The sequence below is a fragment of the Carassius auratus genome, chromosome 23 (assembly GCF_003368295.1).
Source record: "Carassius auratus strain Wakin chromosome 23, ASM336829v1, whole genome shotgun sequence".
Classification (NCBI taxonomy): domain Eukaryota; kingdom Metazoa; phylum Chordata; class Actinopteri; order Cypriniformes; family Cyprinidae; genus Carassius; species Carassius auratus.
Genome location: NC_039265.1, coordinates 1,596,785 through 1,723,756, shown reverse-complemented (window position 1 = coordinate 1,723,756; position 126,972 = coordinate 1,596,785). Strand labels below are relative to the sequence as shown.

Below are 126,972 nucleotides of genomic sequence, written 5' to 3'. Positions count from 1 at the left end.
ATGTAGATGGAGAAGAGAAGTGGTCCAAGTACTGAGCCTTGATGAACCCCAGTAGCAAGTTATTGTGACTTAAATTCATCCCCCCTCCAAGACACGCTGAAGGATCTATCAGAGAGGTAGGACTTAAACCACAGGAGTGTGGTTCCAGAGATGTCCATCTTTCTGAGGGTGGACAGGATAATCTTGTGAATTAACAGTGTCAAAAGCAGCAGACAGGTCCATTAAGATGAGTACTGAGGATTTTGAAGCTGCTCTTGCCATGTGCAGGGCATCAGTAACTGAGAGCAGGGTAGTCTCAGTTGAGTGGCCACTTTTGAAGCCAGATTGGTTGCTGTCCAGGAAGTTGCTCTGTACAAGGAACATAGAGAGCTGGTTGAACACAGTTCGCTCAAGTGTCTTTGCAATGAATCGAAGAAGGGATACCGGTCTGTAGCTTTCAAGAAGCGCTGGATTTAGAGATAGTTTCTTAAGCAGTGGGCTTACCCGAGCCTGCTTAAATGCTGAGGGAAATGTTCCAGAGTGAAGAGAGGAGTTGATAATGTGAGTGAGTGAAGATATGCCTAAAGAAGAGATTGCTTGAAGAAGGTGATCTGACCAAGTGGACAAGTACTAGGATGTTTGGACAAGATAAGTTAGGAAACATCCATCGTTGAGAGTGGAGAGAAGGAGGAGAGAGAGTGTGCATTGGTCATTGTGAAATTAATCTCAGCCTGCGGTGTGGAGAATTGAAGAAAACTGCTAAGTCATCAGCTGTAAGAGTCGATGGAGAAGGAGGTGGAGGTGGATTAAGAAGAGAAGAGAAAGTTTTGAAGAGTGTCCGAGCATCACAACAGTTGTTAATTTTGTTGTGGTAGTAGGATGTTCTAGCAGTGAAGACATTTGCAGAGAAGGAAGAGAGGAGAGACTGATACACACTGAGGTTGGTAAAGTTCCTTGATTTATGCCATTTCCTCTCTGCAGCCCTGAGTTTAGAGTGATGTTCACGGAGAACCTCGGACAGTCAGGGGGCAGATGGGGTGGTGCGTGGTGGTCTACTCTAGACGATAGTGGGAAAAGTTGTTCAAGCAAGAGGTTAGAGTGGAGCAAAGAGTGTCCGTAGCACTGTTCATGTCCAGAGCTGAAAACTGAGAGAGTGAAGGAAGTGAGGATTAAGCCACAGAGGATAGGCGAGAAAGAGAGAGTGTGTAGTTTCTGTAGAAAGGTCACCTGCGTTGGAGTGTCTGCAGCTTCAGGAGTAAGTGCTAGGTTAGCAGTAATGAGGAAGTGGTCGGAGGTGTGCAGTGGAGCTACTGAAGAATTGTCCACAGAGCAAAAGCACATGCCTGAGTCGCTGTAGTAGACACTCTCTTAATACTTTTGTCCTAATTTATTCACTTGCAAACACGACCTAAATCTAAACTTTTGCCACACTTGCCACTCACCGTTGACTGGAGAAAAATTACCAGTCGTACATATATATATATATATATATATATATATATATATATATATATATATATATATATATATATATATATATATATATATATCTTATGGTGGTGAGTTTGGACCCAAATGCGGTTCCCCAAAATGGTCCTGAAAATTCTTAGTTTGAAGGGCTATATATACCTTCCATTTACCCCATGACTCCAACCAAAAGAGATTTGAGATACCCCTACCCCTTCACTGTCAGAGATACATCACTGTGACAGCCACCAAATCAAATCAAATAAAAATTGCAGCATATCAGATAACAATAAATAAGAAGAGAATGTCTAACACTAACCTAATCTAGTTTTTAAAACTTTACATGCACAATTCTCATGCTGAAAAACCAAGAAAAGAGGGTTTATTTTTAACCTTTCATTTTGAGTCAATATACTCAGAACTAGATGAGGAGATTACTGGGACACAGCTAAAAAAAATGGAACTTAATGGGAACAGGAGCAGGAAAACCAAATATGAGCAGGAAACAAAGTAAAAATTAGATCATGGAAGGCACATAGGCAGAAAAACACAAGACACACGAACACTGGACTGACATTACTCCCCCCTCTCCGAAGGCTTGTCCAACGTGGAGGAAAGGCTTACACAGGACAGCAGGCCTCCAGAGCGATACCCGTTCCAAGACCCATGGCAGATCAAGCAGTTCAGGGCACCATGGTGGATGGCAGCTCAGGGGGCATGGTGGAGCAGACTCCATGGCCTTGACCTCGGCACTCGGTCCGGCCATCATGGCCAGAGCCCTTTAACCAGGAGCCCTTTAGCCCTCCCAGAAAAATTCCTTTGGGGAAAAATCCAGGTTCTTAGACCCTCCGTGGGCCTGACGTAGGAGCAGCGGCCCTCCCTGGGCTTGACTCAGGAACTGTGGCCTTCTCTGGGCTGGACTTTGGAACGGGAGCACTCTTTGAGCTGGAAGTCGGGACGGAAGCCATCCCTGGGCTTAACTTAGGAACTAAAGCCCTCCTTGGGCTGGACCTGGGAATTGAAGCCCTTTTCAAAACCGCGAACAAAAATGAGGAAAAGGGGCGCCGCTTATTGTTCGTTCCTGTCTTCTGTCACAGTTGCATACTGTGCTGGAGCGAGGAGACACGGTGACGTAGGAGATTCAATTAAGAACAGTCTTTAATGAAAGCAAACAACAAGGAATACACATGTAGCACCAGGGATAGACATTTAGACAGGACCAGGACTCATAAATTACAGGGCTAATACACTCAGAACAGAACATGAAAGCCGAATATAGACAGGAAGCATAGGAGAAACTAGGTCAGGGAAGGCAGATGAGGAGTAAAACACAAGACACAGGAGTGACAGTCATGTTATCCTCTCAGAGGGCTTGGTCCTCATTCACCTGAGCTGGAACTTCTGAAACATCACATGTAACATCTTTATGACCCATTTGAATGACTTTTACATTACCTTTTAGAGTATATTATTGTTATTTTTACTCTTTTTTTTTTTAAGTGCGCATTAGTGCATTTACCTCGAGTCTGTGCATCATCGCAGTTTCCGTTTCAGTTCTCCTTCTGAGTTTACTTCGGCGGGGCCAGGTACACTGACAGGCGGCTCAGTTCATTCAGATTAAGATTACAGGTAAGTAACAGTAATAAGTATGTATGCATCTATGTATGTGCAAACTTGCAGGTAATTGCTGCTTATTTGTTCTCTCATATCAGGCAATGGCTTAATTGATAATACACTTTGTACTGGTTTGCAATAGTTTTAGAGCTTTTGAATACATTGCAAAGATCTATTGTCATGTTCTTTTTAGAAAATCGAAAACAGAAGCTTTAAAAACATCGTATTTACTACTGGATTTAATTCATAAATAAATAAAATAAAATAAAATAAACATAACAACAACAAAGTGCTTCTTCCACCAGGGGGCGCCTGGAGGCTCATGGATTTGAATTCACTACTGGGCAGTAAATGAAAATCTTTATAAAAAATTTTCTCCCTTTCAATTACTACAAACAATTTCTCACTACATGTAAAAAAACGACCAGGAATACAAATAATAATAATAATGATAATAATAATAATAATAATAAAGAATAAAAAACAAAAACAAAAGCTTACTACAGATATTTCATTCGAAACAATACGGCCAAGACGTGGCTTGTGTCTGAACAGAATGGGTCTTTATTCAGGAAATGAAAAAAAAAAGATTGTAATCAACACCCCATTTAAATACAAAACAAATCAAAATAATGAACAACATGATATTCAATTTGCATATCAAAGAGCCATTCAGTAATAATTACAGTCTGAACACTTCATAAACCACTTGTGTGAATCTATACACAATCTTGATTTAGAAACTAGAACATTAACAATATTACAAAGATTTTAGCTTTAAAAATAATTCAAATTGAAATAATATTTTAGCAGTTAGCATCATAAAATTATATATTCATATCTTTCCACATAAAAATACAAAATAATGATGACATATAATATGAAAAATTATTCCAAATATTTTGCTACTATTAGAGTAAAAAAAAAAAAAAAAAAACAAGAAACAAAAAACAAACCAACAAACAAAAAAGAAATAGAAAATATGCATGAAAAAGTTTATCCGTTTGTTAGCAAAACACTATCCAAAATAACTACAATCATTTACATCAGTACAAAGATATCTGGATTTAAAAATAGTTGCAATGAAAAAAAGGGGTTTCATCTTTTCTGACAGTAAAAAATGACACTGTGAATCAGAAATTTGCAAAATATGCAATGAAAAAAATAAATCTGCATTAAAAAGGTATACACTGCAATTCTCACTTTTTATACAAACATTAGAAACAGTATTGCACGTCACAACACAGATTCGAGGTTAGTAAGCCTTTCAAAATGTGTTATATTCAAGTTTCTGAGTATCAGTGAGGGGAGGGCTGATACCCCTCCATCTAACCAGGGAGAGTCTCAAGTGTTTTCCATGAACATAGTAAAACCCTCAATGCTTCCTTACTTCAAATTAAATACACGACCAACTTAAATTGTAATCAAATCGATGTGTGCTAAGCAATAATACATAAATAGATTCATATACACACACATTAACACACATAACTGCACGGATGATTCAAGAAACTGCCTTTTGCGTCTTCCAGCGTGACGCGGCATGTGAACGTAACCATAAATACGTGGGCTAATCAAGTGAGAGAGGAAATAGAAAAATACAATTTAAATCAAATAGTTATCTGTCTACAAAAATAGTCAAATAAATATGATTTTTCAAAACGACGATGACGACAACGAAAACCCACACATACGTGACAGTGTGGAACACGGAAAATGGAGCGTGCTACTTGTCACCGACAGAGCGAAAGACACCGATGACGATGAAGCGGCCATCTTGTTTAGCTCCCAGAAACACCTTGACTACTAAATCCGAGTACACGGCACATCGCCATCATCGCTTAAATAGAATCTGGGTCCAGCATCTTACACAATCAAATAAGTTATTATGCAAAAAATAAAGATATTTAAATTATCCAATAGACTTAAAATAGGTCGCAATTCTTCCAAATAGTATAAAATAAAAGGTGATGTGATACAAAATTAAAGAGACCGTTTTGCGTTCGACTCCAAAGGTCAGGGAAAGAGGGATTGGTTCTCTAAAAGGAGAAAAGAGAGGAGAGAAGTCGAAAAGGTAGTGCATCACGTGTCCTCAAGAGTCTAAAACAAGGTGACACGTCGACAAATAAATACAAACTGTAAATACGCAATAAATAAACACACAATCTCAGCTCACTGTTGACACTTGAAAGATTAAATCACATGCACAATCTGGACAGTACGACAAGGGCACCAAAGCCAAGAACTCAAGAATATATAGAGTGCAAAAAGAATGACATACAGACAGAAAGAGCGGTACAGTACCGAACTACGGGTCACGGCACCAGCGGCCATTGCTTCTGTTGAGATTGTCCATAAGACTGATCCGAGTGAAAATGCAAACTCTACAAAACTATTCGCGAAAGAGTTCCTTTTTTGTGACATCTCTCTCCTCTCTTTTCTCTAGGTCTGTTTTTACCAATAGATTTCGTCTGGAGATTAAACTACGAACCACACGTACCCACCACGCACAGACAAAACGACCACGGGTACGATTCCTTCTGCGAATTCCTACGAACTACACATATTAAAGTCCTGCGCTCTATCGCAATATGAGGGGTGGCATTCAGGGGTGTTCAGGGAGGGCAAAGGTTAATTGTCGAGAGACGATTCTCTAGAACTGAAACCTCAATTCATAACTAGATTCACACGGCACGAAGACAAGACACGAAAACCACAGGACACCACATCGTCTCTTGACTTATTATCAAGTTACAAAATGGCAGAACTCACTACTCTAAACTAACATCACTTCTCTCGTAATAAGTTCGTAAAGGAATTATCACAACAACGCATGCAAAGGTTTTACGAAGAATTTTACACTGTTTTTTTCCTTTCGTTATTAGTATTGATTATCTTATATATCTAAGTGTCTGACCTTTTTTACACCTCATGCTACATAAATTCCTCTGTTTATTGTTAATATGCATCATGTGTTGTTTGTATATTTTTTTTTGTTTTTGTTTATCTTATATGTGCTGTTAACCTTTACACTGCATGCAAATGATGTACAGCCACAAACATGCATGTAAGTTTTCACATTCTGTGTTTTCATGGCGACGATCAGCCATGCCGTGCGAGAGGGAACGGACTGCATTTCTGTGTATGACATTGCCAGTGATGTCACAATGGCATTACATAGAACACCGACACTATCTATTCATTATATCCTATTTAGCAGCAAAGCTTCTTCTATAGCTTGTGATTAAATTGCAAGAGTAGAGCAATAACAAGCCAGAATAATTTTCTGAGGTATTGTCTTTTTTTCTTTCTTTTTTTTTTGCCAGTGGAAAATGGAAAGTCTCAGTAATTCGTTATTGAATCATTCCTATTCCTGCTAAGAGCACATTGGAGCAAAACATCAAAGTTGGTGGGGGGGGGGTGAATATTACTCTTTCAATTTTTTTTGTATATTCCACGGCAAACATCTCGTTTTCAGGCCGTGCATTTTGCTACCTTTGGTTAGAGATCCAGGGCAGGCATCAGACATTACGTCATCAAGGGTTTTCCAGAGACAATTGCGCACTTTGCCCACTAGGGGGGGATTTAGCAGCAGACGGACACACGACGGACAGAACGAATGAACAGTACAGACAGGCTGCCCCCCCAAGCGAAAACATTCTCGTTTCTACTTTTTAAATCTCACATATAAAAATAATTTGAAAAAACTACAAAAAAATCAATCTCTTTTTTTTTTCTTAATCTCCTTTTTAAAAAACACGAACGCACCACAAAAACTCTGTTCCGAGCCTGAGATGTGCAGGGAGGGAGGAGAAAGAAGTGGTATGGTGAAATAAACTTGTAGTGAGTTTAAACTGAGGCGTGTAGTGTTTCTGGCTGCTACAAAAGATAAAGATATATTTATATATTTAGAGTCATATATATTCTCTCTATAATGTATATGGTTATGTACTCTATACTGACAGCTTGGGTTCAGGGGCCAAACTAAGCTTCTTTTTCTTCCCGCAGCAGATGTGTTGTTTCTGCATCGCCTTGCATGCTGCTGCTCCCGGCGTTCCCGGGATCCCTGTCTTCAGTTCCAGCGAAAGTGGATCTGGCGGGGACGGTCGGCTCCCTCTTTGACCAGAGGCTTGTGGAACTCGCGTCCGGCGCGGGAGTGGATATTTGCCCAGCAGAACTCACAGTAATACTGCAGGCAGGTGACGTTGGCGCAAAAGAACGGGGCGAACTTTCCGCCACAACGTGCCCCCTGGCATTCATCGCAGAGCTGGTCATCTAACACGTACGGCTTCACCTCCACCTGTGTGACATGAAAAGCAGAACACGGTAGTTTAAATTCAACTTCTGCTAAAGTGTAGAGTAGTTTTCCCAAATGCATCATTAGCTAACTATTGTCATTAATTCCACTGAACTTGAACTTGCAACCATTGTTGCTTTTGGGAAATGCACCCCTGGATGTTAATAGTCTCTAACAAACAAGTGCAGGGTTCTAGACAGCAACCTAAATGATTGCATTTGCAAAACATTTTTGAAAATGTGCAAGTTATAATTTGATGTGGTCGCGAGTCCGAGTGGAAGTGCATGGTCTGTGCTAAAGTGCTGTGTATTTACTCGTTTGTCGATGTCGCCATGCTGCAGCTGGACGAATCGGGCGCTGATGGCAGCAATGTAGCTCTGCTGATTGGAGAAGGCCACACGCCCCGCCCCCTTTGGGTACTTGAGCTCTGGATCAGTGTCAATACCTGCATAACACACCCCACCATACAAGCGGTCCATGATCATCGCCAGCTCCACTGCAGAGAAACAGAAAATTTGTCTTTTTAATAATAAAAAATAAAACATGGAGGACTTAATTTGAAATGGTCACATCGGTTAAAATGAAATTAATAGATAAAAAATTTTACAAAAGACTATTGAATAGGAGAATATATTACTACACACTTTAACTAAACTAACTTTTAAATACTTTTTGTAGTAGTTATGGAACCAGCCACATTTATTCATTAAAAAAAAAAATCATTTTAGGATCTTTGTAGTGATAATTGGCATCTCATTGTGTATGTCACGAATCTGGTCTATGAACCTCCTGAAAACTATTACACACAATGTAACACCCATTCATTCAGAGTATTGTAAGCGCATATCACGCTCAAAGCGAAAGCTAGTCTATGGAGCCTGTTCTAGTTTTACAATTTAGTCATAGTCTCGCCTTGCCTGTTTTCCTGTGTTCAGATTCTTGCCTGTGTTTTCGGATTACCCTTTTGTCTTGCTGTTTCTGACTTTGTTTGCCTCTGCCTGGACTATTTCTGTTAACTTGGATTATCTCTTGCCTTGCCCTGTTGGATTATGTTTGCCGTTGATTAAACCCTTGCCTGTTTCTTGGACTATCTTGTGTCTTGCCCGTACCATACCCATTTGCTGGTGTTCAACCCTGCCTGTGATTTGACCATGTTTATTAATAAAAGCTTCCAGTTGGATCTGCACATCTCTTAACCCTGTCACCCCATTACAGTGTACATCATATGCAGCAATTTATAACAAATATAACAACTAGTGGTGTGTTTAGTGTACCAGCTCTGAGTGGACGTGGCACTCCTCCTACAAAGATGGTTTTGCGGGGGTCCAGTGGCTGAGATCCGTCCATTACAAAATCACTGTCACTCAGATTCCAGGGACGAATCTGGACCTGAAAAAGCACATACAGATCCCACATATAAAACACAGTGTACATAACAACATAAAAAATAATTGGACATATTTTCATTAAATGTGCACTTGTAGTGTACTTCAACTCTAAAATATAATATTAAAGAAAACATTTTCATGATTTTTTTATAATATTTTATCTTGCTTTAAAGGCTACCTATCATGCCCCTTTTTACAATATGTAATATAAGTCTCAGGTGTCCCCAGAATGGGTCTGTGAACATTTACTGTATCATTTTGAAAATGTCTGTTTTGAGTGAAACACACCGTTTTCTTGCATTTCTCTTTAAATGCAAATGAGCAGCTGCTCCCAGCCCCATTTTCCAGAGGAGGGCTGTGCCTTTATAGCTTGTACTTCAAATCTCTGCTAAAATGGGGATTTTAATGGGGACCTATTACACAAAAATCACTTTTATAAGGTTTTTGAACACAGTTATATAGCTGCAGTTTGTGAAAGGGATAAAATCCAGCCCATTTTTGATGCTCTCTTCCCTATTAGCATAAACATAGCCCTGAGAGAGAAGTAGCAGTCTTCCATTATTGGAGATATACAATATCAGTGCAAAGGAGGCATTACAAGTGTTGTGTTTTGGTATGCACCAATGAACATAGGAGCTCCACAGTCTACCTCCATCTAAGCCGCTAAGGACACAGTGGTTAAGTTGCATTTTGGAAATAAATGTACCAAAAAAAAATCAATAAAGTCATGCCAATCATTTTATACCGCCTCACAAACTTGTGAGATTGTTGTGTGTTGCTGGTGGAAGCAAAAGCTCTTGAAGCGTTGCTTTCTTCTGAAAGGGGGCCAGAGACCAGCTCATTTGCAATTAAAGGGACAAAGACAAAAACAGCACGTTTTGGCTCCTACCCTAAAAGTGGCAACTTAAGCTATACAAATCTGTGGGCTATTTTGAGCTAAGACTTCATTTACACACTCTGGGGACATCAGAGACTTATTTTACATCTTGTAAAAAGGGGCACAATAGGTCCCCTCTATACCATATCAGTTTAAACTTCTGATATATGGTTTCCTGGGCACACACATCCAAAGCAAACACACAGAAAGCAGCTGTCACATGGCATGCAAGTACTAAACTGAGTCCTCTTTCATGTCTTACTTTGATCATTGACTTAAACTGTCAAATACATGCAAGTTTATGTTAAAAACACGTCTGTGAAGGCAAACAGCTGTTAAAGAACAACAGTCGAGGGCTGGGCTCGTAAAATGTGATGTCACATTTGACAGATGCTAATATTTTATGGGTATTAAATCATTGTAGGGTGGTTGTGTACATACACTACCAACACACATTTATGTTCAAACACATGTAAAAGTTAATTTTGCATAATAGGAAGCCCTTTAAAGGAGTACACTTGTTTTGATGTGTTAACTAACATCCACTTAAGCATGTATGTGTGTGTGTGTGTGTGTGTGTGTGGACTCACGGGCTTGTCTTTGATGGTGGGGCTGGACACACACAGGTAGAGTTTCCCGTCCTCCTCCAGACAGGCTTCAATCAGTGCCTGAACTGAGCTCTCCTCTTGGAACAGGAGGAAGGCATATCCTAGACAAAAACCCACAACAGTTGTCACTGTAACTCACTGTAACCATGACAGCTCGGTGTAACATGATTTCTGACTGAATGAATAAAAACTAATCACAAGAACCAGAGGCACTGGGAGATTCTCGCTAGTTCTAGAGAACATTCATTAGTACATATTTGATCATTCAATTTCAAATGTACTTAATGATAAAAACAGAAAGAGAATTCTAATAGTTCTACTATGTGAAAAACAGTAATAATGTCTAGTACAAAGTATGTACATGCAGGTTTCTGTTGCTGTGTTTGCTATGAATGTGGTGATTTAACTAGAAGTACCTTTAGGGGGGAAGTAAGACTTGCTCTCTGCTTTGTGCGGCCAGTCAACAACCAGATGACCAAAGCGCCGAAAACTGCTTGTGATTTCATCTGTGGAAAAGATGAGATCGTGACAACCAGACAGAGACGAGAGAGAGCAACAGGAACTGCTGCAGATCCTTTTTCATTAATATACATTATGATTTTTATGATGTAAAGAACTCTAGAGCTGGAAAACTCAATATTAAATGTCTAATTCATTTTAAATATCACATAGGTATGTCATATGCCATAATAAAAAAGCATCCTTAAATACACTTTAAAGCTCTGTTAAAACGAACCTTCATCGATGTCAGGGGGCAGACCGCCCACAAACACTTTGCGGGAGAACCTCTCGATGCGCTCCCCGTTCTGATGGGGGTAACAGTGAGGAGACCCCAGGACCCCCTGGTTTCCATGGCCGTCATCTAGAAGGCCGTCATCAATGGGGAAGAGGGAGGAACGTCCTGTTAAAAAGTACATGACAGGTGAGGACTCTTGTTTTTGCCTGGTATTAACATCCACCTTTGGTGATCTGATCAGCATTACACATCTCAAATACAATTCTGGTGACCACTATAGAGGAAAATCTCATAATAACCCTTATTTTAGTGCAATGAATGTATACAGTATTACATTAACACGTAGTCATTCATTTATTTCTAGGGAAAGCTGGACATTTGACATAGCACATTTGTTTCTAACTACCACCTGAATGTGTTTTGAGTGACTGGATCAATCTGATCCCTGTTTACTCTTGAATTTAACGCTGTTCGATTGTGATCAGACCACCTGAGATAGATACCAATGTAATTTATGTATGCATCAATGCATGTATAAATCATGGCTTGTGTCAGTGAACTGGGGCTCACAGTCAGAATAAGCCTCAAAAACACAAGTAAGCCTCCATTATATTGAAAAACTCATCAAGTTTTTGCTAGCGGTCAATGAAAAGTTCACAAAGAGCATCGTACACACATATACACCATACACAGACACAGAATACTGCCATGCTAACACAGATAGCATAACAAACAGTGGATTTTACCTCGTCGTCTCCCATAGCTCCTGGCTGCATGTGAACAAAAACAATACAGGAGACTATGAAACAACTGACTGAAAGCTTAACTTTATGTTTAGCTTTAGCAACAGATATACTTGACAGTAGCATGCAGATGGTGTTATGACCAATATATATATAATACATTTATTTCTTGCTGAAAATAAGGTTGTTACAATGCCCAAATTTTAGATACCAGTAAAACGGATACCAATTTTGAATGGATTTGGCTAATTTAATTTGACTAACAATAAGGACACAAACAGCAGCAGGTTTTTTTAGGTTGCTGTCACTTTAAGACCTAATGGACGGATCCAATGTACAAACACAGATCCAGTTTTCTCCCAACTGTTTGCAATCAAGACACCAACTGTGTTTGCATGAAAACTTGCCAAAACAAACGTTCAATTTATTTATTTTATTTAATAAATAAATAAATATACAGTATATATATATATATATATATATATATATATATATATATATATATATATATATATATATATATATATATACTGTATATTTATTTATTTATTAAATAAAATAAATAAATTGAACGTTTGTTTTGGCAAGTGTATGTTTTGTGTGTTGTTTTGGTGTAGCCTATTTCACCATTTAGGTGAAACCCAATTTTAACCGATTTTACTAGAAATAATGTGATTTACTACATATAATGTGATTTGTTGGAAAACGTACAAGATCATTTTTGATTAAAAAAAAAAGCATGAACCTGGAGCCTAACCCTCAGTGTAGTGTGGGCAGGTTGTATGAAATGTATAAATAAATAAACCTAATATAATTTACCAATTTACCAAAAAGGTTATGAACTGTTATGAGACTGTGCTGGAAAGCTGCAGGACATTAACTGTGTTCAAACTGGCTTGAAAAGGTTGAAGATTTTGCACCTTTTTATCTAAGCAATTGAAATACTACCCACCCCTAAACAGACTAGCATCAAAACCAGCATAAAACTTCAGTCTTTTCATCAAAATCAGTCTTTTCAGAAGAATTTAAAAAAAGCACATTTCAAAAAAAACCTTCACACGTCACTTCAAATAATCACATGAGGCACAGCACACGTTCCACTGGATCAATTGACTAATATTAGTGAAAGCTCTTAAAGATCATGTGATCTATACTTACACATGTGCTTCTCGCTCATGTGATCCAGATCCACACAAGCTCCACAACCAGTTCAAAATCACATACGACAGAGATGTCAGAGAGGTGTATGAACATGATCGGGACTGCATTTCTCATAATCATTGTAAGCCTAAGTAGACTGCAGAACCATTATAACCAACGAACTCTAAGATCAACATAGCTCACAATAATCACAAGGACTGATTGCCCCTCTTTTGTCCCTATACTTTTTTGTCTACATTTAATTTTCCTTTACTATAAAGGCGAAATCATAAAAAAAGATGATATTATATGCAAGTGGTGTCTTCCTGCTACAATGCTCAGGTGTTCAGGGTGCTTGAAGACCCAGGTATACTCTGTGTTGGGTTCAGGAAACTGAGGATTCTCTATTTTAAGATTAAATCAGAGGTCTTCAACATTATATTTCCAACCTGCTTCAACACAACTGCCTGTGATGTTTCAAGTGGTCCTCAAGACATTAATCAGCTGGTTTGGGTGTTTGATAAGGGTTGGAGCAAAACTCTGTGGGACTCAGGTGCTGCTTCCAAATATGCCAACTTCTGGTAAGTTTCACCCCGAACATACTAGACAGTATGCGGTTTCAGATGCAGTATGGGCCTCCAGAAGTAGGGTTGAAGACCTCTGAATTAAATGGTGTAATCGCATATAGTTTATTTGAATTTTGCGCTCCCTCCTGTGGGCTCGTGACGTGCTCTGACGCACCTGTCAGCTGATGGAGGTGGAACTTACAGCGATCGCCTTTTCCTTTTTTTCTTTTATTTTTAAACAGTTTTTATATATGTGAGAGTGCGTTTTATGTTGAATGTGAATGTATCTGCATGATTACCATCTGTTTGAGTGCAAATCAGCCCAAATCAGCTCGTTATTACTGTATGATCACGGCTATCAAAGTGAACACGTCTATATGAATAGAGAGAGTGGATTATTTACTTTGGCACATTCGTGTTATTACCATCTGTATAAGTGGCCATCAGCACATCAGCACTTATTTGCATCGTAATTCATTGTAAATGCTGCAATTCTAGCAATCTCAGGATGTTCTGTAATTGGCAAACAAAGTTAAATCTTTTTTATTTTTTATTTTATTATTCTTATTTTTCTTACTCCAATTATTCTTATTGTATTTTTCTAGTGCTCAAATAAATCAGTTTCTGTCTAGTGTTTTATAATTGAAAAAAACAACAACTATGCAGTGGTATGTTTACTGACTAAATAGTTTGTAGAAGCCTTCAATACTATTGGGAAATATATTTTCTTATATTGGGGGGGTGGGGGGTGGGGGATGTAGACATAGTGTCATAAAAATATTAGCAGTCTCATTTTTCATGATATCTTTTTCAGATTTGAAATAGAAACTAGAGACGTGTGGCTTTCAACCCATTACTTTTCTAGATTGCTCCAGGACTAATTTCATGTATTTTTATATATATATTTAAGTGTGTTAAAAAGAATTCAAGGCACTTCAGTGTCTATAACTTTTAATATTTTTGAGCATTATCAAATCTGGTTGATAAAAAGTAAAGCCCAAAGGGTCTTCTTTCTAAAGACACCAAAATTATCTTTGTAACACACTGAAGTAAGAAACTGTTACAATTATAAGTTAGGTACAGCACTTTCAGCTGTGAGTCCCATAATGGGGGATGCTGGCTAACAGGTTAATGGATGCCCACTGCTCCAGGTGTGTGTGTGTGTGTGTGTGTGTGTGTGTGTGTGTTCACTGTGTGTGTGCGCACTTTGGATGGGTTAAATGCAGAGCACAAATTCGGAGTATGGGTCACCATACTTGGCTGTATGTCACGTCACTTTTTTTCACTTTTTACTTTCAGTTATTTTGGAAACTGCAGTGATATGTACTTATTGGTACGTATTTCGTATCTTGCTAAAAAGTGCACACCGGTACATTTATGCCATGAGCCCAGGTAGAATAGATCTGTTTAGGGGTTTGTTCAGATCACTAACCCTAAATATGAGCAACAGCAATCATGATGCTTTACTTAGTAAACACCACTGATTGAAGCAAACAAAACAAAGCCTTTTGGCTACAACAACAGTTATTTTTAGAGTATAATCTATGATGATCTGACTATCCAAAAAAGACAGCAACAGCTGTTACTGAAATAAGTCATCACAAAAGAGCAGAGCACAATCCTGCCCAGCATCAGAGACTGTGATCCAAACTGAGCGTTGCGAATTTCAGCCCATCCGAACACGACGAGTCACGCTGGCTAAAAACGGACAGAGCCCTACTGGCAGATGCTCTGTCTGAATGCAGCAAGCTGATTGGTCAGACAGGATTACCTCACCATGCATTAAATCAAAATGTCAAATTGTTGAAATCCCATTGCGGAACTCTTCGCGGAACTCGGATGCAAAAATAACAAGAAAATATGTGTAAAATAAAATTAAGACAACAAGCATTACATAATCAAGGTAAATTAATGAAGTCATACTAAGAGTGCGTAACATCGATGTGATTAGCAACTTGTTTAAGGCAGCCCGTCTACATCACAAATATATAGATCTCCAGTCCTACATCGGACTGTATTGTAATGTATTACAGACAGAAGAAAAATAAATTGCAGCTCACTGTCATAATTACCATTGAGCATGAGTAGGCCATCAGCGGCTGGGTGGGGGCATCCCACACGGCCTGAACATGTGAGAAGGAGACAGAGAAGAGAGAGCAGTGTGAAACATATAGCCCCATGCCAGCATTATAAAACCTACAGAGCTGCATATGTATGACATTTTAAGCATCTAGATCCCAGATTGCACTGGAACAGACAGGCTAACAACCTCTGCAATTCTGCTTGTGTTTTTATGTGTTGAACATTGTATCTTTAGATAAGCAACATGCTAACAACACAGAATCAGTGGGTTGGTTCTCTCATGCATTTCTTATGAAGAGTAGTATTTTTTCTTATATTTTAATGCTAGAATCCAAACTGGCCACGTTCACACCATTTACAAAACTACAATTTTAATTCACAACTACAATGATAACAACACAGAGGGATAATTTATCACAGGAATCACTTTCGCAATGACTTCTCCAACTAATGAATGATACAAACCCTGACAGCTAATCAGAATCCCTCGGATTTAAAGCATTTAAAAAGCAGACGATATAACTGCAGTGATACACAGACTGATATCGTGCATTGGTGTCAATGCTAATATAGTTATTATCACAGGCCTTATAAGAGATTGTGATTCTATTAGGATTGTGAAACAAAGGCTTTGTCTCTCACGAGGAATTTTTCTAGAAATGATGAACTAGCTTTGTTGTGTTCCTAGGTCACGCTTAAGTTTGACCCTAGTCACGTGACATCTGCAAACAAAGAGCATCAAATCTGAAGCTCTGTCACATGACACATACCAGTTGACACATGACTACTTAAAGGCAACGATATACTTCAAACAAAGTTAGTTTTCGTTTTGGGGCAAAAAGAAGTTTGTAAAGGCTAAGCAACAATGGTATACTATTAACAAACGCCAAGTCAACTATCAGGTCTGCAATACAAAAGAACCAGTCCATAATCAGTCCTTTATGAGATGTGTGACTGGCTCGTAGTCTGAGAACTTTAGAATGATTTTATTTTATTAGTGCTCATTTATTTTATATTTTATGTGGTGTCGTGATTTACTTTTGATAAAAACAAAGGTTTATTATTGTATATTCGTTTGGCATTTCATTTACTGTATACCCTTTAAATTTGCTTATTGAAAGAACAACAGCAGCAGTTTGGTGTAACATTTCTTTGAAACATGTATTTGGTACTTGCTACCTTATATCTTTACTCTTTCCTTTCATTCTTTTGAAAATGGATGACGTTTTCTGTTTATTCTTTGATTTTGTTTGAAGTATAACTGGCCTTAATAATATGCTGAAAACCAAAGCAGTCTGTATTTATTTATTTATTTTGCATTGTGTTCCATTGTTTTCAAGCAAAAGCATTTTCATATATTTATGGAATTACATAATTTATGCTAATTTGTATACTGTCTAGTTGAAAATTGTATTTGTAAAATGTAAAAACGTATTTTTGTAAATTGAAAAAAAAACCTAATGTTAAATATATAAACATCTAAAATTAAAACATATAATTATTTAGTAGTGAGGCCAGTGAAAATGTCGAGAAGTTAGTATTTTTATTTATTTATTTATTTTTTATTATTATTTTTTTTATTTTGGGGTCAAATGTGGAAACCTGGACATGCTGTCCTGAGATTTATCCATAATCTAGTTTGACAGATTTTTTAGAAAACATCCAGGTACACAGAGAATCAGATGTGTAAGTCCTCTTAACACACACACACACACACACACACCATCTGTTGTCCAGTTATTGAACACAGATGCTCCTAGAGACATTACAATGTTTCGCAGAACTCTCATCATCTATCCACAGTGAATCAAACTATTGTTTCTTTTCACTGTTTTGTGATTACAAGACAAACCGATACTGAGTAGCGGTCTGATATCTCTGCCAAGTCTTGAATATTTCAACAGCACTGTGTTGTGTTGAACGCTTTAGCGAGAATCAGCACATTCCCTGATGCATTCGACCCATTAACTGAATCAACGTTCATTAAACAGGTTTCTTAGAACTGTGGTTCGCTCGGCACATCTCCCATGATCTGTTCAATTAAGCGCATGATGCCATGTTTGAAAAGCTAAAGCACAGGTAGCTTACCTAATAAAACGTGTAGATCACAATCTGGTGGTTTTGTTCAATTAACGCCCAATTTACAGATTACGGTCAACATGAAATGCTATTTGAAAGTTATATGACTTGATTTGTGACAGAAACAGCATATTCCATAGCATCTGGAATCATTTCTATTATATATTGTTATGTGCACAATGACAGCAACCAGCTTTTACAATAACGCTAGCAATATTTTAGAACGGCTGCATTATTTGTCATGCACGAAATCAGATGATCATGTTGACTTTAAACGAGGGCCTGTGTAAACCGTAGAGACCCACATTTACTCTCGTCTTTTATCTGTCACACACAGGGTGGCAGAGTGTGTCCTGTGCTAAATATAGCCATCCCCATGCCCTTCCCTCTCCCCGTGTGTCTGGTCCATCTGCTCCAGCAGGCTGAGCGAGAGCAGTACCACACCCTGATCACAGCACCACACGCACATCCACCCTCATGTGACACTCGCCACGCAACACAAAATAAAGCCAAAGGACACGAGAGAGAGTGCTTTACAGTGCTTCTACCATGTTTAGATACGAAGCATGGAGTGCCTGAAACCTCCAACATAAAACGCTGATGGCAACCTATTTTACAGTATGATATTCAGTGTGTAAAATGTTTAGAGAGGACTCGATTATATCCATCGAGACTTCACTTGATTATGAAAAGTGAGCGTATGATACCAAAACATATGGAGGTGGATGAAGGAACGGGGTGAAAACTGAGAGGCGTTTCAGAGGCCTAGCATCCCTTGTGAAGAAGAAGTGCACTCAATTGTATTGAATGTGCACTTGTAGTACATTTTATGAAAAGTACTTATATTGTAATTATGAAATGACATATAAAGATGTGCTTACGTCATACTTCAGGGAGTCAAAACATTCAGCGTATTGCATTTAATATACATTTAGTACATTACGATTAAAATGCAATTGTGTGTTTGAAAACATTACATAAAATGTATGCTGCTTTTTCACAAGAGCTCAATCCTGATTATTTAAAGATAATTGTAGCAATAATGTGTGGAATATGTTGTCATCATAATCTGTTAATAAGTAGGGGACGAAATAGACTAACTTATGAATAAAAACTGTTACAAGACAAGAATATGAAAGCCTCAACATGTTTGTTGTGTTTTATGTATAAGTGTGTGTATACTGGCTGTTTTACAACCTCTCTGAATGTCATCCGATCAGATTTTAGGGCACAAATGATCCGTTTCATAACCAGATTTTTTATATTAAGAAACCATTATCTCTGAAACCAACACAACAACATATTCTTCTACAGCATATTCTCCTTTTATTTCAACTAATCCATTAATGAAAATAAGCTAAATCAGTAGAAATGCCAGATCTTCTTTGACAGTGATGAAGACAGACCTCATACGAGCCATAAATAGTGAAAACTGTCTTGAAAAGCCTTATAAGACACTCAGAGTGAGCAGGGAATGGATCTTACCCTTCAGGGGGTCTTGTTCCGCCCTCATGATGTCAATCAGGGAGCTCTCCAGCGAGTGCATGTTCAAGCTGTCGTACATCCTGGACCGATCCTGAGGAAAAGAGAGTTGAGGAATGTGTCAATACAGTATGTGCAATACAGATGTAGTGTGTTTGGGAACTATGGGATTGCATGCAGCACGCTAATGCAGTCAGGAGCAAACGGGCACAGTTGAACGCATGGAATGGCATTTTTTTCTGCGTACTTGTCACCGCTGGATCCCTGAATACTGAATGCCACTGGAATGTTGTTTGTGGAGCTGTAACGAATGGAATTAACCATGCTGCTTTGTTAGGTTTAGTGTAATTTGGACTCAGTCAAACTAGTCTCACCGCATGGCTGTTTTTAGGCAGAACGAAACCAACGCTTGTGTGGGAGATTTGTGAGTGTCGCTTGTTTTTGTTATTCAGTTGCAATACCGGAATATCCCTCTTCCCTTCTGTAGACGTTTAAAACAGCGTCCCATCTCCCAGTCACAACACCTGCCTAACAACATGCCACAGATATCTGTGTCATTACCGCAGTGAGACCAAGCAGGAATGTGAACACAGACAGAGTTCTCCGCCACCCGCCGGCCCTGACAGACCTGTGTGTGTGTGTGTGTGTGCACAGCACCGGAAACACACACTCACACAAACACACCACTGACACAAGACCATGACCTTGAGCATGAGCTTCAGGATAAACACAGGAGACCCTCATTATGAAAACACGTCTGGAAAAGAAATGGACTTTGTATTAAATGTTCACTTGTAGTGCAATTACAAAGAGAGCACTCTTGCATGAAAAAATGTCTTAGGTACACTTTTTAAAAAGTGGACTTGTAATATGATATCAAATTAAACATTTTATGCATATGTTTATATACATTTTAAATATTTTATAATCTAAAACTTAACAATTGCTATAAACTTATTTTGATGTGTCAACTAACATACTAACGCACATGTAAAGTCATTTTAACAAAAGTTTGTTGTTCAGTATAACATTGAAAGATAATAAAATTAAATGCACTAAATACCAAATACAAATAATACAATCCATTCCATAAAAACTACCTTTAAAAAGTATGTTAAATGGTACTTCTTGTGTTTTTAAAATTTGGCATTTTTAGTAACCAATATAACTATCTGACAATTACCTAAACAAATGCAAATGTTAGATCTTGCAGTGTACATTAGTCTTAATGTTTTAATTCTCCTTAAAAAACATGTAGCAACCTATGTTTCCTCACAATGTAATGTAACCAAGACCAAGAATGTAACCAACTAGTAATAAATTATTAAAAGCCCCACAAATTGTCATCCAATCAAATCTTCAGCGATGAAATCAAGTCCTGTACCTCATTAGTTGACTGTTCTAGTTGACTGTTGACTATTTTTACTCTAAAATATCCTACAATATGAAGTTAACTGAGTAAATAAATAGTTAAATTAATTAGCACAATAATATCGTATATAGCGATCTCAGAGGCTGACGATAGGACTACGTGACAATTGAGAATCAGCCAACACTAGTGCACTTCAGCTGGGAAAAAGACATAACTTTGGGCATGGACATCATATAAGAGTGCCTCCTAAGCAAACTAAAATATTTTCTGTCATACTACACCAACAATGTGTAGTATGAACATCAAAATTATAAAAAATTTGATAAAAAAAATGCAACAAAAACCTTTTATACACACTTAAAATGAAAAGTTCTTTATTGCCATCAGTGGTTCCATTAAGAACATTCACGGAATATTTCCATCGCACAAAAGGATCTAGTGTTCTTTCACATATGACGCTTTTCCACTACGTGGTACGACTTGGCTCGGCTCAGTTTGCATTTCCACTGCAGTTTAGTACTGCGTTGGAGTGGGCGGGATTATTCACGTCATTATTGTTGCGTCGCCTCTACTGCCACGACTCGTGAAAAAGTTTTAATTCCGCGTCACCCAATCAAGCCGATCTTGCTGGATCGGCTATCAACGAGAGGAACGTCTGTACTTCCTCAACTGATAACGAAACAACCATTTTCAGGTTGTTAAAAAAGTTGCACTCATTCTAAAGTTGCGTTCGATCCTTCGCTGGCTGTGCTGATTTCAATCTAGCGGTTCTTTTGTGTTTGTGTCGCCAGTTCAGTAATGCAGGTAGTGAAGATGCTCTCCGTCCAATCAGTGATCAGCAAAGTCTACACGTCATGTTTTGATGATGGTATGGTTCACTTGGAACCTCAGCTGAAGTGGTACAAAAAAAAGTACCAGGTTCTGTACCCAGTGGAAACCCAACAAAAGTGAACCATACTGAACCGTACCATGCGTACCATGCAGTGGAAAAGCGCCATATGAAAAAAAAAAAAAACATTCTCTTAAGAACTGTTGACTGATTGGTTCTTTGAGGAACCAAACAATTGTTAATCTATTTGTAAGACAAAATGCTAACGTGCAATGGTCCATTTAACAGCACCACAACCTAAATAAAACTAATGAATATGTGGCCACGATTTTATTAAAACAAGAGAACAAGTTATTATAATATGATTATGAAATAATCAAGTCATGGGAGCAAATTCTTACTTCTATATAATGCGCAGGGCTACATTTAAAGGCTTTATAATTTCTGCTGCAGATACACTGACTGACACATTAGTGTATATTTATGATGGATGCGGTTTGGAAAGCACACAGTGTTGACTGCGTCACATGCAGCTGTTTTCAATTGGCACTTACACGGCCATCTGTCTCCCACAGGTAGAAAAGCTTTTAAAAAGCAAGAGCTTATTTCATTGCTGTGCCGCTTTCAACATCCATTCCTATTCACAGGCCCTCACAGTGGAGCTTGCAGACAGCGCAGGGCTGAAGAAGCTAAATATAGCTTTAGCAACATTGCCAGAAATAGTGTCTAGAAAAGTGCTTCAGTTCTCCAGCGGAGAACACAAGGCCTGAAGACTCATGATCTGAGAGTTTGGGTTTCAAGCTACCATTCAAAATCAAACTCGAAATGTTTATGAAAAACGTTTAGAATCACCTTTTTATAACCTGTTTTTCCTATTCTCCTGTCTCCATTTAAAATAATTTGTCATGTCTTGAAAGTTGAAAGCAGCTTATTTGAATCTGGTCTAACCACATGTTCCTAAATTATATACGGAAAAATGGTTTTGGACTCAGTCCCCATATTTCCATGGACTAGGGAGCATGTTCAACCCTGGTCTCAGTATTGATTCAAACTCATCTCGATTACAACTCTGTCACCCACATTAAAATTTCAACCTACGAAACATTTCTTGTGAAATCGAATGAATGAACTCTAACAACACTGTATCTCTATCCTTTCCTCCTTCCTCCAATTTCTATCTGTCTTTTCAGAACATGACACATTTGATCTCAGGAACGAAGAGCAATCACGGAGAAGGAAGGAGAGGACAGGAGGAAAGAGGAGAGGCCGTGGAATGTGAGGAATTCCAAACAGCACCCTGTTTATGGAAATGAACAATACCGTAGATACTAGTAGAGTCAGACCTGTTTCCTTAAGAGAGGGGGAAAAAAGAAAGTGATAAAGGCCAGAGAGCATGCATAGCAGGTTCCTAATTTCAGTTCTGTTAGGCTTGGCATTAAAGGAATTAGCTGTGACGTGCCAAACACTCATCTGGTCCGAAATGAAGTACAAATGAACAATGAATCCTGAGTCATTAGACCATACCAATATTACCAACCACAGCTCTTGACGACAGAGAGGCACTTTAAATATGTTCATACAACAGCACATATGAGGATCTACAGCTATTAGCACAAGGACCTGAATAAGATTAGCCGACAGTTGAGTGTAAGGATGGCTAAAATACCAGCATATGGTATCGTGTTGATACTAAAGTGCATTTGGGACACAGTAGCCGCGTTTCCACTGTCGAGCTTAAACCGGGCGTGCTAGTGCGTGCCAGGGCCAGTCGCGTTTCCACTGTCACTTCCGGGGCTTGATCGTACCTCGCCGGGGCTTCCTCGGGGCCAACGGCCAGGGTTTTTTGGCCTGACAAAAACCTTGCGCCAAAGTGGGCCAGCTGGGGCTGGAGGAGGAGTTACGAACAAATGCGGAGTTTCTCCGCGTCTAGAGAGCTCAGCGCTGCAGATCATTACAGAGAGATAATAATAAGTTGAGCTCAAAACTCACTCTTAGTTAGCAGCAAGTGTTTGAAATAACTTGATCCGATGTGGATTATAATCACTAATCAAGGCAGAAATATTTAAAAGCGATGCAAAAGACTATGCACGCTAAACATTAACGTTACCATAGTAAACATGGTAAATATGACCGCTTGGATAAATCGGACATCAGCTTCTTTTTCTCTATCACAATCGTGTAATTAAGTAACCTATATTATCTGTCATAAGTCTCGTCTCGAGAGTTTAGCTCCGCGTAGCCTTTCATAAAAATATAATAATGCTTTTGTTCGGGAGCTTTTATAAAAATAGTGATATTATCATTCATTCTAAATGTGACGTATAGGCTACGGTGGCTACAAATAAACAGAAACAGACTGGACTGAATAAGCAGGCTATTTTCAAAAACGTTAATAATAACTAAATAGAAATACATTTATTTCTGTGACTAATTTTGAGTCCTGATAAATTAATGAATTATGATCAATGTATCACTTATTCTATAGTAAAACATTGATGCTTTTGAATTTGAATATTTACCAAAGCATGATAACAATCTGCCGCTTTTATCATGTGTGATCGCACGTTCCAGTGACTTATTTCTTAGTTTTCTGATAACTTCTCTTTGTTGGTGAAATGATGGGGTTTCATGACGTTGTTCTGAGAGGTGTGTAAAGGGCGTGTTTTAGTGAGGCGCAGCGGAGCTTCAGTGCCCTGACTGTGGAAACCCTGCACTATTCTGAACTAAGGCTATTAGCCCCAGCCGGCCTGTTTTAAGCCCTGGCTCGCACTGACCCGACCGTGGAAATGCGGCTATTGACTGTTCAAACAGGTCTAACTGTTGTGTTAAATAATCAATTCAGAAGAATTTGCCACCATCACTCAAATCTGTTCACAGAAATCTGATTTTTCAGCATCATTCCTCCAGTCTTCAGAGTCACATGATCTTCAGAAATCATTCTGAAAATATGATTTGCTGCTCAAGAAACATTTCTGATTCTAATTCTATCAACTTGCATCAAATATTGCTAATATATCAATTGAAGTTGATCGAATGAAAGTTCAAAAGAACAGCATTTATCTGAGATATAAATATGTTGCACCATAAATGTCTTGTCACTTTTGATCAATTTAATGCACCCTGTAGTATTCTTTTATTTAAAAGTACTATATACTTTAGTACTATATACTAAAATACTTTAAAAGAAGTATTCTTTTATTTAAAAAATTAAATTAAATAAAACTGCACCTAACCCTAAACTTTTGAACAGTACTGTATATTTACATTTTTATATCTTTGTAAACCCATTTCAGAGAAAATATTTACTTCCCAGTCCCAGTGCCAGGAGAAAATCAATAAACTGAGGTTGATGGTCATACGAGTATGAGATTCTGTGAGATTAATGTGCATTTCATGGTCCCAGGTGGCACATCTAACAGCTAACAGGAAATGAAACAGATTGAATTGATTTTGCCAAAAAGCACACTGACACTAGACAGGCTAATTTCTCCAAGCCCAGACTAAACAAACAGCAATGATAGCAGTGCTCTGGATGGGCTTATTTTTGTCCAGAACTGAGTTCAGTCTGTGAGAATCCGCCCGAGACAAACGATAATGAAGGGAGAGGACAGGTTCCTTCAGGATGAAACCACCAAAACCCTTGATGACCTCACTGTGAGTCATCACTGTCTTCAGATCCTGTAAAAGGTCCTGAATGTACTATTGATCAACAGAGAGCTGAACCACCACACACAAGGCGTACCGGGCGTACAAACACAAGACATCTGATGCAGATGCATTCTGCCCAGCAATTAAATTCAATCATGGGCCGCCCATCCCTGCTCGAGTTGCTCAATGCTCATCCCAGCACACATACATACCTGCAGCGGCAGCAGAGTGTTGCTGTTGTTGTCGGTACGGAACATGTTTTCTTCAATCCAGGATTTAGGTCCCAGAGAGCCGGCGGAACGGGGAAACTTGGGCGGGGCGATGACGTTACTGGAGAAGGGTTTCTTCATGGGAGAGATCTGGTTGAGCGAGCCGGGCACACCCATGCCGCCCCCGCGCCGGTGGTCTCTGCCCCAGGACACCCCTCCAGAGGTCCAGCCGCTGCCCTGATGGCTGCCCCACGGCGACTGCTTCATCATGGGCTACAGACAGACAGAAAGTACAGTTAGATACAAAACACAAGCACTTGAATGCAAACACTATACTCAACGGTTCAATAAAATCTGACATGAATGAATAAACTAGATGTTCCCGGCTGATAAGCCTGTACACATGTGGTATTAGTAGTATTGGAGAAAGAGCATTTTATTGGACATTATGCATACCTTGTTTTTGTTGTAATGAATGCACAATTGTAGTGTATTTCAAATCTTACAAGTATAAAAACTGTATATGCAGATAATATAATATTAATGGATACTTAAAAAGGGTTAGTTCACCCAAAAAGGAAAATTATGTCATTAATGATTCACCCTCATGTCGTTCTAATCCAGTAAAACCTCCGTTATCTTCAGAACACAGTTTAATATATTTTAGATTTAGTCCGAGAGCTCTCAGCGGTGTCCGGTTCGCGAACAAATCATTCGATTTAATCATTCGATTGAAAAAAACGGTTCACGGTTCTTTTGCGCTCGACGTAATGGCGTCATTTGCGATGATTGCCCTTGATTCAAGCCTTCGGTTTACCCGCGCTCATAACATTAACACAGAATCAGTTCAGAATCAATCACCAAAAGAATCAGTTCAGTTCAGACGCTCTGTGTGACGGTCTGCTTCACGCTGAATCACACATGCGTAGTATCATCAGCTCCTCGGTCCACGAATCGGACGCGTCTGACAGAAACGGTTCTTGACTCGTGAACGAACGAGTGAATGTTTTGTTCGTTATCTGGCTCGGCTCGGTGTTCACCTTCAGTTCTCTCTTCACAGCAGTTCAGTCAGTGTACTGTTTGAGTGCATGCATTACTCCGGGATATTGGTTTGTTTGAACTCAGATGGAGTGTCAGCCCACATTAAAAAGTTAACATCTTAAGTCATTTGTGGATTAATGCGTATTGGAGACGTGAACCATTTCAAACGATTCAGTTCGATTTGGTGAACTGGTTAAAAAAGATCCGGTTACATCGAATGATTCATTTGCAAACCGGATATCACAAACTGCTTTGTTTTGAACTCTCTCACAACAGACACGGAAGAGACAATGCTGAATAAAGTCGTAGTTTTTGCTATTTTTTATATTTAGCTGATCCTCTGATGTCACATGGACTACTTTGATGATGTTTTTCTTACCTTTCTGGACATGGACAGTATACCGTACACACAGCTTCAATGGAGGGACTGAGAGCTCTCGGACTAAATCTAAAATATCTTAAACTGTGTTCTGAAGATGAACGGAGGTTTTACTGGTTTAAAAACTACATGAGGGTGAGTTATTAATCACATAATTTTCATTATTGGGTGAACTAACCCTTTAAGTGTGCTCAAAGAGTTCAATTTCTAAAGAGTTTGCTTTCTTATGTGTGCTCTCCAACTATGACGACTGCCGCTGCTGAGGTCAATTGTAAATAACATGCATTTATGTGCTTGAAATCATTCCATTCACTTTGCACTTCTGTATAAAGCAGTGAACCTGCGGGTATAAGATAATGTCATCAGTACTTTTGTTCTGTTCTCCAGAATGACAGACTGCATAATTTTAGTGCATATATCTATTTAACGTTAATTTCATAAACTATTAGGAGTTCACCAGAATACAGATGACCTCAATGCTAACAGAAACTAAAAGCTACAAATATAACCTGTGTGTGGGAATCTGAATGAGAGTAACTGGTGTAATCGTCCATATGCAAGTGTGTGTGTGTGTGTGTGTGTGTGTGTTTCTTACATGACCAGGCTTTGCCTTGCTGTGCAAGTAAGAAGATTTAAAGCTTTGCATCTAACACTGCACATCTCGTGCACACAGTGGCATCAACACACGCTCTCTTTATTCCAGAACATAGGCCAAAAACACTCACAAATGCACACCAGACAGTGACAAACAGACAAACACATTTTCATTATCAACGTGTGTCGTCACCGCATTGTGTGCACAACTCTCCCCAAATAAGTGTCCCACCCATCTCCGTAATGTCTTTGTGTGTAATTGGGTAATGGCCAGTGTGTGTGTGTGTATGTAAGGGATAGTGAGAGATAATTGCCATTGATGGCGTCTAGACACTGGAAAGACTGTGTACTAAGCAGCAAGAAGTAAATCACACAGTAAACCTGCTGGTGGTCTGATGTAAAGTCTATATGGTGTAATGGCAGACATGCATCAACCAGTAGACTCATTGCTAAACTGCTTATGCTGTTTTAGGTTAGTTAAACATAAGAAAGACAGAAGAAACAAAGCGCAGAAGGTGGTTTGGTGATAATCAACCGTAAATTTAACTACTACAGTTACCACCAACTACAACTTTCTGGCTCTATTTTATTATTGAACTCAATGGCATTGAAGGATATATCAACTCTGCCTTAAAAAGTCATTGCGGTAGATAGGATGTAGTACAGGTATTGGTTTCAGATGTATCTTGTTGCCTTCCTACATTTGAATCCAGCCAGCATTTCTCAGCTTTCAGATGCAACTGTAGATGTGTGTTCACTGCTTGTTTTTACAGCGACTTCAGATCACGTCATAAGAATCAGATCTATTCATTTATGATATTAGGTTTTACTGATTTGTGTGTTGGATTTTTAACTCAGTATTACATAGTTTGAAGGTGTTTCTGCACTGATTCCAAACGTATCATTTACTTGATATGAATAATCTTATCTTTTGGTTCGTTTCATCAAGCTCCAGTGAAAAAGTGCAAATAATTAAATGAAATTATGTATAATTAATTATTTTTAAGTATTTACATAAATAGTACCACAGTGGCATTTAATACAAACATAAGTAATTGTCTTGTGATGCACTGTTGAAACTTTAGTGGAATTTGTATGTTTCTCTTCTGCTCACCAAGGCTGAATTTACTTGATCAAATGTTGAGCAAAAACAGTAATAATGTCAAATATTATTACAATTTATTTTTTAAAAATGAAAATGTTAAAATAACAAGAAACATTTCTGATTATTATCAATGTTAAAAAAAGATGTGCTGCTTAATTTTTTTTTTTTTTTGTGGATGCTTTTCCAGTATGTTTTTGCTGCATCCTTTAATGCATCCTTGATTAAATTATTTTATTAAAAAAAAAAATTATATATATATATATATATATATATATATATATATATATATATATATAATCAGTATATATATATATATATATATATATATATATATATATATATATATATATATATATATATATATATATATATATATATATAATCTTGCCACAATGATAACATAGGCTTCATTTTCGGGTGACATTAAAAGGACTCATTGTGTGATATAAGATCTTGGTCACGCCTCTCACACCTACATGCACATGATTCTGGACTCCTGAATAAAGGGCGTCTCTAGCTTAGCCCTAATATCATGCTAACAGACATTCACTCTTAACAGCTGTTACACCAGCATGACTTCACATGTGCGAATATCACTCTGACATATAGGGCCACTCCTAAAATCATGTGACCGCCCCCCGTCCGCCTCTACCCCACCCCCACAAGACCAGACACACACAGACACTGAAGCCTACCATACTTTACTGGCAGCAGAAACCAAGATACCACATCTACGGCGATGGAATATCATTCACAATGCGTCAATAACATATCACTGTATGAGAGTTTTCTGTGGGAAACAGATGCTAGACTGATTCCCATCTGTACTTTATATTATTAAAATAATGCTGAAATGCAAAGGAATACTAACATTCACCAAAATGGCCACCATGTAAGTGGAATGATTGCGTAAACTGCAGATTACAGTAATAACAGCTTTTTCTATAACTGCTGCAATTTAGCCAGGTGTTGACATCTCTGGCCTCTAAGCTCTCAATAGGAAATTTCACTAAATGCCCTAGAGGTCAAGACATCCCTGGAATGTCACGTGAATCCCTTGAAAGATATCACCACAGCTCGTGCTTGATGTGCCCCTGTCCGCTTTCAGAAAGAAATGGAAAAACATACTACTATTTTCTGCATTATACAATGTGCAAACCAGCTACATTTGCACAAAACTGTACAAAACCAGAGCAAGCTGTTCAGAATACTGTATCCCACAATGCACTGAACTTGATCTGACCTTGCATTTCCACTGTGACGTCTCTTTCTTGACTCACTATTTGATTGTACTACCACAAGTTATGACACAACATCAAATTGCATTAAAAAGCACAGAAATTATGTGATTATAACTGCCAATCACATTACATCATGTAAAGCTACTGTTGTCACAATAAATGTTTTTTTTTTTTTTTTTGAAGAACGGCTCTTATGCTCACCAAAGCTGCATTTAATAAAAAATACAGTAAAGTAAGATATCATTAGAACTGTTTATTTTAATGTCACACTGGAGCACAAAACCCTTAAAAGAAGAAATTTTGTAAATTTCCTACTGTAAATATATAAAAACTTTATTTTTGATTAGGAATATGCATTGCTAAGGACTTCATTTGGACAACTTTAAAGGCGATTTTCTCAATATTTAGATTTTCTTTTTGCACACTCAGATTCCAGATTTTCTAATAGTTTTATCTCTGTCAAATATTGTACCATCAAACCATGCATCAATGGAAAGCTAATTTATTCAGCTTTCAGATGTTGTATAAATCTCATTCATACATTTATAAATCTTTTGTTAAAAAAAAGATCCTTATGACTGCTTTTTGTGGTCCGTGGTCACTTATTTGAAACATACTAATACTAATTTTTTTAATTATGTTAAGCAGTGCATCCTGCGTAGTACGCAGTAATGCTGGTTTGTGGTGACGCACTGACAGGCCACATTTGTATGCAACTCACAGACGTCACAATGGCTTCATTGAGCGCTGCATTATGACGCAACAGAAGCCGTTTCAAGGCCGCGATTGCGTCACAATGACAGCCGCCTTCATCTTTAGTATTCTACAAAGGCCTTAATAAGCATGTAGTTAATTTCTCAATGTTTTGTTTGTTTGATTAAATGGGTGCTCTCACCTGGTGGTGGTTGTAGTTGTTCCTCTGGTGCAGAAAGGCGCCCTGCTGCGGGGGCATCTGCGGGCTGAGCGGGGACCGGCGGCTCTGCGGCGGCGCGTTGATCTGCGGGGAGAATGGGTTGCTGAAGCCCTGCACCGGGCACGGGTTCGCCGAAAAGCTCTGGAAGAAGCCCGGGTTGATAGAGGAGGGGATGCCGGGGTAGAAGTTGTCAGGCTCGGTGGTGGGGATCTGGTTTATTGCGTTAGCGGCATTGGAGACGGGTGGAGGCGGGGAGCTCGTCTGCACAGACCACGGCGTCCCGAAAGCGGGCAGGGAGGGGGAAACCGAGCCGCCACCGCCGCCGGGGCTCTGCATCTCCGGGAACGCGGCCGCCGCGAGCATGTTATTGCCGCCAGTGCCGTTGTTGATGTGGTGCGCGCTGGGGGACTCCATCTGGGGCTTCACCTTGGACGATGGCGCATTAGTGTCCAGGCCCGTGGAGGAGGAGGAAGAGGAGGAGGAGGAGGAGTACGGCTGCTGCGGCGGCGGATCAGTCTGCTGATGTGTGTTCCGGTCGCGCTGAAGGTCACCGGCTGTCTGTGCGTGACCTACAGCGGAGAAGCGGCTCGGGTCGCTGTCGGCGGCGCTGGTCTGCTCGCTGTCGGACTGAGAAGCTGTCAGACCCGCAGGCTCATCCTGCATGTTGCGCTGATGTGACGGGAAGAGAGGGGACACCAGGGGCGAGCTGCTGGGGCGCACCGGGGACGCGCTGGGATAGGGTGTGAATGCGCCTCCGCCGAACCGTGTGGAGCCGCTGCTGATGTTCGCTGTCTGCAACAAACCGAACCCGTAATCACCCATTTAACTGCGTCAAAACAGCGCAGCTCTCCTATTCCCAGGCCAGCTCAAGAACAATAAGAGAGGCACTGTGTCCTGTAGCTTCCTACAGCCTGTTTGGAGCGAGAGAGGAGGAGTTTCGGTCGCCTTTTTACGCACTGTAAATATTGTTCGCCGATTTAATTGTCTGCGGCTTATTTTAGCCGTTCTAGCCGTCCGACCGACCGCGCATCCCCCTCCTCGCGTTACCGGCGGATCTGATGTGCTGCTGCGGCACAGGATTAAAACTCCTGCATGCGCGTCACCGCCGCGTCATAACGCCCGCCTCCCTCACAGCCGCAGAGAGAGCCGCAATGTGCGCGTCGCTCATTCATTATTCAGGAGGTGCAGCAGAGCAGAGCTTGTCGGACTCGGAAATATGGCAGCTGCTCGCTCAAATGCTTGTTCGGGTGTCTTCCAGCCTTTTCACCTTTAGCCTCTTTAATCTCTCCGAGGTTCTGCTCATGCATCATGCGTGCCTGTAATAAACCAGTAGTAAACGGCGTACTGTGCTTGGGAACCAGACGGAATTATGAGCATTCACATATCATATTACACGACAGACCGATGCCTGATCAGACATTTGAACTATGTTAGCACATGGCAGTGTAGCATATAAGTCTATAGTCCCATAGTATGCAGCGTGTTCCGCAGTACACAATTATACTGTTTATAAGTATTTAGTAGTCTTTATTTTATAATACGTATAGTAAATAGTGTTTTCTATTAATGTACTATGTAGTATACGGTATAGATTGTACTGTAGCATAGTACATAGTAAGGTAGTATATTCTATGTAGTATATTATATAGTCTGCAGTCGTTTATTATTGTGAAGTGTATATTTAATTGTGTTGTAAACAATATATAGTGCAGTAATTTATATTTAATGTAATATACGGTCTAGATTATACCATAGTATTCAGTAAACAGTAAGTAGTGTAGTGTATTCTATGTAGTGCACTATATAGTATATACTATTTAATGTTTTTGTAGTATATACTTAGTGCAGTATATTATATATAATGTACTATACGGTTTAATTTATACAATAGTGTCAGTACACAGTATGTGGTATACATACATTAAGTATACATACTATATACTTAACAGTGTAGTATATGTATATAATTTACTAAACAATTTAGACTGTACTGTAGTAGTCAGTACATAAAGTAGTAAATAGTATAGTGAAGTGATGTGACCCATACTCCGAATATGTGCTCTGCATTTAACCCATCCAAAGTGCACACACACAGCACTGAACACACACACACACACACACACACCGTGAACACACACCCGGAGCAGTGAATGTAGTACTGTATAATCAGTGTAGTGCACTATTTAGTATGCAATTGTATATTATTATTGTGTAGTAGTGTATACTGTATTGTGTAGTATAGGACACAGTGTTACACGGCAGACCTTTGGTGCCTGATAAAACATTTGGATAATGTTAGCGGATGACAATGGAGCATATAAGTGTAGTACAGTATATACCTGTAGTATGTGTAACAGAGGGTAAAATATGCAATGTTCTAGTAGCCTATATGTTATAATACGTATAACATAGATTGTGGTACATTTCTTATAATGTGCTATATAGTACACAGTCCAGATTATATTCAGATTATATGTAAGCATTCAGTACATAGTATGTACTGTAGCATATCCAATGTAGTGTATTATATAGTGTGTGCAGTTGTTTATTATACAATATATTATGTAGTGTATACTTAATTGTGTTGTGAAAACTATATAGTGCAGTAAATCCCATATAATGCACTATACAGTCTAGATTATTCCATATGTTTAAGTACACAGTAAGGAGTGTAGTATATTATATGAAGTGCACTTTATATCCACTTTATTTAATATATTGTGTAGTATATACTTTGTGTAGCATTGTCTAAATATTGCACTATAGTTTCATTTTTACTGTAGTGCGCAGTACACATTATTGTGTAGTAGTGCATACTATGTTGTCTAGTATAGGACACTGTGTCACATGACAGACCTTCAGTGCCTGATAAAACATTTGGATAATGTTACCGCATGACAATGGAGCATATAAGTGTAGTACAGTACATAGTATGCAGGATATTCTGTACAATGTACTATATTATAATGTTTAAAAGTATTAAGTAGTCTTTATTGTATAGTATGTTTAGTATAGTGTAGCATATTCTACAGTATATAATGTACTATGTAGTATACAGTCTAGATTACACTGTAGCATTCAGTACATAGTAATTACTGTAGTACTGTATATTATGGGTAGTGTATTATATAGTCAGCAGTCATTTATTATTGTGTATTGTATACTTAACTGTGTTGTGAACAATATATAGTTCAGAAAATCCTATTTAATGTACTATACAGTATAGAATATTACTTAATTTTCAGGATGTAGTAAGAAGTATAGTATATTCTGAGTAGTGCACTATATAGTATACAATTTATTATTTAATTATTGTGTTGTGTATACTTAACTGTGTTGCATACATAGAAAATGATATATATATTGTAATATACCGCTGCACTTTATTTAACAGTATGTGTCCTTACAGTGTACCTACCTAAGAAAGTTATTTTGATATAAAGTAACTACATAAGGTAGGTTTAGGTTTAGGAGTAGGTTCAGGGTTAGTACCTAGTTATTGCTATAATAAGTTCATGGAATGTATGAGTAAAAGGACACAGGGTCCACAAAGATGTTGATCCAGGAACATATCACACTTGGTAAAATCAGGTTCTTCTGCTCCGTATACAGTCTAGATTATACCGTAGTATTCAGTACACAGCAAGAAGTGAAGTATATTCTATCTAGTGCACTATAAAGTAATGTATTTTGCAGTATATACTATATAATGTACAGTACAGTCAAATTTATACCGAAGGGTCCAGTACTAGTGATGCACGGGTCCCGCTTTTATGAAATTATTTGGCCCGTCCCAACCCGCCCCCCAAATAAAGTCAAATTTCTTTACCTGCCCCGCCCCGACACTATGAGACGACCTGCGCATCGAAGACATCACGCAAGTTACGTTGCTACATAGACCTTCGTATTGTCACCTTATTAAAGAACCTAATAAAGTATGAAAATATATATTCAAAATATTTAATATAGGCTATAGGGAATTCCGCGCAACATGCATGGGTTTTTTAAATTTCATTTTTAATGACCCGCCCCAACCTGTCCTGCAAATAAAGTGCCAATTTCTTTACCCGCCCCAACCCAAATAGTAAAGTGACCCCATAAGCCCCCGGGTTATGAGATGACCCGCGCATCACTATTCAGTAACATTCTACTGTAGTAGTCAGTAAATACAGTATTAAATAGTATAGTATATTCAATTAAGTACACTATATCATATGCAATTGCTTATTATAGCGTAGTAGTGTATACTATATACTATAGTGTATTTAGAGTATCTTTAAGTAGCGTAATAGTCTGTGTCGTTGATACTGTGGTATTTAGTATATTAGTAAGGTAATATACAAAATCTAGTACTTAGGTTGTAGTTGTAGTGTAGTGTTTTCATTATTAGGTGCTGCCTGCTTTATAAAGAAGGATTTAGTGTTTGATTTATTTTGTAATATATAAAACAAAGGGTAGTTTATTCTATATCGTGGACTATATGGTATACAGTCTAGAATATTCAGGATACTGCGATACATAGTGTGCGCTATATAGTGTTCTAGTTTATACTGAAGTATTTAGGCTATTTTGTAGTGTAATATATCAAGTAGTGTATACTACCATATATATTGTTCTGAAATGATCCTGTCTAGTGCACACTGAAGAATTGTGTATTTTGGTCTATTGCATAAAGTTTAGTACATGGGGTACATAGTGAAGTTTTTATTATATTCTTTAGTGCAATACATAGTATGAGTAGAATATTATATACAGAGTACTTCACAGAAACAAAAACTTACCAAAAATCGGTTGCACTTTATTTTACAGTACGTGTACTAACATGTACTTATAGTGTACTTATAGTGTATCTATCTAAGAAAGTTCTGGTAATACAAGGTAACTACATGGGGTAGGGTTAGGTTTAGGGGTAGGTTTAGGGTTAGTACCTAGGTTTTTTGGAAATATACCATGGTAATACCATGTTATATTTAGGAACATGTAAACCTCACGATCACCTGTTTTGTGTTATCATTCAGGACTCCTTCTAATATAATCATGGAACTATGGCATCACCATCGGTATATTGTTTGCGCTACATCATTTAGTATATTATAGTGTGTAGTTATAGAATATAGTTTAGTGCATAAGTACTGTGGTGCATACTTGCTGTGTGTATAATACGAGTGAACTGAGATAATGACCCTTCGATGTGCATCCTCAGGGCGCAGTGACGCTGGATTCTAAAAATAACTCATTAAAATGCACCCGGGTGTCAAGAAGATTAACCCCCTATGCATGCTTAAACAGCATCCTCATGCTTCTAACGAGGGGACATTATTCTGTCCCTCCCGTCTTTGTCCACCTTTTAAAGCATGTGATCCCATTTGACAGCTGGTCTTGTTTGTACCTCCCACCTCAAATGTGGCATTTGTTTTAACCACTTACTCTTCATCCCCCCCCCCCTCTCATGCTCGGCTCTGATCAATAATGAAAGCTTTTACAGGATGTGTATGAAGGGGGTGTCTACTACTAAGCACAATTAATTAAGGCTTTATTTGCATCAATATAAGCACAATGGTCCCTGTCATAATTCCCATAAATGTCTCATTCCTCCATTGATTCAATCACAGCGCAGCAACACTGAGGAGAGATTAATCATCCAATCATTGATCTAAACCCATCAGAGTTTCACCTCCATGCACCGGCTATTGTGACAGTTACAAATTAATCCACATATCACAATTGATCAAAGTCTACTCACTTTCCCATTTGCATCTCTGCTGCACATTACTCCTCAAGTTTTAAAAGACACATCCTGTAATCTGCTAAGAGTCTTGACGGGCTTCAATCACTGTGTGCAACATGATAAATGCATCGAATGAGAAGAAGATGAAGATAAGGTTTGTCCAGCAGGAGCATCAAACCCTGCATGTTGCCTTTATTATGGGTCATTACCAACTGGTGAATGGAGGTTGGAGATAAACTGGAAAAAGCAGGACCTGCAGCAGACAACCTGTAATTGTCCTTTGTGAAATGCAATTTCATCACACGTGCACAACAACACGGAGATGGATGGTTGTGTTTGAATGGGGACACTGATAGATGAGATATGGGAAACAGAGCTAGCCAGAAATGGGATTGTGGGATACGGCTGTAGAGAGAGAGAGAGAGAGTCAGAGATACGGTGAACAGACATTTACAATCTAATTTACTGATTACCACCGTATAGATTTCAACCTACAACTAAATACCAGCTGGCCTTCCAAGTGTGTTTGTGTGTGTGTGTGTGTGTGTGTTTGTGTGTGAGAGAGAGAGCGAGAACTGACTGAATAAACATCCACTAGCAGACTCTTATCTGGCTCAAAAAAATCATCTTTTTAACCCTATTTTAAAAAAGCAGTTTTACTTGCATTCTAAATCACAAATATCTTAAAGACAAGCCCATTGTACGTAAGACTGCAAATGTTTTAAAGATGTATTGAGGCAAAAAAACATCTTCCAGAGATCCATGCAATGCACTCATGTTATCAGGGCGCTCACCCTTTGGACAAAAAGATGCAAAACTAAACTAGATTTTGTGGTGTTTTGCTAGAATTTGCAGCAACAATACTGGTGTGTGGTTTTCCAGGATATTGATAAGCTAGCTGTTCAGAGTGTTTTTAGCATGTAGCATGTAGTCATTGCTAGCGTTGGTTTGTGTGTCTAGTTTTACCATTTATTGCACTTAGTTAATCTTTAGAGTCATTAACCTATAGAAGAATAGCTTATTTTGGAATTACAAAATAAGATCATATGATTTGAGGCGCCTTTCATGTCTATGCACAGGATGAGTTTTATACCAAGGTTTAATTCGCTGGTTAAATCTGATGCTGCCTTCAAGTGCTACTGGACATTTTCACGTTCAAATGTTTTGTTGTCAAAAAGAACAGTAATCATGGATGATTCAGGAGTCAATTCTGTTTCTCGAGGAAATCTTATTAAAGCCAGAAGTTATAGATGATCTTTAGACTTGTATATTCACTGGTAATCATACAAACATTCACTGTACTTTCAACATATTCAGCTGGCTGACGTTTCCAAATTTCAGTCAAAGAAGTGCTATTTTCACTGTGTTCAGTACATACAATATTCGTCAAATTGTTTTTTATATACTTACAGTAAATATACATGACTAACTAGGAAGGCTGTGCATGTTTAATTTTCGATTAGGAAACTCAGATTTACGATACTTACAAGATGTAAGTGCAGCATTAATCCCAAGTATGAGAACCAATAACACCAAAGGCCTGTTCTCACCAGCAACGGTAACTATCGGATAGATCTTAGTCAGATTGGACGCCATTATTGTATTTAACACAGATGAAATCAAGGCTGTGAGGGACAGACGGCATCACAGTGGCACACACTGTATAATGTTACTAGCTCATGTCATTTTAACTTTATCTTTCAAAACGTTTTTTGTCTTCTTAAAGTTCTTCAGAAAGACATGCTAAACAATTGATAAGTTGTTAAACAACAGCACAACAGCACAACACATTGAAAACACGTTACATCTATCCTTCACATCCTTAGTTGCATTCCTGTCAAAAAAGACACATGGCGCTACACTGAATAAGGTTTTCATTAGCGTCCACACAAATGGACGATAGCACTCTGCTTAACCAAGCTTGCACTGCAGTTTTGACGTCTTTGCAGTCATGGTGTGGATGTCTATTTCCATCGATAAATACACTTTCATGGTTATCATTATAGCTATTGTCCTTGGTTTTGTTTAACATTGAGAAAAAGGAATGGGAGGTTTAGACTGAATGCTAAAAGTTATAGATTAAAAGAGGAAATTTCACCATCTGATAACTGGAGAGATGACACAGCATATTCCCTTGAGGCCTAACACACACACCATTTCATCATCACTCGTATCCTCTTGAGATCTTGCCTTTACATCCCCCTTCCTCCATGTTCCTCTTCAGCTGTTGGGTCCATAAACAGGGACCCCTCCTCCTGCTCTTGTTGCCCAGATGGGGCAGTTCTCCCAGTTTAAGGGCAGGTGTAGCAGTCCTGGCCGTTGCTGAGCAATCATTGGCTGTGATTATTGTGTGTGATTTCTGGGTGGGGTTGAGTGCGTGTCTGTGGTGTGCGTGTCTGTGTGTGTGTGTGTGTGTGTGTGTGGGGGGGGGGGGGTTGTTTATAATAGGGCAAGCTGCCAGCTGCTGCTCCCCTCTCAATGTATAGCCTTCTTAAAAAGAATGGGGGTTGTATATGTGTGTCTTAGTGTGTCAGCTGCCACAGAACTGAATGTGACACCTCAATCTGATGATGAGCACATAATATGGCAGCGTTCCAAAACCTAGCGAGCCGCCTCACTGTCTACTCTCTACACAGGCACCTGCCTGCTAACCGAATTGGAACCTTGCAGATGACTAATTTGGAGCTGTGCTACACAATACAGCAAGTTTTACATAAGACACTTGAGTTTGATGTTAGCATGCTGCTAAGCTAACAACATGACTTTCTAAAGCTTGTGTCATGTTTGCTGTTCTGTGTGTTTTTGTTGTCGAAATCTAGTCAAATCAATTCAGGAATTTGACACTGATTTCGCAACAGGTTCAATTCATTTCAATTGAATTAATTCAAATAAATGTTTTACTATTTTTGACCACAGAATTTCACAGATATGTTGCTACGGTAAACAAGGTCACATTTACTCTGCAGGTCTTGATGCCCAGTTTTGATTTGTTGACTATATCCCTTTTTATGGCTAGCTTGCATCTTTTAGTTAAGTTTATTTGTTTACAGGGGCAATGTGCATTAATAAACATGTGTAAACATAAATGTGCCAGAACTCATACGACTCATCTACACATTGACAGAGGGATATCCGATCTGTCTGCTTATGAGGGAGATACAAATGCATGATTTTGATTCATTTCCACACATGAATGAGGCCTGAAACCAGTCTGAGAATGTCAGAATATGTTTGATTTTTCCTGTTTACATGTTCATGGGTCATATCCAATCTGTGCTACATTGGGAAAAAAAAATCAGAAATGGGTCACTCGGACCAGTTAATGTAAATGTGAATTTGGAAGACAAAAACTATGCTTACCCTTTAGAACAGTGTTGGGGACACACTTGTGCTGCGTAAGTAGGCAGCTCACTCAGTTTTGGGCAGCACTTCTCATTAAGGGGGGGCACTTGGTGTCAGTTGGCATAATTGTTGTGCAGTGCAAAGCTATATTTAGATCGATGGTGGACTTGCCTACCAGATGGTCTATTTTCAGATTTCTGAGAAGATCTCTGTCTCACAGTGTCTGAACATGCAGTGAAGACTGAACCAAATGCGAATGTTTGTATTGACACTGTTGATGGTATTAAGATTGGAAAAGATATAAGATTAAGATATGCATCAGGGCTTAAAGGCACAAGTTGATGATAATTAACTGAATGCACGCAGGCAGAGTAGATGGCATGTTTAATTCATGCAAATGAAAACATGGCTGTGAGGGATGAAAGTACAGCCTGTTGCGTAGTTTTACAGTCATAGGTCACGTCTAGTTTGTTTTCCTAAGCCTTGAGAAGAGTTTTTTTTTAGAAAGTCATTCGGTTTTTTTTCAGTCAAATGATGGACACAGCAGTACAAACCACTGAACAGTCTGTACTTTTATTTCTCACAGTTTTCATTTGCATCAATAAGGTGTCTAAGATTCAGAAAGATTAAGACCTCCAAGAGCCTTGAAATGTCTCGAAAGGATCGCTCTCTCTCTCTCAGACACACACTTACACCTACAAACATGTCAATTAATGTCGTTATACATGAGGCTCAAAGAGACGGCAGTACAAAACATGAGACCCACTCACTTCAAAAATATATAAAGCAGACTTTGCAATTTTACAATAAAACATTGAAACAACAAAAATATTCTCAATTATAGAATGAGCCAAATTTTCCCAGAATACCAGTCAATATCCATCATCCATGATATGCATTGGCATGTTGTGATATGTTCAAGTCAATTTTGACATGTCCCTTCCTGACTTCCCTTCTGAAGCAATGTTCCCTTTCAGGCCAACATCACAAACTCATCTTTTACAACCACTTTTTATGATCCAGTCAATTCCCAATAGATAAAACTATCCAATGTGACGTAAATTCCCTGGGAATCAAACCCATAACCTTGGCATTTATTTACATGTATGCATTTGGAAGAAGCTTTTATCTAAACTGACTTAAATTGCTTTTAAGGTATACATTTATATCGGTCTGTTACATTCTTGTGGAATTTAACACATAACCTTGGACTTTATTTGCAATTATGCACTTAGTGAATGCTTTAATCCAAAGTGACAAATTGTTTTCACTGTCTAAAGGTTTCTATCAGCCTTTTACATTTCCTGGGAATCAAACCTATAACCTAAATATTTATTTGCATTTAACAGATGCTTTTATACAAAGTAATTTAATTAGCTTTTAAGGTATATACACATCTCTAGCAGTCTTTAACATTCATAGGACAACGGCCTGGCCGGCACACTTCACAGTGAGCAGTCCCCATACTGTGGAGACACACGGGGGTAAAAGGAAAATAAAAGACTGTTTAAAAATAAAAACACGGGAGAAGGGGTGCTTTGGTCCGCCGTTCTGTCACATTGCACACGTGAGAACGAAGGTGCAAGGAGACAAAAAATAAAGTACAGAGTTTTACACAGGGGACACATCAAGGAAACACAGGGTTTAAATACAAGAGCAAACAGGATAATTAATTAGATACAGCTGAAACCAAATAAACATAATGAGGACAGGAACAGGAACACCAAATAAGGGCATGGAAACATATGATGAACAAAACACACACAAAACCTGACCCAGAGTCTGTCAGCAATGCCCTGTTGTTTGAGCTACATTTTATCATGACACAGACAAACCTAGACATTTACAGACAGAATCTAGTAAAATAACCGGTTTTATTCAGAAATACATATTAAATGGACTGAGAATGGTGTGTGACATAAAGTATGCTGATAACAGAAGTTGTTTTTAGGGTGTGCCTGTGAGGTGTGTCTGTATGAGTAAGGGTGTGTTTGTGTGGGGTGTGTGTCGAGGTGGTTAGGGGTTAGGGTTTGGTCTCATTATCATCTTGACATGTTTTTAAACTTGTCAATGAAGCAATCTGTTTTGAGGATTAAGACTTAGTCACACGCTTCTGTTTTGTTGCGTGAGGTGAGCTGCTCTATTTGCGTGTGTGTGTGTGTGTGTGTGCTATTAATGGTGCTTTCCTGACTTATAGTTTTGCACATACTTGAGATTAGTCACTTAAATAAACACATAACCCATAAATTATAACTTAATTTACAGTGTTATGGGTTAGTTTGTGGTACAGACATGAACGATCCCTCAAGTATTGCAGCTTGTTGAAGTATTTATCTATATTTACAAATGTGTTTTATTATAAGTGTTCATACATATCATACTTGTGAAAAAGAAGTGCGCTTCATTGTCCTGAATGTGCACTGGTAGTGTATGTCAAATTCGAACAGTTTTGTTTCTTCATACTGTCTGAGAGAAATGTAAACCTCTTTTTCAGATTGCACCATCCATCCGTTTTCCAAACCGCTTGTCCTCTGTAGGTTCAGAGGGAGATCACAGCATGATCTGCGATATTTGCGGAGGGTGAGGGGAGGCCTGACCCGTGAGAGACGGTGTGATGGTAATGAAAGGAAGACATTACCCTATCATACAGCCGAAAGGGAAATTCAAACTTTCCCTCTGATCCACTGAGTGGAAAAGAGCAGCGTGAACATTCTTCAAAGCATCTCCTTTTGTGTTTTTTGAAAGAAAGATGGGTTTTGAAGCAGGTTTGGATGAAACTAAATATATTTTTTTTAAGTGTTCTTCTAAATCCTTGTTCTAAATACATTTTATGGCTACCAAAATATTTAAGGTATATTCATACTCGAAGCAATTTGCAAAAAGAATGCATTCCCTAAAACACCTCCCGCAAATATAATCACACCCTAAAGCTGTCAGTATAGGTTTCTCAACTACATTATACACTAAACAATTTGATTATGAATAAAAACCAGCCTTAAGTTCATTTTATCGTTTGCCAAATATTAACTTGACGATGCATCCAAAGCAATTTGAAAGCCTACTGACAGGTCTGTCTTTGTGTTGAGTGTGTTAATTACACCTTTGTGCGTGTGTCTGTTTGCGACCTCCGAGCTCCAGCTGGAGGTCAGAGGTCAATAATGACAGGTGTCTAGAGCTCCAGATGCATTCTGGGAGCTAGGCAGGTGCAGTGAGAGGGGTATTGTGGCTTTATTAAATTATATATATATAAAAAGATAATGCAGAAGAAACAAAAACATCTCTTTGTGTCTGAGATGCTCGACAGAAGCTCGGGGGAGAAGACAGATCTCACTGAGGCTACAGCATTAGGTTTATTTACGATCTGTTTGTCTCATAAACAATGGATGTCATTAGATGAGATGGTCCTGATTTGGTTTGGTTTTGAAGCTCAGATGATTTTAACTAACCACACAAATCACAAACCTGTGACTATGTTATACTATTGTAGTACATGGTATATACTATACTATATTACACATAAATATACACACACATTAGACATGTCCCAAATTTTGCAAACAGGGTTAAAGGAATTACAAAACCTCATTAAATGAAATATAACAATTTAGCCACTAAATATTATTTTGGTCTGCTACCGAAACTCAATTTTTTAAGTTTCAAGACATAACACTACAGTGTAAACTAAAATGAGTTTTGTTTCTGTGGAGTGATCAATGTTCTTTAAATGTCTGCTCTCGTGAGGTTTTACATGTTTCTCTGAGTAAACATGAGCAGGCTGCAGGTGGGGGGAATTTATTTATTCAGTCATTCATTCATTTATTTATTAAGAAATGAATCTGTTTTCTTTTGGTCACTGTATAACTACAGGCAAAGGAAACTGTCACCTGCCTCTCAATAATGCATAGAGTAACTCAAGCTTCAAACAGTTAATTATGCATCAACACAGACAGACATGGACACACACTGAGACACATTAGCATTATATAGACAATGGGAAAGTGTGTGTGTCAGTCTCTCTCTCTCTCTCTCTCTCTCTCTCTCTCTCTGTGTGTGTGTGTGTGCGTGCATGAACTTCCCATGTGCAATGACATTTTAAAACCACATTTAAAACACATGTAAATCTGTAGTGTAAAATATGAGTTTCATGTTTGAAATGTGTGAAACTCATGTGAACACGTGATCACATATCAAAGTGAAAAAAGTATGGTCACATTTGTTCACATGATAATCACATCATACATTTAGACCATGAAAATGTTCCAAAACCATGTTACACATGTGATTTATCTACTGTGCAAACTGTATTTGCTATCTATCCCCTAATTCAACCCCTAACCCTATCATCACAAAACCTTTTTTTTTAAAACAAGATTTTTAAAACACTTAATTCCATGTGATTTGTTTCCTCTTGTTTATTTTTTATTTATTTTTAAACTAATTTGTCTGTATATAAAATATTATTATCATTCATTTAAAAGCTAATTAGCTGTACACTCAGCTTATCAGTTTCCACTAAACATAATAATAAACATTTTTGTTCTATTTCACAGAATCCGTTCAATGATGTTTTAGTCAGGTGCTGCTTTCCAACAGATCACTAGAGCTAAAAAAAATAAAAAAAAAATAAAAAAATAAATAAATAGTGTTTTGTCTCCCTCTATATGTGAAAACAGATCACTACAATAGCATATTCCAGTTCCATTATAGTCTATATATTGAAAGGAATCCAATAAGCAATAAATGTTTGTTATATTTTAATTTGTTTGGTGAGACAATTTAACTGTTTTTGTAAATGTAGGTCTCCAGTTAGTGTTGTAAGTATTATATACAGTAAAGACCAAAAGTTTGGACACATCTTCTCATTTAAAGAGTTTTCTTTATTTTCATGACTATGAAAATTGTAGATTCACACTGAAGGCATCAAAACTATGAATTAACACATGTGGAATTATATACATAACAAAAAAGTGTGAAACAACCAAAAATATGTAATATTCTTGGTTCTTCAAAGTAGCCACCTTTTGCTTTGATTACTGCTTTGCACACTCTTGGCATTCTCTTGATGAGCTTCAAGAGGTAGTCACCTGAAATGCTCTTCCAACAGTCTTGAAGGAGTTCCCCGAGAGATGCTTAGCACTTGTTGGTCCTTTTGCCTTCTGTGTGCGGGCCAGCTCACCCCTAAACCATCTGGATTGGGTTCAGGTCCGGTGACTGTGGAGGACAGGTCATCTGGCGCAGCACCCCATCACTCTCCTTCTTGGGCAAATAGCACTTGATGCCTTCAGTGGGACTCTACAAATTTCATAGTCATGAAAATAAAGACAACTCTTTGAATGAGAAGCTGTGTCCAAACTTTTGGATAATTGCTTGCACAAACTAAGGTTATTTTTTCTTTGTACTTTATACACAAAACATGCATACAACATGCAAATCATTATATATCTTGCAAAAGCAAACACTTATTTCAGAACTTTTTTTTTTATCTCTTATAAAATGTATTTGCATAATAATTCTTGAAATGATTAGCCATATAAACTCCAAATGTAAAAACCCTACTAGCTTGTGATTTTTACTTGTCAAAGCACTCATGCATGTGCAAAACTACACTCCATACTGTACAGTGGGTATGCACACGTGATAAACCATACAGTTATTGGACTGGACTGAATCAACACTCGACTGACTTGAACTGTATAATGACACCACTGACTTGCTAGAATGTAAAGTTGGTTTTACAATTAGTGTAAAGCAGATAATATGCTTGCAATTTTGAAGAATTGGTCTTCAGATTCAGTATATGAGTGAATGGTATGCAGAATGTGGTTTCTAGTTTCACTGAATGTGCTTTTAGAGTGTAAGCAATTTAAAAAAAAAAGTAATAGAATGGAACATAATATAAAATAATAATATTAAACTTCTCCTGATTCCTGGGTTCCTTTGATGAATAGAAAGCTCATAAGAACAGCACAAATGTTCAGAAGACTAAAAACAACTTGCCAGCATAAGACTGAGTAATGAGGACATAATAACAAGTGACTGAAGATCAACTGGCAGTAGAGGGCGACACAGTCCTGTCAAACTTCACACATGGACTGCATTTGCAAAAACGGGTTTATGTTCATGTTTCTGAGGTCCATCTTGATCTAATCAGCAGGTAAAAGTAAAAGTGGCCCATGTGTATGTGTCCTTCCTCCTGTTGTAAACATCACAAATCAACAGCAGAAAAGTCTTTGTCGAAAAGATGTTTTGTCAACATTTTAGGTGCACACTTACATTAAAAACATGCACAGATGTTTTTTTCTGCTTTCTTTCTACAGTATGTGGCATATACAGTGTAAATAAAATGTATATGGCAAATGTTTAAATGTGTAATGCCCTTGTCCTTCTCAGTCTTTTCCCATGGGCGCTGTTTCCAAATGTTTACAATCTGTAAACTGTGTCATTGGCTGCATGGAAAAGATGTTTACTCTCTTCTACAGATGAGCAGATGTGTGTATTTAGCCGACGTTCAGTTGATTGTAGTGTGCTAGGTCTTTTCACACACATCTGTTTTGGGGAAAACAGGCAGAGAGGCTACGCTCTGCTCCAAACACTAGTGAACCTCGTCAACCTGACTCAGCATTTTAAAGTGCAAGCTCTCCATAATTCACTTAGTACTGAGAATGTTTCATGTCCAAATCCAAGTGAAAAATAACTAACTATTTTGTAGGATTCACTCAGAATTGGATAAAATGTTTTAGTCAAAGTGAAAGTTGGCTTTATTGAAAGTTTTCTCCCTTGGTGCATACAGATAACACTTTAAACTACATTTTTTTTTTTTTTTTTAAAGCAAATTGTAGATATAATAGGGCCCGTTTTTCTGTCTTTTATCAATATCTGTCTTAGCACCTTTACGGTTCCTGACTGTCTAAAACATGCTTCCATCGCTCCTTTTCTGAAGAAACCCAATCTTGATGTTTCCATGCTAAGTCATTTCAGACCAATTTCCTATCTCCCGTTTATTTAAAACCTTTTAGAAAAGGTGGTACTCACTCAACTACAGTCTTTTCTGAGTTCAAATTGCTTATACAAATCTTTTCAGTCAGGTTATAGAAAGTTAACACTGTACTGAATCTGCTTTATTGAAAGTTACACGATATTATGCTGTCTACTGATAAAGGGGAATGCTTTTGTGAAACAGTTATCCACTCATGCATTACCACATGTCTTAAATATTATTATTCACTTTATCATTGAGCTAAAAGATTATCTATTGAGCATTCATAATTTGTCCAGACCACTGCTGCTGTTTTTTTTTAATATCACTGAGGAAATATTGGAAAATAATTGGAGAGGAGTGGGTTGAAGAAAGAAAGCCAAGCCAAAACTTAGTGCTAATTATTTCTATCGTGACAACTCTCTGAAGATTTTAGCATTGTGATGGATGTGACAATGTTAATATATGTGATATCTTAATCTGCTGCTGTTGGTTATTGCTGCTACAAGCAAGTAGAGGAACCTGTTACTGCCAATGCATATGGGGTTATGGATTAGCATATAAAATAACCTTTGGCAAATCTATGCAGGTGGAGCTGGGGAAGGTGGAGGCTTTCAGAGGAACTCTGAAAATAAAATTTTAATCCAATATAGTTTGCTTTTCTTCTTAAACATTTCATTCCCATCCAGTCTTGTTCATCTCCGTTCTCATCTTCTTCTCCTTTATTTTCTCTGCCCAAAAAAGAGACTTGAACAAATTTGAGACAGTTCATATCTAGAACTGTTTTCAAATGAGTTTAGATGCTTTTATAAGCATTGTGTAGTTATAAGACAGTGAACATGGGTTGTTTTAGCTATAATAGACTTAGATCTGCTGAATTTTGACTTTGCAGTAAGAACACATATTGGAAAAGATCCATGACAAATGTGTCACCTAGAGATTCATTTGAGCCATTAATGCTTGATTGTATTTGCAGTTATATTTATGTAGTCGGTAGACAGGAAGGCAACTCACAGAGTCATAGATCCATCTCTGCATTACCACACACATTTTATCAATAACTGTGTGTGTGTGTGTGTGTGTGTGTGTTTTCAGTTAATGAGTCACAGTGAGAGCTTCATTCATGTTTAAATCGGCACTCCCTGCAGAGATCAGACATCACAGACACACAACTGTCTGATTGGATAATGAGATTAAACTCTGCTCTGATTGGATAATGACACAGAGTAAGCCATCACTGTGGCATCTGGATCCAATCGAGGCTCCTTCTTCTTCTTCCTCTTCTTCCACATCAAATCCCATTCTGCCTCTTTTCCTTCTCTTCCTCTTATTTTGGGAGAGAGAAGCTAATTTTAGAAACAGTCCATTTATATCAACAGAAACAAATGCGTTTATGTTCATGTCAGAGCTGGGTAGATTACTTACAAATAGTAATACATTACTGAAACCAAATTACACGACAGATATTTTAGTAAGTAACGTGATCCGTTACATTACACATTTTGGGTATCAGATTACTTTTAGATTACTTTTGACCTATCTCATTTTTCACATTGATTTCAAAAAAGGATAATCTTGTACCAGATTGATATAAAATACAAATGGTAATTAACTAAATTAAGTGCATTAAATGTTATATTACGTCAAGGTTTCCCAAACTGGGTTTGTAGTTTGTCAGTAGTTTAAATATAAGTATTAAAATATAATTTGATCTAATTACCCAGATTAGATGTAATCAGTAACTACCCCGCTCTGTTTTTAGCACATTATAAAGCAGTTTCTACAGGCTGTTGTGCGAGGTCACTAGTTTCTTACTCAACCAAATCTCTATAATTATGTTTCCATACAAGCTGTGAATTACATTTCAAATAAATGCTTCCAGTGTAGTGTATGCATCACACTCTCCTCAACAAGACACACACTGTCATTTCAGCTCACGTTCGTGTGAGTTTAGGTTGGTAATAACCTCAATGCGGGTGGTAAGGAAAGCCAGTGAGGGTGAGGTCAAAGGTCATGCATTGTGTCAGTCAGAACAGGAAAAGGAAACAGTAAACATCCTGAACTGTTTACCGAAGGGCTTGTTGTCATGGTGAAAGTGTCTATGAGGTTAATGACCAGAATGTGTGTGTGTGTGTGTGTGACATCTCATTCAAGACCAGCATTCCAGAGCTAGAGCAGTGCTTCACGATTAGACTGTGTGTGTGTGTGTGTGTGTGTGTTATAACACTCTCTTCAACATGTCTCTGTCTTCTGTCTCCAGCATGTCTGCTATCGATTTATTCCACTTACTGTTGAGATCCACTGTGTCTTCCTGCAGCATCCTCGTATCTACAGCTGATACCTGCTGCACGGACTGATCTGGTTTAATGGTTGTCAGTAGATCTGTGCAGTACATGCCTTTACATGGAGATTCATGGGATAAAGCGTCATCTTCATGTTCTGTTCATAAATCAGAAAGACCAGATGCTTTGAATAACGCAAAAACATATCTATAGCTGAGCTATCATGTCAGTGCTACTGCTTCATAACTTCATGTCTTATAAAGTCTGTATAGATTTTTTTTATATATACATTTTTCTGTGTTTTATTTTGCTTGTATTTTTAATTATGCCTTGCATTGTGTTGTGTTAATAATGTATTTTTTTTCTACTTACAGGGTTTGATATGATTGTTAATTGTTAAATTAATTTAAATTCTCTAAACCTAAATAATAAATTTGGGCATGCAACATTTTTTTGCTTTCACTTAATTACATGCTATTTGCAGAAAAAATGAAAATGTATTTTCAAATTTAGATTAAATGCAATTAGTTGAATTTAAGAGTGTTATTTTAAACGACTTAAGTGGGACTTATACATATGCATATTTATATGTAATTTCATTCCTCTATTGTCCTTAAAATATGTTTAAAGTGCAATAGTGAAGGTATAAGTGTAGCCATATGTAGCATATGTATAGTAAACTAATATACACTTTAATTTCATTTCTATTAAAATGTGTATGTCCCGAGTACTTAAAAGCACAAAGGAATATTATTAAAAAGGATTTAAGATGTGCTTGTAAAATACATGTAAATGTGTATTTAAGTGCTCTTAGGTGTGTTAAAACAGTCAGGAAAGCAAACTCTTTTCAGGTACAAGTGTCCTTATAATATCTGCAAGTTTAACAATATATTTTTAGATCTGAAGTTCACTGCAACTTTTTCATGTTGGCATGTTTTTGCCAGGTCAGATTGACACCATATGTAAATGATTTTACTGTTATTGACCTTTCTGAAAATGTTGACTTCACATATGAAGTCAATCTGAACAGAATCACACGGCTCTTACTGGAAAAGCTACAAAACCACTAGATGGTGATCTTGCACTTACACTCATAACACCAGTCTGCTGTCTGAAACACAGCTCTCACTCACAGTCGAATATTATCTTCTGAAAACAATCTGAACAGTTCATTTCATCACACACACTCTATGAAATCAAAACAAGATTTACAAAAATTCAAAGTTACTCCCAGAACGATTGCCTCTGATCAAATCAGGGAGCATTAAGAGACGAGATTTAACGCTCTCATTCAGACACTCATTCGGTCATAAATGAGCATTCATCACTGAGAGCATTTGTTCAAGCTGCTGTTATCTTTCATAAATATTTACCTCCCCTTCACACCTCCAATAGATGCGGGTCATAGAGATGGCAATGGAGAGAACGGCCTGCTGTAAACAGCCCAGCAAAAGAAACAAACCATGCCTGCGCTCTTCAAACAAACCCCACAATTGCGTGTGTGTTGGTAATCACAAGCTATTCAAGTTTGCAAATACTGCAAGTACAAAAAGAAGGATGGGAAGCATTGTACGAGTTTTTCTTCAGCGTGATACAGCTCTTCTGATGAAGTCTTCAGGAGTTGCGTGACTACCTGCAGGATGAGAGACAGATGCCCTTCTGTAAACTATCCTGTGTGTGAAGAAACAAAAACTCAACTTCAGCAGGCCTCCGGAGGCTTGACTGTGAAGTTTAGTGAGCTTCCTAGTGCAGAGCACTTTTGAGATGCATAAGTGCATTTAAATGTATGGACACAATCTTAAAGGGCTAACATGAGAGTTATTACACAACCTGAATTTCAGAGAAAATGTTCAGTTTATTCAGTAGGCTACTCTTATTTGATGTTTTTTTTCATGAGGATTGATTAACATTTCGATCATAATTGCATTCACACTCCTTTTTGACCAGTGAAATGATGCCCAGAATGCAGATCGCTTGGTTTTGAGACATAATGCCTATTATCAGGTCATTTTTACCACACATTTTTGCTGCTTTTTCTGCACATTCTGGAATATATAGATTCAGTTATTATCAGTAATCTAATTTTATAACGTTTATATATGGGTGTGTGTATTTTTTTTTTCAAAGTTTAAAACAGCTTTTGTTATTCAGATATGCAGACATGTCAGTGAACACACACACACACACACACACACACACACACATATAGTACATATGCATTATATAGTATGAAATAGTAAATGAAATGTATACTTAATTATACTATACATAATATAAAATACATAAACTGTAAATGATTTATACTCAATTTCTAACTGTTTTTAACTGTAACTACTTTTGTGGAAAAAAAATATATCCAAAGTACCACTATATATTATATTATATTATATTATATTATATTATATTATATTATATTATATTATATTATATTATATTATATTGCCAGATTTGTGTAGCCTGTTGTATATTTATTACTTTATATTCAAAATTCTGTATATATATATATATATATATATATATATATATATATATATATATATATAATTATTATTATATTTTATTATTTTTGTGATGTGCCCCTGGAGCTTGTTGACTGCAGACTCGTGTAGGAGCGTGTGCTCGTGCGCTGTGGCAGAAGAGTGGGCTGGTCTTCAGAGAAAGACACTTCACAGCAGTCTGACTCTCACTTCACTCAGTCTCTATAGAGCAGAGCAACTCAGGATACTCACTAAGACTAGATACCAACTTTGGGACGGGAGAAACTCCGTGAGCACAGAGCCGACAGAAGGAATCTAGCAGGAGCAACTTCAGCGCACTTTCTCCAACTAACTCCCTGCACTTCCAGCTTGTGTTCTTAGACAAGTTTGCGCTGCTGGAAGACAACAAACACAGCCAAATAACATTTCTATCAAGACACGTTCGCACTGGAGTGATTTAAACCTAAAGAAGAAGGTAAGAAACTTCACATAAAATTTAGATGTTTTAGGTAGGCTATTTCTCGACTAGGTTTTAGTTGCCCGTTCATAGCAAATGCGCGCAGGATGCGATGCGTTTACAACCTCATATGCACTATTTTGAGACAATTTTCAAAGGTACCTGCCTTTGCATTTCCGAAATGCTTTCAAGCCTCATGAAAGAGTTGAAACACTTCTGCAGTCGCGGGGAAACGGAGCGGGACTCCCCGCGCTCTTTGAACCCTCTGCCAGAACAAGAGCGAGGGCTTCTGCGGTCTGCAAACTCCGGGAAGTGAAAGATTTCAAACACCTTTCCGTCAAGCCCGAGCTCGCAGGCTCCTTTAATGTTCGTCGGGATCTCAGAGGAGGTGCGATGGGAGTTTTTGGACATTGTGTTGGAGACGCGGTTCCCATGCGCTCCCATCCGCCAGACGCAATTCATCACAGCTCGTCCTCGCCCTCTCAATTGTGCGTCTGTTATTCAGTCTTTCAGTGTTAGATGTCTCTGTCTCCGCTGAAGGCAAATGCACATAGGGAGTTTTTCTTTAAATATCTGTTTGTTAGAAACTTCTCCAAACAGTAACGCATTAAAGCACCTGCAAGATGCGTTTTTTTTTTTTTGGTCCATGTCTGCACGACTGCTTTACGAACTTAACTGTTCTTTGATGTTTAGAGAAATTAATGGTTTGACAGGAACAACTTTTTGCACAAGTCTGCGTTTTTCGTTGGTTTAAGAAGTTAGTTTGGTTTAAGCTCGGTTTTATTTCTCAACATCAAGGTTTTAGGTTCATTTTACAGTTTTTGAATGAATAAGAGAAAGTGTTTCATTTAGCCTGGACTGCTCAGTTTAAGTTTCAAGTGGACTAGTTTTAAAATTGTATTCCCAAAAAAACAAACAACCATAATCTACATTGTTTCATGAATGTGCAGTGAAATAAGAAATGTAAAAATTTAGTTGAAAAGCATAACAAACAAATCTCACAAAATCCATTTTAATGTTTACTTAAATGGTCCTGCAGTGTGTCAATTTTTTTTAAGTACAGCTATTCTGTGTGTATTAATGTAAGCCCATAAAAAAAAACTGCATGATGAACAATCATTGTATAATAGTAAAAGTAGATCTTTAAAGATTAAAAAGTATTGCATGTGACTTGCTTGAAATTTCAGATTGGCTGTCCATCTGTAGCATGCCGTGAGATCTCGGTCCCATTTGCATCTTTTCCTTTTTTTAATTTGAATAGTAAATTGTGTGGATTTTTTTTAATCTCTCCGATGGGATTGCAAGGATTAGTCTCCTATCAGACACAAACAACTACGAAGTGGATTGCTGGCTACCTGATGTGGTTCCTGGTGAGAGTGATACTTTTCTCTGGGCTGGGAGACGTAATGAAAGGCAGACTCAGAATGAGGGAATTTGAATAACTGTATTTAGCGGCGAGGCCAAGCTGCACTGCCTCCCGTCCTCTCTCGGAAAGAATGAAACAGGAACAAAAGTCTAAGAACGGGAAGGTCTGTGTTGCATAGCGTATCTAAACCCTTATTTGCATATGAAAACTCAGGCAGCGAAAGAATTCCGCCACTGTTGCAATAGCTATTTGTGTGTCCGACGGAGTGACAGTCCGATGCGGAGATACAGTCGTCCTCACGCTGGTCTTTGTGGGGTCTGACGTGACTGTGTGTCATGTCCTGTTGAGGAGAACCAGAGATTTAATCGCAGCTTTTCGAACTTTTTGTGACCCCCTGTGATTTCATTTCCATAACTGTTTGTTCGCAAAGCTTCGGAGCTCGAATTCAGTTTGAGACGGTTCTTTCAGTGCGTCCTGTCAGCGAAACATGCAAACGACGCCGTTCACACAAGATCATTTTCATTCTCGGTAGGTAGATGATAAATAAACGGCAGTGGCTGCTTTATTTACCAGCATGCCCGTTTGTGCGCTTCCTTAGATATGCTCATATGGGTGGGGTGAGGAGGACAAATTGTCCCTCGAGTCTGTGAATATCTGGGAGATCTCAAATTCTTCTCACAAAGACAGCAATGAAGTGAACATCAATCAGGGGCCGTCACATTCAATGGTCTGTTTGTGTGGCACTTGGAGAGAGTGGCCCCTACACCCTCAGCACAGCTGCTGAAGAACATTCCCAAACATTGTACTAATTGGGAGACCTGAGATAAAGACTTGTGTGAGGATACTTCGAGTGGGACATCTGGACACTCTCAAGTAGGTCTGACTTTATTAATAATCCTGAAATCGCCTGGAGACGTTATACTTCACAGCTACTCGGTGTCTGTCTCAAATGTGCCTCAAAAACACAAATATCTTCAAAGATTTTAGTCAACAAATGCCATTCTGGGTCCTTGCCAAAGTAAACAAGCAGCAGACAGCCAAGTGTCCACGGTGGAGTGATGGACTTCAGCTCTCAAAACCGGCTTCTAACAATTAGTCATTGTGCCATTTGGCTGTCCAAGAGCACCAGTGCAGCTCAGGATTGGCATAAAGACAGCCAAAGGACATGTCAAGCACCTCAACTCTAAAGTGCTTGGTCTCATTTATAAGAAAGGATAGCTTTTGAGGTGAGAGGGACACATAGTGGCTGTTTACTTGCACACTCATTCATTTTTCCATACAAACCAAATACCATATAATGAGGTAACTGAGACACAGCTGTACGTCCAATGCTGTTCCTGGAGGGACAGTGTCCTGCAGGGTTTAATTCTAAAGTGCCCCAACACACATGCCTGTGGCTGCCTCTGAAATCACCCCCTTTAACTCCAGTCCTGGAGGGACAGTGTCCTGCAGACTTGATTTCTAACCCTAATTAAACTTATCGGTGTAGCAGGACGGGGAATGTCAGAATAGATGGACTAACCACTGACTCTTGTCAGAATTGCACTGAATAAAACTGCTCTTTAAAATCCAACATTGCCTCCATTGTGTTCCACTGTTGAGGTTGGTTTCTTTTCCCCTGTCATTAGCTTTCCAGCTCTGGCTCCGTATGTATGCAAGACAGGGCCGTAAGGAGCCCAGGGGACGAAGCTCACAGTAAATGTCTGTTCAGAGGTTTCGGGAAGCGCTGACAGAAGCTGAGGGAAACTCACCCATTCTCCAGTTTCAGGGCGTCGTGCCTCTGTTGAAACAGAATCTGAAATGTTTCCCTTATCTCGGTGCAAATGAAGGCTTTTGCACCTCTGGTGTGATATAGGAGAGTTCACATATGTGACACTGAGCTCCGTAGAGAGGAGGGTCAGTATGGAGGCAGTATGTGTGTGTGTGTGTTAACGTGCAGTCATATATGTTTAAAACACAAGTGAGACAGAAGTGACACCCACACACAGGTTAGTGCGGTAATGATGGCTCTCTGCTGTTTGTGGCCCGGCCAGCTGCAGTTTGATTGACAGGTGGTAGCTGCTGTGATGTGATGTGTGTTTTCACCCTGTCAGTAGCACAGCTTTCCCTGCACCATTCATGTGCTACTCATCTGTGTGTGTTTCCCTGGCTGAGCCTGTTAGTGCCTGTCTCACCTTGCTGAATTGCAAGTTAACACTTCTTGTGGCAATTAATCAGTCTATCATTTGACTGATTGGATCATTTAACGACAGGCTGATAGAATTATCTGTTTCTAATTGCTGATCAATCAGTCAGACTTTGCTGTTGCCCGAAGCCTCTAGACTCCCAGTGGAGACGAATGGCTATGTTATCTGATTTGGATAAACATATTTTGAAGAGAACGACATTTCTGTCTCTAGAGAGATAATTAGAAGAATTGTAACCAGAGGAAATTGTGTTATCCAGAGTGGAATGCAGCCAGATGTTTCTGAAACACCTGACACATGATTCTTGTAATGCATCTGGGTTGCAGAATTATCTCGAATGGCTCTTTAGATCGTAGAATGATAATCAAGAAAGTTAAAACGAGGTAATTTACTTAAAGTTACAGAGTAAGCTGTTTAAATAGCAGCATTGCCTTGTCGTTTTACTCGCACGTGATTAGGAGAACTTTGAGGACAAATTTTAATTCATACAGCTTGTTGCATTCAAAGGGTTTAAGCTGTTTAACATTATGAACTTGACTCTAAGACCTTCCCGCAGCACACTTTCTCCCGAAACCACTTCAAGGTCCAATTCATCACACATCTCAGATTTGTACATGGGGCATAAGTGATCCAGGACCCAAATTAACCCATTTCCGTCACAGGAAAAAAGTTTGGTTGAAACTAATGAATGCAAAAAAATAAAAAAATAAAAAATAAATAAAAAGGAGCAAAACAAAGTTGACACAATTGCGGCTGACTCTGCCTTCAAATTATCCTTCCCCAAATTACGATCAGACATTCTCCCCAGCTCTAATTAAACATTAGCTTTTATTTGTTCCAGATGGGGCTTTTGTTTTGAAGTTTTATTTCAGAAAGAAAGAAAGAGTTTCTGCTCTGGGAAACACAACTCCATCCAAACCTGACAAAGTTGCAGAGGAAATCCATGTTCCTGTGTTTCTTTGCTTTCTCCTCTTGGTTGTAAATTGGAATTTGTGGCAAATGTTCTGCAACCACATCCAAAGAGATAGAGTATTATAATTATTACCCAAGGATCATACATACAAGTTACAGTCTACACTTTTGTTTTCCCAATTCAACAGTTCATAGCTCTCCAGTGAGCACCGACTTAATTTCTGCAAGCCTTGGCTAAATTTCTACAAGTAAATATTATGTTAAATTACTAATCTGGACCAGAAGAGATCCTTGTTTGTTACATGGCTGTGAATTAAGATTGTTCTCATACCAGTTGCGAACCATACCAAATTTCACATACTCCTAAATTATCACAGAATACTTGTTCAAGCAAGCTCAATGCCTAGTTTGGTAAATCAGATTCACCACAATCAAACAGACTTGGGTGGGCACCAAAAGTGTTCGAAACTTGTCCTCAAAGTATGTCTACATCCCCATATACCTATTTAACAATACAAGATAAGTCTTTAAGAGAGAGCATCACTTTTCTGTGTGAGAATACCCTATTAGACCATCAGAGCACAAGAGAAATAAGTGCTCTATTGTTGTGGGAGACAGAGGAGAGGAAATGTAATGCATGATAAAAGCAGTGCTTTGTGTGCAAATGCAGTTAAGTACATTTTGTGATTGGCTGAAGTGAAAAGCCCAAGTGTAAAGGAGGGGGGAAGTGATAATGTGCAACTTTTAAAAGAAAGGCAAGAGGAAGGCACGTAAAAGAAAGAGAAACAATGGATGAAAGCGGAAGAGGAGAAAGAGACAGCACTATCTGAGCTTGGCAAATAAAGAGTGAGTGAAAGAGGTCAAGAAAAGTGGGAATAAAGGCAGCAGGAGGGAAGGGATTCCTGGATAGGTCAATAAGAGGACAAGCACTCACTCGCTGTTAATGACAGTGGAGTATCGCTCTAATCTGCCATCATTAGCCTGATTATATCAGGGGCTTTGGGCTTTGGCTTCAGCTCCAATCAATGGCACCAAATCAATAGAAAGAGGTTAGCACGTGCTCCCTGCAAAGCCAAATCCAGCCTAGAGGTTAGCCCAACACAGCCAGACTCAGACCAGCGCAGATGAACCAAGTTCAGCTTTTTCTAACTGGTCTCATCACAGTCTATTTCAGAACAGCATACATAAACTTAGTCCAGCTCAATCTAACACGTTTTTGCGGTCTTACCCACTCCAGAACAATGAAAGCTAGTTAAGCACAGCCTAACATAGTTACATGTGACCAGACTGAGTTTGAGATTTTAGTTGTTTTAAATTACATTAAAGATATGTATGTTACAATATATATATATTGCAGGATATTTTTGTACTGTGAGCTCGCACACTCTACACGGGCATATTCAAATGGTGATTAGTGAGGGAGGGAGTGTGTGTGTGTGTGTCTTCAGTGAGCAGATGTGTGCATCTGTGAGTGCCTGGATGTTCTCATGAGTTGCTGAATGTTGTTTGCATGCAGTATCAACCGCCGCATACTCGTCTTTTACCCCAGTTGTGCCGCCCCTTGAGTTAAAAAAGCAGCAGAACTTCAAAGGTGGTCAATGAGGACATTCATTCGATTTCCTAATCCCACATCTCCTGTAGTTTGGTTTGTTTGTTGTAGCGTGATGATGGTGCAATCCAGTCATTTAGCTAAATGTGAATTTGCTGTTCTTTTAGATTAGAATAAGGACATCATGGAATGATTTAACTGTTCTCCTTTAGAGCTTTTAAACAGTCATTAACTTCTACTGATGGTTTAACTGTCCTTAACTTGATGTATTTATTCTCCAGCTTTAAAGGCTGCATGAAATCAAAATTTGAGTTTAATTACTTCAACATGATTAGTGCACACCAAAATTCACTTTCAGCAGATAAGCACATTTTGTTTTCTCCGTTGGCACAAATATTGATTACTCATCTTGCACTAAACAGATCTTTGTCCAATCAAAAGCTTTCTTCTATGCCCCTCCCCCAACAACTCTAGAGACTATAACGAGAACTATAACTACTACAGTTTTAATAATCATTCCGATTCTACATGAAAAGTCAAGTCCATACCAGAACTATAACAGTGGAACAAGATCATTGGAAATTGATAGCATTTCATCAGGTTTTTAAGAATGCAATTCCCTTCTCCTGTTCAGTCACGGTCAATGTCTCTCTCTCTCTCTCTCTCTCTCTCTCTAGGATGAGGTGGATATGTGGATGTTATGGCTTGGTGTTGCTGGTCTTGGGGGTGATGGGACAGAAACTGCCCACGCGTGATGAAGGCCTCTTTCAGATGCAGATCAGGGATAAAGCTCTGTTTCATGACTCTTCTGTCTTGCCAGATGGAGCCGAGATCAGCGGATACCTGTTCAGAGATTCACCAAAAAGGTGGGATCGTACTTCACACAAACATACACTTTTCTTTACATATTTGTGTTTATATAAAGCTAATTAAAACTAGTATATATTAACACAAATTTGAATTAATGAATAAACAAATAAATAAAAAGTTTATATTCAGAAAGTTATTATTATAATTATTTTTTTTCCTTCATGTAAAATGTAAAATGTGAAATATGTAAAATACAGGAGGGTTATAATCATGTGCCTTTGTGGAAGTGTCTTTGCTTGAGGGAAGAAGAACTATGGGATCTATTATAGCTATAATGCATCAGATGAGTGCAAGACATGCATTATGAATGAGATGCTGGAAACGACGTGTGTGTGTGTGTGTGTGTGTGTGTTTGATGAAGCATTGTTTTGAGTAACAGGTGCACCCAAATGGCAAAAGGCTACAGGGTTATTTTAGCTGAGGAGCATGAATTAATCACATACAGTGCATACCACAGATGGTCGCAGGCTGAGCTATTTGCAATTTAAAACGCTTTAACAACGAATCTCCCCATTTTCCGTTTGATGTGCACGCCAGTGATCCTGTAAATGTCGTGTCCCGCTGATGAACTGCAGTGTTCTCAAGTATAGCTGATTACACTGAAGTCTAGCATACATCTGTCATAGTTATTTTACAGAATGTGGACTTGAAAGGTGTTTCTGCTCACAGAAGGGCTGATTAAAAGCGCAGCCTATTTGGAATAACAGTGTCCGGCTACTTTTACTGATTTAGAATTATATATACAGTAAATATTTCATGCAATATCTAAACACATTTGTGTTGATCTGCACTATATCCCACAAAACAATATGCTGAATTTGACCTTCATTTTCCAGTGTGATGAATGATCTGGAACTAAATGTTTTATATATGTTTTATAGATTACTTTAAAACAGTCCGAACCTATCTAATAAGAAAACATTACTATTTTACAGGATGATTTTGTATAAATTTGTGATTTGTATTGTTGTTGTTTTTTTAGAAAAAGTGTGACGATTCACCACTAAACCTAATCTTTAGCACTTAAGATCTCATGAAAATAAATAAATAAATTTATAAATAAATTTATAAAGTGGTATATAAAGTAGTAAAAGTAAAAAACTAATTCAAATTAGCCACCAGTTATTCCGAGTGTAAAATAGTTACAACCTGCCATAAAATGAGTTGAAATGCAAATTTTCAAAAAAAAAAAAAAATTCAAAGTTGTAAAAAAACAATTTATTTGAGTACATTTAAAAAATAATACTATTTCAGTCTTTCTAAATAAAAATTCACAATAAATTCCTCTGTATAGATATAATGCATCTGTAACGTGGTGATGTATCTAATTTAAATTAATTGTATGTAAACACATGATGCTTTCTGTTTCACACACTATTTTTTCAATAAATAGTAGGCAGTATTCAGTCTATACTGGCACTAAGTAGTAAGCTAATATTTCAATATAGTATTAGAAAGAGGTTACAGCTAAAATACACCAGCTGTGTTTGGTTTGCCTTTTATAAGACATGTCCCATGTGCAACGCATTGTCAAAGTATGCTAATTCAGAGGCAAACATATTGCTAAAAACGCTAACGAAGCTAGCGGAAATGAGTTGAGACAGCAAGGCTAACGTAGCAGCGCTGTGTTTGGGGAATATGTTCCTATTTCGGTAGCATTCTCCGAAAGGCCAGCTAGTTCTAATTTCACTATATTGTGTCTTGGGATGTGCTTTAATATATCTCAAGTACTTTTAAAGGCGAAACATGACTGCAATCAGGCGGGCTAAATTAGCAACACCATTATGCAGTATGCAGCCTTATACTTAGGGACCTGACCTTTTTTTTTCAGGCCCACATGTGAAAAGTATTGTTATACGTACACCTTGTCATTTAACATTCTATATATTTGTATGCTAACAAAGTGCACATGTTTATCTAAAACACCTAAAATATAATTGCCTGCAGATGGCTAGTTTTCACACGGTCATCAAAAGCGATTCAGTCCAAGCAAAGAGCACATCTGCTATACAGTATACAAAGAGTCAGGTTTAATTTCCTGTGTAATTTCTATGTTGTTGTCATTTTTTTGCAGTGCATGCTAACTTTCCTGGCTCTTGCAGGTACTATTTTGTGGTGGAGGAAGACAACACTCCTCTGTTGGTGACGGTGACACCTTGTGATGCTCCTCTCGAGTGGAGATTGATGTTGCAGGAGCTCCCAGAGGACCGCAGCGGGGAAGGATCAGGTATCCGAATTAAATCTTCCGATCAATGTTGCAACTCTGCAGTAATTTAAGACTTGTTTTCCATGTAAACGTTCAAAATCATTATTAGAAAACCGGATCTTAGAGCTGTGGAACAAGAGAACATCTCCCATAGCCATTCAGTACAGCTTAATGATTAAAGTAGACAGTGGTATCTCTTTCCCTTTATCTCCAAAGGATTAAACTTGATTAGGAAGGAAGTCATTCCTAAATTAAGAATCATTTTGATCTTAGGGGATTAAGAATTCCTTTCTACGTTTTGACTAAAATGTAAAATGACTTGAAAGAAATGATAGCATTAAAATTATTGGGAATTTTTGGGTTCTGTCCTACAGATGCCCCTCTTAGAAAGTTTCATGCAAAAATAACTTTAGTTTTATGAAAAAGGTAAATGTGTGTTTTCTGTGAAGTACTGTGGAGCATGTCCAGCGCGGGTCAGTGTTTTCCACTGTGGTCAATCGTTAGCCCGGTTCTAGTGCGTCAGTGTGTATTTGTAAAGTGTGAAGTGAAGTGAAGTGACATTCAGCCAAGTATGGTGACCCATACTCAGAATTTGTGCTCTGCATTTAACCCATCCAAAATGTGCACACACACAGAGCAGTGAACACACACACACACACACTGTGAGCACACACCCGGAGCAGTGGGCAGCCATTTATGCTGCGGCGCCCAGGGAGCAGTTGGGGGTTTGATGCCTTGCTCAAGGGCACCTAAGTCGTGGTATTGAAGGTGGAGAGAGAACTGTACATGCATTCCCCCCACCCACAATTCCTGCCGGCCCGAGACTAGAACCCACAACCCTTCGATTGAGAGTCCAACCCTCTAACCATTAGGCCACGACTTCCCCATTTGGGCCCAGTGTAAGCACACTTGGTGTGCTGATGGACTGCATCTAAACATCTACTGAAGTAAAAGCCTGAAAGCAAGACTGAAAAATAGTAAAATGGACTGAATCTTGAATAGAGATATATAAGGGTGAATCTCACGAAACCTGTCAAGAACATGACCACAAAATGGAAAAAAAATGTAGTGAAATGTAACCTAGATATGCTTTCAATCACACAGCCATAGAATTCCTCCCACTGATCCCATCAACTGTAAGCAAAAAAAAGGTTGTGACCGGCATTCCTCTTCAAAGCAAAATTTTCGCTTGTATTTTTGTTCTCTCTTTTAGCAGTACTCCCTCCTCTTTTCCCCTCCTTCCTGGTATTTTTCTCATTTCTTCCCTTTTCCCATCACCCTCTCTCTGCATCTCTCTTTTTCCATCTGGACAGTATCCTAAAAAAGAAATCAATAAAGTTCCACAAAACACCCTTGTATTTCTCTCCACACACATGGAGCAGTACAGAAGGTTTCAGTTCCATGTGTCTGTGAAACCCAATGTATATTACCGAAACGAGGCAGAAGCTGCTGTGTCAGAAGCGTACTGTATGCGCAGGACATGTACATGTGTGAGCTTACATGAAGACACTAGTGTCTCCCTGTGAGACGTCAAGCTTCTCTGATCATCTCTGACTGTTTGTGCCATAATGACTTCCAGGCCTTGGGTTTCCTCCTTTCTCTTAGTCTGTGGCCCAGTATGGCTGTACTGGTTGATGAAATGCAGAGACACCCATCATTCACTGCTGTACAGTGGGGTTTTATGCAAAGGATTTATATATATATTTTTACACAACGTGTAATGATTGTCCTGCTACAGCGTGACTTGGCTGTGACTAGGAGATCCTGAAAGACAAATCAGTCACAGTTGATGACATCCACCTCATTTCCTTGCTCACATACGCATTCAGTCATTCACAGTTGCAATCAAAAACACTTACTCCGGTGGGAATGGAAAGAACCTTTCAAATGAGATCTCTTCAGTGTTTCATTTGTTTCAAGATAGCAATGGGATCAAATGGAAAGCAAATTAAAACTTGAAGTGAATGAATGAAAACGGGAGTTTTGTGGCTTTTAGTCACAGTCATTTTTTTTTTCTGAGAAAGACCCCAGTACCTTAGAGTTTCAGAAAAGATTTCAACAACGCCTTAAACTTTGCAATCCAGATGTCTTTACAACTCTATACATTTGTATTTATGCAAACTCTTGATGCTTTTAATCAAAGCAACTTCATACAACCTCTGTTTTGATCAGTTCTTGCATTCAGTGGGAATCGAACCCATGACCTTGGTCTTGCCAATGCCTTTCTTTACTGTTTAAACTACATAAATACTTAGTTTATCAACAATTTTCTCATTTTATTTCTAGGGCCGGGACTCGATTAAAAAAATTAATCTAATTAATTAGAGGCTTTGTAATTAATTAATCGAAATTAATCGCATTTTAATCGCATATAAATATTTGACCTGAGAGAAGTGAGAAGAATTTTTTTTCACATGGATTTATAGTATATCATTGAATAATGACTGAATACATAAGCTTAAGCAACAAAATATTGTTTATTTTTGTTCAACCAAGTCTAGCAGACCAGTGCGATTTTTGCCATGAAGTGTAGCAATAGCATATTTAGAAACAATTTAGAAATAGTACATTTCAGAAATTCAGGAAGCTTATAGGTGCTGGAACCTTCTGTAAAGTGTTTTTTTAAGTAAAACACAATACTGTCAATTACATTCAGAACATTGGAAACACTGACTATTAGAAAACATCTCTCTGATGCTTCAGAGGCCATAACATACTAAGTCCCACTCTCAATAACCTTGGCCAAAACAATAAAGAGTTCAACATAAACTGTTGCACCAACAAAATAATACATAGTTCAACATAAAGTGTAAAGTCCACGCTAGCTGCTATATGTTTTGCGTTGAGGTGATACTTGAGGCTCGATGTGCTGCTGCGGTGATATGCGAACGCTAGTTGGTGCTTCAGTATAATCGGTCCCGCCGAAACTCATCCAGTGAGAAACGTTCCGCGGTGCAAAAATAAGTTATTAAAAATGCGGGAATTTTTTTTTTCTGTAATTAATTAATCTTAGTTAACGCGTTATTTTTTGTGTAATTAATTAATCTCAATTAATGCGTTAAAGTCCCGGCCCTATTTATTTCCCTTAAAGAATTTCAGGAGACACATCCGAGACGAAGTTGATATTTTTAAACACAAGTGAAAAATCCATTTTGAGTTACTTCTGCGCAATTCTATGAACTTTTTTCTCCTCTGGATAATTGCAGGACTATGTTATGAATGGAAACCAAACAAGGACATGGAAGTGCTTTTAATTTGTGTTATCTTTTCTTGAGGTACAACATCCACAGTAAATAAATACTCATACACAAGTCTTTTCCCATGTTTACGGAATATATCCACTGGGAGCCAGTCTTTGAGTGCAACGCGTGTTCATTTAGTTTTCTGGTTGACAAACATAATATTATGCTTTCTCGCCCAGCTGAATGGAGAGGGCTTGGAAAGGAACTCAAGGAACAGCGAAGCCACAAGGCGTCTCTGTGTAGCTTAGAGTTCCTTGGGAAGGCATAGTGAAAGTCATCCTCTGATGTGCAGGGTTGTTTAGATACAAAACACAGCTGCCAGCAGATGAGTGGCTAACATCCACTGGAGCAGGTAGCTCCCTGTTACTTCACAAGGATTAACACATTAAAAGATGCTCTTTCTGTTAAGATGGAAATTGCTGCTTCTTTTTTTCCAGTGGTGTTAATCGGGGTGTGGGGAGGAAGCGGTAAGTAAACAACTAGATGAGCGGATTTGGAGTGGTGAGGGAAATGCATCATTATGTGGCATTTAATGTTAAATATTCAGTCATTGATGTTCAGAAAAAGCCTAAGTGTGTACATCCATCTGTTCGACAGTTTATGTGGCTTATGTTTGTGTGTGGTTTAAACAAGTCATCATTCAAAATGTGCATCTCCAAACAGTTTTACCCCCACAGAATGGGCCTTGTTTTTGATGTTTGTGGTTTGTTCTGTGGGGACACTCATTTCCTCATCATCTTTTGGTTCTCTTGTGCTTGCTTCCAGGTGGTCTAATTTTGTGAATCTCTCTGTGTCTTTTGTGTACCAGGTGAGCCAGAACCTCTAGAGCAGCAGAAACAGCAGGTCATGGCCAATGAGGGGACTGAACTCTTTACCTACAAAGGAAATGACGTTGAGTCATTCATTTCCACTAGCTCCCCTTCAGGCTTGTACCAGCTGGAAATCATCTCGACTGAAAAGGACAGCAACTTCAAGATTTACTCTACCACAACTCCCGAGTCCGACCAGCCATACCCGGAGCTGCCTTACGACCCCAGGGTTGATGTTACCGCACTGGGTCGTACAACTGTCACGCTGGCCTGGAAGCCCACTCCTACTGGCTCCATCATGGGCCAGCCGATCCAGTACTGTGTGGTTATTAACAAGGAGCACAACTTCAAGAGCTTATGCGCAGCGGAGGCCAAGATGAGTTTGGATGATGCCTTCATGGTTGCTCCAAAACCCGGTCGGGATTTCAGCCCCTTTGACTTTGTTCATTTTGGTTTTGTCCCATCTGAGAATGATTTCAAGGATCGTTCCCTCACCACCAACAGAGCTCTGAGCAACAAGATGAGTCGCACATATATCCCCAAGCCCAAAGTGGCAGACATACAGAAGATCTGCATTGGCAACAAGAATATTTTTACCGTGACAGATCTAAAGCCAGACACACAATATTACTTTGATGTGTTCGCCGTCAACACAGGCACCAACATGAGTACTGCATACGTGGGCACTTTCGCCCGCACTAAGGAAGAAGCCAAGCAGAAGACAGTGGAGCTCAAGGATGGGAAAGTAACCGATGTCTTCATTAAGAGGAAAGGCAGCAAATTCCTTCGCTTTGCCCCGGTCTCCTCTCACCAGCGTGTCACTCTCTTTGTCCATGCCTGTCTGGACGCGGTGCAAGTTCAGGCGCGGCGTGATGGGAAGCTTGTTCTCTCTCAGAATGTGGAAGGTGTCCGTCAGTTCCAGCTCAGAGGAAAGCCCAAAGCCAAGTACCTGTTTCGTCTGAGAGGGTCCCGCAAGGGTGCCTCCACTTTGAAAGTACTTGCCAGCACACGTGCCGGAGGCAAGCAACCTTTCCCTGCCCTACCTGAAGATACCCGCATCAAGGCTTTCGATAAGTTGCGTACCTGTTCCTCTGTTACCATGGCTTGGCTTGGCACACAGGAGCGCAATAAATACTGTGTTTACAAACGTGAAGTTTCCGAAAGCTACAGTGAAGAGCATCGGCGCCGAGAGCAGAACCAGTGCGCTGGACCAGAGAGCCGTCGCAAGTCTGAGAAAGTGCTTTGCAAGTACTTCCACAGCGCCAACCTGCAGAAGGCAGTCACTACCGAGACCATAACTGGCCTTGAGGCGGGAAAGAGCTATCTCCTGGATGTTTATGTGGTGGGACACAGCAGCCACTCAGTCAAGTACCAGAGCAAACTGGTCAAAACAAGGAAGTACTGTTAAAAAAGAGACTCATAAAGCACAGACTCTGCACAGAAGTAAATATATTATATATATAATGAGAAAAAAATAAGTTTATTTAACTCGAAGTGATATTCTACTAAGGAGAGTTTTGCAGACTGACTACTTGCACACAATGCTAATGCTAACGCTGCATGTGTCGCGGTTACTGAACTGCCTGTAGAGTGAGATATCAACCTCTGTATTTATGTTTACATTACCGAGTTGAGTCGAGTCTGGCACCTGAAGGTTTGTTCTCAGGGGGTGCCATCGCTGTTGCTACGCAAAGAGTCCCTGTACTGCATCCTCAGTGCCGTGGAATTGGAAGTCTGGAGGAGTCGCAGTTCTCTTTTAGCCACTGCATGCACCATTTGTTTGCCTTATGTCTACTTTTGATTTGTTTGTTCGTTTTGGTGTTTACGCCAGCCATCTCAAAGGTAGCTCCATGACTCCTTCTGTCCGCTGTCCTGCCCTGTATTAAAAACATGGTCTTTTTAAATTATTTCGTACTTCTTAATGTTTTATTTTTTTAACTGCTATTTTTTGTTATTGACAACATTTATTAGTGATAAAAATGTGTTTAAAATCTATATGAAAGTCAACGTTGTTGAAGAGTTTCCCCACTGTCAGTTTATGTGTGTATAATCTCAGTTTGTGAATCTGGTGTGTATAAATGTGTCTCATCTCTGTGTCACATGTACAGATTTTCTCTGCCAATATTCATGTACATAAAACACTAAATATAGACATCTGTAATCCCAGCGGTTATGTGTTTCTATGCCAGGATGATAAATACATACTGGGAAATATCCACATGAATGAATGACTGAAAGTGTATGTTCAGCTATGAAGTAAAGCATTTTTCATATGACTCACAGTAATGCACGTCAAGAACACCCAAATGACCTATTGCGTTTGCCAATTTGCAGTATAAAACAGAGCACAGTGCACAGAATACTTGATCCCACAATGCAATGGACAATATTAGCCACAAAGTCCTTCGTGATTATTGAACAAGATTAAATACATTTTCATTTTATAAACAAAACAATGCAAAATAACATTTATATTACTGAGTTGAAAAACAATGCTACTTGCTGTATTAAGCATGCATGAAATGGAAGTTTTGTAAAAACAGTGTAGCATAATACTAAAATTACTTATTGTTGCATGACACATTCTGATTTACACTAGTAAGTAATTCCATTCTGCACACAGCCATAATTTCTAAGTCTGTAAAGCAAACTGTAAACCTACTGTGTCAAATGTCGCAATTGTATATAGCATTTTTACACATTAAGTACATACTATCTTTATCACTGTTCATCTCTCTTTTTCACAATCTCAAGGGGTTGAATTTGTGCATAATGCTCAAATCAAACTGTAATATTGAGGAAGAGTAATGGGAATAGTGCAGGACTGGATTGGGAATGCTTGAGGCAATGGTCTGGGTATGCCATGGATGGCCTTTTACAGAGAAGCTAATGAGAACGGTCAGCAGGGACTGTGTGTGCAAAGCTCACAGAAAGAGGGTCAGTTAGAGAGTAAATGTGTTTTTAATAAAACCAAAATTCCCTGGATCCCAAGACAATCAAAAGAAGAGGTGGCCAATGCATTCACTTTTTTCCAGTTTTCTTCTGTTTCTTTTCTTTCCTGAAAATATTGCCTATATTAAAATAAACCCTTATAACTGAGTGATTTAGTACACTAGATTGGCAGCAACACCCAAAGAGTGAAGCACATGAGGTCCTTTCGCACCATTTTAGCTACAGAACTATATGTGTACTAGGTTGTGACATAAGCTGGTCGATAGCTATGTCATTTGTGTGCAACAACGTTAACAAAAAAGAATAATGTTAACAACAGGAGGATGGAGGACGCCGTGATCGGAGCTGTTTTTTCATTGTGTCTCACAGGCTTCACAATAATGGATATGGAATGTCGACGTATACGTAAAGCGACTGAAAGAACGTAAAGGAGGACTAAGAATCTCCAACGACAACTGGCAATTCTACATTTGCTACAAGTGCCTGCACTTCAGCATCCGTATATTTATCGCTGTCCATCATACTTGCGAAATAAGTTGACACAATGTTTACAGTATGGTACATGGCGTTTTAAATCATGGCGGGTGAGGGTGTTTTCTAATGCGAATCAGTCTACTTACGTCAAGGTTAGTACCAGTTGTGCTGGTTAGACCCTGCTGTGGAGTAGGAGCTAATTTGGTTTTTGAAAAATTCCTAATTCCTGCGGCGAAAAAACGCATAAAAGTGGGTAGTTCCACAATTAGTTCTGGTACTATGAAAAGTTTCCTGCAGCGAGAAAGGCCCTATAAACTAGACAAAAGATTGGCTCAAATACATTTTAATGGGTGCTCTCTTTAGCACCTGATTGCAATTTTTTTTATATAATCACGGTATATGTATTGAAGTTATCACATTATAATGAATGTTAATATCTATTTTTGTAAGCTCACATACTATGCATAATCCTGATTAGCCTGATAACTTTGCTAATACTCTATGTATTTACTCTATTCACATCAGCCGTTATTTACTTGCAGTTTATCAAGTGAAAGAAATTTACAAGAAATGTTTTCACAACTTTCATTAAAGTTTTTTTTTTTTAATTATTATTATTATTTTTTATATAGTTATTTCAATGTTAGGACATTTATTTTTTTAAGTAATTTTTGTTGAAAATGTGAAAAAATGAAAAAATTAAAATTTATATTTAATGTACATTTTCCAATGTTGCGACAAATATTATTGGAACATTCTTATGATGTTAATTGTACTTAGTAAATATTTTCGTAATGAGAAAACATTCTTAGAACATTATATTTTGGGTACAAAATTAAATGAGAATATCATGAGAAATGTTGTAGTAACATTTAACATTCTAAACACAACAAGAAAACATTTTAAAATTAGAACATAAAAAATTATCTTTCAAATAACATTATATTTTGGGTGAAAACAAAGTTAGTAAAACATTGTAAGAAACATTTTTGTAACATTTAAATATTATTATAACCACAACAAGAATACTGGACAATTATAAACAATGTTCCAACAACATTTTTTTTAACCTTAATTTGTTACCTGGATATGTGATATGCTGATTTAGTATTGGGCCAAAAGAAGTGGTCTTAAAAGACAGCAAAATTGTACTGCCTATGTTTTGAACAGTAATTGCATTGGTTGCACACCCATGATACTTGCTATCATGTTTGGAAGCTCATTAGACATTAGAACAGAGCTTATGTTTGTCTTTCCTTCCCACATATACGCAGTCTTTACACACACACACACACACACACACACACACACTTAATTTACCTTGCTGTATCCTCTATTCTAGAATTCTTATGAGCCACAGTTGCCGCATTTGGCCGCCAACACTCACTCAGAGTAAGATGATAACAGCACAATCAAAACAGGTCTTCTCTCTGTAAAAGCAGTTCTCGTTGGTGTCGTAAAAGAGGAAAATACTCAAATTCACAAAATAAACGGTTTCATGCTGGCCGGCAGCTCTCCAGGGACTATAAAAGGAGTGAGATGTGGTTGTTAGGGGGAAGAGTAAGATATATACAGCCAGAGAAAACAGTGAATTAAATAAATATAGAGGAATGGAAGCCACATCAAAGAGTGATGGGTTTCAGCTTTTAGCACTGAACTTTATTGTGCTCTTATCTGATTTTTAGCGTGTATGTCTGTATGAATGCATGTATACGCATGGCTTGCGTCCCAGTTCCTTAGAACTCAGTGACACTTCTGAAGATAGATTGTGAAGAAGGATTCTGAAATAACTCTTTCACACACACACATATTCGCTCGACATCTACATACAAACTCTGTTTATGAAACTTGTGTGTGATGGTGCTCGTAAGACAGAAATACTGATACCATCAAAAGGTCTCAGAAACCACAGTCCTGGCAGTTCCTCTGAGGTCAGACCATCTGTACCTAAAGACCTCCTCACGTGGATTAAAAACCTCACCAAAACATCAAAAACTCCCTCTAAAGTGGTTTAATCATCATGACAAAAGGGAGAGAACAATAAATACTGCTAGTTTGGCGGCTATTTCACAAAATGGTTCCCAAGGTTTCTTTTCCAAACTGGAGGTAGGATGGTTTCTGATGACTTTAAGCTGACTAGATTTTTGGGTATCATAAATAATCTTTCAAGTTAAGTCAATGTTACATGGCTGTAACTCTTATAAATAGAGTTTCCAATTAGATCCAGATCCAGAAAGTCTGATGCCACAGGAGTTTATTGCTGTACTGTACATCTGTAGTCAATCTCCATTGATTCCTATGTGTCATGTGACTAAATTTGACACTGTAAGTGGCACATGGAAACATAAACCTCAAGGTTATATAGACGGTTTCATCAGGCGCACACGCCTGGACCTAAGTTAACTTCCGGTCTGTGTTGTGTATATCGGTCTGGCTGCAGTGCCATCTACAAACGCAGTTAAAGTCAAGGTGATGAGTAGACTGAAGTTGAGCTCATGTGGTTGTGCTGCGGGATGTGTTTCCCATACATTTATTTATTTTTGGAGACTCGCCACAATTTTAAAACTGATCGATTTTCGATCAGGCTTCGTTAAATAAACATGAGTAACGTAACGTTACGTACTGCATGTTTAATGATAATTCATTAAGTTTATATGTTTAAATATCAAAACGAGGCACAGGTGTTTTTATATCGCTGTATTTCTGAAGAAGGACTTGCATGTTACATGCCTGATAAAACAGCGTGTGAGCGTACCAGCTCTGCTTCGTTTACAGCTGTTACTGGGGAAACCTCTATTTCTCGCGCTTTATGTCTATGCTTTAACATCTCCTGCTGGCAAAGAATGAATTTGCATTTTCATTAAGTCCGGCTGATCCACGTAGCAAACATATTTTGTTTGTTATCAAAAAATATCTACTCTAGAGGGACTTGATTTTATTTGGAGTCTACCGGAAGTTAAGTTAGGTCCACAAAAGCGAGCACGCGCAGTAAAGTTTGTTTATGTTGATAACGTTGAAACCGTCTATACACAGTCTTAAAAATCAATTTTCCTTATTAGCATTAGTGATTCTATGAAGAACCTTTAATGTCTAAAAAGGCTTTCTCACTGGAGGAACCTTTTCCTAGCACTACTGGCAGAAGTTCTCGCTTCTGGATGTGTTCGCACCACAGGAAATAGGAACGTATTTAGTTTCAGGAACTCCATTTGGGGAAATTAATTAGCTAACTAGCTCACTAATTAGCTCCTACTTCAGAGTAGGGTCTAAAACAGTTTTACATGAACTACCAGTGACATAAGTGTATGCTGATACGAAACACCGGCTACCTGGCTTTTTTAAGCTGTATACAAATATTTACTCCACGAACATGGAGAACAGCAATAACGGCATTTACCTGTTGTCTGCATCATGGTGATCTTTTCTCAGCCTTGCCCTTGATGATATGTGACACTGCAAGTTGTAATAGGATATTTAGTCAGATTTCCGTGCTCTTTCAATTGCGTAAATGGTCTGTTTACGTTCCATCTCTGTTATCAACACAGCTCAGATCACGGTGTCCTCCATTCACTGGTTGTTGATGTTTGTAAATGCCATGAATAAAGATATAGGTTGGCTAGTTCCTGGAACTATGTGGTGCAAAAGCACCTTTTGGAACCTTTCCATTGCACAAATTGTTCTTTTTAATGGAAAAAAAAGGTTCTTAACAAAATGTTCTTTTTAAAGCTGTTCACTAAAAGTAACTGAAGAAACCCACCGAGTGTAGGCCTACACGCTACCTGAAAAGTAAAGGGTTGTGCACGTTACACTTGAAGAATCTATATTGAAACATCAAGACAAGAATCTCAAGAACTGTACAGTGCTAATGCCAAACATACTGCTGAACCTAAGACTCCCTGAAGAATCCTTTATTTTTAAGAGTTTATACTAGCTATTATTGTCTGAATAAAGGGAATAAAAATGAATAAATGGAGACAGGGTTTTGTTACGCCCTCATAAAGGGTGGTCTGGTGTCTGTGTTGTCCTTCATCAGATCTCTGTTGTTAGTGGCAGTCATTTTCTCACGCTTTATCTTCACTGTAATCTCTCTGTCTCTCAGGACTATATCTCTACCCACCCTCACATACTCACTCTATCAATGCGTCCCATCCTGGTGGCCCTCAAGTAGCAGCAGGGGCTTGACAAAGTCAAACACAGTGTTTATAATACTGTCAGCAGCACAGAACAGGCCAGAAACATCATTCATTGGGACGTTGCTTTGGAGTGTGGTTTGGATGATGGAGACACCTCAAGTTTGAAGAGATCTCTCAGTATCAAGTTTTCAGGAGTGTCTCTGAAATATGGTAAAACGCTGGGGAAAATCCTGCATGAAGGCGGTTGTGTGAACTGCCAAAATGAAGTTTATCTGCAGAAAAAAATATATATGTATATTTGCGTAAAGAAATAGAGAGCCTGAGGAGTGAGAAAGAAAGAGAGCTTTTTTTGGCGATATTCAAGGATCTGGTACCAGCCTCGCTCTGACTGGTTTTGGAGACAGAAAGATATGCAGAAGTACTTCAGTTCGGATGATTCTGCCAACAGTATCATCTAGCTAAATTTTGGATGAATTGCTGTTTTTACGTTATAATGTTTAAAATACTTTACAAAATACAAGCTCATTGGAAATATAGTACATTCTTGTGATGTAATTTCTGCAAAATAATTTAATGTGTTTTTGCGACACTTTCAAAGTGCATTCAGTTCTGTTCGGAACAGATGAATATTAAAGGTCCCGTTCTTTATTACTTTGGTTGTTGTACATAACACAGCACTCTTCTTTAAAAATTGATGTAGCTTTTACACTTAACCCTATCCTAAACATAACCAATAATGTTAGCAAAACCAAACAAGATATAAATGTATTTGCTGAAGCAACCATGCCATTTTATCCAGCTTTTTTACAAGACTTTCCTGTTCTTTTATCCTGACTCCAAGTGCTCCTGATTGCAAGTGCAGTGCTGTATCAGGTGGGGTACTAAGCAAGTTTCTGCTTGAAACGGCAATGGATTGTATAGATGAGCTTTTAGAGCTCTGCAAATGTCAATGCTACTTTTTTTTTGTTAAACAGCAGTTGACTGGGATTGTGATATGTTAAATTCCAAACAAGAGGTATAAAAGCAAAAGCTTGTATGCAATAGTACATGTATTCTAAAGTCATATTATAGCTTTGTGTAGAGAAAGTCTGAAATTCATTTTTTTTTTAAGTCACTTTTCACTGAAATACTTGTTATTCATCATTGCTTTCAAATCCGCACTTTTGCATATTCAAATTTGGCGGGTCGTAATCTTTGCTGTACAATTGTTGGCACAATTGTTTTAATATCAGGATGCACTATTCTGATTGTTCACATTCTCAGCTCAGATTCAGAAATGATTAGTTTCTGTGGCAAAAATATAGAAATAAAAATTCACTTTTACTAATTTGGTTGTTTTTAAGAGGTCACAATAGTCAAGTGAGAGGGATCAGAGGATTTCTAAAATTATAAAAATGGCAAATTTTCCAATTCTGACTATTTACTAGAAAGACACTTTAATAAAAATGCCAAGAAACCCAAGGAAAATATGTTAAACTTTAAATGACAAAATAGAAAATCAAAACAAACAAACAAATAATCAATTAATAATGGTATATCCAATAAATTATGATTTAGAGACATTTCTTTAGCTCTTTTGGAAAAACAAACTAATATGTTAATCACACTATGTTAGCTTTTTTCATGTATTTTATTTTATTTTATTTTTGGTCCAATCAATACTACTTCTATACTCCAATAATCCTTCCTTCAATGCTCCAATAATCCTTCCCACAATACCACCTGCCACTGACTAACAATGACTAATAAACTGATGTTAATTGGCTAGTTACACACACACACACACACACACACACACACACACAAACAATAGTAACAACATCAACAACAAAAATAATTTATGATATTATGCCTCCACTTAATGTTTCAATAAGAAATACATCAACACAAGGAAGAAAATGTTTGCAGTTTTAGCTCAGTTATTTAGTTCAGATGCATGTGTGTTTGGTTGTGTTTAGTGTGTGTGGTCTGTGTGTAGTCTGTGATCAGTGACTCTAGCTGAGAGAGTAAAAGTTGATGCTCAAGTGTGTGTGTATGTGTGTAGGGTCAGGTCAAGGGTCACCGAGTCCTAATCGATGCAGCTCTCCACCCACAGACTACTTACTGCAGGCGTAGTGACAACAGGGGTCAGCAGGGGCCCGGGGGTCACCGGAGGTCAGGGGATGGAAGAAGATGGGCCACACAGAGATCACTCTCACAACTTCTGTCACTCCAAATACTCTTCATCCCTTCAATGCATTCAGTATCTTCTCAAAGACCTAACGAAATGGTCTGACAAGTAGTTTTCCCCTTTGTTGACATATTTCCTATTGAAATAGGAAGTTGAGATGTGACATACTGATGAGCTTGATGGGCCTTCACATTAGATTTTGCTTGTGGATTTCTTCAAACAAGATTTTTATTATTATTATTATTTTTCTGTTTTCAATAGAAACTTTCAAACTGAAATAACTAAAGCCCAAAACACACTGCTTAATTTTAGCAATCAAGATCACTACATGTACTGTGTGACATTGAGCTAATAAATATGGCTACAATGTGTGTATAGACTGTATGATGAGGAAACCTACTGATTCGTACGTGACGGCGCATGTTTCAATGAAAGAATAAAATGCCAACACCATGCACTAGTGATAAATCAAACTTTAGCAGTTGTATTTTTATGTATGCCGTGAAAAAATGGGGATGCGGAGAAAAAGGAAGGGTAACCAGTTGAGGTAAACAGTTTAATGTTTTAGTGCCATGTCGCTTTAATTTCATGTCACATTTTTGTTGGCTGGTGAGTAAACGTGGATCGTAGCAGCAAACACACTGTGCAATGATCAAGACCATGACAACCGCCGTCTTTGAACCAAGTAGGAAGGGTCTATTACTGTTTTCTTTTCTCTCTCGCTCTGTTTTTCAGTTTCCATGTTCATCAAACAACAGTGGTAAGTCAGAATCATTCATCAATCACTGTGAGTAATGTTTTCTTCTCCTGCTATTATTATTTGTACTGCTTGCCACGTGTACAGTTGATCTCTCTCTGTCAGCGACAAAGAATTCACATGTGAAAAATGCAGGGAAATAGGCTGACAGAAAATATTTCAGAATCAGAGACACGCATCCAAACTTTAATTGAGGATATTAAGAATGTGAGGGCTGTAAATACATCTTTGGGTGTGACTAGCTCAGGGAGACAGTTTTTGACAGAAACCTGGCTAAAACCTGATGATTACATTATATTAAATGATGTCTACCCCCCCCCCCCTCTAATATTACTGTTATTAAACATGAGCCACATCCAAAAGGTAAAGGGGGAGGTGTTGCTAAATTTCTTTCTTTTTTTTTTACAATATTTTCAGTATTTCTAAGAGGGTAGGCTTCAGGTATAACTCGCTTGATGAATTGGTGCTTCATATAACATTATCCAGAGAAACAAAGGTTAATGATGAATCCCATGTCATGTTTGTACTGGCTACTGTAGAGCCTGTCCTCTAACAAAAAACGACCAAATAGGTCGTTTGTGCAAGCATTTATTACGACCTATATTTACGTTTTAAAGTTAAGCACCCTCTAGTGGGCGTAAAAAATAATGACAGTATTGCGTTGCGTCTGTCGTCATGAATTGACGTGTAACGTCATTACCAATCAAAACGCACGTTTATTTAAATGCAATGTGTGAGCGTTTTACACCGATCTCACAGTATTTCCTACATATTTTACTACTGTACAGTAGGTGGCTTATTCGTTCGAATGACCACACCTTACCCCACCCGTAAACCTAACCCTCACAGAAATCATGCTAAATTCAGATCAATTGAGCATATACATTTGAGCACATTTGTTCTCTGGGATCGAACCCATGATAGCATGATTACATATCAAGGTATTTTTTAAGTCTATGGGAATAACGCAATAATCTACTAACTGAGCTACACGAAACGCAAACCAGAGGGCAAATAAAAGAGTAGAAAACATTAATATGAAAACGCCCTTTTGCTGATAGGGGCGCAATTGTAGTATACGCTCTGATGCGTCGTATTTCAGGGATTTGGACAAACGTCCTATACAAGCGTATTGGTTGGAGGACAGGTTGCTACTGTATACAGGCATCCAGGGCACCATACATACTTTATTAAAGAGTTTGGTGATTTTACATCTGAGTTAGTTCTGGCTGCAGATAATGTTAATGTTTTAATTGTTGGTGATTTTAATATCCATGTTGATAATGAAAAAGATTCACTGGGATTAAATTCATAGACATTCTGAACTCTATTGAGGTTAGATAACACGTCTCAGGACCAACTCATTGTCGAAATCATACTCAAGATTTAATACTGTTACATGAAATAAATGTTAAAGGTGTTGAAATACTGGAGAAAAGTGATGATATCCCAGACCATTATGTATGCAAATTTCATATAGCTAAAACTGTAAATTTTACTCTTTGTTACAAGTATGGAAGAACCATCACTACCACAAAAGACAGCTTTGTAAGTAATCTTCCTGATGTATCCCAATTCCTCAGCATGTCCTATAGCTCAGAACAACTTGATGATGTAACAGAAACTATGTACTCTCTCTTTTCTAGCATTTTAAATACAGTTGGTCCTTTACGCTTAAAGGGATAGTCAACCAAAAATGAAAATTTGATATTTATCTGCTGACCCCCAGAGCATCCACAATGTAGGTGACTTTGTTTTTTCAGTAGAACACAAACCAAGATGTATAACTGAAACCATTGCAGTCTATCACTCCTATAATGAAAGTGGATGGGATTCATGTCTAAAACATACAATAAATAATAATAAAAAAAGTACATACAAAAACAAAACCAAATAAAACCCTCAGGCTTGTGATGATAGGCTGATGTGTAAAGACACAAAACAATTTGTCTGTGCAAGAAACTGAACAGTATTTATATATATATATATATATATATATATATATATATATATATATATATATATATATATATATATATATATATATATTACCTCTGATTCATGCAATGTCTGAATTGTCAGAACTCTCCTGAGTGCTTTCACACAAGCAGGAGCGTGAGGAGGCTTCTTCTTCTTGCTTTATGGCGGATGCCAGACTTATCAGACTTACCTATCATCCAAGTGTACCATTGACACTCCTAATTTAGATTCTAGATAGTGTAATCATTCATTTAATGAACTAAACAGAGCAACTAAGCAGCTATTTATTTCCTACAATACTAATTTCCCACTAGAAATTACATTAAAAAGTGAAAAAGGAAGTAAAACTTACATTTACATGAAAACTGACCACCAACCGAAACTTTCAGATTCCATCTTTACTTTTTAGCTCAACTATAGAATCAAATGAGGGAATTCCAAGTAGGGAAATCATTAATCCTTCAGTAGACAGGATGTGTCATGATCATTAGATTCTGACGTCCCTTGTTATCTTATACATCTATGTGCTGCCTGCAGAGGCTGCATTTTTCAGATTTTGGATGCAATCTACATATGATTTCGTCCAGCTGGAGGAGATTCAAATGATCATGTTTAGAACATTTATTGTTGGTAACACTCTAGTATATGTAGGAACTAATTTTCACTGTTGCTAATTAGAATGCCTATTATTTACATATTGTCTGTTTATTGGAACATATTCTGCATGACCATATTTTACATCCCTAGCTCTACCCAATACCTAAACTTAATAACTACCTAACTAATTATTAATAAGCAACAACACAGGGGTTTATTGAGGCAAAATTCATAGCTATCGGTTTGTTAATAGCAGATAGTAGACCTAAAAAATAAAGTGTGACCTTATTGTTTTCATTTGTCATGTGACTCCTTGCAACAAGACACACGTTTCTGTATGAGTTTGTTGTGCTCAGAATGATTGAAGGTCTTCAGTCATTTAGTTATCCTATGTAACCATTTTCAAAGTCAGCAAGTGTTTGATGCTTAGTGTTTAAAACAATTGTTCAAATTTTAATAATTGTGCAGTGTATGCCAGCCTTCAATTTCTTCCATCGACCACAAAGAGCTGTTTTGAGAATGTTTAAACAGTTGTTATAAGCATATAAAACTATCAATTAAATACATAAATAAAAATTATGTAAAACTTTGTAAAAGATAATGATATAATATACATTGTTATTATTATTATTATTAGCCACATGATTATTTCTGTTTGTTTGTTTCTATTATGATTTAATTTTATTTAGTTATTTTAGAATTATATGGTGAACTTTCCACCTTTTCTACCCTTTTCCAACTTTTCCACCAATGAGACTGCAGAAACGAACTCCTAATGTGGAGCTTCAGAAACTTTTCACCAATCAGAGCACAGAAGTCCGTTCCCTGTAGGGCTAACTGCCAATCGGAACGCATCTCCTGTACAGACAGTTACACGCAAAACCCGGTGTGTATTCCAGAACTTAACTTAACCCTGAACTCTCGGTTGATTAACCAGATTATCTCAGATCATTATTTAGTTTTGTGAAAACGTCATATAACCAAAATTGTAAATTCTACTTCTTATTACAAGTATGGTAGGACCATCACTTCTACCACAAAAGACTGCTTTTAAGTTATCTTCTTGATGTATCCTAATTCCTTAGCATATCCAAAACATCAGAACAACTTGACGATGTAACAAAAACTATGAACTCTCTTTTCTAGCATTTTAAATACAGTTGCTCCTTTACGTTTAAGGAAGGTTAAGGAAACCAGTCTGACACCATGGTATAATGAGCATACTCGCACCCTAAAGAGAGCAGCCCAAAAAATGGAGCACAGCTGGAGGAAAGCAAAGCTAGAGGTATTTCGTATTGCTTAGCTGGAAAGTAACCTTTCCTACAGAAAAGCATTAAAAACTGCTTGATCAGATTACTTTTCTTCTCTTTTAGAAGAAAACAAACATAACCCCAGGTATTTATTCAATACAGTAGCTAAATTAATGAGAAATAAAGCCTCAACAAGTGTTGACATTTCCCAACATCACAGCAGTAATGACTTTATGAACTAATTTACTTCTAAAATCGATAATATTAGAGATAAAATTGTAACCATTCAGCCGTCAGCTACAGTATCGCATCAGACAGTGCACTATAGACCTCCTGAGGAACAGTTCCATTGATTCTCTACTCTAGGAGAGGAAGAATTGTATAAACTTGTTAAATCATCTAAACCAACAACATTTATGTTAGACCCTATACCATCTAAGCTCCTAAAAGAGGTGCTTCCAGAAGTCATAGATCCATCTTGTCTCATTGTCATTAGGATATGTCCCCAAAACCTTCAAACTGGCTGTTATTAAGCCTCTTATCAAAAAACCACAACTTGACCCCAAAGAACTACCGTATTTTCCGCACTTATAAGGCACACCAGATTATAAGGCACAACTTCATTGAATGGCCTATTTTAGAACTGTTTTCATATAAAGGGCGCGCCCGATTATAAGGCGCCTAGAATAGAAGATACTGCAGACAAACGTTTGACTGGGTTTGCATTATGCTAAAGGAAATGTCAACTTTTTGAAAGAGCGCTTGATCCAAATATAATCTATAATATAATATAATATATCGAGATCTGTCTATAATTAACTACTGTATTTTCCGCAGTATAAGGCGTACTTAAAATCCTTTAATTTTTTTGAAGAAACGACCATGTAGTGCACCTTATAGTGCGGAAAATACGGTAGTTAATTATAGACGGATCTCGAATCTCTCTTTACTGTCCGAGATACTAGAAAAGGTAGTATCTTCACAATTATATTCCTTCTTAGAGAAAAATGGTATCTGTGAGGATTTCCAGTCAGGATTTAGACCGTATCATAGTACTGAGACTGCTCTCCTTAGCGTTACAAATGATCTGCTCTTATCATCTGATCGTGGTTGTATCTCTCTATTAGTTCTATTGGATCTTAGTGCTGCGTTTGACACTATTGACCACAACATTCTTTTGCATAGATTTGAAAACTTTGTTGGTATAAATGGAAGTGCATTAGCGTGGTTTAAATCGTACTTATATGACCGCCATCAATTCGTAGCAGTGAATGAAGAGGTATCATCTATCAGGTATCACAAGTGCAGTATGGAGTACCTCAAGGCTCAGTACTAGGGCAGCTACTCTTCATGCTTTATATGTTACCCTTGGGAGATGTCATCATGAAACATGGTGTTAGCTTTCACTGCTATGCTGATGATACTCGGCTCTATATTTCTTCACAGCCTGGTGGAACACACAAATTTGAAAAACAAATGGAATGCATAGTCAATATAGAAACTGGATGACGAGTAATTTCTTACTGCTAAATTCGGAAAAAAAAAAGATTCCCAATAAAGGCCATGGCAGAAGTGATGTCTATTTTAACGAGCCAGGCTCCTCGACCTGCAATTTTTATCAGTTCGACTGCTTGATCTTGATCATGGTACTTGAGAGAAAAATCATCAAGAGGGATCAAACTATTAATGCTTGGGACCGTGGAATTATGTGGTGATGACAGATCGATTATTAGGCATTTCTTACCTGAAAATTTTTTAGTAGCCACTCCGATGGGGCTGACGCGATACACTTTGAAGGAGGGTTTATCGAAAGGGCCGATCATGAAGCCTGAATTTACTTCTTTTTTGATTAAATTATCTACGATGTTGGGCTCCGTGTGGGTGGACTGGAGATTATTGCATATGAACCTTTGGGAGAGCGCTTATTCGACACCGAGAATAAAACCATTGCTGAGGCCAGAGAGAAGATAATTAGTGATTTTTTTTGTCTGGATAGTGAGTGAGTTCCATGGTCAGGCGATAAATATTCACAGGAGTCGATAGGTAATTTTTAGATTTTTTATTCACACTTTTGAATACTGGGCAGATAATGCGAATGTGAGCTCTGCCGCAAAATCTGCAGATGTGGAGGAAACAGCAGCACTGTCTGACACATTTCCCACTGTTGAATGCAAAGCATGTTTGCCTGCCATCTGCTGCTAATGGGGCATTTTGCTTAGTCGTCTTGGGAAGCGAGTGGCTGCTGACGCCATGCCGTGGACTCTCGATTGGAGTCCAGTGCCAAGAAGGAGTGGCCTTAGAGCCAGCTGGTTGCGGCGGTGGAACCGGAGGTTTGGCTTTGCAACATGGTGCTGTCGAAGTGAACCAGGATGCTGATAAAGCGTCAATAGAGACAGGTAAGTCAACTGTATTTATACCCTAGTGTTGATTATCTTAAGTGTGTTCCACCTGTGCTAATTAGGCTAAGTATCTGACGTCCTCTTCCTGAACCTTGTTAATGAAACTTAATTTACAGTAAGCCTAAAACTTTTTAAAGGTGTACTTAAGTTTGTTAAGAAATGAAGTCATGTAAGTGTACTTCCTTTAAGTACACTAAAATGGCATTTAATTGAATCAATATTATCAATTTATCAATATTATGTTGTGCATGTTGCATTTATGACTATGATTTTTTTGTTTTGTTTTTATATTCTTTAAAAATTGAAAATAAACTAAATTGCACATGCAATAATGTATGGGATTGCACATGCAATAATGTATTGGATTGACTTAGTACATTTCACAATTAGTTACAAATAATAACATTTGCCATTTTTTTAAGTAGAAAGACTGAAATAGCATTATCTTGTGAAACATACTCCAATAATAATATTATTATTTTATTTACAATTTTGCAAAATAAATAAATAAATACATAATAATAAAGTGTGTGTGTGTGTGTGTGTGTTGTGTGTGTCTGTGAGTAAGTGCACTGTAAAAAGTGTTTCCCTATATTCCCTGTATTTATTCAGTAAAATTTTACAAGCAATATTATTAATTAAATTTAAAACATTTTAATTAAGTAGAAATAATCATTAAAAATGAGTAGAATAACATGAAAAAAATAAGTAAAATTTACATAAAAATATTGATTTCATTGGACAAAAAACAAACGAACAAAAAAACACTATGCTAAAGAATACTATGTTATGCATGCCAGGCCAGTAGTTGGCGATCATGAAACATTATATGCATGCACATGACATCAGCCTTTTTACAAATTAACATTTTTGTTGTTTACATAGATATGATACAGGCATCATGTTCAAAAGGCTGTGTCTTAAGGCCCCCCAAACAGAGTTATTGAAGACACCTAAAGTTCACAAACAGAATCAAAGGGTAAATTGTTGGTTACCATTACAGTGGTCAGTGTTTGCTTTAGTTGTGTTCTTGACCCTTGATGTTTTAATGTTACATTTTGTATGGCTGTTGTAACTCAGTTATAACAGCTAGACAAACTAAGAATAAAGATGATCAGGTAGTGTTGGTCATGCTATTACATAATCTTTGTTCTTCCTGAATATCTGAACTCATTCAGAGTCTGATCTCTGAGACAAGATAACATTCATTATGGTAGCCCTGTGATTCAGCAAAAAAAGAAAAAAAAAGGTGGAATTTTCAGTGTAAACCAGAGTTTGAGAATTCGGTTTAAAACAGAGAAAGGGGAACTTTCTTTTGACACACAGTCACATCAAGAACCAGCGTATGAATCTCAAGAATGGTGACAAACAGCATATTCAGACAAACTGTAAGAATCACAAAACAAGCTACTATAGAATTGTTGCTCATTATTTATTCATGCCGCAAAGCATGATGGGAGCCATAAAATGAGTTTTGATTGGTGGCACCCAGAATGCAGTGCAACATGCTTTTTGATGGTCACCATTGTCTCAGGCTGATTCTTGATGTCTGTGTGTCTAAATGAAAACAATTTTCTTTTTTAACAAGGTTTTGATCAGAGGTGCTTTTAAGAATTTCTCTGATAATGCTGAAAACACCAGAGCTTATATTGTTCAATCACAGGACACATGTTATTGATAAGACACACCCAACTCAGACCAAATGATGATGTAAAAACAAATAACACCACCTGGTTGCATTTCCTTCTTGGCTTATCTAGCTGCTATATCACAACTAGCAACCAAAAACAATCTGTTTAAAATTTTAAGGGTCAAGAGTCCAACTAAAGCAAACGCTGACCACTACAATGGTATGCAAATTATTATTATTTTTTTCATTCAGTGATTCGGTTTGTGAACTTTAGGTGTCTTCAATAACTGTTTTGGGGGCATTACAACCTTTTGAACATGATGCCTTTATCATATCTATGTAAGCAAAAAAAATGTGAATTTGTAAAAAGTCTGATGTCATGTGCATGCATATAATGTTTTCGAAGGGTGTTTCATGATCGCCAACTACTGGCCTGGCATGCATAACATAGTATTCTTTAGCATAGTTTTTTTTTTTTTTGTCTGTTTGTTTTTTGTCCAATGAAATCAATATTTTAATGTAAATTTTACTTAATTTTTTCATGTTATTCTACTCATTTTTAATGATTATTTCTACTTAATTAAAATGTTTCAAATTTAATTAATAATATTGCTTGTAAAATTTTGACACAATTTTACTGAATAAATATAGGGAAACACTTTTTACAGTGTGTGTGTGTTTGCATATATATATATATATATATATATATATATATATATATATATATATATATATATAATCCCTTTATTTCTTAATAAGATTCAGCTCCTGTTTCACTTTCTTTGCTTGCCTTGAGTTTTCAATTGGTCGCATTTAAATTACCTCAAGTCACCTGAAGCATACACAAGCCTAAGGAAATATCATCTGCAGATTTTAGACAGTTTTTTCCATATATTGCATGTTTTGAAACTGTATTCTGAACATGTCTGAGTAGACTTGACATCTCTCTAAATGTGTACATCTTAGAATAAATTCTATGAGTGGAGACTCAACCCATAGACGCTTAGAGATCCCACAGAGCCTTGATCATGTTCAGATAGCATGCATTAACTGCTGGATGTGACATCAAAGCCCAGTCACACACACACACACACACACACACACACACACATACACTCACTCTTTCTTCACAGGGTGAGAAGTTTTGTATGTTCGCAGGTGAACAGCGGATACTGAGTGAATTGGATGAAAGCATGGATACACGACTGATGTGGGAGGTGGGTGACTAGACTCAACAATCTTTCCATCACTTTAAAATATAAATTTAAGCTATATTATTATTTGTTATTTTTTTCAGTATGTTGCATATTAAATTAAATTAAATGAGTGTCTAAAATATTTCATTAATTTGGCACTTAATTAAATTCTGTTAAATAGTGACATGGCTTATTTCTCTCATTCATTGCAAGTCTGACAAAAACACCTCTCAACGAGTCACATGACTTGTGGTTTCATTCATGTCTGTAGCACAAACAGTGTGGGATGAGCTACTCCAAAGTTTGTTCAGATAATACTAAAACTAGTAGTAATGTTTGTCTTTGCAAAGACCACTAATACTGTTTTCAGGTTGTTGTTTTTTTCCTTTTTTTTTCTTTCTTTCTTGTTTGCAAGTCTCTTCCTGCGATCTTTGAGGTCTGACTGAATTTTAACCATCTCGGAGAAGTTGTTGCCCCCTTGTTGAGACAGATGCATCACTGCTCATCTCCAGGCAACCATTAATTGGACGAGACATGCCAGCATGAACTCAACTCACGCTGACTCTCCCATGCCAGACACGTCTCCCAGTACATGCCGTATCTAATATCCCATCAAATATCTGCTCTCTGAGCTAAAGATTTGGGTTTATTTTCGGCTGTATTAAAGTTTTAATTATAACACAGACCAGGTTGGGTTCAGCCACATTAGAGTTGTGATTTATTGATCTGACTGCACTGATGATACTATTTTGCACAAAGTATAGTGAGCTTAAGTTCTCCCAAATTACACACTTGTGCATATAATTATTATGATAGATCATCGTAGTATGCAATATTTGACTGTGCCGCTCTTTCATTCTGCTTGTGTGTTGCGATGCAGGCAATTTCAGGGAATTTACCTTTCAAGATTAGTCAGAATAAGTAGCTATTAGTCAGCATTTCAGTAAATTAAGAACAAGAAATATCTCAAAATAATAATTTGTTTCTAAAAACAGTGGGATCAAGGTACTCATCAGATTTGGGAAAAAAAGCATTCCTGTGGAAAGTGAGCAATTTTCCTGATACAAGACTGGAGTTTCAGACACCATCTGTGGCTTTACAATAATGGAAAAAAAGGGTACTTTTTGAGAATATATCCTGATTACAACTCTAGTAAAAAGTGATATATATCTAGTGATATATTTAAAATACATTCAAAAGTATAGTTCAGATATGTAACATATTTACTGACATATTGCTCCAGGCTTACTGATATAAAAATTGTAATGCAACATTATTTGGAGTACTATACTTGTGCACAATGCACATTTCTTAACATTAAGCCCAAATATCACAATTGACAAGGATTGTATGATCAGTCTTTAAATGCAAGATGTAAGATTTAAAGTATACCTGACGTATACTTACACTAGTTCCTTTTTAGCACAATCAAATATGCTTCAGTATGTCTTTGGTTGGACCTCAGCACAATTACAGTGCATTAAATACGAAATAAGTAGTTGTTCCAATTTTATTATACTAAAAGTTTAATTTGAGGGTATTTTTAATAAGTACATAAATATGTAAATGTATTTGTAGTAAATTCAATCACTATTTAAAATACATAAAAATTGCAAGGTCTCAAAACATGGTTTGCAAAAGTTTGCATCATGTGCGAGGCGCTGTTAAAGACACAGTGCACTTTTACATTGAAAAGTGCATGTTTGCATTGTAAAACAATGGAAAATAGTGTAGTGGATTGGAAAAACGTGTTGCGTTTATTATTATTATTATTATATTTAAGATGTAAGTAAAGGTAATGAGAATATAAAAATGGAAAATTAACATAATTAAATATCCATTATTGACTGATATATCCAATATAGACTGATACCAATCAATTAAAAATGGTCTAATCTTAAGTGTTGAACAGTACTGATATACAGTGGTGGCCAAAATTGTTAGCACACCTGGCATATTTAAGAGGTTTCATTTGTTTTTCGTTGAATTGGCCATTACAATACCCATAAAACAAACTATTTCCGGAACTACCTGCGATGGAAGGAATCTGTTGGAACTTTGAAAATGATAGACTGGCTCCTCAAAGTCCGGACTTTAACCCCATCAAGCAAATTTGGAACGTGTGTTGGAAAATACGTTCAAAGGAAAATCTTTGGCTTGAGTTGCAGAAGGCATGAGGTAACATTAGTGTAGTAAAAGTTCTCAGGAAATATACTGACACTATGTCAGAGAGATGTGCTGCTATAATTGTTGCAAAAGGTGGACACACCGCACATTCATTAATAAAATGGGATTAAATACATAAAAGGATGTTTGTGTTATTTGACATTTAATTATTGCATGTTTTCATCACATTCTGAGTTTGCAAGTGAGCTGAATAAATGCATGTTGACATTTGGTCTAGACCTACAGTAACATCACGTTCACACAGCACACTCAGCGCCTCTGCACTTACTCCTGATTTATTTCAACATGTGGACAGGAGAGCGGTCAGTGAATACATGAGAAAACTAAGTAACTGGTGTTATTGATTTGAAAACATAACTCTGATATTTTCTTGCAACTTATCAATGCAATGTGTTACTTTAATAGTTACTAGTTAAAATAGTTAAAAGTTAATAGTTAAAAAACAAACAAAAAAAAAACAATCTGATTATGCAGCTCATGCTACTTGTAATGCGTTTCCCCCAACACTGATTGTGAATCTCTAATAATGTGTATTTTAAGTATTTTGGGCCCCACTTGGATGCTATGCAATTCATGAGAGCATCTTGAGTGGATAAAGCTTTGGGTTGTTAATTGGACACTGTGCTTTCAGTGACTGCTTAGAGGCTGTGGAGAAGCAGCTTTTGAGGAGCAGCATTGCCACTTTGATTCTGATTGGCTGGCTTGTGACCTTTGAATATTTGTGCTTCTGCAGGTTTGAGGGAATAAAGGGGACGTGCTTTATATCCTGGACACTAGTAATAGGGTGGCCATATGCGCCGTTCATACGGGACACGTCCCAGCCAGGATTTTAATAATGCCTAAAATATCCAGATTTTGGCTATTTTCACTGTACCTAAGTTTTAAGCGGACATGCAATATTATTTTTTTCTTTCTTAATTTCTCGTTATCTCGACATAACCGTAATTGTTTTCTCGTTATAATGACTTAATTGTCTCGTTATATCAACATAACAAAAGTTGTTTTTTAATTAATTCATAAATGTTAAATGCTTGGATCAATACTATTATTTTGTGTATTAAGTTCTTGCTAGATGCATGAGTTTCACCAACGCGTTCTGTGTCATAAAATAACTGCTTATCCAAACCAAGGTTGACATCACTGTATTCTGTTTGCACCTATATCTTTATTTGTTCTTCTTTGAGGTACATGATTGTTATTTAATAAGCAGCGATGTTCTGTTTATCTACAGTAAGCCAGGATTTAACAATGTAGGCTATTTTGTGATGTGCCTCTTTCCCTTATTAATATTTTTTGTTAATCATATTGATGAGAAATGTGATGTATATTTAAAGTGCATAGGCTAATTTAATTCAGTTTTGTTCTATAATGTTGTAATTGTTTTTTCTACACACACACATACACTACACGTTCACATGAACGCTCTGTTCAAACAGAAGCTTGTAACATACATGATATCTGTCACAGCATGATTACAAAAATTACAAATTATATATAATTTTATTTTTAAGGGGGGGGTGAAATGCTATTTCATGCATACTGAGTTTTTTACACTGTTAAAGAGTTGGATTCCCATGCTAAACATGGACAAAGTTTCAAAAGTTGAGTTGTACGTTTGAAGGAGTATTTTTGTTCCCAAAATACTCCTTCCGGTTTGTCACAAGTTTCGGAAAGTTTTTTTCGAGTATGGCTCTGTGTGATGTTAGATGGAGTGGAATTTCCTTATATGGGTCCTTATGGCACTTCTGCCGGAAGAGCGCGCGCTCCCGTATAGCACAGCACTGAGAGCACAACAGACTTCACTGATCAGAGCGAGAGCGTCGCGAAATGAGTGTGTTTTTGGTTGCCAGGGCAAGACAACCCTGCACAGATTACCAAAAAAAACAGCATTAAGGGACCAGTGGATGGAGTTTATTTTTACAGAGCATCAACGGAGTTGTGCAAGTGTTTTTGTTTGTTCCCTGCATTTCGAAGATGCTTGTTTTACAAACAAGGCCCAGTTTGACGCCGGATTTGCGTATCGTTTATTTCTTAAGGATAATGCAGTCCCAACGAAAAAGGGTCACGATCGTGTGTTGGAACCAGCGGCGGTGAGTAAAACTGCTTCAAATATCTCTGTGTTGTTAACTTAGCTATCGGTACATGAGCACATCAAGTAAACAACATGCGATGTTGTCATCAAACTGCACTTTCCACATGTACAGCTTAAAAAAAAAAAAGACGACATCAAGTGGAACTTAGTCATTTTCCAAAACCGCTAAGCAAATATATACAGTTTCAGGACATACCACATAGAGACGCCTTTGCTGATGCTGCTCTTGTTAAATTTCAGCCTCTGGATCTGTGTCACAGCTTCCAAACGCTCTCAACGCAAAAGCATACTGGCGCTCGTGATTCTTTAGCTCCGCCCACACGTCACGCCTCTAAGCGCTCGTGTTTTCCCGGGAAAAACCGGAAAAACCGGAAACCCCCCCCCCCCTTAAATAAAGGGAAAATTAAAAGTGATTTTAATCCAAGCAGCTCTAAAGATCTTAGAATAGTTCTGAATCCTCCATCTGTGTTTGTGGTGTTGTTTTGAAATGTTAATTACAAAAACAAGAAGTTTGGTGTACTGTTGATATTTGGAAAATATCAACAGTGATTGATCAGCCTTTACTTATGTATTGTAGATGTTATTACGTAGGCGAAACAAAATTTGCTGAAATATAGGCTACAATAAGAGCGCCTGCATGGTTGTCCATCAGATGCCTGTCAAAGTTGAGTTTGTTACTATAGCAACAGTAAAAACTGTCATGTTGAGATAACGAGAAAATTAAGTCATTATAACGAGATAACAACTTTCGTTATGTCAAGATAACGAGAAAATTAATTAGTTATAACAAGAAAATAATAGGAAAAAAATGATAATGCATGGCCGCTTAGAACGTCCGTAGCACTGTGCAGTTTGATCATTGTGTAACATTCATGAGAGCTATAAAGTGCAGAGCAGACAGCTCCTTATGTTTTCAAATCGCTTTCACGTGTTTGGTCATTCGTTTGACTTGAAGCCTTGTTGCGCACTTTTTTTTTTGTGCGCAGCGACGTTACAAGTCAATCGAACGAACAAACATGTGTGCATATTTGCATCCCTTTGATCATTCCCTCTTAGATTTCGCCTACTCACACGCAGCACCATAATTGGTCGATTATGTACAATACCTGCATGTTATTAGTCAAACTGCTCTGGATGTTTTAGGCAATATTAAAATCCTGGCCGGGACATGTCCCGTATGAATGGCGCATATGGCCACTCTAGCTAGTAACCCTTGCCATGCTAACTGGTTTCACTTCGTTCATCAGGCTCCTTCACAGAAGCAGAAGTATTCAGGTATGAGAAGATGCCACAGCCTGATAACCACAGAGATATCTTACACTCTCATGCACACATTCACACTGTTGCCGTCAGAATGAGAGTCCAAACAGAGTCGTTAGTAAGATGGTTTAACTTTAAACAGCTATAAACAAGTATGTGAGTGGATTTTGATTTGAGGGACAACAGGAGATGTACTTTTTCAAGTGTTTTTGGATTATGGATCTGTATTTTGGCCAGAAGCGACGGTTTAACCTGTTAACCCTCACCTGGGCGCTGACACACTGAACACTCTTTGTTTTCATACTTCAGTTTTTACTGAATAGATTAAATAAAACAGGACAAAATTCAATACAAACTATATATCATTATGAAGGTCTAAGCCTCAAGAATCTACAGCAGATCGCTGTTTTTCATTGAAAATCTTATAAGGATTGTATTTGCTAAATTTGTATAAGAAGTACACATCAAAACATGCATAATCAAAATGCAGTACAGACCAGATTTGCCGTAATAACGAGTCATAAACACATCCAGAGCTGTAAATCCTAGTTTAGTTAGAAAGGTAAGGGTCCACTGAATGACATCTCGAAGCGCACTTTTGCGTGTAAGTGGAACTAAGAGGCACAGTGGGATATGTTCTGGCATGGGATGGCCGACCGTGTCCACAAGGAGATTGTGATGAGTGGGGCGGTGCCGAGAGCCGTGGGAATGGAGCGAGGCCGGTGGAGTGATTGGAAATGAGTGACACCTGCTCGACCCACTGGTCTTGAGTCCCACGGAGGAGATGGAAGGATATAAAACAGGAGCTACGACAGTGACAGACGAGAGACCAGTGGGTCGAGCAGGTGTCACTCATTTCCAATCACTCCACCAGGCCTCGCTCCATTCCCACGGCTCTTGGCCCCGCCCCACTCATCACAGAGATCTACCTCCTCGAGTTGCCAACCAGCCTCAACGGACTCATCGACTTGGCGTTCCGCGTGGACACTCGGATTGACCACCTGGGGGCGCAGGCTGGTCACACACGTATTCTCGGTACCCCGGAGAGTGGCAACTCGAGCCAGGAGAACATGGTCGGTCCCGTCGTTGATCACAAATCCATGAAGGTGGGTAGAGCTTGACTGACCCGGGAGGAGAGAGAGAGGCAGAGGTCCCAAGGACTTTGTCTTTACGGCAGTGGCTCTGGACATCTTTTGCTTGCCTATCCGGTAAAAGAGTCAGCCCGGTTGAGGCAACTATCGGGTGGGATCTCTGCCGGGAAGTCCTCAACATCATCAACTCTCCTACTGGTGAAACTGAGGTGGCCAACAACACTCACACCTGTCACGGCCTTCTGGACTCAGGAGTCAAAGGTAACTTCATAGACACTACCCTTGCACATCACCTGAGACTTCCTATCACTCCCCTTTCACATCAGATTACAGTCAGCACACTCAATGGCCAGGAACTGCCTCACATCACCCACACTACAGGACCCATAACTCTCCTCACCTCCGGCAACCATATCGAAACCCTTCCCCTCCTCTTCATGGACTCTCCTGTTGCACCCATCATGTTGGGTCACCCCTGGCTGGTCCAACAGAACCCATGAGTGGATTGGGGTTCAAACGCCATCACCTTGTGGAGTGAACGTTGTCATGAGCCTTTTCTGGTTTCTGCTTGTCCTGCTTTGTCTGTTTCTTTTTTTCAGGAGGAGGCTATGGTTCTGTCAAACGTGTCCGCGGAGTACCTGGACCTGAAGGAAGTGTTCAGTAAGTCCCGCACTGCTTCTCTCCTTCTGCATTGTCCCTATGACTGAGACATAGAGTTAGTTCCAGGTAAGCCCCCGCCTAAAGGCAAACTTTATTCTCTTTCCATTCCGGAGAAAGAGGCCATGGAGAATATATTTCTGATTATCTAGCATCAAGGTTCATCCTCCCTTCCTCTTCTCCAGTGGGGGCGGGATTCTTTTTGTTGGTAAGAAAGATGGTTCCCTGTGACCTTGTATTGATTACAGAGATCTGAATAACATCACAGTTAAGAATACTTATCCTTTGCCACTGATGTCTTCAGCTTTAGAGAGGTTACAGGGAGCATCTGTCTTCACAAAACTGGATTTACGCAACGCTTATCTCTGACCGCCTTGACCTCCCCCAGTACTGCGTTCAGGTGGTCTAATACAGCTGAAAATAGTTCCAACCTCAAGAGCTGCTTCGTTTCGGCTCCCATCTTAGTAGCCCCTGATCCCACATGGCAGTTCGTGGTGGAGGTCGATGCATCAGAGGTGGGAGTAGGCGCAGTTCTTTCCCAACGTGCTGCCTCAGATGACAAGATGCATGCGTGCACGTTTTCTTCTCATCGTTTATCTCCTGCTGAACATAATTATGACATTGGTTGATCATGGTCAACAGAGAGTTGTTGGCCGTCAAATTAGCATTGGAGGAGTGGCGTCATTGGTTGGAGGGGTTGGGGGTACCTTTCATCGTCTGGACTGATCACAAAAACCTAGAATATATAAGAACTGCCAAAAGACTCAACTCCAGGCAGGCTCGGTGGGCACTTTTTTTCGGACGCTTAGATTTTTCCCTATCGTACAGCCCGGGTTCCAAAAACGTCAAACCCGATTCTTTGTCACGTCTATTTGATCCTTCCGAATCAAAATCAGATTGCTACAAGACCTACAGCACTCACCCAACCTCCTGTCTTCTTGTTAATTGTTTGTCTGACTTTTCTTTAAATATATTCGTTAACCCGCACTTGCTTCCTCCCCCTCCTTCCAGTCGTTGCATCATATCATCGTATTATTTACTGCCATGTGACCCACAAAAGTAAAACTTGGTGAATGAAAAGTCAAGGCCAAGGCCTGGAAGGAACTTAGGGTGTCCTTATAAGACTATATATTATAAAACAGTATACAATACAAAAGACAAAAGGACTTATTCTGGCAAAATCAGTGCTAAATCAGATGTTTGCCTTCTCTGTACGCTCTTGGCCTCCGCTAATTTCAGTGATTCAACTCAAATTGTGAAACTTGTGTATTAAATAAATACAGTGCACACAGACTGAAGTAGTTTAAGTCTTTGGTTCTTTTAATTGTGATGATTTTGGCTCACATTTAACAAAAACCCACCAATTCACTCAACAAATTAGAATATGGTGACATGCCAATAAGCTAATCAACTCCAAATATTGCAACGTAGACTGAGGTTGACTAAATTTACAGCAAATTTTCATATTTGTGAAAACTATTCCTTTATTTATTTTTTTATTTTTTTAAATTTTGTTTCACTTCTGATATGTTTAGGGATTTTTCCACTAAGATTGTCACAGTGAACTGCGTATTTTCGTTCAGAACATGTGTAATCCAGCCTACATTTTTGTTAAAATTAGCTTGCATTTTTCTGGTTTTGCAACAGCTTTCACATATATGATACACCTATGATTCCTTAAAGTGCTGCCTACGTAGGCCACTCATTAGGTTTGGGTGCAGAGCCACAAATTATGACCGCAGCTTTGCATAATCTCAGAAACAGAATCATTTCAGGTCACATGAGCTGGATATGGCAGTTGAGTAGCAACCAATGGTGAAGTGATCTGGCAACCTCCGATGCCCTAATCACAATCAGTGTTAATGCACTTGTAGCACCTCATGATCCCGATTAAATTATGGGAATAATGCTGTGATTACAGATTGATTTCACAACTCATCTTAATATGTAAAAGCATAACATCTTTGTGTTTAACATCCAATAACTCACAGGAGGGTTCACTATAGTATCAATCACAACAAAAAGAGAATGTACATGTGCAGTATGATTCTGTATGTTAAACCTGATCCTAGGGTTGCACGATAATGGTAATGGTTACACTGATAACTATATTGATGATTATTTTATTTAAAAATTATAAATGTTAAAGTCTGCATGAACCGGAAGTTGCTGCCAACTTTATTTCAGTGTGGTGACATTTTTCCAGCTGAAACTGAATATTGAATGGAGAGCTTTGTTTTATGTTTGCGCTCCTCCTCTGTCTCTCACTCATAGCAATCTAACAGTTTACTCATGTCATTTACTGATTTATTGTATTTATCATATACACTGACATGCTCTTTATTATGAAAACTGGTATAATGACTCTTCTAAAGCTAAATCAAAAGCTAATAAAGTGAAGTACTTAATATTATTTCAAATAATTGCAATAAATATTGTATATTTCCAATTAATTACAGTATTTCTATTTGTATTTATTTTTTGTAAAAATTTCAGCATTAAGATGTTTGCAAGAAATTTACTGTAAAAATAAATAAACAAATACATAAAAATGGTATTAACCTTTTTTTAGTTAAACAGATTGAAATTAAAGGGGGGGTGAAATGCTATTTCATGCATACTGAGTTTTTTACACTGTTAAAGAGTTGGATTCCCATGCTAAACATGGACAAAGTTTAAAAAATTAAGTTGTACATTTGAATGAGTATTTTTGTTCCAAAAAAACCTCTTCCGGTTTGTCACAAGTTTCGGAAAGTTTTTTTCGAGTATGGCTCTGTGTGACGTTAGATGGAGCGGAATCTCCTTATATGGGTCCTAAGTGCGCGCTCTTCTGCCGGAAGAGCGCGCGCTCCAGTATAGCAAAGCACTGAGAGGCTGAGCACAGCCTGATCAGAGCGAGAGCGTTGCGAAAAGCCAAACGTTTTTGGTTGCCAGGGCAAGACAACCCTGCACAGATTCCCAAAAGAGAAACAGCATTAAGGGACCAGTGGATGGAGTTTATTTTTACAGAGCATCAACGGAGTTGTGCAAGTGTTTTTGTTTGTTCCCTGCATTTCGGATTGCACATCGTTTATTTCTTAAGGATAATGCAGTCCCAATGGAAAAGTGTCACGATTGTGTGTTGGAACCACATGCGGTGAGTAAAACTGCTTCAAATATCTTTGTGTTGTTAACTTAGCTATCAGCCCGTAAGCACATCAAGTAAACAACATGCAATGTTGTCATCAAACTGCACTTTCCACATGTACAGCTTAAAAAAAAAAAAAAAAAAAAAAAGACGACATAAAGTGGAACTTAGTCATTTTCCAAAACCGCTAAGCAAATATATACAGTTTCAGTACATACCACATAGCATACCGCCTTTGCTGACGCTGCTCTTGTTAAATTTCAGCCTCTGGATCTGTGTCACAGCTTCCAGACGCGCTCAACGCAAAAGCATACTGGCGCTCGTGATTCTTTAGCTCCGCCCACACGTCACGTCTCTAGGCGCTCGTGTTTTTCCGGGAAAAATCGGTACAGACTATCTTTCTCTTATGAATATAATAAAAATAAAGACTTTTTGGAGTTATGAAGGATGCAGTACTACTCTGTAGGTACTCAAGATTAACAGGATATTGAGTGAAAACGAGCATTTCACCCCCCCTTTAAAATTACAGTATAGCTGGTAAAGTACATTTTTGTACATGACACTAAAATAAGACTTAAAAAAAAAACTTAATTTTACAGTCTTTAAAATCAAAAAATTAAATGCCAGTGATATCTCTATATACAGTAAGGATACTTAGTGTTAAAGAGGTCATATGATGCGATTTCAAATTGTCCTTTCTCTTTGGAGTGTTGCAACTTTTGGTGAATAAAGAAGATCTGTAAAGTTGCATAGACTAAAGTCTCAAATCCAAAGAGATATTCTTTATCAAAGTTAACACTCGCCCACGCCCCCCTGAAACGGCTCATTCTAACACGCCCCCACATATCTACATATCTACGTCACTATGTGGGAATATTTGCATAATGCCGCCCAGATGTTCACGCCAAAGAAAGAAGGCATACCTTTTATTCTCGTTGAAGTATTGTTGTTGCTGCCACTGCCATGTCTTATAGACACTGTGTGTTTCACTGTGAAAGTGAAACTACATTGTTAGTCATGCCTGGAGCTGATCCATGCTGGGCACTGAGGAAATACATCAACTTTGCACTGTGGTTTGCAGAATCGGCTTTCACCATGGATGAAGCGAATACACCTGAAGAGTGTTTTTGAAGCTCAAAGTATGCAGAGAGGGCCGTCGCCATCTTGGCAGCGCATTGTTTTTTTTTAACCAGGCTGTAAACATGTTTTTTTTTTTTTTTTTCTGCTGTAAAGTTGTGCATTTTAACAAGGGGAGACTATGGGACTGACTCCATTTGCAGCCAGCCTCTAGCGGCCAGTCGATGAATTGCAGTTTTAGCCACTTCTTTGTTGACTTCATCCAGTATGTGGAAAATTGTTTTTTGTTTTTTTTACCTTAAACCGCATAAACATATTTCATTACACCAAATACACAAAATAATGTTCTTTTTAGCAACATCATATGATCCATTTAACCAATTAACAGGTTTTTGCTTTAGATTTTTACAGTCATTTACTGTTAAGTTTGCAGTCGTTTTTTACAGTCACTTTCATTTGCAAAGAAAATCTTAGTAATGATGGCTAAGATCCAACATACTGTTTGATTATGCCTAATTTATCTAGATTAGCAAAAATGTAGATGTAGAAGTCCTATGTGTTCACCTAATATCAATATATACATATTATTTTTTTTATCAGTTACATTTTGTCTTTTTTTCAATAAAATAAATGAATTCTATACTACTATAATACTAAACTATACATGAATAATTATTAGAATGGTTAATTATGAATTTTTTCAAATGGATTGATCGATCATTGCAGTGAGTCTGTGAACAAGTCTCTGGTGAGTGTGAGATCTGATGGCCATTAAAGCAGAATCAAGAGAACAGAGTCTGTGTTTCCTCACACATGACACTTCTCTCACCGTCTCCCTGTGGATAAATGTACAGCAACTGTGCTTATTTCTGTATGACCTTTTAGGAAATGAAGGTCTGATAAAGTCATTAAACAGAGGTTCGAGTGTTTGGCCTTTGACCTTAATCAGGAAGTGCTGCTGATCTTATGCTTCCCCTCGTGTAAAGGTTTGATTGCAGCTCCCAGCAGATCTCTGTTGTGTTGTCTGTTTAGTGTCAGGCGACACCTGGATCTTTGCTTTTCTACGTCTAATTCCGTTTATGTCTTTTGTGATAAGACACACGCACAAACACAACAGTTACTTCTGGTTCTTTTATTTGCTGAGAGTCATTCCAGCCATAAAATATTTGTCCAGTATCAGTATCCAGTATTGTTTTTGTGAAAAGTGTGTTCATCCCATAGGCGTAATGGTTTTTATACTGTACAAACTGTATATTCTATGGCCCTAAACCAACCCTACACCTAACCCTAACCCTCACAGGAAACTTTGTGCATTTTTACTTTCTCAAAAAAACTCATTCTGTATGATTTATAAGTGTTTTGAAAAATGGGGACATGGCTTATGTCCTCATAAGTCACCCTCTTCGTCTAATACCTGTGTCATACCCATGTCATTATACAGAGTTGTGTCCTGATATGACACACACACACACACATACACTTTCACAATGTCTCATGTATTAGTGCTGAAGTCCTGTTGATTTGAAGTGTTCTTCACTGTACAGAGAGCTCTGCTTCATCAGGAGACCCTTCAAAAGCTCATCAGTGTGTCCTGTGTCACAGCACCTTCTGTTCAGAGTCCCGGTACATCAGTCTCGAGTCCGATATGCAGTCCCCATTTTCATGACCCCCTGAGTATACCGTTTGACTCGGAAATATGTCACATTTCTGAAGAGAGCAACTACAATGGAGTTTTTTTATGTGCAGTTTAGAGCAGCACAAAGAGATGTGTAAAGGAGACGGTCGATTCCTCTGTAAGGTTCAGAGCTGTGGGAAAAGATTCAGGAGTAAAGATGCCCTGAAGAAACACAAAGGCAACGTCCACACAGGTTTGTCTCACAGCCTCAGTGAGACTGAGGCGAGTGTGAAATTACCCGTCTGTAATGAGAGTCTAATCAGCGGCTGTTTAACATCTTCATTAATCTCTTCATTTCTGAGCCGCTCTTCATCCTCTCGGTCTGTCAGATAAATGCTAAGCGCTCCCTCCCTCTCTACACTCATCTTTTCACCAGACTCTCAACACGTCTGTCTCTCTGCCAGAAGCGCACACATCTGAGAAAACGAGTCAAGGACCCCTAATCGGCTGATGAAAGCGCGTATCAGAATGTTTTCAGTGTTATTGTCAGTAATTATAATTGGACCGTTTAGCCACATGCAAGTGAATCAGTCATTTGCAAATGAATCCAAACAGTTAGCTAAACGATTAAGCTTATGGAATGATTAAGCCTCGACACTTGTGAAAGTGCTTACAGCTACATTAAATATAGTTTTGCTATAATAAGAGTCTTTAAAATGGACATGCAAAAAGGATGCTGTTTTGAAATAAAGGCTTGATGTAAATGTTTCTCCCCAGTCCAACCAAACCTGTTGTCCGTAGTTCTGTTCTGTTCATTCTGCACTCTGGATGTTAAAATACTCTCAAAATCACAACTTATGTCACATTTGTCAATGTACGATGAAATCTGTTTTCTATGTTTTCATTTACTCACCCTCAAGTTGTCCCAAACCTGCATGAGTTTCTTTCTTCTGTTGAACACAGAAGAAGATATTTTGAAGAATGCTGGTCCCCGTTGACTTCCATTGTATGTTTCGTCCATACCATTAAAGTCAATAGTGAGTGGAAACTGAAGGAAGAAACATACTGAAGGTGAAAAAATGAAGAGTTTTCATTTCTTGGTGAACCATCCCTTTGAAATGGATCAGTATGCCAATATGCTGAAATTAACCAATCACAAGAATTTTAAAGAAGCAATACAATAAAGATACATAATACTAATACTAATACTAATACTACTACTAATAATAATAATAAAGATGGGAAACAATTAAATACAAATTTCGGACATTTTTGCCGCAAGAAACATTGACTAAGATTAAACTGTCTTTATTACTGAATAAATGCTACAAAGTGTAGAATATACCCTTTTAAAGCATTTTAAAATACCAGTGCTTTAAGAACTGTTTTTGAGGTGTTCACTTCCTTTTCTATAGGAAATACGTATTAGCTGACCTTTCACCCCTGATAAATATAGTTGTTTTTGTCTTCACTGTTGTACTTCATTGCGAACCAGGAACTGATTTATGTTAGAACTTCCTGATCTTTATTTGGAACTGATGCAGTGTCTCCATTAGCAGCTCCTCATGCCATCAGGATGTGTCCTGCTGCTCATGTGATGTATGATCTCTCTCTCTGTGTGTGTGTGTGTGTGTGTGTGTGTGTGTGTGTGTGTGTGTGTGTGTGCGTGTGTGTAGGGAGTGCTCGCAGGAAGTTAGTATGCACCATCTGTAATAAGAAGTGCTCATCCTCACTCAACCTGCAGGAGCACTGCAAGGTCAGATCATTCCTTCATAAATCTCTTATCGTTCATCCAGTCCATCTCTTCATATTTCTTGCCTTTCGCTCATCTATTTTGGCTTTAATCTTTCTCCTCTCTCATGCCATCTATCCATCTGTTCTTTCTCTGGCCTTGTCTCAAATGGCACCCTCAGCAGTTGCAGTACACACTTTAGCTCTAAAGGAATTATGCAAATGAGGTAATGTAAATGTTTGCTGTGAAGGATGTAGCAGATTATTAAGATCTAACTAGCTCAGATATCATTAAATTAAACTTACTTTTATGAGCTTCTCCAAGAGAAAAATATGAATCAAAAAAACAGAATATAAGCAATATATACTCTGAAGTTTGTCTCTGGTCTGCTATAAACTTGCATTTCCAACTTTGTTTTCTCAGAATTGCAAGATGCTGTATAAAGTCACAATTGCATGTAATGAGTGAGAATTGCGAGATATAGTCACAACTGCATGTTATAAAGTCAGAATTACATAATATAAAGTCGCAGTCGCGTGTTATAAAGTCAGAATTGCTTGACATAGCAAGTAAGTTGCGAGATATAGTCGCAGTTGCATGCTATAAAGTCAGAATTGCAAGATATAGTCAGAATTGCAAGTTATATAAACTCATAATTATGACTTTATTTTTCAGAATTTCAAGATATATTCTCACAATGACAAGTTATAAAGTCAGAATTACAGGATATAATGTAAATTCACAATTCAGTCTTGTTTTCTCAGAATTGTGAGATACAGTACGTCGAGTACACCATTTCTGATGAGGCCTCATCTCTTGGATCTCACTTGAGTTCTCGACTTCCTCTTTTTTTCTTTCTTTGGCTGCCGTCTGATCTATTTAATTTAATCTGTCCTCGTCTGTTTCGTTGTTTTTAAAAAGATTAAAAAAATAAGAAATATAGCCGTCTTAGACTCGGGTTTGCTCTTGCATGCCGTCCATCTCTCTCTGTCTCTCAGCTGGAGGTGGGCTTGATGTTGATGTTGTAAGGTTTTCCACTGGTGTGAGTGTGTACAGAAAGGTCGTCTTTTATTTCACAAGCTCATCCCTGTGGCCCTCGTGAAATTTAAGAGCTGGGGAGTCCAGACTGCCCAACCTTCCTGCTGGCGTCAGGGTTCTTCTGCAAAAAGACCTGAGGAATATCAGACAAACAGCTTCATCACCATCTCCAAATCACCACAAAAGTCAGAGATCTGAAATAGTTCATGGTCCATTTTCTCTTGGGAAGATTCATGGATAGACTGTGTGGGTGTCCTTTTCAAAATATATACCACTTTTTAGATGCTTTTCAATGAAACCACAACGCTAAACTTTGGCAGAGGGAGTTGAGAGTGACAAATGGAGGTAATTTGATTTTCTGACTGAAGGAGGAAGGTGAACAACCACAATTCAGGTTTAATGTTCTTACGATTGGAAAACATCCCAAGCTTCCACTGCTCCACCAAACCAACATCCCAGTCTGTTTTGGCCTGGAGAATGCTATCGTCACTCTCTTTGCCTAAATTTGACATAAAACAGGCACTTCCTCCTGTCAGCGTTCACTCATCAGCAGTTATCAGCGCAGCCGTTCTGAGAGCAAGCCTTTCCATTTGCAGCTGTCCGGATTTGGCCTCAACCTGCAAGAGCGTCATGCTGCTCTGGTGTGCGTTTCTGATTGTTCGGCAGCGGTCAGCCTCTCTCTCTCTCTCTCTCTCGAGAGAGAGAGGAAATGCTAATGTTTCTGTAAAATTCTTCCCGCGGGTGTTGTTAAATCCAAACCTGTTTGGCTCTTCTATGTCATTTTGTTTTATTGGACACTTTCTTGCTCAAAGATGCATCCAAATGATTTAATATTATGTTATTTTAGAATGTTTTTATAATATTTCTGCCCAGGCTCATTGGAAATACATGGCTTTTCCTAAATTTCTATGCAACTCAAAAAAAAAAAAAACATACAAATCACTGCAGTTTTTTAGTTGAAATCAACAGTAAAGGCAGTTTTCTCACAAATTATGATTTACAGGGCGAGAGTTCTGATTAAGAGAGCCTAATTTTTGCCCAATTCCTTGTATAATATGTTATGATCTCAAAACAATTTTTACATTCTGTCAGAGAACATCAGCGTCACATACAACCTCATGTGTATGGAATTTCTAATAGGTTTCCTATTTTCAATAGGTTTTCTCGGTAGCTCGTGCTATACGGCATTGCTCTTGTGAGTTGAAGTGCTCTGATATCCCATGAAACTACGGGTCGACAAAACAGCTCAAAGTTAAAATACCACAGTTACATCAACAAATGCATTTTTATAGCATTCGTCAACACTATTCGGCATGTTCAGGGTTTGGTTTGGTGTAGGGGGCATCTTATTTTCCAGCACGATAGAGCATTAAGGTTTGTGCACACCAAAAGCAAATGTATTTATTTGTGCAAGTAGATTATATACAAGCTCATGCGAATAGACGAAAATTCGCACCAGGAGAAGTGAGTGACATGAATTTGGCGAAGTGATTGCCTCGACCATACGTTAAGAACTCGAGCAGAAAATGTGCATGATGTGTTGCCAAGCCAATCAGCGAAGAGCTTAATGACACGTCCGGTGTGACACGTCCGGTTGTATCAAAAAATCAAGGAAAGCATTACACATTGATTTTATTTGCGCAAGTGACACAAAAAATTAGTAATCTAGAGTGATAATGTGACACAGTTAACCTTTTAGCAACACTTCCAGCCTCAAACATTTGAGTTTTGAACCGCTTAAGCAGAGTTAGCAGAGTAATAAAAAAGTGGCCACAGTCAAATAATAAATGTGTGTTTACATTTCACTAGAAAGTATGTGCATGTACGTAATACCGACGTTGCAGTAGGTTGAATTATATCTCTCCATTTAGTACAACCTTTATTCTTTATCAAAAGAAAGTTAGTTGGGAAGCTGATCTGTTAACACTAGAACAACCAGAATTCTACTACTACTAGGATGGCCATATCGGTCATTCTGACTGTACATACTAGATTTAACTGAATGCCAATTTTACATTCAAAGCTTATTCTGAGGTTCTACAATGAAGCTTTGAATGTCTGCTGTCATAATTTATGATGTCATCTCTCTAAAAATATAATATATTTTTGTAATATTTAAATGTAAGAGCTACGTAGACCGCTCCCATCTTGCTTTGTATCCAGCAAGCAGGAGAGCAAAAGTTTTTCACCACAGTATAAATGTTGTATTTGAAAGTCTTCATGCCAACACATGTGAACCAAAGCAGAACATTTCTGTAGATAAAACATTTTGGAATGCATGCATCTTTTTTCAATACATTTTTACATTTGTACTTTTGTAACTCTCTAGAGTTATTGGAAATGTTTTGATCAGATGAATTGGAAACAGTTCTATGCAGCCACCAATTGAATCATGATCCATGAATAAATGGTAATAATAAATATTGTCACTGTCGCAAAAAGAAAAGCCTATAGTTTGTATTATTTCACAATATCAGTCTTGTCAAGGCTAAAATTTGCCTATAGGCTATGCATTAGCTACAGTATTACACTAGCATAAAAATAATAGGCTAATAGCCATTATTATTATTATTATTATTATTTTTGCTATTTGGCATAACATTGAAGTAGTCTATTATTGATAATAGCCAGGCTATAGTCTTCCAGCCTAACATAGCCTGTATGCCTGGAACAGTTGCAGATTGAAGGACAGCAGTTGTTGTATTGGAGGTGTCCACCCGGCTTTTTTACGAACATTTTGGCTTAGCAATAGAATATAAAAACAACTAGAACAAAAGTTGCTGGGCAACAGTGACGTGCATCTTCCAACGAGGGAAAAAGTCGCAAAAGCTGAAATTATACGCCTCTGTAATGCGAAACGGTCAATTTGACTGCTTTGGCCATTCAAGGTAGAAATACTCAGAACTCTTAAGTGTTTTATCATTTTAATAAAATAGCAATGTTATAATAAAATACACACACATTTAGGAAAAGTCAGGGTATTATAGTTATATGGGTTTTATTTAAACAAAGTTATTACATTTTTAAATTTAAAAATGGTCAAAATGACTGCCTTGGTATTTATAGTGTTAAAGTTTTAGGTAATGTCTGCATACATAACATATGTACCTTTCTCAACTCATTAATGGAAGAATTCTGAAAAAAAAAAAAAAAACTCCCCCACAGGATGATGAATTTAGGTTTCAAGTAGAATGAAGTTTAAATCTCTGTGGCCTTGCTTAATTTCCTGGGCTGCCCGATATACAAACACAGTTTGGTCGCAGACCTTTTTCCTGGCTTTCCATCCATCTCCATCTTTGTCTGTGTAATATATGTCAAGTCTTCCTTTTTGCACCAGACCGTATCCATCCGACTCATTGGAAAGCCTGCGAATATGATTTGCTCTGTGAGAAGTGGAGACTTGAAAGACTCTGTAGAGTCTCTTCCACATGCAGACAGCTTCTCTATACATTCATAAACTGGCATGAGAAGATTAAAAGTGCTGAGCATTTCACAGAAAACCAAGCCATCAGAGCTGTGCTGCAGAGCTTATAGCTCGGCTCTCAGTATTTAAAGACGTAAAGAGAAGATTTTAGTAATGAGTTTCAGTGCTTTAATAAAGTGGCATTTCAAATTAAATGACTATACAAAATCAGATATGTTCAAAGTAGCATCAGGTAAGATGGACCAGTTTTTCATAAAATAATAGTTTATTAAAAAAAAAGAAAATTATGCGATATATTTATTCATCATAATAACCCAAACTTTAATGCTTCAAAAAGTTACATAAGGCACAAACAGTTGATCTTCCTTTTACCATATTTGAAGTGCTCAGTACACACAGTACATGATTAACGTTTACTGTAAATGTCATCAATGTTTATATGAATATGGATTACTTTTATAATGTCTTTATTAACTTCTTCTTCAAAGTTTTGGTGCATTTTGTGAGACAGCTTAGACACTGGCACATCTTACCCCACTCTGCCCTGTATAAGTCTATACAGGTTCTCACACAGATTGTTGAAACATAATATTTACTTGACATCTTAACTTTTAACAAAGCACAATTTTAAGGAGCCATCATTGCAAAAAGAGCAAAAAAATAGCACTGGAAAATCCTTCAGAATTATAGTTATGGCGCTTTTTTTTTTTTTTTTGACTGACCGATTATTCACAGTTGTATAAAACTTCAGTGGCCGTTTAATTGGACAATTACTTTGTGTAAAACCATTACATAGTTACAAAAATGCAATCCAAGCAGGACTGTCAACACTATTTTATAAAGTGCTACTAATTGCACTAGAACTACAGTAGCTCATACAATTTCATATATCACCGCTTTTACAGTAACAACCTGTAGTGGGAATGTTTGTGAGAACATGACTGTTTTTATATTCAAAGCATATTCAGCATATTCATATATATTCAGTGTAGGTAGCTTTAGTAGGTTGATGTGCAGCCAACTAAACTTCAAAAGAGTTAGTAGCTACAAGTTGAAAGTAATAATTGAAAGTACTTAAACTAAATTATTATAAGCTTGTAGCTTGAAAAGATAGTGTTTCAAAGAACCTCAAAACTGGTTTTACATCACGTACTGTGACACATGTGGCGCCTTGTTTTCATCACACTGGATGAAGCAGCAGAGAAAATTTGACAGTTTTATTATTGACCGTTTATAATTTTCAATGGAAACTGACTGGCTGGAGTTCACAGTCATTTGTACCTCCTGATTCCCAGGGAGAAATCGCACTGAAATCTTCAGACGGACTGAAATGTGAACATTTTTCAGCTGAAGAGCAGAGATTGTGTTTAGCAGTGGAGTTATTTAAAACCGCTCAGCAGTTTAATTACATTTCCATCTGTCCTTGTGTGTGTGTCGTCCTCTGTGAGTTGGGTTAAGGATATTTTCAAGGTCACACACCAAGAACAGGCAACTAAATCCCACCCAAGAGCTCAACAATCACCCTCAACGGCCCATTAAAAGACCTCAGGTGTGTTCTGGTCATCACGTTCATACACAGAGCGCTCGATTCTGGTCCGGTCTGGTCTGGTCTGTCAGTGTGTGTACTTTGTGGTTACTAAACACAATTGTTGACAGTTTGAAAGTTATTGGTCTGAGCCCTCAAAGGCCCCTCATGTCATTTCAAACAAAGGATTTGTGAGAAAGGGATTTTTTTTCTTTTCTTCACACAATGGAACTGAACGATAACCAACATTGTTTGGTTCAAAATATGTTATTTTGTGTTTCGCAAAAGATTTTGCATAAATATTTGAAGAAACATGAGGTTAAGTAAATGATGACAATAATTTATTATTTACATTTTTTTTTTTAGATCTTTCACTTTCACTGTATTGTTTTCTTTTTCTTTTCTTTCTTTGTACTTATAAAATCTTCTTTATGTGTGTGTGTGTGTGTGTGTGTGTGTGTGTGTCTGTGTGTGTGCGTGTTTTCAGGTTCATGAGATATTTGACTGTCCTGACAGTGAAAAAAGTTAATCTCCATGATTCAGTTGAAGCGACACATGATCACACACTCTGTTAAACAACATACTCGACATTCAAGTAATGTAATTACACTAGCAAAAGCTAGTTTACTAAGATGTTGTAATTGTAATGTGTGTGTAGAAAAGCGTCCGTACACCTGTGAGATCTGCAGCCGGAGTTTCAAGCGTCTGGATCAGGCCACTGCTCTCAAGATAATCCACAGTAAAGATAAACCGTGCAAGTGTAAGCTGTGCTGGAAGGAGTTCACCCATCGCAACTTCTACAAGAACCTCGAAAGGTAACGGTCAGTGTGTGTGTGTGTGTGTGTGTGGGGGTGTGCTTGTTCTTGATGTCTTAAGAGGCCTTAGTTTTTTTCCAGTTCAAAGTCAGGCAGAGCGACAGAATTAAACAGGAAGGCATATGGTTGGACGGACAGATCGATCCGACAGATTTTTGGCCAAATAAACTGCTGGCATCTTATCTTAATGGAGATCTGGAGCCCAATCAGCCACTGTGGAGCCTAATCAAAACCTTCAGCCTAAACCTGACCTGTGACCTGTGACCTTTGCACCCTGCAGATAACATTAACCCCAAAACCCCACACAGCTCTGAACACAGAGAGTAAAGCAACGTAAAGCGAAGAAGACAAAGCAACATTCAAAACTAGAGGGATAATAAGACAACATTTGCTTTCCTAATAAATAACTCTAATCAGCAATAAATATAATAACATTCTCTGCTTTTTTCTTTTCTTTTTTTTTTTTTTCTTTTTACTGATTTGACCAAGGGAACATAATATTCTCTTCATTTTTACATTTTGAACTAAAAATGTGTTGTACTTTGAATGCACAACTTTGCTGATGCTATTGTGTGCAGAGTCCGGAGTTATCAAAGTTTTTGATTCCAATGCCCCAATGTCAGATATGATGATAATTATAATGGGACCCCTTCCAAAATATAAGGACAACATTACATTTACATGTATAAAACTGCTTATAATACCATTTATAACTGTATCTAATTAAATCTATAATTACTTCTGTGGTTTCTATGATGTTGTGGGTGGTTAATGGGTGGCTCATGCAACCCAATTCAATATTGTCCAGCAGTTACAATAATAAGTCTGAAAAAGTAACTCCAACCTTTCCTGAACGAGGCACCAAAATATGTCACATTATGGAAGTTTAATGCATCATGAATGCTGTTTCATGTTGTTGTTGATTCATTAATGAAATCTGTTTTCTATCTGCAGACTCATTGAGAGGAAAGGCCTTTCCAGCGTGAGGAGTGTAAGGCCCTCTTCTGCACCCCGTTCTCCTTACAGCGCCACCTCCTCATTCAAACCAGTAAGCTTCTGTGTCCATCGGCCCCCAGCACCCCCCGAACCATGGGCTCTGTGTCTGCGGGTGCGGGGGCTGCTGGAGCCGACTGGTCCGGGCAGGATGGACCTCAGCGCTGCTCTGCCCAGTCTAGACTGATCACACTGAGATTATTGAGCTGGAGGAATTTCCTGCTGTCCTCCCCAGAGACTCACACACACACACACACATCTAGAAATACTGGGCTAACACTCTTTTATGTATCTGGAGGGCAGGGGTTACGCAGTAGGTTTGAGTGGTGTGTGCTGTATTTACAGTATGTGCGAGTGTGTATGTGTGTGCGATCACTTACGGCCCACTGTGACATAATCTGATCCATCTGTGTCAATATTTGGTTTTCAAATAAAGCTGTTTTTGTGACCATCTATTAAACACACATTATCGTTTTTAAAAGGCCCGATTGGCTCAGTAGGGTATTTCACAAACACCTCCCCCCGTGCATGTGTGTGTTTGTGGTTTAGATCATCTTCAGTGCCTTTTGGCATAGTATCATTCACACCAAATCAAAGACCAATATTTATATAGCAGAAGCTATTGACAAATTGACTAGTCTTTCATTATTACTGGCATTGTGCTTGATCACTTGACCGATGAACCCACCTCCAAAATAAAATTAAAAAATGCATAGGGTTTACAGATTTTTAGTATATATGTTAAAAATGTTATAGATTAAATGTGCAACTATAATTTGGTTTGGGGTTAGTAAGAGTGTTTTTTTTTTAAATAAATAATACTTTTATTTAGAAAGATACATAATATTTCTATTTCATGCTGTTCTTTTAAATGTTCTATTCATCAAAGTATCTTGAAAAAAGTGCACTTTTTTGTTTCACATAGAAGTCAAATCGATTATGAATGCCACTTCATGTGATTATTAACTAATTATAGCAAAGATCTAAAATCAAATCTTAGATGTGGAGTTTCAGTACTGGAATTACAAACACACCAACAAATCTTTGTGGATTATGGACTACAATCCGTTTCTGAGCTGACAGGACCTGCTTACACGAAGAAGCTACAGAACATTCTTGTGAGAAGGTATCACACAATCTTATGAGCTCTGAGATGTGTCCAAATAACCAACAAAACCACCTCAAGAATACACAGATTCACTGGCACGGACAAGAAGTGATGACAAGGCTGGCATACCACTGTTTATGGCCATTAATTCATCAAAAAAGACATTGTTCATAGTCCAGGCTTTTATAACCCAGCATTCAGTCCGTTCTGCTGGTGATTAGATGCGGTGACGTGTTGGACTCCATTCAACTATTTATAGACCAGAACTCGAGTTTTGGCCCAGCCTCTGCGTGTTTGCATTGTTTGAGCAGAAGAGGTTTTCACAGCACATACTGTTTGTATGATTTGAAGGAAGCTTTGGAAGAGCAACAAGACTGCCTTCTTCTGAAAAGAACGGTTTGAGATAAACATGTCACCTCTTTTCCTACCTGATTTTGATTTATTTATTTTTTTAACTTTAAATCTCTCCATCTTTCAAAACAACAGGGAACAGAGGGTTGACATCCTTTTCTTCTAAAGCAAAAAGTGGCACATAAAAGAATAATGGGACAATTTTGACCCTGAGGACAGTAAAGTGGGTTTGGACACAAAGAGAGTCCCTGTTAAGCTGTGCTTTTAAAAGGGCTGTGAACATTTTTCTAAAGTTTGGTGTCTCAGGGAGTCCGGGTGTGTGATGTTAGAATGGGATGCTTGACTCGCTGTGTCTGCAATCATGTGCCTTTTCTGCTCTTCTCCGTCCAGCTGAGAGAACTTTTAAGTGTGACCAGTGTGACGCAGCCTTCAAGCGCAAGGACACACTCAGCATGCACATCCAGGTTATACACGATGGCCACAAGAAGTACAAGTGTGACCTGTGTGATAAGGCCGTCGTCACGCCATCTGTGCTCAAGAGCCACAAGACGGTGAGTTCAGAATCTAAAATACAAGATGTCATCAGACCCAAAACACTTCATGTTTTTGTCATTAGTTGACCCACACAAAATCTGAAGATGCAGATCTCTGCAGAAAGCTTTGACAATTTAAAAACTCCATTTATTCAAAGTTCTACATATGCCCTGACTCATTGTGTTTGTTTATAAAAAAAATATTTTGGCTGATTCAACAATGCTGTCTGTCAGCTACCAATAAGAGTATCAATGTGCGGTCTCATTTACCGTTTTTGGACACATTTTCACAGTAATAATAGGCATCCTTTTGTGAGGCTCCACAGTTTTTGCAATGGATTAGAGATGAGCTGTGTGTGATCTGTGATTCATACATCAATACATTATTGACAATATACAATGAGTCTTATTGCCTGCAAAATTGAAACAAAATTCCCAAATATCTTCAGCTCTGTGTAATTTTAAAACATTTAAATCAATTCTACAGAATTCTAGATATTCCCTGCACATCCCATGCTGATCTGGTCACGAGTGTGTGTGCTCATATTTTAGACTTGATCAGTCACTGTATGGGTAATACAGAAATTAAATGTCAGGGGGAGAAAAATCTGATTTGTCCATTTTTCTATATTTATTTTTTATTATTATTTTTTATCATTTTTTATTATTATTTAAAATATATATTTAACATTTAATTTAATTAATATTTTATTTAATTTTTAATTTTATTTAATTTTGACAAATTCGGATTGGTTAATCATGACAAAACCATCTATTTATAACATACAGTAGCTATGCTAGTTTTATATCTTTTATTCACACTTCGCCTGATTCTTCTCATTCTTCTCACATTAACTCAAAAATGGATGTTCATTTATTTGTTTATTTTAGCTATGTAATAAGCAGCATAATGTGCAATCAGTCAGTCGGTGTCACAAAAAGCAGAGCAAACAGGACTCCTCCACGGACATTTTCTGAGATTTACTCAATGTTTGTTTTATGAAACAATTCCAGTTTCAATATAAAAAGCAGTTAAGCTCTTTTCTAAAATAAGCACTTTTATATCTCAGTTGAAAAGCTTTTATTTCTTTTTCAGCTGAAGTTTGCTCACATATAATCCAGTGCGTTAAAGTTTCAAATCTGTTTCCTCACACACGGTGAAACTGAATTCCATGATCATCTTATATCCTGCACATCATTTACCCAGCAGTCCCTCCAATCATAACAGAGCATGGCTCGATCATGAGATACTGCCCCATCCACACAGAGGACGATTGTACTTGCATACCTTCAACTTCATATGCAGTTTCATCTCAGATTTAACTTCAGTTAGAGCACCTAATATGAACAGCAGCACAGTGATACCAAATCCGATACAGTTTTAAAGCTGTGTATGTCATTACAGTTGAGATAGCATGGGCTGAATTTGACTTGTGTTATCTAATTTCAGACAGGACTGAAATGTGACCTGCTGTTGGCACAAGAGTGAAAAAGCTTCATCATATTCAATTACTTTCTGACAGCGTTAGGAGAATAGAGCCCCAGCTGCATGTCAGATACACTATTACTGATATTGTGATCATGAAATCAAAATCGACCCCTATTGTGTAGTAAATGTCCCTTATTGTGCACAGTTCATCTAAAAGACAATGTCAGTTTTCATAACCATTCAAGCTAATCTGAGAACTTTCGTGCATCTGTAAGGTCTTTCGTGCTAGCTTAACTAAAACCACATGGGTGGGGAAAATGTTTAAACAAGAACAGCATAGCTAAACCACAGGTTATTACACAACATCGCAGGAGCATTTTAAAGAGTAATGGTGTTTTAATCTATCTTATGAGTGAGTGATGTACTGTAGACAAAGAGGGAGAGGAGAGGAAGTGATGGAGGTGAGGAAGTGGAGATGGGAGGGGAAGGATAAGAGGAGGGAAAAGGGAGGAAAAGAGGAAAAAGATAAAGAGATGGAGAAAATAGCAGGAGGTGGAGGAGCTGGTGCAGCTATTCCCTCCAGCGCTGGGAGATAAGCACTGTTTACAGCAGCTTCATGGGAATATGATTCACGTCATCTCATTGCTATGAATTGAGATCTGCATGAGAATATACATTCTCAGAGGTTTACATAAGTTATGGAAGGAACAGCGTACGCACATGTGAAAAGATCTCACCATTTTAAATGCCATGCCAGTTTAGAATAACGTTTATTGTCATTTTAAACTAGTTTGACTTGATTTCATGAAATCACATGCTCACAGTTTTTCACACGATCTACACACATTTATTGTGGCCATTGATGTTAAGACCCTAAAATGAAAAACACAATAAATGTGACTCATGTACACATTTATTTCAGTCCTCTGTAGCCAAATGGCAGCTTTGCATGAGGAAAACAATTGTATGGAATTTATTGTGACCGATCAAATCAATGATTTGAACTCAAGAACCAGATCAGTGAACCAGTTATTTTCAGTCAACCAGTTAATTCAGTTTATAAAACAGACTTCACAACAGTTCACATCGATTCAGTCCAAATTACACCATTTCTCTGTACTTTACTTATATCAGTTAAGCTCAGTTCAAATAAGTTAAGATCACTTCAGGGTCAGATCTGTTAACATCAGCTTAGTCAAGCTTAGATCACTTTATGTCAGATCAGTTAAGTTTAGTTAAACTCTATATAACAGAAAGTCAGGAGTAAAAACAGCACAAGTAATGATATCTAGGGTATTCATACTGTTTGTTTGTTCTTATCAGTGATAAATCATGCACAAATTAGAGGATCGTTCTCAAATGTAAAAACCCTGTTGCACTGTGTTTCTCTCTTTTAGACCCATACAGGAGAGAAGGAGATGATCTGTCTGTACCGAGGCCAGAAGTTTGCCATTGAGTTGGCCATTGAGAGTGCGTATCCACAGCCACATGGGTCAGTACCTCCTCTTCCAAACGTTCACTGTTTGCTCTTTTAATCTGAGCTTGCCTCACATCATAGGTTGGCTAAAACTCAGGGAACTAAACAATGCTTTAGATGCTTATTTTCATGGCATGACAACAGATGAGTTCAAGAAAAAATGCTTTTAGGAAATACATAGTGTGCCACCCACCACAGTAGATGCATTGCATTTGGCATGTCTCTCTGTGTCTGTCTTTCTGTTTTTGAACATCTCAGCGTGGACATGGTGACAGAGAGCATGTTCATTAAAGAGCCTTTATAGTGGAGAACTCAACATTCCAGTGTGCTGCCATAACAACAGACTACCACACACACACACACAGGCATATATAAGGATCGTTTTCTAACCCCTACCCCACGCATCCATACACACAGTTCAACAAGGCCAACATATGCCCAGTGGAGTAAAAACACTGTATATTTGTGCTGGAAAGCAGTAGACATGGTGACAGTGAGTGATGCGCCTGAAAGAAAGAAACACTCTTTGTAGGCATCCAGCACTGTGACCCCTGACCTCTGCCACCTGTAAATCTGACTGCCTGTTCTTTTAACTGCACTAGTATTATTTCCTTTTTTTCAGAGACACATGCTGAAAAACATCTGTGTTGTTATCTTTGCCTACCTGGGGCCTGTACCATGATGGTAGCTGAACAAATTCAGTTACAGGATTAGTTTTGAGTTGATAAAACCAAACCTCTCCAATCCGGCTTTGTTGGTACCATGATGCTGTTCATCATCTTTCTTTGTCAATTCAGGCTGTGATCCTGAGTTTGTAGAGCGCGTGCACATGAATGTGTGACATCACTAGCGAACAGCCAATCACGAGCCTTGCAATACAAAGCAAGTTTGATTTACTTCTCGCGAGAGACCCAGCGAGATTCAAAACTAAAGGTTAAAGGTTTTGCTAAAGGTTAAGAGATTGAAGAATATGACTAATTTAAATGTCATATGAAAAATGAAGGAGGACTAATAAAATAAATGATCTTGCTCCATCAGTGTAGTCACAAGTGGAACTTGTTAACTTAGTTTATACATTTGAAAATATATAGTGATAGAGACTCGAACATGCAAGTTCAGATTTTTTATTTTTTAAAATAGTAAAATTTTTTGATACAGCTTATTTATATTACATGATCTGTATACATTAATATTTATTTAAAATAATTTATAATAACTGTTAAACTAAAATAGCTTGTGTGTAAGAGATAAATAATAATATGAATCACAATAATTATATAAATCATAAAATGACTCAATTATTATTATTAAAGCCAGACTTCTATTTTATTTTTTTTTAAGCATAAGTGACCTTTAATTTGGAGCAAGATAAACTGGAGTGACTTTGTGTCAGACATGTGTCACTTCTCTCACATCTGATTGGTTCACCTTCAGTCTGAGGTCTTGAATCCAGAACATAACCTGCTCCAGAGCAGGTTAGCCATGCAGCGTAAGATACCATGGCAACAAACACCGATTAAAGCAGAGCTACTTTCATAGTACCTAAAACCCAGGGTTTGCAGAAACTAAGCTGAAACATAGCTGGCTAGCCACCAAATCCAGCTTCATGGTACAGGCCCCCGGTCTTGATAAGACGATTGTCAACAATAAGCTTAAATTATTCAATATACAGCTGTGAAGAGAAGGATTTTTGATAAATAACATAGGAAGGATTAATCGTTTTTATTTATATAAACATTTATATTTATATTTTATTATATATATATATATATATATATATATATATATAATAAAGTCCATATTTCTTCCACTTTGTAAATACTTGTGATCTTTTTGAAAATCTTTTATATTCGGATGAATGTCACAATACAGAATTTTAATATATAGACTTTTGTCAATATATAGTGATTTTGTCCAAATGTTACTTTAACTTTTTTCAACAGTTAAGGCACTTTTGCTCCTGGTGTATTACAAATGCTAAAATAACAACTCTTTATTAACTCTCTCATACTTGCATATAAAACTTAACTGAGTTGCTTAGTTTTTAGTTTTCATCATGATTATGTCATGGTCATTCAATATTTCACCCAGCACATTAATAATTAGCAATATACATCAAAAACATAACTTCAGTTTGGTAAGCAGAGGTGGAGAGTGATGAAGTCATACATACAGCGAGTCATAATATACATCTTTTTATTTTTATTTTTGTAACAGCAATTTCACTGTCCACTCAGTCTAAATGTGTATGGACAACTACACGTGGATGTGTGCACACACTGCTAGAGCTGTGTAAAATCACTACCATGCTGCTTTTATGGGGGTGGGTAGGGGTGATAAATGACATTTATTATTATTATTATTTACAACTCACTAGATTCATTTCTAAATTTTTAACATTCTAAATACTAAAAAAGCATTTAACATTCTAAAAGCTACTAGCTACTAGTAGCTACATTCTAAAAGATACTACAAACTAGTCAGTGTGTATTCAGTAGGTGTAATGTATTGCAAGTATTACATTCAACAATAATAAAACAGTGTGTTGACGTAAAAAGGGAAATTTACTTTTGGTATAGAAGTACTTGCTTTTTAAAGTACTTGAGTAAAAACCTGTCTTTACAACTTATGATATGTTATTCATGTTCGGGAGGAGGACATCAGATACTTAGCCTAATTAGCACAGGTGGAGCACACTTAAGATAATCAACACTAGGGTATAAATACAGCTGACTTACCTCTATCTATTGACGGTTTATCAGCATTCAGTTTGCACCTTTTGCCATTATACATCAGACTCCGCTTCAACCATTTAGACGACAAGGTCTATGCTGGGGATTTTTTGGTTCTCTGGCCAATTGCCGGCCCCAGGATCGCTCCTTCTCTGCCAAACACCGCTGCCAAGCTCCAGTCTTCGTCACGGCCACTGCTCTCTGCTCGTCCAGCCACACGCTTTCCACGACACCTAGGCTTAACCTCTCCTCAACCGGCATCACTTCCAATTTTTCCCTGGCATCTTCTTATCTTTCTGCTGTGCCAACAACTCCTCAAATTGGAAATTAAACGTATTTAAGACAGAGACAAATGCTGATTAATTCCGACGCTCCATCCTTCATGGTCAGCCCTTTCGATGCCCCGCATTCTCAGTTTTGCATTAGCCATTGGAGTGGCTACTTGGAAAATTCTGGGGTAAGAAACTCCTAATCAATCTGTCAGCTCTGCATAACTCACCATTTTCAAACATAATCACCTTGATGAATCACCTCGAAAGAGGGAAGAGGAGAAACATTTTTTTTTTTATATTTCATGGTTCTCTGTCGATAGTGAAGACGATATAAGGCTCATTCTCCTATGAATGTATTTTATTATTATTATTAGGTGGCCTATTATAATTTGGCTATCAAGCTGCTCAGCTATTTCACTTCAGCACTGCATTTCACACACATAAACGCGCGTGCGTGCAAAGAACGATTTGAGCATGTAGTCGCCGGTGAAGAAGTCTCCATCCACAAACAGACGTACATCGTCTGCAGATATAAGATATTTCATTGCACTTTAACAAGTAATCTGAACAGCCTTTATATGTGCACTATTTTAAACAAGCCCTCACTAACTGAGTGTAATGCCACAGTTATGTTAGAATGCATCTCTTTCTCGTTTCTGTGACGGTGCGTCGGCTCGTCATGGGGCGCATGGTCCAAAGCACTGTATGACTGATGCATCAGTTCAATTCAACTTTACTCCAAATATATGAACTCATCCATTTAGAATACTTTACATTTAACACATTCATTTATGTCCAATGTTACGGTTAAATTGTTGGACTTTAAATGAAATCTACTACTGATTTTCATCGTTGACTGATTTTGCAGAACATTTAGACTGATAACTTCCGTGAGCAGATGCGACAGATTAGTCACAGGACATGCGGTTTGACCGTTGCATTTGCTTTTACTTCTCCAAATCCAAACATACTAGTCCATCCCAGAGTGCCTCCGTCGTAGAAAATCTCAGATTAAATTCCCCCACGGATCATTATTTTTAGACAACTCCAAAAAAAAAAAAAACATCACTTAATTCTGGTTCCAAAAACACACAAAAATCTGTCCTGCAATTATCGGTTATCCCAGCAGAAAATTTCTTTAGCCACTCTTTTTTTAGCATCGGCGCACCAACAACTACACTGTCTGGCCAAATACTGGCCATTCAACTTTACCTTTCCATCTTACGTTTGGAGAAGCTTACCCATTTGATGTCGTGATGGCGAGAGTACTCCAGGTTGGGTTTTTTTACTTGCTGCCCACAAACAGGTCTTATCCATATGATGCCGTGAGTATAGATCTCCCGTCAGATGTTGCAAGAGTACTCTTTGTCGGCAGCCCAAAGCCTGTTTATCTGCTCAACTGAGAGGACCTACACATCCGTCATCCTGATTCTTGATCTCCTGTCAAAGGCTACATGGGCTCTCTCGGTCAGTAATCGGCCCTGTTTGCCCACTGATTAGCAGGGGCTCATCAGCCAGTAGGGCCTGTACGCCAACACCGTGACCTATTCTATTTGAGGCAACTCGGGCCCTCCTGGTCAGGCTATTCAATCACGCTGCTCCTCCCTCATCGGCCGTTAGGGCTCATCCATTCCAACGATGTGAGGTGCTCCGGTTGAGCAATGGCTCGAGCCCTCCTGACAGGGCGCCCCCAAATCTCATAGTCCGATACCAACAGCCATTATTATATTATACCTCTCCAAAGGCGTAAGTCACTCCCACCGGAATACGTCGGCTCTTCCTACCTGCCAACCAGCTGACTTTCCAAATATCAGCCCCCACCAGATCTCAATGCTATTGGGGGGGGGGGGTCTTCAGTCTGACGGCTGTCCTTTTGCTATTTCTTTTTGGGGGGTACTCTAGGTTCGACCATTCCCAAGCTCTGAGCCCTTCCCCAGAAAGCATTCAAAATATGCATTATAATACTTCAGCTAAATATATGTAAGTGTGAACTCATGAAAGTGTTTTATTAACAAGGTCGGGAGGAGCATGTCAGATACTTAGCCTAATTAGCACAGGTGGAGCACACTTAACATAATCAACACTAGGGTATAAATACAGTTGACTTGCTGATAAATCGTTAAATGGATTGAAGCATCCATCCTCCACCCCATCTCCTACACTTAGAGTTCATTTTACACCTTCATATGGTGGGTTTGCTATTGCTTTTTGGGGGGTACTCTAGGTTCGGCCATTCCCGAGCTCTGAGCCCTTCCCCAGAAAGCACACCAAATATGCATTATAACACTTCAGCTAATTATATGTAAGTGTGAACTTGTGAATCACTTGTAATGAAGTAATTTTTTACCAGCATTATCTGTACTTTCACTCAAGTAATAGAAGCAAGGTAAATTTGTGTGTAGTTTAAGACGTGTTGAAAAACCAAAACCCCTGAAGAAATCAGCTATAGATCTAGCAGCAAACTGTTTCAGTTGTGTCTTCCTCTGTCCCTGCCCATGCTCCCCTCTGCTGGAGGGGGTTAAAACCATGTGCTGACAGCCTCTCCGCTGGTTCAAAGGGTTCATCTCAAGATTGTTTGTTTGATTTACCTGCTTGATTAGAAGCTTGATTCAGATTCTTCTGCCAAAGTTAAACTCAACCCAGCACTTCCTATAAATAAAATCATACCTAATTAAAACATCTAAACCTAATCATAAACCCAACCATCTGTTTCTAAGATCTGCACTTAGGCTCAACTATACACACAACGGATCATTCCACCTGCCCATTAACATCCAAAAAGCTGGGTTTTTACTCTTTTTAATTTCTGTGGTGACAGAGTGGCCCTTTCAGGCACTGCTGAATGTGCTATACATCTGATCAAGTCGGTTTATTTAATAATATCGGGTTTGGACGTGACAGTACAGAACAGCTGAGAATGCCTGGCTGCTGCAGAATAAGGCAAATCCACCTTTGCTGAACTCGGCGTGTTGATGATGTCATCCTCAGGCACCACACGGGATTCTGATTGTTAGCCCTGTGGTATATAAAAACTACCAGACTCCTCCCCCCAGACATAAAAGTCCACTTAAATGTTAAATGTGTTCAAAGAAAATGAGTGTACAAAAGGTAAGAGTTCAGGTTTACTGCTGTAATAAAAATGTTCAAACATTTTTGGAATATAGGATTGCTAAAACATATTTGAATCAATATTACTAACTAAATTATGTTTTAAATTTGAAGTTGATTTCACAAAAATGTATGTTCCTTTTTCTTTTTTTAGGTGCCATACCAAAAATAGCCATTGGTTGACACCCATACTGTAATGATTTTTTATGTATGTATATATATATATATTGCTGTCACAATATTTATCACATTTATCACAACAAAATAGTTATCACATATGGAAACTTGAGAGCAAATTTTGTGTTTTCTCATGTTTTTATATTCTAAAACACTGTACTAAATTTTGTAATGACACATGACTTAATCCACTAGGGGTAGGGGTCCGATAAAATGATTTAAAGTTTAATTTCAACAGCTTAGCAATGTCTGATTTAAAAAGTTTTCACATGATGGATTCTGTTTACCCTTATGAAAGGAAAATATATTTACCAATATATTTCTTAAAATATATTGTGATATATTGTAATATATTATTTTCCCTTTTTATTTTCTAATATTTTATATATTTGAATACATTTAATAATATAATGATGATACATATATTATATAATATATTGCAAAATATACAAATGATTGCTGCTTTTAATATATTGCAATATATTGGAAAAATATAAATATATATAAGAATATATGCCTAATATATTGCATGATATTTTCCAATATATTGCAATATATTTTTGTTTCATAAGGGTAAGCTATCTAATATAGGATAATTACGAAAATATAAAATAGGGAAAAAATCTGAGAGTTAACAGGTTAAAAGTATACAGTAGACATCAAATTGACATCAAAGAGCAGCGACGAAAGCTAATTGTGGTTTTCACTTGCATCAGGGTCAAATTCTTAACTTAAAAACACTGCAGACTAAATAACTCTCCATACCAGCAGATTGAAGTATTCTGTATTCTACATTCAAAAATAGAAACCAGGACTAGGACTGTCAATATGAAAAATCAGGACATCCTTCATGTGTGCCATCTTGACTCGACTAGTTGATTTCATGCTTCCATTTTGTTCTTGTGCACAGGTTTGGTTAGCTGAACAGCACATCAGAGTGATCCGTCTCAGAAAGCTGCAGACAGGGTCTGAATTGTACCATTGGTGCAAAACACACACTAAAAACTAAGCCGACAGATGCTCAACGCAGACCCAACATTAGGCGACCTTCGGCTTGATGTGTCATGGCCGTAAGATTGCCAAATACAGTACAGAACATCAAAGCGCATGGAGACTGGGCTGTTTTAAGACGGAACGGGTGTTTCTCTTTAAAACACTGTCCAAACAGATCCAAGGACTCCGGCGTGAATGGATGCTCTGTTTGCTTGTATGCATTAGTCTTGGTTTGCACGCTCTACTGGGTTAGTGTGGTGCCATTGGCAGAAGGAATGCAGGAGGACCTAAAGGAAACACTTATGGAATGTGAAGGGCTGAATGACATCATGTGAGTCGTCAAGGCCTGGAAGAAGCTAAAGTTGCCCTGGTTTTACATCTCATTTACGCAAAACTGAAAAGAGCCATTGTACAGCCACAATGTGTAAGGTGTGTGTATGTGTGTGTGTGTGTGGAAAAGCCTATGCATTTGCCCTCAGGACAGATCAAGCCACATTAGTCTAGTGCCCTCATCAGTGAAAGTAGTTCAGCCGTGAGGTCAGTGCACATGCTATTGATGATTGTAGGTGAACGTGACACTAAACATTAGCCAAGATCTGAACACTCTCTCTTACAATAAGTAAAAATGTTTTCACAAAACTTTTTGTGGTTTTGTTTCCACCTAGTTTCTGGCTACCTCTGCGGCTTATGTTGTTGTACCGAATGTAGCATGCCACTTAGGGATGGGATTGGATGTAGATTTTCTTAAACTGTCTTTGTAAAGAATTATTTAATTCAGATTCACTATTGAAGTAACATTCAAATTTGATAGATATAAAATTGTTGTTAAAAAGATTTAATCCTGCAGTAGAGAAGATGCAATACAGAATAGTGTTGAAACAAAGTACTGTACCAACATTGGACCAGATGTTAAGAGAAACTCTTGAGAGAAACTCCGAGCCTTATATTTAAACCAGCCCAGAGATGGTCTTTTCTTCCTCTATTGTTATGTTGTATGTCAGTGCTACATAACTTTTTTATTTATTTTAGAAAAACAGTGGAAGTTACCAGGCCAAATTGCATTATTAACAGATCTCTCTCTCTCTCTCTTTCTCACTTTCACTTTCACTTCCGGTGCGAGCGTGGGTGTGCAGAGCGTGTGGGTGAGAGCTCTTCGGTGAGTCTGAGTAAATCTAATCTTCTTTCTTTCTGGCTTTTTTCTGATCTTTCGTTTGATTGTTTTTTTTTGTGCGATTTGGGGTTTTTTTTGTTTTTTTTTTTTTTTTTTTTTTTTGTAGTTGTTTTGGCCCGCGTGCCACCTTACCGGGAGCATGACGGCCCCACACGCACGGTGTTGTTTGGGTTCATTGACCCGGCGTCATGGCGTGAAAATGGCGTCCGCGGTTAGTGTAGAGAAGTGCTGTCTTGCAGTAGGAGAGGTAGTTGGGCATGAAAACATTATGTCTGCCTCCAGGATGAATAATGCCACTGTGGTATTTCTCAGTACTGTTGAAAAGGCTAATGAATTAGTTGAGGCAGGAATAGTTATTGATGATCTGTTTAATGCTGTACTTCCGCTGTCAACACCTTCAAAGAAAGTCACGCTATCTAATGTACCGCCGTTTTTAAGTGATGAGATACTAGGTAAGGCTTTGTCTCGCTATGGAAAACTTGTCTCTCCCATTAAAAAGATCCCTATCGGTGGTGGATCGCCTTTATTGAAGCATGTCGTTTCATTTAGGCGGTTTGTCTACATGGTAGTGAATGATGATGCTGATATGGATCTGTCTTTGCACTTTCGGGCGGATGACTATGATTACATCATTTACGTGACATCGGGAAACATGAGATGTTTTAGTTGTGGACAAACTAATCATTTAATTCGTGATTGTCCCGGGAAAAATTCAACCAATGTGTCAGGTGGTGGTGACGTCAGAAGCGATGTCTTTAGTGCTGAAACGGAGCCGGTTGACGAGACTCCGGGTGAGTCAGCGACAGGGTTGCAAGTCTTAGAGGATAGAAGTGATGGTGTTCCTGCGATCGCTGTAACTGAAGAACCTGCGCCTGAAAGCACAGTTACTGATGTTACATTAGTTGTGTCTAATGTTCAGGAGGGGGGAGCCGTTATTGAGACAGAGAAGCATTTAAACGATGCTCTCGATGTTGAGCTGCAGCCTGCTGTGGAGAGCGTAGGTGACGTCATTCCAGTGGAAACAGTGCAGGCAGATTTTAAAGTCCCGTTAAAGAGGAGGAAGCCTGGTAGAACTGGGATTGATAGACACGCAAAAAAATCAGATAAAAGTGAGTTGTATGAAGATACGGAAAGTGATAGTACATCATCTGATTCAAGTGTTTGTCTTTCTCAGAGTGATTTTTCTGGTCATTACGAGGTTGATGATATTAAACTGTTTCTTAGAGCTACTAAGAATAAGAGGGGTGTGTGCATTGATGAATTTTTTCCTAATACAGAGCAGTTTGTTGAGAATACTAAGGCTTTCATGATGGAGGGATCCTTTACAAATAAAGAGGTCTACAGGTTAAAAAAAATAGTGAGGAAACTTAACTCTGAGCGTAGTAATGAGGATAGGGGGGAAACCTAATTCCATGGCTTTTAGTGGGGTTTTTTTGTGGACATTGTTTTTCTTTTTTTTCTTTTCTTTAAGCATGTGTCACGTTAATGTTGCTACTCTGAATGTGAATGGTGCCAGAGATATGTATAAAAGAGCAGCATTATTTGAAATAATTCATCAGAAAAAAATTGATGTTATGCTGTTACAAGAGACACATACTGATGTTATTAATGCTGCTGATTGGGCAGTGGAATGGAATGGGGTTGCTGTTCTAAGTCACAATACCACAATTAGTGGTGGAGTCGCTGTTCTCTTCGCTAAGGGTTTCAGCCCACACTCTTATCAGGTTGAAGAGGTTATTAAAGGTAGACTTTTAAAAGTAAGAGCCTCTTTTGAAAATATTGTCTTTGTTTTTATTTGTGTGTATATACCAACTTCAGCTGTTGAGAGAATGCTTTTTTTAAGTACTTTGTCTTCTATCTTACAAAATGTTGCTGATGACGAGTATTTAATTTTGGGTGGTGATTTTAATTGCACAGAGTCTAATCTGGACAGAAATCATGTGGAACCTCATGTACCCTCACGTCAGCGTCTTGTTCAGTTAAAAAAAACACATGAATTAATTGATATTTGGAGGCAGCTTAATGGAGAGCAAAGGCAATACACTTGGTCTCATGTTCGTGGTAACACAATTTCTTTAGCAAGACTGGATAAGTTTTATGTTTTTAAACATCATGGGAGTATTGTTGAGAGCTGTTTCATTATTCCATCGGGTCTTTCAGATCATAGTATGGTGCAGTGTGGTATCTGTTTTAATTCTATCAAGCCAAAGAGTGCCTATTGGCACTTAAATACCACTTTATTGGATGACAAGTGTTTTAGGGAAAGTTTTAAATATTTTTGGAGCATGTTTAAAACTACAAAGAATTCTTTTAGAACACTGCAGCAATGGTGGGACTTTGGGAAAGTCCAGATAAAGCAACTATGTCAACAATACTCTCAGAACGTCACTAGAGAGATAACCCTGAGTTTGAGCTCCTTAGAGACTGATATTTTAAAATTGCAAGAATTGGCTCACTTGCCTGAGGTGGAGTCTCTTATAAAAAATAAGACGACTCCGCTATCTGACCTTTTAGGGCTTAAAACGCAGGGTGCTCTGGTCAGGTCACGTTTTCTAAGCATAAATGAAATGGATGTACCATCAAGGTTTTTCTTTAGCTTGGAAAAGAAAAATGGGCAGAATAGAGTTATTCATGCCTTACGGTCTGAATCTGGAGAATTGTTAACTGACCCTAAGGATATCCGTAAGAGAGCAGCTAATTTTTATGAGTCTTTATATAAAAATGAACTGAGTCCAGATTATAGGTGTGACATGGAGGAACTGGTTAAAGCCCTCCAAGGTATGGCGCTGGGAAAAGCACCAGGGATTGATGGTCTGCCTGTTGACTTTTATAAGTCCCTTTGGTCAGAGATTGGAGAGGACTTGCTAGAGGTACTGAATGACAGTTTAGCCGGAGGGTTTCTGCCATTGAGTTGCCGCAGAGCGGTCCTGACTCTCCTACCCAAGAAGGGTGATCTGACGGACATCAGGTGCTGGCGACCGGTCTCCCTCCTGTGTGGCGACTACAAGCTGCTCTCTAAGGTCTTAGCAAATCGATTGGCAGAGGTTATGGACCAGGTAATTCATCCTGATCAGACATACTGCGTCCCCGGGAGGTCAATTTTTGATAATGTTTTTCTGATTCGTGACCTTCTTGATGTCTCTAAGAGGCTAAATCTAGATTATGGCCTTATATCATTAGATCAAGAGAAAGCCTTGGATCGCATTGAGCACACTTATTTATGGAGAGTTCTGGAAGCCTTTGGTTTTTGCAAAACCTTTATAGATCAGGTGAAAGTTCTCTATAGTGACGTTCAGAGCATTCTCAAGGTTAACGGTGGTTTGTGTGCTCCTTTTAAAGCCTGCAGAGGTATTAGACAGGGGTGCTCCCTTTCTGGTATGCTCTATTCTTTGGCCATAGAGCCTTTATTACAACAAATTAGGTTGAAACTAGAGGGTATTTCTTTGCCATCGTGTAATTGCAACTTTTCATTATCAGCGTATGCTGATGATTTAGTAGTAATGATTAGTAAGCAAAGTGATGTGCAGGTTTTATTCGAATTGCTTGGAGATTTTAAAACCTTGTCTTCCGCTAATGTAAACTGGAATAAGAGTGAAGCCCTTCTGATAGGAAGCTGGGAAGGTGGAAAACCACAACTCCCTTCTGGTTTACAGTGGGGAAAAGAAGGATTTCGATATTTGGGGGTTTTTCTGGGTGAGGAGACAGTAGTACAGAAAAACTGGGAAGGTTTAATTGAAAAAGTCAAAGGACGCCTAGACAAGTGGAAGCATTTGTCTCCAAAATTATCATATAGAGGACGCGTTTTAATTGTTAACAACTTGGTGGCGTCTTCCTTATGGCATAGGTTTGCCTGTGTAGATCCTCCTTTGCAATTACTTTTAAAAATTCTGACTCTCATGGTGAACTTTTTTTTGGGATAGGTTACACTGGGTTTCACAAAATGTATTGTTTTTGCCTAAGGAGGAGGGTGGACAAGGACTAATGCATCTTCAAAGCAGGATTGCAGCCTTTCGGTTGCAGTTTGTGCAAAGACTGCTGGATGGACCTTCAGACTGTAACTGGCGCGCTGTTTCATGCCTGATTCTACGGAGCTTTGCAGGTTTGGGACTTGACAAAGCACTTTTCCTAATGGATCCCCTAAAACTGGACACCTCTAAGTTGCCAATTTTTTATAAGAATACTTTTAAAGTTTGGAGTCTCTTTTTTGTCCAGCGTTCAGATAGCTCACCTTCTCTTTTCTGGTTACTGGAAGAGCCTTTAATCCATGGCGCCCGGTTGGATTTAATGGACAGTTCCTGTTTTCCTGGACTCAGTAGGGTGTTGGTGGGACATGACGTTCTCACTCTGAGTCAGCTACTGAGCATTGTGGGGCCAGATTTCAAGGATGAAGTAGCTCTAGCTCAACACTTGGGAATCAGGTCTATTCGTCTTGTTAACCAGTTGCTCATGAAATGGAAAGCTGCTCTTGAAACAACCGAAATGGAATTGTTAACGGAATATTGTGTAGGTTCTTGTGTTGCAAATCCCAAAGACTCCTTTCCTCGTTTATCTTTGGCTATAAATGTTGAAGGGATTATTTCCCCCTTTTTTTAAAATTCTGCATCTCTGTGTAAAGACTTTTTTTTAAGTGCTGGTAAATCTTTGTACAGGTCTTGTGTTTTAGTGTTTAGCAAAAATGTCTTAAGTGCAAGAGTTGATACTCCCTGGCGTGATGTTTTTAAACTGGACGAAGGCGTAAAGCCTGAGTGGAGTTCTTTGTATAAACCACCGTTAACCAAGAGAACAGGTGATTTACAGTGGAAGATCATTCATGGTGCTGTTGCGGTTAACGCTTTTGTGTCAGTTTTAAACCCTGAAGTTGACTCTGGATGTCCTTTTTGCTCTACTAGAGAAACCATTTTTCATGTGTTCATGAATTGTTGTAGACTACAACCTTTGTTTGAAGTTGTAAGCGATGTTTTTATGAGGTGCAATGAGACCTTTTCTCTGGAGACATTTATTTTGGGGTACAAGTATGTGAGAAAAAAAAGTGTTGTCTGTCAGCTTCTGAATTTTGTTCTAGGCCAAGCCAAGCTGGCCATTTATTTAAGTAGGAAAAAGAAAATAGAACAGAATCTTAATCAGAATATGGTTGCCCTGTTTTCTAACCTGGTGAAGTCAAGAGTTATGGTAGATTTTTTATATTATAAGTCCATTGATGGTTTTGTTACATTTGAATGTATTTGGTGCTACAAGGAGGCTCTGTGCTCTGTTTTTGAAGGCGAATTGATTTTTGTGCTGTGATTTTTTTTATTTTTATTTTGTACATTTATACTTTGGTGTAAAAGTCTGGTATGATAAATACTAGGTAATGTCTTGTACACTGTGTTGTAATAAAAGTTTTGTTAAAATCAAATCTCTCTCTCTCTCTCTCTCTCTCTCTCTCTCTCTCTCTCTCTATATATATATATATATATATATATATATATATGTATATATATATATGTATATATATATATATGTATATATGTATATATATATATGTATATATATATATATATATATATATACATATATATATATATATGTATATATGTATCTGTCTCTTTTACGTTACTTACAGATGTTAAGGAAGGAACTAGTTTTGATGTCTTTGTTGACATTTGTTCTGATAAAATGATCAAGTGTAACCATGGGTGCACCAGTATGCCACAAACCTTAATATTCTTCCTCACTGAGCTGAAACTTAAGTCAAGTAATCACAAGAACAAGAACATTATAACTTGCAGTTTCACGCCTCGACCATTAAGGGCGCCAAATAACAGTATTCTGCTTAATGACTCGTGCGACTCTTTTTCGGGTCGGGCCTTTTTTCAGCATTGTCTTGCGTCATTTGTCGTGCAGTGTACAAGGGGAAACGAGAGACGATTAACCTCTCCTGACTGGCAATCAGTTGGTCAGATGGATTTCTAACATGTCAGAAATTTTGTTCGCCTCTCGTGAGGTATCGCACTATTGAAGCAGGGCTACGAAACGATTTTCCGCATTTCCCCTTACTGCGAATGCACAAAACCATGGCGACACGGCATGAAGTGTGGACTGAAGTGATGGAGGGAAAATGTCGTGGCCTAGTGGTTAGAGAGTTTGACTACTAACCCTAGGGTTGAGGGTTTGAATCTCAGGCTGGCAGTACCACGACTTGAGCAAGGCACCAAACCCCCAACTGCTCCCCTGGTGCTGCAGCAAAAATGGCTGTCCACTGCTCCGGGTGTGTGTTCGCAGTGTGTGTGTGTTCACTGCTCTGTGTGTGTGCACTTTGGATGGGTTAAATGCAGAGAACAAATTCTGAGTATGGGTCACCATACTTGGCTGAATGTCACGTCACTTTAAAACTTGTGGAGTTATGGCAGCAACATGTCAGCCTTTTCGACGTGTCATCGTCAACTTACCATGACAGGAATGCCAGAGAGAAAAGTTGGGAGCTGCCTGCCTTTTGTTTTTGTTTTTTGGACGTTTCAGCACAGATGTTTGTGTTTATCCCAGGAAAGCATGTATATTTTGAAAAAGCCACAAACATCCGGGTTCTGAGGGATCATACGTGGTGATTCCCCACATATAGTGAGACCAGTCAAATCGTAACTCAACGATCAGACCATACAGTGAGCGCATAAAAATCATGAGCT

The 126,972-nt window shown here is 38.1% G+C and overlaps 3 protein-coding genes across 7 annotated transcripts; 2 read left to right on the top strand and 1 right to left on the bottom strand.

The window, feature by feature from the left end:
* Positions 1–3,601: 3,601 nt before the first annotated feature.
* On the bottom strand, positions 3,602–31,867 carry cpeb2 (cytoplasmic polyadenylation element binding protein 2). 5 transcript variants are annotated; one of them, XM_026199180.1, is made up of 11 exons: positions 30,372–31,867; positions 25,120–25,389; positions 19,062–19,152; positions 15,488–15,538; positions 11,713–11,736; positions 10,967–11,131; positions 10,647–10,736; positions 10,213–10,331; positions 8,632–8,746; positions 7,676–7,853; positions 3,602–7,364 (listed from the first exon to the last, which is right to left on the bottom strand). In XM_026199180.1, the coding sequence occupies exons 1-11, from the start codon at positions 31,209–31,211 to the stop codon at positions 7,133–7,135; spliced, it is 2,175 nt and encodes a 724-aa protein (XP_026054965.1). In that variant the 5' UTR covers positions 31,212–31,867; the 3' UTR covers positions 3,602–7,132. The 5 variants fall into 5 exon arrangements, with proteins under 5 accessions (XP_026054965.1, XP_026054964.1, XP_026054966.1 ...); XM_026199179.1 differs by having other exon boundaries at positions 3,602–7,360; positions 7,672–7,853; positions 30,372–31,861; XM_026199181.1 differs by lacking the exon at positions 11,713–11,736 and having other exon boundaries at positions 3,602–7,360; positions 7,672–7,853; positions 30,372–31,860.
* A 19,523-nt stretch (positions 31,868–51,390) lies between these two features.
* On the top strand, positions 51,391–67,015 carry ndnf (neuron-derived neurotrophic factor). Its single transcript, XM_026199178.1, has 4 exons — positions 51,391–51,669; positions 58,342–58,530; positions 60,637–60,761; positions 64,791–67,015. Exons 2-4 carry the CDS (start codon positions 58,343–58,345, stop codon positions 66,197–66,199), a joined length of 1,722 nt encoding a protein of 573 aa, XP_026054963.1. The 5' UTR covers positions 51,391–51,669; position 58,342; the 3' UTR covers positions 66,200–67,015.
* Positions 67,016–81,223: 14,208 nt separating this feature from the next.
* LOC113040852 (PR domain zinc finger protein 5) lies at positions 81,224–112,161 on the top strand. The gene is given in 15 exon segments (XM_074559791.1): positions 81,224–81,497; positions 89,853–89,880; positions 91,081–91,217; positions 91,290–91,424; positions 91,556–91,616; positions 97,345–97,440; positions 97,564–97,685; positions 99,109–99,188; positions 105,639–105,666; positions 105,669–105,720; positions 105,808–105,959; positions 106,913–107,014; positions 108,809–108,969; positions 111,778–111,872; positions 112,116–112,161. Coding segments are annotated over 15 exon segments (1,569 nt in total).
* The last annotated feature ends 14,811 nt before the right edge of the window (positions 112,162–126,972 follow it).

Coding starts and splice junctions, on each gene's coding strand:
- cpeb2 (XM_026199180.1), bottom strand. CDS start 31,211: ATGGGTGATTACGGGTTCGGTTTGTTGCAGACAGCGAACATCAGCAGC. Junction 11,737..15,487: donor TGGCCTACTCATGCTCAATG/GTAATTATGACA, acceptor GTTCACATGCAG/CCAGGAGCTATGGGAGACGA. Junction 7,854..8,631: donor GCCACGTCCACTCAGAGCTG/GTACACTAAACA, acceptor GTTTCTCTGCAG/TGGAGCTGGCGATGATCATG.
- ndnf (XM_026199178.1), top strand. CDS start 58,343: ATGAGGTGGATATGTGGATGTTATGGCTTGGTGTTGCTGGTCTTGGGG. Junction 58,531..60,636: donor TTCAGAGATTCACCAAAAAG/GTGGGATCGTAC, acceptor TGGCTCTTGCAG/GTACTATTTTGTGGTGGAGG. Junction 60,762..64,790: donor CCGCAGCGGGGAAGGATCAG/GTATCCGAATTA, acceptor TTTGTGTACCAG/GTGAGCCAGAACCTCTAGAG.